Below are 144,179 nucleotides of genomic sequence, written 5' to 3' on the forward strand. Positions count from 1 at the left end.
TGTATATGCTGCATACAAGAGACAGACTTCAGACCTAAAGACACTCACAAACTGAAAGTGAAAGGATGGAAAAAGATATTCCATGCAAATGGCAAAGAAAAGAGAGACGGATAGCAATACTAATATCAGACAATATAGACTTTAAATCAAAAACGGTAACAAGAGACAAAGACGGGCACTACATAATGATAAAGGGAACAATCCAACAAGAAAATATAACACTTGTAAATATCTATGCACTCAACATAGGAGCACCTAAATATATAAAGCAATTATTAATAGACATAAGAGGAGAAATAGACAGCAACACAATAATAGGAGGGGACTTTAACACTCCACTTACACCAATGGATAGATCATCCAAACAGAAGATCAATAAGGAAACACTCGCCTTAAAGGACACATTAGACCAGATGGACTTAGTAGATATATACAGAACATTCCAACCAAAAACCACAGAATACACATTCTTTTCACATGCCCATGGAACATTCCCCAGGATTGATCACATATTAGGCCACAAAACAGGTCTCAATAAATTTAAGAAGATCGAAATAATACCATGCATCTTTTCTGACCACAAAGGTATGAAACAGGAAATCAACTACAGAAAGAAAACCAGAAAAGCCACAAAAATGTGGAGATTGAACAAAATGCTACTGAACAATGATTGGGTCAATGAAGAAATCAAAGAAGAAATCAAAAAATTCCTGGAGACAAATGAAAATGAAAATATGACATGCCAAAATCTGTGGGATGCAGCAAAAGTGGTTCTACGAGGGAAGTTTATAGCAATTCAGGCCTACCTCAACAAAGAAGAAAAATCCCAAATAGACAATCTAAAAGTACACCTAAAGCTACTGGAAAAAGAACAACAAACAAAGCCCAAAATCAGCAGAAGGAAGGAAATAATAAAAATCAGAGCAGAAATACACGAAATAGAGACTAAAAAAACAATAGAAAAAATTAATGAAACCAAGAGCTGGTTCTTTGAAAAGATAAACAAAATTGACAAACCCTAGCTAGACTCACCAAGAAAAGAAGAGAGAAGGCTCAAATAAATAAAATCAGAAATGAAAGAGGAGAAATTACGACACCTCAGAAATACAAAAGATAATAAGAGAATACTATGAAAAGCTATATGCCAACAAATTGGATAATCTAGAAGAAAGGGATAAATTCTTAGAAACATACAACCTTCCAAAACGGGACAAAGAAGATGTAGAAAATTTGAATAGACCGATCACCAGTAAGGAGATCAAAACAGCAATCAAAAACCTCCCAAAAAATAAAAGTCCAGGACCAGATGGCTTCCCTGGTGAATTCTACCAAACATTCAAAGAAGACTTAATACCTATCCTTCTCAAACTCTTCCAAAAACTTGAAGAGGAGGGGAGGCTTCCTAACTCATTCTACGAAGCCAACATTATCCTGATACCAAAACCAGACAAGGACAACACAAAAAAAGAAAAGCACAGGCCAATATCACTGATGAACATCAATGCAAAAATCTTCAACAAAATACTAGCAAATCGAATACAACAACACATTAAAAAGATCATACATCATGATCAAGTGGTTTCATTCTGGGGATGCAGGGATGGTTCAACATCTGCAAATCTATCAACGTGATACACCACGTTAACAAAATGAAGAATAAAAATCACATCATCATCTCAATAGATGCAGAGAAGGCATTTGACAAGATACAGCATCCATTTAGGATAAAAACTCTAAATAAAATGGGTATAGAAGGAAAATACCTCAACATAATAAAGGCCATATATCACAAACCCACAGCAAATATCATTCTCAATGGAGAAAAGCTGAAAGCTATCTCTCTAAGAACAGATCTGTGCACACTTCTCAACCCCATGGAGCATATCCCGACTCCCCACTGCAGAGGCCCCCACCCATCCACCAATGCCCCCCACAGTTCACCTGGTCCTCACACAGGCCCTGCCTCCACAGAGGTGGACACACTTGCCTGCCTATAGAGGATCAAGGCACCCAGTCAATGTAGGCTGACAAGTATGCTGAGGGCTTGCTGTTGGGCCGGGCTGGTCCCTAGGATGGGCTGCCTGCCCTGGCTGAACTAGATTAAATCTGCACTCTAGTGGGTGTTGCAGACCCCTGGGCTATCAGGCCAAGGGAAGAACTTCAATTGCATCTGCCTGTCTGTCAGCTCACCTGGACTAGGTGACAAGAATGGCCACCACCAATGTCTCCGTCTCTGGAGAGGTCTCTCTTCTTTCCGAGATGCATCCAGAGCCTACCAGGTGAGTCTCTTTTCACCAAAGGACTATCAGCCTTCTTTCTGGTGATTTTAGGTTGCTGAGATGGGTGAGTTTGTGCATGGGTCCTTCAAGACCCGGGTCTTTTTGGCTTTCATCCAATAGCTTTTCTGGGGGTATTCCCCACTGCAGTTAATAGCCAGCACAGCTAGATAGTAAGACTCTTAACTAGAACCTTTAAACTGTTCTTTTCACTTCCCAAAACACCCTTCCTACAGTGGGCTGTGAGGCTGGCTTTTCCCATCTCTCCTCAGAGAGCCTTCCCTAACCATCAATTGATAAATATCCCCTGCAGCCAGCACCGCAGCATCCCTGAAACCAGTAAAGGCATTTCATCTAAAAAAATCTTTTTAAAGAAATTTTGACTAAAATTTATTTTAAAATAGGAGTATAGGAGTTTAGCAGAGGAAGAGTTCACTTTCAGCTGGGGGCCTTCAGCACACACGAGCACACCTCTAGCATATGAATGTAAATTAAGCATCCAGGGCATCAAATCTTGTCTTTCTTTGCAGCAGTGGTGATGTAAGGAGAGTGGATGTTATCCTTAGGGATGATTGAAATAAAGCTTTGTGATTCTATAAGTTAATGTGACTTATTGTTGCCTAAACAATTTATTCATTCTCACAATCTGCCACTGGTCTGGACTAATTTATTTACCTGTGTCATAATGGGAAATAGTAGATGGATCTTGCTGTCCAAATGGCCAAAGCCAAGGTAGATTCAAATGACGAGTTGATAATCTACTGAGGTTCATTTATGCAGTAACTAATTATTAAATGTTTATTCTTGAGTAAACTGTATTGATCAGAGAGGGGATCTATTGTATTGGAGGAAAGGAAAGTATCAAGATTAGTTAACACCACTGAAACTAGTTAAGATATTAACTTTAGAAAATAATTGATTAATGTCTCCTTTCTCTGTGAAGTAGGAGGTGATGTGGTCTGCTGAAAGCAAAGTCTGAGGCAGATGGAAAGCTCGAGGAGAAACTGAGGGGGCGGTAGAAATTGATGGAATCCTCGAGAGGACACCAGAAGAACTGAAGAAAGTTTTTGTTCTTTGGACCATAGGAATAGGGGCAGAATAGGTGTTTGACCTTGTTGAGTTAGGTTTCCATAAAGGCTGAAATAGGCATGTATTACTCCTAGTTGCCCTGGCAATGGAGCTCTCTCCTCATGCTAATAAGAAAAATACCTGTAAATTAAGTAAAGAGTAATGAGTAGTGGGATAACAGGTGACTATTGAACTTCACCTCAGGGAATATCTATAGTCTGGGAATTTGGGGGCACCCCAGAAGGCAGGTGCTTCACTCCATGTTGCCTTTCTTGTTCTAGTTGTTGCCTTCACCATATGGAGAGAGAGTCGAATGATGGAAGTATGGAGTTCATTCTCCTAGTGGATAAACTGTAGCAGCTTGCTGTTGAGATTGTTTTCCCTTTTGCTTGCCATTCTCCCTAAGGCTTGATTCTTCCTAGAGAAGGAGAAAGGGAGTCCAGCAGGAATTCAACATTTACCATATGCCAGGCACTGTGATGGGAACTGGTGGTTCACAGTGAATTCAGTCCCTGCCTCCAGGGAGCTCATGGTCCAGTGAGGGGACAGATGAGAAAACAGTCCACTTCAATTCAGTGTGGCAAATGACTCATGAGAATAGACAGAGGGTAAGGTAAGACCTCACAGAGATGGCCCCACCAAGGTTTAAGGTGGTGAGGAAAGTTTCTTAAAGTGGTGTCATTTTAGCTAGGTCCTGAATGATAAGTATGCTCTGGGGGTAGAAGAGAATAGGGAAACCCAGGGAAGGGGATCAACATTTGCAGAGGCCTAGAATGAACAGAAGATATGTGTGTTTAGGGAACTGGATATGGTTCTCATGGCTGGAGCATGACGGACAAGGAGACAATAGTGAGATGAGTCAGGAGAAGCAGGCAAGGATCAGACAGTGAATGGATTTGCCTCCACATCCTTGATGGGAAGGTGCTGGTGAAGAGGGAGAGGCTGGGGTTATAAAAGAGCAGTATCAGTGGGAGTAAGATCCAGGGAGTGATCCAGAGCTGGGGTGCAGGAGAACCTCACTCAGGGGAAGTTCTTCACTGTAACAAGAAAGAAGGAGGCCAGGACTGGCCTGCATGCTGTTATCCTTAGGAAGGGGTTAGTGCCAGGAAGGCTAATGGCATACCTGATTGACAGCTCCTTTCTCTATGAAGTAGAAGGTGATATGCTCCACTGAAAGCAAAGTGTGAGGCAGGTGGGAAGCTGTAGGAGAAACTGAGGGGGTGGGTAAGGAATGGGAATCAGAGCTCCTAAGAAACATATATAAGGATTCCAGACAATTTTGAGACTCAGTTGTGGCTTAAGATAGCATACTTACAGGGGCACTAATCCATGGGTTATGAGATGCTTTCCAGCAGTAAAGGACAACCAGAAATCAGAAGGCATTGATTTAGGGCTGGTGTTTTGATGGGTACATCAGAAGAATTCTCGGTAAAGAGGCCATCTTGAATACACACATTTACTGTTGCTCCCTCATGAAAAAAAAAACACTTATAGGTACTTTTTAAAAAGCATAAGCCCACAAACCCAGAAGAAAAGATATCAGCAACAAAATCCTGGAAGCTGAAAAGTGGATATAAAGGGATTGATTTATCCCTGTATTGCTCCAGCAGGAGACTGTTTATTTTCTGGAAAGGACAAAAGGAATGTGTTCGGACTATAGTAAAACAGGCAGAGTTGAGAGTAGGACCTCCAGACTAGAAATAGGGAGGTTAAATAAAGCATAAACACTTAGACTTCGTTTACTCAGCCACATCCTGAAAGCCTAGCCTTCACCCTCTAACCGGAAGCTGGAAGATCCTCCGAAGAAGATCTGATTAGCAAAGACTGATCATGTAAAGATCCTGGGCAATTGGATTGCACAGTGGAATAAACTAGTCATATTTTTATAAGGTGAAACCCATCCCAGTAAAGTGCTCAGAGTTTTCAGCCAGCTTTTTATTGCCTCACTTCTAAATATGAGTAGACAACCATGAGATGCCAGACACCTGAGGAAACATTTTAAGATAGATATAGAGACTAAGATAAACAAATAAAAGGAAGAATGGAAGAAAACTAAAGGGAACAGAGATCTGCAGGAAGAAGAAACCTAACATCATCTAACACTAATATCTTCAGAGAAGAAAAGAAGATATTGCAGCCATGAAACAAGAATAGAAGAGACAAGAATGCCAAGAAGTAGGAGCACCTGGAATTCAGAAGCCACACCATAAAAAGAGAAAAGGCATTCCTAAGATGATGGTGAAGAGCTGACCCAGGACAGTAGCTCTGCCCCAGGTAGGGAGGATAACCAGTCCAGAGTCCGGACTGTCGTAGAGATTTTTTGAAGGAGTTGAAATTGATAGACCTGAAGTATCTAAATGTATTGAAAAATTTAAACATTTGGGATTACTTTAGTGATAAATGCAGAAAAACTAAGAAAAAAAGAAAGGAAAATATGTAGTCCAAGCAAGACAAAAAGGTTTACAAGAAAGAGTCTGTCTGAGTAGTATTTACATAGTCATAATTATGTAAGTACTAAGCATTGAACTAAGCTAAATAACCATAAAACTCTACTGGAGAATGGAGTGTCTGAAAGAATACTTGCAAAGGGGAGAGAGGTTTTACAAGGATGAAAGAGAACTAAATTCGCATTTCCCATAGCGGGATGACCACGGACAGGCCTGAAACTGAAAAATTAAGAGCAAATAAGCATATTATTTAGAGACAGAGAGATAAATACCAAAAGAATAAGCTAACAGAGTTAAAAGTGATTGCTTGAGGGAATGGAAGATTATGGTGGTAAGTGGGCAGAAGACTGCTATTTTCACTACAAATCATATAACAATTTTGTTCTTTCAACCTCTGTGCATGTATAAGTGAAAATAAACTAAAGAAAGAAAGATAAAAGGACAAGGAAGTGTGAGTATTGGTAAGAGAGGTGTCGGAGTGACAGATCATGAAGTCTAGGCTACATAAGCAAATGAAGAAAGGAGAAGACAGAAAGGTAAGGAAAAGCAAGGGAGTTCAGGGTAAAGCAAAATGGCACCGGGGCGGGGCTGTGAGTAGTGGCCAGATGCAGCCTGGAGAGAAGTCCCAAAGACTTCTTAGTCTGCCTAATTCTCCGTTCTTCTTATATTACTATTCTAGGCAATTCCACTAATTTAGGACATTTTCCAAACAGCGAAATTTAGGGTTTTGATGTAACCAGCCTCAGTAGATGAATCAAATGAAGTCTGTGAGAGAATTGCTCCTCTTGACAGTAAAGCCCAAAAAGACCTCATGTGATTACTTAAAGACTCAAAAGTTAGTCTCTGTGGTGACTTTGGAATCTATCAATTTGGCAAAGCTAAACTACATTTCCTAGAATTTGCTTTCTCAGATGTTTCTGGCTAGGGCGCCCTCAAGGGAGATTCTTGAAAGACGTGGAGGGGCCAAGGGAAGCAACAGCCGTTTTGTAGCTTACACACTTTTTGACACCCTGCTGACTCACCCGGAGGTGTGAAGCAGCAGCTGGCGCACAACTGCTCTACCATCTCCTGGATCCTCCCTCAGTTTCTCTGACTCGCAGGCCAGGTATTTGTGTTTAGTTCTGTGACTAAGGGGCCTAGTTTCTGCAGGACACCCACATCATGAAGTTTAGAGATAGTTCTAGTCTGTCCATGTGAATTCCAACTCATGTTCTTGAGTTCCAGTCTACTTGTGATCTTCCCTTCCTAAAGGAAAAACTTTCTCTCTCTACATTCACCACTTCTGACAACAAATAGGTGGGTTTTCCACACCAAGCAATTCTGGCACTATCTACCTGGAGTCATCGCAGAATCCACAGGTTAAGAGCTCAGATGTACTCAACTGCCACCCCACTTCAGATGCCAATCACAAGTCTGGGCCTCCAGCACTTCAGACCAACCAGCTATAAATCGCTGGTTCCCACGACCCCCTCCTCAGGTTTAATAATTTGTTAGAATGGCTCACAGAACTCAGGGAAACACCTACTATTACCAGTTTATTATAAATGATATAACTCTGAAACAGCCAAATGGAAGAGATGCATAGGGCAAGGTATGTGGGAAGTGGTGCAGAGCTTTCGTGTCCTCTCCAGGCACACCACTTTCCCAGCGCCTTTATAAATTCACCAATCTGAAAGGGCATTTATAGAGGTTTCATGATTGGTTAAATCAATGACCATTGGTAATTAACTAAATCCTCAGTTCCTCTCCCCTCCCTGCAGGTGGAGGGTGGGGGTGAGACTGAAAATTCCAACACTGTTATCACATAGTTGGTTCCTCTGGCAACCAGCCCACATCTTCCAAGAATCAACTCATTAGCAACATAAAGACACTCTGAAGATTTCAAGGGTCTTAGAAGCTCTGTGTCAGGAACCAGGATAAAGACTAAATGTATATTTCTTATTATATCTTAGTTTCACAGTTCTTGGTTGGCTACACTATGAGCTTCTAGCTTTAGCATCAGATGTGGAGAAAATACCCTTAGAGAGACTTCTTAACAAGACCTCCAAGTGCATAAGCCAATTCCCTGCAGCAAATCAATCTCTCCCTCCCCCTCTCTCTGGATCTTCCTCTCTCATTTACATATATCTTAATATTCTGCTTCTCTGTTTGAACTCTGACTGATACAACTTCATGGCGGAAGAATGTGATGGATACAAGTCAAGGAGAACTGTACTTTCTTTGCTTGCATTCCTAGAAATTTCTACTTCAGGGTGCCTAAAGGAACATTAGAGATAGGAAAATGGAAGAAACTGAAAAATGCAGAAGACTGGAATAATCAAGTAAACTCAAATAGAAATATTTGTTAAGCAACTTGGACAATAGGTAAAAAGATACTGAATCTAAAACCTAGTAGAAAATTAATAGGGGTTTGGAACTCCAGTTTAATATTCAGGGTGAATTCTGATAAGGAATTAAGTGGAAGGATAGAGTGGAAATATGATGCTACATCAGAGTAAGAATATATGTATTCCACATACCACCCCTTGCACATCTTGCACCCTAGGCAGACATTGCTAATCTATCACAGCACTCTTTCTTGCTGACCCTGCAGTGAGGCTGAGGCTGCTACTCCACCTCCTTCCCTGGTCAGGATGGTATTTCCCTATACTGACAGAAGAAAGCCCTCTTAATCTATGAATCCTATCCTTAAAATGTCTAGTTATATAAAAAAAAATCAAAGCAACTCTATACAAAGCTCCTATAAGAAGAAAATAAAAAATGTGAATCATAACATTTTAGTTGATGATCATTCTCCTCAAAAAACCATAAATCCAAGTAAAACTGTAATGCAATGCAGTTTAGACTGAATCAAATATCCTCTAACTGGCATTTGGAGGTACTAAAACACACATAGAAATAGAAACTCAAGACTAAGAACAGAAATGTATGAGAGAGAAAGACAATCAGAAGCAATGAGGACCCAGGAAAGAAATGGAATAAAAAGAGAAAACCATCTCAAAACTAAAAAATAAATCATAAAATGCCTAAGGGAGAAAAAAGTCAAATGAAATTTTAATAAGGACATCGAAGACAGGCAGAAAACCAGCCAAGAGAATGAAATTGAGTTAAAGAAAGCAGTAAAAAAGGGTCAGAGAGAAGGTAAATGAAATAGAAGTCAATACAATATACATATGATTTAAGTCCCAGGAGAAGAAAAACAAAACAATGAAACAGAACTAATATACAAAACCGTAATCCAAGAAAACTTTGTGGATATAAGAAAAAACTCAAATCTACACATTGAAAGGCACCATTGTAGACTTTGCAAAATTCACCTGGAATGATCAACTGCAAGACATATATTAATAAAACTATTAAACTTTAAAGACAAAGAAAAATATCCTCAGGTTTCAAAACAAAAAGATCAAATTATTTATGGAGGTAACATAATTAGGTAGGCAAGAGACTTCTCAAGAGGACAGATGAAAAGAAAGGCAACAGTGGAGAAGTATTTTCAAGAAACTCAAGGAAAGATAGTATGAACCAAAGATTTTAAATCCAGCCAAGCTGTCAAGGCTCATAAGATAGATTTGAATGTGCAAGAACTCGGGGAACACTGTACACAGATGTCCTTCCTGAGGAAGCTACAACCAATCAAAGGATAACTGGAGAAATTTCATCAAAAGGATCATTCAGTAGGGAAGAAAAAACAACCTAAAAATGAATGGAAACAGAAAAAAAAGGAATCTATCGATTTCAAGTAAATAATATAAACACACAGAGGAGGAGAAAGAATCAATGCAAGTAACTTTTGAATGCAATTTATGGCTATATATCCTCAGTCTAGAGAAACAAAAGAACTGCAATTAATTCAGAACTCTTCCTAGTAGGTCTTTTTTACATAACTGGTCTGGCTGTAGCAAACCTGACACTATTTTATGTCTATTGCAGCACTGAGAAGTGAATAATGTGTTGATTTTGTGGGGACTCAGGGTTCTCACCACGGAAAAAGGGAGATCCAGAATGGAGAAAGATAAAGAAGAACCCAGTTGGATTTGAAAACTATATATAAATATATACATATTTCCTAGCTTTGTCCACTGAAAGGGCCCAGAAATAATGCCACTCCTGTAATAGTGAGCAAACCTAGAGCCGAGATTTTTGTCTCTAAATATTATTTCCCACTAAAAGGGACTAGGTTTCTTGGAGAAATGATTCAAGGGCTGGGGGAAAGAAAGTATAAGATGAACCTGAAATAACTTGTTGTGCCAAAAAGTAATGAAGTGCTCAAATAACTAAAAAAGTGAAACGATGAGGGTATGTCAAAAGGACAAAGGAACAAGCTTGAAAAGGATTCCACTGTTCAAATCTAGGATACTTTGAGCATTAAATTTTGACCTCCAAAAAAGTTTGATCAGCTGAATAATGACCTCCAAAGACACACAGAGCCTCATCGCTGCAAGCTGTGAATGCTACTTTATATGGCAAAAGGGACTTTGCAGATGTGATTAAGGTAAGGATCTTGAGATGAAGAGATTATCCTGGATTATCTAAAGAGCCCTAAATGTAATCACAAGTGTCCTTATAAGAGTGATGCAGGCAGAGATTTGACTACATAGAAGAAGAAGACAACTTGAGGACTGAAGATGATATGTTGCTGGCTTTGAAGATGGAGGAAGGGGCCACTAGCAAAGGAATGCAAGGAATGGAGCTCTAGGATCTGGGAAAACACAAGGAAACAGACTTTCCCCCAGCACCTCCAGAGGGAGCACAGCCCTGCCAATGCTTGGATCTCAGCCCAGTGTGGGGGACCGGAATTGGTCACCCCAAGATATGTCTCTTTGGCATGAGGATTATTTGGGGCTGGTTACTTTTAATAAACTGCAGACAGGAAAGCAACTGAAAAGTAGAATTTACTTACCCTTTGTAAGAGACATTTACATTGTAAAGGAAATCTCCATCTGTAAAGGTGTCTCCTTCTCTGTACCAGGAAGAAGGGGGGATGACCTTATCTCTAGAAACTCTTATCAATGCAGAAGGCAAGGACTTAAATCTGCATAATAATCTTATTCCTGTTTACCATCCTTGTCTGGTAACCTCCTGTAACTGACTCCCCCCACCCCCAACATCCTCCTTTGTCTTTAGCTGAATATGATATTTAAGGTGGGGGCTTCAGCCATTTTGGTGAGTTGCTCAGCTTGCCTGAGCCTCTCCCATGTATACATGTTATAAAGCTTTGTTTAATTTTCTCCTGTTATTCTGTCTCATGTGAATTTAATTCATTCTCCAGCCAGAAGAACCCACAATATGTACAGGAAATGTCTTCCTCCCCTATACCAGTGAAACTGATTTTGGACTTCTGGCCTCCAGAACAGTAAGAGAATGAATGTGTGTTGTTTATGCCACCAGGTGGTAATTTGTTACAGCAACAACAGCAAATTGACACAGACAGTAATGGATTATAAATCACCAAATAATATAGGAATCAATGAGTCCATTCTAATAATAGATAGGGAGAGAAAGATGGAGAGAGGGGGAGAAAGATACGAGAGAGAAATAATAAATGAATGAATAAGTGAATGTCAGATCAGGGAGAGGGAGAATCTTTCCTTATGATAAAAAACTGACCGGTAAGTGTGGAATAAGTGGTGGAAAATCACCATTTTGTAGCCATCACAGTGAAGACTGGTTGAGGCAAGAATCATTATTGGACACTAAATCTAGGGGCATAGCTTGATGAGGATCAAGGGAAATAGTAACTACACTGATCAGTTCCACCTTGGTCAGATTCTCAAAATTAATATCACCAGGTGGACATTTTTTTGCCTCCAGATGTGATACCTTGAGAAAAACAAAGGGTCATGTTTGTCTGGAGATACAAAATCTGAATCTCGTTATGAGGAAACATTGGGCAAAACCAACTGGAGGAATGTTATAAAATAATTGATTTCAGTTTTTCAAAACGGTCAATGTCATGAAAGACGATGGAAGGCTGTGGAACTGTTCCAGAGTAAAGGAGACTGACTGGAAAATCGTAAGTAAATGCAGTATGTGCTTCTGGACTGGATGGCGTAGGGGAGAGGAGCAATACTATTAAGAATATAAAATGCCATTAAGAATATTATTGGGACAAGTAAATAATGAGAATATGGATGGTGGATTAGGTAAAATTATAGCCTCAAAATAAAATTTCTTGAAATTAATGTCAGTACCGTGGTTACATACAAGAAAATCTTATTCTTAAGGAATAAACCCTAAAATATTAAAGGGGAAGGGGGCATGATGTCTGCAAACTGGGGGAATATATTTGTAACAAACATTAGGAAAAAAATTTACTGTTCCTAAAAATCAATGAGAAAAAAACACAGATAACACAATAGAAAAATGATCATATAATATGTATAGTAAATAGAAAAATATACATGAAAATATATTCAACTCTCTCACAATTAAAGAAATACAAATTAAAATAATGAGATGCCATTTTTCACACATAGACTCGCAAAACCAAAAGAGTTTGGAAATATAAAGTGTTGACACTTACATTGGAATTGATGGAACCGTAAACTAATGTAGCCACTCTTGAAGAGCAACTCACCTATGACTACACGTACACAAAGAGGCAGGTACAAAATGTCCATTGCAGTCACGTTTAAAGTGAAAAACTTGAAACAACATAAATGTGTGTAGGACTAGGGATGGAAACTCAAGTCATTTCACTGAGTGAAAAACAAGTTGTAGGATGAAATTATACATGCAATTAAAAAGCCAATAACAATAAATATACTAGTAAGCAATATGATATAATTTTTACAGATCTATCGATGTATATCTAAAATTACATAAAAGTGAGGCAGTTGACCTTAAAATATCGGCACCAAACAGGAACTCAGGGTGGAAAATGGATGAGAATTGCTCAGAGGGGGCTTCAGCTTTATCTGTAGGGTTTTGGTTTTTGAAATGGGAAATGTATTCCCATATTGCTGTGTAGGTAAGGATACATGTGTGATTAAGAATTTCTTATATAACTAGACATTAATTCAAAACTGCAGGCAGCAGTCCTTACCTCCCCAAGAACATTTATAAATCAATTTTCTCTTCTGTTTGTTAATAAATCAGCTACCACTTACAGGCTGATGGCCCCCTCTGCCATTCTGGCTTCTATTTTTACCCTTTCCCCACACCTCTGGACATAGTATTTAAATCTGTAATATTGTGATTTGGAAATTAAATCCAAGTGGGGACAAAAGAAAACTGCTTCTGAATTTAAGTAGCTTGGGTATTTACCTTTTCCCTGTTCAAATGTATGCACAAGAGCCTCTTCTGTCTTACTACTGGGAGGAAATTGGTGAGAAACAACATGAGGGTAACATTGGAGGAGTCTGAACAATTACACATTTTGGCAGCTCGGTTCTTTGGGGACCTTGTGAAATAATGATATTTCTCTTCCCAAGCCTGATGACTAGAAAATATGAGTCTCACATGAGACAAGAGAGTCCCCTTAAGAATGCATGTGATGCCCTTTATAATTCTTGATGGACTTAAAATATCCCTAGAAATTCTACCATAGCATCATGGAATACGAGAATTCAGAGAGAACTTACTCATTCTCAAGTTAAATCACCTTGAGGCTCTTGTTGCTGTTTATTTGTATGTTTGTTTTCATGGAGAAACTGAGGTCAGAAGAAGGAAGTCTCAAGGTCATGAATATTTGGGCACAGCTGAGGGCAGATCCCAGCCCTGATCATCCCCTGCAGCACGATCACTGTCTTTGTGCAGTACTATGTTTGCGTACTCATTCTGTAAATTAGACAATGGGGTGAATGGAGAAGAGGAAAGTTCCTGTCTTCTGTTATTATATCTGCCTGCATGGGCCCTAACACTACAATAGAGTCCAGTATAACGTAGGCATTTCTCCCTTGGACATTAAGAGAGTGAGGTCCAGGAGCGGGTCCAGATTGCTGATATTGAAATTCCGCATCAGGATGAGCTGATGGCAGGAGCCCCTAGTGAAAACTGACAAGATAGAGCATTATCTTCATTGTCAAGAGTAAAAATAAAAGTTGTGATTTTCTGGTCATCAATTACTTAAACAATTTTCCCCAATCATTAGGAAACTTGTTTCTCTTCCTTACCAAGGGGGAAGGGAGACTGAAAGGTGAGAAAAAATATTCTCCAGCCCTCTCATGCTTGTGTTTTCCTGCTGTTCTGCTAATTCTGAACGATAAAATGTGCTCATGACAAAATTGAAAAACCTAGTCCAAGTCCTACGTGTTCTATCTCATCATCATAAAAAAAAAGCGAAGGCCTACATCCAGGTCCAAAAAGGTAGCGGTGCAAGTATAGGTGTGAGAAATGCAAATGAGAGGTAGGAGCTGTCAGTACATTTAACAAGTAAATGTGCCATTGGACTCTGAAGACGCTCACATGGTGTGAAAGTGTAGTGGAGTGTGTGTGGTCTGGAACCAGACCAAGGTTCTGAAATTTACTGACATAGTCTGACATTTACTCACTGTTCACCTTTGGTTTTCTGATCTACAGAATGGTGATAAAACAAGGTCTTTGCCAATCCCTGGTGGTTTAAAGGAAAGTGACCAGGATGAGAAGACCAAAACCCACCCTGCAAGGTTTCTTCAGGAATCAGGTAGGATGACCTCTTTAAAAGATCTAGTTTATAAGATTTTCATTACATGGTTAGGACAAGTTATGGTGTAGAATCCAGTAAAAAAGCACAGGCTAGAAGTCATTTTTCATTTAGGCATCAGATATTTAGATTTTCTTTTATGTCATTTACTTAGGTCTGTGACCTTGAGCAAATTCCTGACCCTGTCTGAGTTTGTTCCTTGGAAAATGGGGATTAAAGACCAATCTTATAGTGCTGTTTGATGTCTCCTCTGGCTGCATTTAAAGAGACAGTTCGAAATAAGAGAGGAGGTCATCTACTCTCTATGCAAGGATCAGAGAAATTGGAGCAACATCTTCCATTTTTGACACCACACTTTACAAAGGTCATTGCCAAACCTGAGTGGGCCAAAGGAAAACAACCAGGAAGGGAAGAGAATTGTAACCTCAGCATTCTCCAGAGAAACAAAACCAGCATCTACATACATATGTATAGATAGATAGACACATGGACGTATGTATTATATATGTATATTGTGTATATATTATAATATATGTACATATTATATACATCTATCTATCAAAAGATTTATTATGAAGAATTGGCTCATGCAATTATGGAGGCTGAGAGTCCCAAGACCTGTAGTCAGCAAGCTGGAGACCCACAAGAGCCAATGATGTAGTTCCAGTCAAAGTCTGAAGGCCTGAGAACCAGAAGAGTTGATGGTGTAAGTTATAGTCTGAAAGCTGGCAAGCTCAAGACCTAAAAAGAGCTGATGTTTCAGTTCACATCTGAAGGCGGGAGAAGACACCAATGTCCCAACTTCAAGCAGTCAGGCAGGAAGAGTTCCCTCTTACTCATGAGAAGGTTAACCTTTTTGTTCTATTCAAGCCTTCAACTGATTGGATGACACCCACTCACATTAGGGAAGGCAATTGACTTTCCTCTGTCTGCTGATTCAAATGTTAATCTCATCCCAAAAGACCTTCACAGATACACATACAGTAATGTTTGACAAAACGTCTGGGCACTCCATGGCCCAGTCAAGTTGACACGTAAAATTAACCACCACAAAAACCAAAATCTATTTTCCCTGAGGGACAGCTAGAGATGTTTAGCTGTCTCATTTGTCAGCTTTGGGACTTGTTCTGTGGGACAATTATGTCCACATTATAGGAACACAGATTGTGATTCAATATAAGAAAGAACTTTCTAGCATTCAGACTGGCTGAGGATAGATTGAGCTCCTTCAGGAGTGTGTTCTTTCTCACTGGAGATGTACAAGCAGAAGCTGAGTAATCCCTTATGCAGGAGATTGTCAAGGAGGATCAGTATCAGGAGCAAGCACTGAACTACGTAATTGACCAGAGAATTCTTCCAAGCACATGAGTCTGCGGTTCTGTGACTTTGTGAAAGTGCTCACAAATGTAGATAGTAGCATTATTTGAAATCATACAGAACCAAGCTCTCAGACATTTTGTCCAGGCAACAGCATCCCAGTCATTTTCCATGCCACCTACCAGAGTGCTCATATGATGACTCTCTCACACAACAACCTTCAGATGCTCCCCATCACCTACTGAATAACACCCAAATTCATTGGCCCAGCATGCAAGGCCTTCCCCTGATAACCCCAACCAGTCCTTACAGCCTGATTCCCTCCTATTTTCCCATACAGACACTGTGCTGCAGCCTAGGACATGCCTCAGATTTTCCAGGTCCTTATGTCCTGAAATGACATCATTCTGAATACCTTAAGAGTGGGCTAGATGATCCTCCTGTGAGTTCCCTAGGCCCTGCTCTGACCCTCACACCAACATCTGCCACTCTGTGCTCCAACGGTCTGCTTACTTGTGTCTATCACCCAAATGAACTGAGAGCCCCTTGGGGACGGGAGCTGTTTGCTATTGTGCCTGAGCAACCTACCTCAAGGCCTGGCACAAAGTAATGTTTCATACATCACTGATTGAATTGAAATGTGTCTTCCATGAACTCCTTTCCATCTGTGATAGTTTCTTCTGAACTCCCGCAGTACTTTAATCAACATCTCCATAATACCATTCATCTAATCATTTATTCATCCAATTGATATTATTTGAATGTCTTCTAAGGGCCAAGCCCCATTCTGGATTTTGCGGACAGATCTGATAATAGGACATAATCTTGCCTTTCAGGAGATTTATAATCCAGCAGGCAATACAGAAAAGCAGAGGTGATAATGAGATTCTCTACTGGAGTTATAACAATCTCTTTCACTAAGTAGAGAGCTCCTGGAGAGCAGGGACCTACCAAGATTTTTCATCTCTGTATCTTTAGTGCCTAATCCTGAGTAAGTAAATAGTATGTACTTGCTGAATGAGTAAGTAAATATAGGTAATTCTGTACTTATTCCAATACTTGGGTCATATCTTCCTGTCTAGCTGAACCTTTGAGATCTTAGACGAACCCAGAGTTTTGGAACTGAAAAGAATATCAAAGATCAATGAGTCCAGACCCTCACCTATAATTTTAGTTTCTTCTACAATATTCGTACAACTGATTTCATGAGGACAAGTGAGAGCTCAAAGGTATGGTGTATCATGCAAAAATAAGATGTTATTTTTGCCCAACTTTAGATGTGGCAGAGATGATTTAAATTCATAGGGTCCAAGGAAGCCTGTGGTCTGTGTCCACCTGGCATCTATTGGTGTTGCTCCCATTCTTCATTAGCACAGATAATGTGACATGCAGTTCAGACCCTATTACAATGAGCAACCAGAATATTTGCCTGATGAAACAATTGCCAAGCTTCAACCCACAACCCACTAATTCCACACACCACTCACCCCAGGAAATTCAAATAAAAGAATTTGGACAGTTCTTTGAAATTCACTGTGATCCTATTTGTTTCGGAATTAAAAGCACATTAATCAGGGATGTGTGACAATTCATTTGGGCTCCTTTGCATTGGCCTGCTGTGCAAATTGGTAGTGGATACAGGAAAATATTTAACCTAATTGAATAGAAATACACTGAAACCATGTCTGAGTCCTCTTCAAACAGCTTTGGCAACTATGTTATTGAGGACAAGTAATGAAAGTGCTAAACATAAATAATTTCATCAATTCTGTAAAATACTTGCTAGTTTCTATAGCACAGCTACTCAATATTTTTTCTCCAAAAGCAGCGGCATCACAATCAATTAACTTATGTTATATTGTTGAATTTTTAAAAGTCTTTACCATTTTCTCCCTACCTCCTGTTTGGGGAAATGTGTGAAGCTTTGCAGTATGAGGCATCAAAGGAGCTTGAAAGGCCTCTGAGCAAATGGAATCTGTGCTTTAAATGCCTTGCATGGTGAGTTGTTACTTTCCCATTGGTAAGGACAAAGCTAAATGAGAAGGGTTAGGATTTGGGGATTAAGAGAACTGTAAAGCATCTTCATATCCTTGAGGAAAAACTTGTAAACATCTGGTAAGAATATGGATTGAATCTTTAGGAACTGGGGTTATCATATTAATCAGGATGCAGAAGATTAATGTGGAAGTTCTGGAGATGCAGCTCTGCTCCCCACAGCTTGTCTCCCCTCAGCCTACACACCTCACTTTTTTGTATCCCAGTAAAATCATCTGTAAAAAGGAAGAAACTGAATCTCCCAGGATGTGAGAAGATGGCTGGGAGAAGATGAGGTAATGTATCCAAAGCAGCCAGCTTAGCGCTTGACACACATGCTTAGGAAACATCATTTTCCTCCCCTCTAAGGAGCACACGGGCATACAGGTGTCACACACAGTCTGTGGAAACAGTCAATTTAGGATCCCTTTACAAAGAAAGCATCCACAAGAACAATTATGGGAGTGATTGATTAACTCGAACCGCCACAATTCATTATGAAGGCCAGGAGGAAAGATATTACTGTGACAAATTGCTTGGCTTTCTTTTCCATCTTTACGTGAACACATCTTTCAGCACAAGAGGAGGAGAGAAAAAATAAACAAAAGAATTTCTAGTGTGAAAGAGGAACTCTTATTGATTCAGTCCTGCATGACATTCTCATTCAGAATGGGACAAGATGGCTTCTACCAAGTATGAGGACAGCCCTTCCCTAGGACAGGCAAATGGTCAGGTGACCTCAGGAGGTGACCCCAGTGTATCATCCCTCCAGCCCTCTGATTCTGCACTTTTCCCCCTCTGCCTTTTATTTTTTTTAAGCAGGGGTAATGGAAGAAAAGAGACAGGAGGAAAGGATAAATGAAAGTAGTATTTCATTCCTCGACAATGGCCTGAGAGGGTGATGGTTAAGAACTTCAGCTTCAGAGCTGGAGAGATCTGAATTTAAATCCAAAATCAAGTCCAAGTTCAAACTTGCTAACTCTGTGACTTTAGATCTATTTACTAATCTCTGAGCCTCAGTTTCTGCATCTACAAAATGGTTATAATAATACCTACTTCTTAAAGATGGGGTGAGTATCAAGTGAGACAAATGTCATTTATCATTGTCTGATATTATATTCATTGGCTTCTTTGTGTATCATGTGTCTCCCCACTCAATTATAATTAGGGTAGGAAAACTGGTTTGTTCACTACTGTATTCTCAGCATCTAGAACCCTGTCTAGCACACAGTTGGCCTTTTATAAAAACTGGTTGAATGAATAATAATGTATATAAAGGGTTTAGCACAGTGCTATTACATGGTAAGACCTCAGGGTATGATGGCTTTCAAAAATTCAGTGAATGGGTGAAGGAATCTTTGTCTTGAGATCTGGAAGCCAAGTTAGATTTGGCTTTGAGAGGCAGCATAGCAGAGTACACAAGAACATGAATTCTCATTTCAGAATGCCTGGGTTTAAATTCTAGATCTCCCACTATGTAACCTTGGATGAATTACTTAACCTCTCTGTGCCTCTGTCCCCAACTATAACATAGGGCTGGCAGTAATATTAGTACCTACTTCTGAGAGTGGTGGTGAACATCAGTGTGGTCCTTGGAACAGTGCTTAGCTTGTGTAAGAGGCCACTGTTATTAGCTGGCTAGGGACAGGGTGGGTTGGAGTGAGGAAGGGGCGTAACACAGCTGGAATCATTAAATCCCAGGGACCTTGAATGAGATTCGAAGGTGACTTCCTGCCAACCGCAGTGACAAGAGGTGAGACCTGGGGTCTGCGTTGGTTTTAGGCCTGTATGTCCCATCCTGGGACTGGGGTTCCTTGCAGTTCCATTCCTGGGGGTGGGGGGGAGGGGTGAGGATCTTTTCCTTGCGGGCATGGCCTCCTTAAAGGCGCAATTTCTCACACTGGAGTGGGCACCATGGAGATCACAAAGGTGATTCTCACTCCTCAGAAGAGCTTCTTTGAAAGCTCTTGTCACCTATATCACTGTCCCCCACTCCTGGACTAAGTTCAAGCCCTCTGACAAGATCCCAGTGCACCTTACCTCTCCTACACACATGGCCACAGGGGTAGTGACTTGCTCTGTTGTCTCTCCTGACAGACTCAGATCTGGACACTAAGGCTGGCGTCTGGATGTTCACTGCTCTATCCCCAGCAGCCAGCACAGTCCCTGGCACGTCATATGGGTTCAATAAGCAGTCTGTAGAAGGAATGAATGAAGTATATCAGTTTTAAAGGCAAACAAGAGAACTTTAAGAACATGCAATATGTCTAAATGAATTATACTTCCTGTGCCACAAATATGCATCCTCTTCCTCTCTCTCTGTCTCTGATTCAATCCCTGCCACTTGCATTTCATTAACAAAAAATTAAAAGGTATAGCTATGCACCTGGATTTCCCATGCAGACTCAGCAATGCAGAACACAGGTGTCCTTTGGGCCAGGGCACCCCACCGAAGAGCCCCAACTGTGATTGGCAAGTGTTTGTGGACATTATGAGAGGTTACCTCCTACCTGAAGGTGCCCCCTCAGACCTGCACAGGAATGTCCTTGTACCCAGGGGTCTGAGGCCGTACTAAAGGGCACAAGGAACACCAGGCCATGGGCAGCCAGAGCCCGAGAGCCTCCAGAAGCCTGTCACGTAGCTCACAGCCAGCCTGACTTGTGTAGACAGTGATTTATTTCAGAGGGATGTGTGTTCATTCCCGCCACATATCCAGGGAAGCTTCTCTTTTCCTATTTGCCAAGCACAGGCATACACCACCCGTACACACCTCATATATGTATACTCACACTGTCACCCACCCCCGCACAAACTCACAGACACATGTCCACTCACACACATATTCACACACACCTTATGTGTACTCACAGTCATACTCACACATCCACACAAATTCACATATGCTTATATATACACTCACACACACATATGCACTCTTTCACACCCGTACACATAAACTCACACTCACCTTACATACACTCAAGCAGTCACATTCATACTTACAAACACGTAATCATCCTGGCCAAAGTGGGAGAAGAGAAAAACAAGGCTCCTTTATTCCTCAGGGAGGCAGTGTCCTGGCCTCTCACTTCCATCCTGGGGTCTGTGGCCCCAGTTTCAGGCTGGGGCTATGAGCCCTTTTGCTTAGGCAGACCCTGCACTGACGGGGGTCCAGCAGCCCCACCTGCTCAGTGAGGCCTTAAGCACCTCTGGCCAGCCTGCCCCATCTCGACGCTTGCTGAATTCCCCACACCAGCTGTTTTGCTCCTTCCCTCTTCATCCCTTTTCTGTCTTCTCAGCAAACGATAAACTCTCTTGCTTCCCTGTCCCATCCAGCTCCAATGTCCTTGCATGCCTGCCCTCTCTTCTGCCTTCCCCCCTGTCCCAGTAGGAAATGGGCAGCACAGACCATAGGAAGGAAGCTCACAGGCTGTGGAGTTAACAGATGTGGTCTGGTTCCAGTCTGCTCACTTTCTGGCTCTGTGAATTTGGGGAGGTCCCTCACACTTCTCTGATCTTGAATTTCCTCACCTGTAAAATGGGCTCACTCATACCTGGATAAATGAGTCAATGAGATAAGGAAGAGAAGAGTGCCAAGACTGGCACCTGGGACACAGTGGGGCTCCATACATGTTCATGCCTCTCTTCTCTTTCTTCCCACTGAGTTCAGCCCTCCATGTGGGCCTGGGTCCCTGTCCGTCAAACCACTAACCTTTCTCTCTACTTGGGTTCTGCCCCTTGACCTGTGATCAGGCCAAAATCTTTTGCTTCCTAAATATATGCTCCTTCAACAGCGCGCCTCTCCATTGTGCACCCTATTCTTTTCATTTAAAACATTTATACAATATTTAAAATATTAATCTTCATCTCCTTGTCCTACTTCCTCCTCTCCTGGCCATTGCAATAAGCCTTCTATTCACTCCACCTCCAATCTCTTCGAATTACACTCACTCATGGCTGCTGTGGGGTCTTTAGTGCCCAATTCAATTGCATCCCCTCAACACTACCACAGTTCCAGTGCCATCACTGGCCCCCTTCAGTATGGGGTAGAAGTGGAGTGTGGGGTGGCCAGAGGCAGACTACCTTACTTCAAATCCTGGCTCAGCCACTTACCAGCTGTGCTACCTCAGGCCTCTCACATTCCCTCTCTAACCCTCAGTTTCATCTATGAAATGGGGCTCCAAGGAGCACCTGCCTTACATAAGGTAATGCATGCTAGGTGTTTCCCATGTAATGAGTGCTCAATAATCATTATCTCTTATCATGATCCTTAGAATCTTCTCCTCCCTGGAGTCCTGAACCTCCAACCTCCCCGGTCCTTCTCATGACTTCCTTCCAGTCCTCACACATGGAAGTTCCACAGGGCTCTGTCTTCAGGCTTCAGTTTACATGCTAGAAAGTCTTACCCCTTCCACAGCTGCCACCATCCTCTCCTCCTAGATGACTCCACCTCCATGCCTCTGGCCTTGGTGCTTCTCCTGTGTCCCAGGTCTGGACTGGCGTGGGACTTTTGCACAGCTCTACCTGGGCAGGGGTTACCACTGCCTGGGTTTAGATTACTATCTTTGGTCTTTGAGCATGGGAGCTGAATCATTAGGCTATTCTTTACTAAGAGTCTCTGGAGGAAATAGAGACTGGAAATGGCAGCCATGATGAGGAGACAGCTGCTGATAGGGCAAAGAAAAAGGAAACTTTCCTCAGTAACCATTGCTAAGAATACTATCTTTTTAGCTCTAATGACAGTCCTGCAAGGTGAACATTGTTGACACCATCTCAAAGATGAGGGAATGGAGATACTTCTGACTCCAATTCCGTCACTCTACACCTGAAACAACACCTACTTTAAAGATGCTTTTCTCTAGGCACTGTGCCAGTTACCTTACCATTTTAATCATTCCAGTGACCCTCAGAAGGAATTATTTCCATTTTACAGATCTGTAAACTGAGTTTCCGTGACTTTCTCAAGTTGGGGCAAATTTCAAGTTGAATTCAGCTGATGAAAAGAGTTACCTTAATTTGACAGCCAAGCTCCCTCCTTTTCTCCTTTCATCCTCCTTCCTCCCTTCTCTACCGGCCACATTTACTGTGTATGCACATAGATAACTGAATTCTAAAGAGACCTAGTTTCTGGAAATAGAAGATAAGACAGAATCTTCCATAAGTGCCCCTGCTGATGCAGCCAAAGCCGAGTGCAGGTCTCCACAGAGGTGTCTTTTACACTCATCTTTGAGGAGAAAACTAGACTTTTAGTCCATATTCCTTTTCGGTGGCTTATGACAACTCTTCAAAAAGCAGCTCTGTATTTCACGATCCAGTAAATTTCATGGTTTAGTGCAATCTTCCACAGATAACAAAAGAGAATTTCAAGGGAATTGTCTTTGCTTATGAATCAGATATTACTGTGAATTTCTCTGAGGAAACAGATTTTCAATTCCATAAAAATAGTGTAGAAGATGCAATGGTTGATTTAGTAAGCCTGGGTTTACTTTTGAGAAGTATGAGTGGCTTTAAGATATGACATTGCCCCAAGAAATTTCAGATTTAGGTAAAATTAGAAGCAAAATGGTTTGTACAAAGAGCACTGTCCCAGAAATGAGAAGCCTGTGGTTAAAGTCTCACCTCTCCTCACACTGAGTGCATGACCCTTTGGAAAATGAGAATGGCAATACTTATTTTCCATGCCTCCTGAGGATACAAGAAAACATTTGAAATTTTTCTTTAAGTAAATGTTTGGAGTAGTAATAGATTCACATAGTTTGAACTTCAAACAGCATAAAAGGATATGTAGCGAAAACTCTTCTTCCCACCCTATTTCCCATCCTCCAACTCCCATCCCACTGCAAAGGGTAATCACTGTTATTAGTTACCCCTCTAAAGATGTTCTATGTATATAGATAACAATACAATGGTATATTCTTCTTCATCTCTTTGTTTTTATAAAATAGTAGCATACTGGACACAATTTTTGCACTTGGCTTTCTTCACTTAGCAATATGAGTGTTAAAATTTTCAAGTGGTGGGCAAATGCAAGGAATTACAATTATTGTTTTAAAATATTATTTTAATAATGTAAAATGGTAATTATTAAGATTAAATTAGTTTTTCTTAGAATTGGGAGAGAAAAGAAGGGGAAAGACTTAAACTATTAGTTTAAGTTCAACTACCTCCTGTAGTTGAAGCTTGGATGCTTTAATGAGAAAATAGTGTACTGAAACCACATGTTACACATTCCAAATTTCTCTAAATTTAATTTTAACACTCCCTCAGTCATAAATAACTAATTAACAAACACACTTTACATACAGAGGATGCTTTCCCACTCCACTAAGATGCTGGACAACAAAGCTGTCTTGTGTTAACAGTGCCACCCGGAGGCAGAAAGGAATACTCACTATTTCATCCCCAAGTGATTGATTCTTTGCTTATCCAACCCCAGGAAATCCATTTCTACACATATACACATTCATATGTCTTCTTTTGATTCCCTTACTCCTCTTTCTGTCTTTGAAAACTGTTGAACCCATGAAAATCAATTGACTTCCTTTTTTTCTACATTTTAATTTCCATTACAAATTGACTCTAAGTGCGGCTGAGGCATTCAAGAGCAAAGCTAGTTTCACATTTTGGTCCCTGAAAGGAAAATCATCAGTTTGCATGTGGCGTCATACAGAATGAGAAGCAAGATGGTTCCTAATGTCCTCTGAAGTGACCAAAGCCCTCTTCAGAACCTCTAGCCTAGTGGTTTTCAAACTTAAAGGTGTATCAGCATCATTTGGGGGGCTTGTTAAAATCCAGAATAAGCTTCAGATGAGGTCTAAGAATTTGCATTTCTAACAAACTCCCAAGTGAAGCTGATGCATCCTCCTGTAGTTGATACTGGGTTGTGCTGCCCAGGTCCTCTCTTCAGGATGAACCGATGCATCCCTCAGTTGCCAGAGTGTTGGTGGCTGACAGCTCTCAGGTGATTTGGTCGCTGGGAACTGGCTTCAGCTGAAGAAAGCCTCCTCCCCCAAAGCCAAACGGCCCTGGACATGTTTCCCTGAAGAGGCAGAAAGCCCACCTCTCTGGCTTCGACAGGGGACAGCAGCTCCAGAAATCCCCTTGAGAAGGGCCGAGGCCTCTGCTGCAACTGTATTGTGGTCCAACTCCTCCTTCTGCTCAGACCTACTTCTTCACTCGTCCAAGCTGCTGATCCTGCGAGCATTCCCCAATAAACTCCTGCAAACCAATCTCTCTCCTATCACGTATTTCCTGGAGAAGCTAAGCTAAGACCCTTCTAGAAACTAAAATCTTAGCCTTGAAAATACAGAGAAAATGATGTAAACAACCAAGTGAAAGTGTTCTGTAGATTTCTTAGTGCTGTGCTTATGTAAAGGATCATTATAATTATTATATGTATCATTTTAAAAAATCTTGTTTTATGTTATTTTTCATTACAAATGGAGAATGTTCCAGTTAATTTACAGAAGTTTATCCACAGGCATTGTAGGTTCATTGAGCATTCCAACCACACATTAATAACACTCTTTCTATGGTAGGCAACATTTCTTTTAAACAGCAACTTGTATTATTTTTCACCTTTAATACAAATATTAAGAAATACTCCATTCATTCTTTCAACAAATATTCATTGAAGGCCTCTGGGCTTAGCATTGTTCTACGTGCTGAAGATGCAGCATCTATGGAGATTCTATTCTAGTATAAAAAATAAATAATTACGGCCACGTAATGATAAATTGTACAAATGAACTAAAAGCAGTGATGGGACACTTTCTAAAGTGTCTGAGCACGGAGTGATTTTGGTAAGGAGGTTGAGGAGGACCTCTCTGAGGAGGTGACATGATACAACTATGGGAAAAGGACATTTCTGGCTAAGCAAACAGCAAGTGTCAAAGTCCTGAGTGGGGAACATGTTTGGTGTGCTTGAGGAAGAGAAAGAAGCCCAGAGTGCCCGGGGCTTGGTGAAAGTGTGATAGGAGAGGGGCTCAGAGAGTCTGGCTGGATCCTGCAGATTTTAGTCTAAGTGCAATGGGGAGCCATTGGAGGGTGAAGAATCAGATTTCATCCAATTAGGGTGGTCTCTTTGGCTTCTGGGTGGGAATGAACTATAGGGGTAAAAGGAAAAGCACAGATGCCAGAAAGAAGAATGTTGTCATAATTTGGGTGAGAGATGGTGGTGGCTTGGAGGAGGATGGTGTCAATGGAGATACAAGAAGGGCATTATTCAAAATATATTTTTGAAATAGAGTCAACAGGATGAATGACAGATTGAATGTGGAGAATGAGGGAAAGAGAGGAATCAAAAATGCCTCATAGCCTTTTAGCTGGAGAGCTGGTGACACAAATAACTGAGAGGGGGAGGACTGGGAGAGAATTTGAGAGAGAATGACTCAAGCTTTCCATTAGATATATTAAATTTGAGGTATATATTACATATCCCATGAAGATGTCAAGTAGGTATTTGGATATATGTGCTGGAGGTCATAAAAGAAATCGGCTGTGAAGATATATACGTGGGGTTCGTCACTATATAGATGGTATTTTAAGCCGAGAGACTGTATGGGACTACCTAAGGAAACTGTGTCGATGAAAAGAGGAGGGCTGGAGCATGGGAAATTAGAGAGAGTAGGAAGAGCAGAAGGAGTTTGGAAGGGAGACAGAGAAGGAGATAGAAAAGAAGAGCCAAGTGAGAAGGAGAAAAACCAGGATAGTGTGTCACCAAAGCCAAGAGAAGAAAGTGTTTTAAGGAGGGAGTATTGAATGCTCCTGCATGGTTGAGTTAAATAAAAATAGAGAAGGTACTGCTAGATTTGGAAAGATGGAAGTCACTATGAACCTTGAGAGGAGCAGTTTCAGTATGGTTATTGGGACCACTGGAGTTGTTTGAGGACAGGTGAGGGGCTGAAGCAGAGGCTGCTTTGCTCTGCTGAGGTCCCCCCTCCCTGCATCACAGTCCAGAAAGCACCTCTAGACAGAAATCTGGGGTGACCATAGTGCTGGCCTTGTTTGTTGCTCTTCTTCAGATATCACAGTCCTGTGCTGCCTATGGTATAATGTCTGAAAACAATTATTTAACATACTTGGTCTAGTTTTCTAGATTTGTACTGTGAGAGGGCAAGCCTGGTGCCAGTTTCTCTGTCATGGCTGGAAGCAGATGTTGACTCATTTATATCATGAAGTCATATTTATCAAACTTGATCTAAGCAAGGTGTCATGCTTAGAAAAAGCCTTTATTTTTACACATATTTTTTACATTACATACATAATGACTTCATATTTTTTAACAGTAAGTTCTTTAGCCCATGTAGAATTATTTTAGTGAAAGATGTAAGGCAACTGTCTAGCTTTTCACAAATGGTTAGCCAATTGTGTTGACTCAGTGTACTAAATAATTGGTCCTTTCCTTAGAGGTATAAATTGCCTCCTTTATATACCTAGATTTTACATATAATTGCAACTATATCTTGACTCTTTATTTCATTCAAAAAAATTGTCTGCCTGTTGCTCAAGCAGTATAAAATACTGACTACGGATAAAGTGCTGAAGCACCCTCCATAGAATAAAGTGTGCCAGAATACGATCACGTGGGGCCTGGAGGCAAAAAACATTGGCTTAACTGTCAACTGGGCAAGTCATTCAACCCACCAGTCTCAGTTTCTTCAGTGGTAAAATGAGAACAATGGCATTCCATTATTCCCACTCTCAAAACTCTGCACTCCAGCAGGATGGAACTCTGAACTTCTAAAATATGCCTTCCTTTTACACGTCTCTATGTACTGGCCCACACTGTCCTCTATGCTTGGAATTGCTTTCTTATTTTTCTCTTTTTGATAAACTTTTATTCATCATTTGAGAAGTGGATATAAATGTCCTCTCTTCTCTGATGCTTTCCCTGGTTACTCATCCTCTTCTTTGCTCTCCCAACAGCCAGTGTCCACATCTCATGGTGCTACAATTAATTTACTTGCCTGTCTCCTGTGGCTGACTCTAAACTCCTTGGGAATAGAAACTGTTTTTCTCATTGTTCTCTGATCACCAGAATTAACACTTGTAGGTGCTTAGTAGGCATTGGTTGGATGAACAGATGAATGAATGGACATCAACCAGGGCTGAGTGATGGTTCAGCAAACTGACCATCCCACACTGCCCTTGGTAAGCACACCCCAGATCAGATCTTTGCCTTTGCGGCCCAATTCCTTACATTCGTTTCTGCCTCCTGATGTCAGAGCCCTTCTCTCTCTGTGAGACTGCTGACCCTTGATGCTAGATCCATGAAAGCCTATTTAGAGTTCCTCTAACAACTGTCCACCTCTCTTCCAGCAGACTCTGTCCCCTGCTTTCACTGTGGGTTCTGAGCTCCTACTCCAGGGTTTCTAACCTCAAGACATTCACAATAAACCATCAGGCCAGTCACTCACTGGCCTGCCAACCTTTGGGATTGTGGCTATTTGGTGGTTCTGACTAGCGGCTTCCAACCTGGCCCTTGCCTTTCATGTCTCTACCCTTCCAGGGCTTACCAACTGAGCCAATGACCTCCCATCTGCCTGTGCTAGCCCCTCGAATTAGAGAGAGGCAACTAACGCTGTTGAGTAATTATTATGAGCCAGGTGCTTTGTGGATTTGCATTTAATTCTCTCAAAACCTTGTGGGATTGGGGTTATTGTTTCCATTTCCAGAAACACAGGGGGGCTAAAACATGCTCAAGCTTAAACAGAAAACATCAGATTCAGGAATCGAGCCCGTGTCTGACTGATTCCAGAGACCAACATTCCTTCCACATCTTCATTTGAACCATCTGGTCTCAGTTTCCTGTCATGTGGTCATCACTGACCCAGGATGTGCGCAATCCAGACGACTGGCCTAGACTCCTGGTATCATCCACGTGAATGGTTCTGTCTGGGCTCCCAGCCGAGTAGGTCTTCCCCTAATTCAAACTCCACACCAAACACTGCTTGGGATTTGGAATCAGAGCAGCTGCACTTCACCCAAATTTGCTTTCAAGTCCCACCTGTGTTGCTCATAGGCCAGACATTCTGGGGAAAGACTCATATCTTTGTTTCTTTGGCCTGCAATAATAATCCCTACTCATCAGGCTGCTGTGGGGAGGAAATAAATGGTCCCCTTGGAAAGGTCTGGCAGAGAAGAGTGCAGGTTAATGTGGTCCAATCCTAATACCCTATCCCAGAGAGCTTCATACCCACTCCCAGCCCATAGGGCAGACTAGCTCTGGAATCTGACTGCCTGGCTTTGCATCAACCATGTCTTATATATCCTGCATTCTGATGCTTTGATATCCGGGGCCTTGCTGACCCTGAAGGGAGTGTCCCTCCAAGGGCTGGCCGATTCCTAAAGATAGCAAACAACTCACCCTAAAGTGCTTATTTTTTAAATGCAAACCAACCATCCCAGAGCCCACACACCAACATCCTCCTTTATCAGACTTTTACAATCTGGTTGCTATCCACCTACCCCTAACTAGGGACAGCCCCTATGAAATTATTCAAACTAGCCAGTCAATCCTAAAACTGCCTACCCACCCTGCCTCATCTGTTCCTTCCCTTGGAAACTACAATAAGGGCCCTTTGCCTACAGTTGCCTCTCTCTCTCCCTCTCCCTCTGCCCCCTGCCAGACCCGGGTGCTTCCCTGTGTGGCCCCCCGTAGTGTGGCCCCCCCCCCTTGGGAATGATCTTTTCAGTAGCAATCATCTCCTGATCTTACTCCTTGACCTTACTGTATCTCAATTTTTTTCTGTTAATTCACTATTTTAAAGCAGCCTTTGAATCCAAGATTTGCATCAACCATGTCTTATATATCCTGCATTCTGATGCTTTGATATCCGGGGCCTTGCTGACCCTGAAGGGAGTGTCCCTCCAAGGGCTGGCCGATTTCCTAAAGATAGCAAACAACTCACCCTAAAGTGCTTATTTTTTAAATGCAAACCAACCATCCCAGAGCCCACACACCAACATCCTCCTTTATCAGACTTTTACAATCTGGTTGCTATCCACCTACCCCTAACTAGGGACAGCCCCTATGAAATTATTCAAACTAGCCAGTCAATCCTAAAATTGCCTACCCACCCTGCCTCATCTGTTCCTTCCCTTGGAAACTACAATAAGGGCCCTTTGCCTACAGTTGCCTCTCTCTCTCCCTCTCCCTCTGCCCCCTGCCAGACCCGGGTGCTTCCCTGTGTGGCCCCCCGTAGTGTGGCCCCCCCCCTTGGGAATGATCTTTTCAGTAGCAATCATCTCCTGATCTTACTCCTTGACCTTACTGTATCTCAATTTTTTTCTGTTAATTCACTATTTTAAAGCAGCCTTTGAATCCAAGATTCAAGACCCTAGCCAGGCACACCTCTCCATTTTCTCAACTGCAAAATGAGGACAAAACCCATTTCTACTTCGTAAAGTGTTGTGAAGATTAAGTAGTAGATTGCCTGGCACATGCTAAGTGGTCAACAAGGGGGATGACTAGTACGATTGTCACAGCTGTACATTCTGTATTTGCCAAGCACCCACCGCAGGCAATGTGCCAACGAGGAGTGGACAGGGCTCCACCCTGACCTAGACAATGACAAGCAGGTAAGGATTCTTCTCCATGTATTTCCTTGATCATCCAAATACAAATTGGGGCTTCCAAGGGCTCTAAAGAATTACAGATTTGCTCAGGAGAGGCCAGGAGTGGAACTTGGTTAACCTTAGGACATGAAGGAGCAGTTGTGTGGGATGGTTAGCAGTACCAGACCAGCAGAGATCACAGAGTGCTGCTGGCCACGTAGGGGGCTGGAGAATGGGTGGGCAAGTGGATGGTACTGCTACCTTGGTTTCAAAGTAGGGTTCAAATCAGAATACAGCAGTGAGCTAGGCTTGCTAAGGAGCAAGGTCAACGCAAGGCAAAAGATCAAAGGCCAGGAGTCAGGAGAGGGAAACTGGCCAAAGATAAATTATAGGAGCACATGCCTATTCACAAAATTACCAAGACCATTCTCTATCTGAGTGTATTGCAAGAACTGGACTCAGCCCAGCAGGGGGAGCAATGGCAGGGGTGTGAGTGTACAGACAGAGGATGGTGACTTCTTGGAATCCAGATACTCCTTGGTCCTGCACAAAACACAGGTCCCAAGAGCATTACAGACTGGATCCCCAGAGCTGGGCTAGGATGGAAAATGCTACATTGTTCCTGGGGTTAAATGATACTTTAGTTTTACAGTTCTACCAGTATTTATTGCATGCATACCATAGGCCAGTGTTGATAATGAAAAGGCTTAATCTTCCAAACAATGCAATAACAACTGTGGTGGAAGTGTGGGTGCACTGGGGAATAGTTCTTGACCTAGTCAGTGGAAGAAAAGGGTCAGAGAAGGTGTGTGACATCAATGATTCTCAAACTTGAGCATACATTAGAATCACTGGGAGGGCTGGTTAAATCACAGATTACTGAGCCTCCATCCTTCTTCCCACCTACAAGATTTTCTGATTCAGTAGATCTGGGGTGGGGCCTGAGAATTTGTATATCTAACATGCTCCTATGCTAACCTGCACTATGTTAGTTATTATTTTTCACAAGTAACTGCTGCCTTTCCCTACCAGTCTCCTTAGACCTTCCTTGAGCAAGAAGTCTTTTTACCATGCCAGTGATATCAGGCCAGTCCTTGTGACTTGACTTGGTAATGAGATGTAAACATGGGATTGTGTGTAATTTTGGAGCAGAAGCTGTAAGAGCCATTATGTACTTCTGCCATCTCTCTTTTCCCTGTCAGGAGACCAGCATGCCCCAGATGTGGAGCTTCTCATTGAGCCTGGGTCAGTAATGAAGACATGAAATCCAGCTGCACTGACCCATGATGGATTTCAACATGGGAAATAAACAAACCTTTGTTGCTATAAGCAACTGAGACTTGGGGATTGCTTCTTAGTGTGGCATATCATGGCCTAACTTGACTGATACAGAGGACTTCCTGGAGAAATAATACTGAGTAGAGTCCTAAAGATGAATTATCTGGGCAAAGAAGAGGCAGAGGTTTGAGACAGCACTCTGTGTGGGGTGTCTAGTGCATAAAATATTTTAGTATAGAAGGTGGTGGGAGAAGTAGGCAGGAGCCAAACCACTGAGTCTTGTATGTCAAACTTTATCCTGTAAGGGCCAGATGAAAGAAAACTCCCACGTAAAGGAAACTCACATGTAACGTGTCCAAAACAGAGCCTTAGGTACCTTCTCCATCCCAAAATTGTTCCTTCCAAAGTCCTTTCCAAGAAATTAAATAGCACCATCACTTACCCTTTTCCTGAAGCCAAAAACTGAGAAGTCATCCCAAATCAGCTTGCCTCATTCTCACCCTGCCCTCATCAGCAAGTTCAATTGGCTGCACCTACAAATACGAGTGCAGTCCTTTCCACTTCTACTGCCTCATCCTGGTCCAGCCACTGCCCCCCTCTCCCCTGGACTACTGCAGCTTTCTCCTGATTGGTCTCTCTGTTCCACCCTTGCTTCCCTTTATTCCATTCTCCACATTGCAACCAGCGTGATCTCTTAAAAATAGAAATCAGATTATGAGTTATGTCATCTCCCTGCTCACAACCTTCCATTATATTGAAAATAAAGCCTAACCTCCTTACTGTGGCCTGCCAGGCCCTACATAATCTAGCCCCTGCCTATTGCACTGCTCTCTCTTCATACCACGTTCCCTAGTCTAGTTCACTAAGTTCAAGCCACACTGGCCTTCTTCCTGGTCTTCATTCCCACCTCGGGACTTTTACACTGCAAGTTCCCTCTGCCAGAAATGCTCTTCCTCAGTTGTCCACATACCACATCCTTCAGAAAGCCTTCCCTGGCTACCCTAACTCAAGCTGTGGCTCTGCTCCTCTCTAAGTTGATTTCCTTCATTGCACTTATTTCTGTTTGAAATTTATTCATTTGCTTACTTGATTCTTATGGACACACTCATTAAAATGGACATTCCAAGACATCAGATCCAAGACATTCTTCATTCATTTGTTCACTCATTCATTCAAAAAATATTTATTTAAAAATGTACAAAATATTGTTGGCTCTGGGGACACAGCATGAACAATATTTCAGCTGCAAGCCACTGCCTTGCACCTTCAAGTTGCTTAATAAATATCAGTTGACTAAATAAATGAATGAATAAACCAAAGGGTAGGAAAAATGTTGGATCAGAAAGAAGCATATAGGTCATATATGCATTGCTAATGGTAAAAATGAACTTTAATAATTAACAAAATGCTAATTTAGACTGGCTGAGACATCTAGATCAAACAGCATTGGTCCCAGAAAAAATGAGCTAGGAAAAGTTCCCTCATTGGGACTTATGAAATTATACAAGAATCATTAAAATGTAGAACATGACTGAGTAACCAGCATAAAAATACCATGTACATTTCTTCTATTAGCAGGGTGACTACTCAGTAACTTATCAGGCATAATTTACTAAGTTCTTATACTTTCCTTGACAAATGAAAGGAAACTGAATTTGCAATTAATCACACTTGCACTGCTGATTTATAAGAATAATTTTATGTCCAGGATTTAATGAATCTTTCAAGAATTTTCAAAAACTGCTACAAATTGAAGTCAATTTTAGACAGCAAAGAGATGGTGTTTGCACGAGTTGCACTGAAGTACCTGTTGAAGTGCAGTACCTGGTTCCAGTCAGAAACTCGAATGTTGTCTTCCTATTTTCAGATACCAGAATATTTTTCACATAACATAGTATCACTTCTGTGTGAAGTCATGTATACCTTCTTCTTTCCATCACAAAGATTAATCAAGATATAAACCAGGGGCAGGCTCTGTGGCTGAGTGGTTGGGTTCGTGCACTCTGCTTCAGTGGCCTGGGGTTTCTCAGGTTCAGATCCTGGGTGCAGATATGGCACCATTTGTCAGGCCATATTGAGGTGGCATCCCACAGAGCACAACCAGAGGCACTCACAACTAGAATATACAACTATGTAGTAGGGGGCTTTGGGGAGAAGAAGAAGAGGAAGAAGAAGAAGAAGAAGAAAAAGATTGGCAACAGTTGTTACCTCAGGCACCAATCTAAAAAAAAAAGAAGAAAGAAAGAAAGAAAGGAAAAGATATAAACCAAATCCAGGTACAGCAAAATCTCAATAATTCAGGCTCATCATGGAGAAAGCCAGTGGAAGCTATGCAAAGCCTGAATTCTAGAGCACTAGGAAATGGCATATGGTTTTTTAAAATGTACATTCAATAATGTAAAGTAAGTTAACCAAGCACTGACTTTTGCTAGCACTTGGGGGGAGGAATCTAAATTAATGACAGATTAAAATGCCTTACAATAGTATATTGCATATTGATTTGTCCTAATAGGGAGGATAAACATTTTTCTCTACAAGATTACTTACATATTGTTTTCCAAATTCACTTTTTCAGAGCACTTAGGCAAAATTCAGTCCAAGTCTAGTCAATCTATATGCAAATATTGGATTTGTGGATCTGAATTGATATTTTATTGTAAAACTAAAAAGCATTCTTACACCCACTGTTGCATAGTTACCCTGACATTCTCCAAGATCTCATAAGAGATTTCTTTCTGTGTTTGGGTGTCAAGATATTAATTGCTTTTTGCAATGTGCTATGACTCATGTTTAATCACTTTTCTTTAATGACTCAAGCAGGGAGCTCCATGACATTTGTGAATGGCAAAATGAGATAAAAGAAGCTGGGTGAATTCTCTCTTCAACATCCTGCACAATATAATTTCACAAGCGAGAAATGTGCTAACGCTTCTGCCCAAGTCAGCTATTATTCATTTACTTCATAGTGAGGAAGGCCTTAATGTCTCTGGGATGAAAAAAGTTATGTTGATGTTATACTTACACAAAAATAGATGAATAGACAAATGGAGCAGAAAAGTCCAGAAAACCATATATATATTCAACTGACTTATGTCAAAGAGGGAAAGATGATCTTTCTAATAAACGGTGCTGATCAATGGATATCCAAATGGGAAAAAAACATATCTTAACTCCCTACCTCCCTTCAGGTATAACTATCAATTCCAGAAGGAGTACAGACCTAACCTTGAAAAGTAAAACAATAAAGCTTCTATAAGAAAACATAGAGCATTTTCATGACTTTTGACTCTGTAAAGATTTCTTTTTTAATTTTTTTGCTAGAGTTTTTTTTTTCTGGGAAAGATTTCTCCCTGAGCTAACATCTATTGCCAATCTTCCTCTTTTTTTTTCTCCCCAAAGCCCCAGTACATAGGTGTATATTGTAGTTGTAAGTTCTTCTTTCTGAGCCACCACCACAGCATGGCTACTGACAGATGAGTGGTGTGATTCTGCACCCGGGAACTGAACCCAGGCCACCAAAGTGGAGTGCGCCAAACTTTAACCACTAGGCCCTCAGGGCTTGCTCTGCAAAGATTTCTTAAACAGGACTCAAATTGCCAATCATAATGAATAAAATGATACATTTCTATATTAAAATAAAGAACTTCCATTGATCAAAAAGACACCATGAAGAGAGTAAAAAATGCAGCTCACAGAATGGAAAATAGTATTGTAATGTATATCTGACTAATAACTCATATCCAAAAGATATAGAGAATTTCTACAAATTAATAAGAAAAAGACAAACAACCTAATAGAAAACTGGCAAAAACGTGAACAGGCACTTCACAAAATAAGATATTCAAATGACCAATAAACATACAAAAATGTAGTAAGTCTTATTAGTCATCAGGAAAATGCAAATTAAATGCACAATGAGCTACCACTACACACCCAGCATAATGGCTAAAATGAGAGACAGATGAAGCCAACTGTTGAGCAGGATGTACAGCAACAGGAACGCCCATATATAATGCTGATGGGAGTGCAAATCAGTAGAACTATGTTAGAAAACTTTTTGGCTGCATCTACTAAAGCAGAGCATAAGCATATCCCATGATTCAGCAGTTTTACTCCCAGGTATACCCATAACAGAAATGCACACATATATTTACCAAAAGACACATACAAGAATGTTCATAGCCCCAAACCAGAAGCTACCCAAATGTCTATCAATGGCAGAATGGATAAATAAATTGTGCTATATTCACATCAGTGCAAAGAGGATGAGAAAACTACAACCACACACAACAACACAGATGTTTTTTTCACATCACATTGAGTGATAGTAGATAGACAAAAAAGAGTATATATTGCAGGAATGTATTTACATAGAGCTAAAAACAGGCAAAACTAATATGCACCCTTACAAGTTAGGATAATCATTTTTCTTTGCAAGGTTTTAACTAGAAGGGGGCATGAGGTAGGCTTCTGGTTTTGATCTGGGAGATGATTACTTGGATGTGTTCAATTTGTGAAAAATCATCAAGCCGGACACTTAGTATTTGTGCATAAAACTGAACACTTACAATTTATGCATAGAATAAAATCTCACTGCAAGATAGCTTACGATTTTTCTGTTTATTTTTAATTATATTTCGAGAGGCAGATTTTACATGATAGCTTCAAACCAACCATTGTGCGTTAACCAAAGTTCATACAAGCCATTTGAAAAAAGATCTAAAAATGTGCTTAGTTACTGGTATTATATAACATTGATCAAGCACCAAGAGTGTGCTGAGAGCTGGACAGACAAACATAGGAAAGACAAGTCCCTGCCTTCACGGATCCCCGTTCCTTTAGAGTGTCGCACATACAACTTCACTTTACATTTCAAACCCTTTTATTCATAAGGCATAAATAAGGAAGTTTGTTGCATTTCTCATTGTTACTTCATTAAATAACTAATACCCTTTTCCCCAATTATACCAATAATTACTAATATCTTTGCCTTAAATACAAATTTCTGTAATACAATATACAGTATATGCTGATTTGGTATTCACACAATTGACCACAATATTCTTGCAAGTTGGTTATAATATGAATCATGTTGAATTTCAACATTCACAAATTTTTAGACCACTTAACAGAATCATTTACTGTTGGCAGAGCTTTTTTTGTTAAAAAGAAAAAAGAGAGAGATGCCGTTGCTCTTATATTGATAAACTGTAAACAAAAACAGCACCGCCTTGATTCCAATAAAGGTATCAGAACTTATGGCACAGAGGCCGGCCCCGTGGCTGAGTGGTTGAGTTGGCACGCTCTGCTTCGGCGGCCCAGGGTTTCGCTGGTTCGGATCCTGGGCACAGACATGGCACTGCTCATCAGGCCATGTTGAGGCAGCGTCCCACATGCCACAACTAGATGGACCCACAACTAAAATATATACAACTATGTACTGGGGGAATTTGGGGAGAAAAAGCAAAAAAAAAAAGATTGGCAACAGTTGTTAGCTCAGGTGAAAATCTTAAAAAAAAAAAAAAGAACTTATGGCACAGTCAGAACAGTGAATTTTAGCACATCTATTAAACTAGCCTTGCAGATATCAATCACATAGCTGCATGCCCTAAAATACTAACAATTTATGATCAGCTATTAATGGGTGACATAAGTATGATTTGCTTTACTGTACTTGCAGTTTAAAGAAGGGAGTACTGGTGTAAAATATCTGAAAACTGTGAGCTGGGAAATTATTTTGCTTTTCTGCAAGGCTGTGTTCAAAGCAAATTCAGACTAGAAAAGAGGATGAAATGATTCTGCATTTAATCATTGGCTAAGGATATCTGATTTCAAAACAATCCCTTAAATAACAACATCTGAGTGTTCATTTTTTAAATGCAAAAGAGAAATGAAGTGAATTTTGATAGTGTAGTGATTTTAGGCTCAGGCACAGGAAATTATACTCTATGTGAAAATGCCAGAGAGTGTGGTATGAAATGGCACCCAGTACAGAAGATAGGCCAGTCCCTATGTCACCTGCAGGGAGCTCATAGCAGCAGGAGATGAGAGGTAAATTTTAGAGGGATGAGTAGATGTCTCCTTCCAAGTCAGACTCTGGTCTTGCCCCATTCTGCAAACAGAGGGATGGAGGAGCCAGCGTGAGGATGGGGTCCAGGGAAAGAAGGCTTTAATAAGCTTGTAGTCAATGGAAAGAAAGGACCCAACTGTGAACTTCACCTGCTCTAGATCCCAAGACCCCAAGCATCCATCAGCTTCAAGCTGTGGCACAGGTCCATAACTTGACAGCAGACTGGAAACTATCAGGCTGAGGATGACACTTTTCCAGAGGAAACCACTTGCCTTTGAGCCATCACTGTCTGGTTCCCAAGAGTTTTACCAGGTCTGGATGTTTCCATTATGTGGCAATGATGTTGAGTGGAATTTTAAAGCTATACTGGACTTAGAGCAAGACTAAATTTCTCTGACTACCTCCACAGATATGCAAGGTAGAAGAAAATTCTACAGAGTCCCTTCCTTCCACGTGTGGGATGGGGCTTATAGTCACACTCTCCTTAGGTAGCTAGGCACATGGACCAAACAAGGCCCATTAGGAATAGATTCATCCAAGGGCAGTGGCAATAGTGGTTTGGTACATCCCCCATCATCCTCCCTGGCAAATGGAGGAGCCCGGTTGGGATTTGACAAGATTTTTCTTATCCTGGGTAATAGCATCTCCACTTCTCTGCAAATCATGGAGCAAAAGATTGGGAACTACCTATCTCTGATGCTCTCGTGGCTTAATCTGTGATAAAGGGGAGAATAGTAGGACTAGGTTGTGTTACAGAGCCATACTTGTTGGGAGGAGAGTTGGGATGGCAAGAGTAAGGTAATCTAGTATTCCCTTTGGGGTGAAAGAAACAACCTTATTGAATGTGCCCAAGTGAAAAGAGAGCACCAAAAGACTAAAATTCTGACAATGGACAGTAATATATATATATATATATGTATAATTTTCAATTGTAAATCCTCAGTTTTCCATACTAAGGCTTAAGTTTCAGTCACCTAGTCAAAAATCCATACATGAACATGAGAATAGAAACAGACAACATGAAGACCTCCAGAAATAAAGGTTCACTACAGATGGAAGCATCCATCCTTTATTTGTTCACAGCATGAAATGTTCTGACTACCCCTTAAGATGAACAATAGAGTTATACACAGCAAGCTAAGCACTATTTGGAAGTTTTTAGGATGGATGCTGGACTCCTATTGCTTTAAAATCTGAGGTGTTTCCTAAACCTCTCTTTCAGGAATTTATTATATCATACAGAGTGATTATTTTTACTACCAAGATCTATTTATATCCCACCTTGTTCTCAGAAGAATTAATTAAGGTAGCTAGTTTCTGTCAATCATTTTTCTCTAACTTGTAACAAGGCATTAGAATCAAATGCTGAAAATGACTCTGTCCAATTGTGTCAAAGCACCATTCAACAGGTGGAAACTGAGATCAAATTCTAATGAAATTACAACGGCTTCCTGTACACTGGAGAAATCTCACTCTCAGGTTATTTAACAGAGAAGACAAGAGACCAAAATCAGGTATTTAGACAGACATATAGATAGATAAACGGTTAAATAGATAATATTTTTTGCACTGCTGACAAGTATTCAAAACTCTGGAGTAGATGTTGGAGTAGCTGAGAACACCTCAGTGCCTTTATCGTATTATTGACACACTTTCAAAATCTTTTTAAAGCCACTGGAAATGGCTGATATTAGTGATGCACAGATACCATGGTCTACAGTTAGAATGTCAAAGTTTACCCATTGTCTCTGCTCTTCAAGGCACAAGGACAAGTTCCAAATTCTTCAACTCATCTGAGAGAAGCAGAGCATCTGGTACCACCAGGAGATAGAAGCTCAAGGAGTGAAGCCACACACCAAAGCAAGAATGGGAGATCCTTTGGGGCGGCTGCGATTTTCAAACATTGACATTACATTATTAGCAAGCAGCTCTCCCGTCTTGGGGTGGGGACAGGAAGGTCTCCTGGCCCGAAGACCTTGGCCTATTCAGCAGAGAGAGCGCACTTTACACCATGTCTGCTTTGGGAGTTCAGCTCCTTCCTACCCTGGGCACAAGGAAGAAGGTCCAGAATGCGTCCATGAAGATCTGCAGTGAAGATCATAACGATGACAGAAGGGCAAGAATGAAAAGTCAGTAGCCCTTGACAAAAGTCAGCAGAGAAGTAAGCTCCTTTATGGACAGGTACCCTGTCCCTTCACCTGCAATGGTCTAGGAACATTAAGGAAGATAGAATCTCTCCTTTCGTCCTTCTCATTTTGCCACCTCCCTTAGCTTCCTCCAAAAGAGGCACGTATTAAATATCTTCTGTATAACATATTCCTTGCCATGAAACTTCATCAAAATGGAAGGAATCCAGTCAATCTTCCTGGAGTTTTTTGTTTGTTTTTCTCTTGGAGTTCAATTAGTATCTACTGGTAGTCCATTACAATTATTTTGGTAAGAAAAGATATTGCACTTGTAAAAATGTATCCGAATGTAATTAAGTCAAAGCTAATAGGTAGGTAGATTTCTCCCTAGAATGCAGACTTTCTGAAGACCATCTTCAGCATTTGCAGAAAAGCCTCCATGATTTCATCTCTATTTCAGCAAACTGTTGCCACATTGCGGCATAATTTTACACTACGGAGGGAGACATTACTAGTCATAAGCTGTACACAACGTTGCATCCAGAGGCTCATGATTTCATTGTGCAAATGGGCACAACGATGACAAGGATGACTGTGCAAGCGGCAGCAGCAATCACAGCGGCTATCTTGCAGATCTTGGCTCGTCTGAACTCAGCTTCTTTACGTTTTAGTAATGAGTCATAGCCTGGAGTATAAATATCTTCCATCCAATATTCTAAGTTGTTTGGGTTTAAAGATTCTTGTGTCTAAAAGTGAAGAGAAGATGTCAGAAATATGGTGAATACTTGCAACAAGGTCCAAGACATTCTGACAATCGTCGCTCCTGCAGCACCTAAGAATTGTGTGCAGCTGGCAGTTAGAGATGACCGAGGCATCCACCACGGCCCACCAGCCCGGCCTGAGACAGGCTGCCAGAGACTCAGGCTCCCATCCATCACAGACTGCACCTGCCCCTCCCTTACTGCAAATGTCATGATGTTTTTGACACAGGGAACCCCATGGCTCCTCTATTCACGAGCAAGCAAAATAGGGTGGAGACAAACAGGACTTTAAACTTTAAGGATATACAACCAAGAATAGGCTGCCCCCGCCAGAGGAAGTCTGAAAAATATTCTCCACTAACAGTCCTGAAGAACAGAGCTGTTTGAAGCAAGACTATTGTATCGCTCTGATTCAGTTCTCAGTTCCTTGGAAAAGCTTCTACTGAAAAATCAAAGGCAACTCTCGGATAAGCAGTTCAAACAAAACATAAAATATTTCAATTTCAAACATTTGTCTGAGCAAGTCAGGCCACTGCTCAAAGTCAAGGCCTACAGACCGGTGACAGACCATCCCCATGCCAGGTGCAGCATCCCCAGTGGGAGAGCCCCCCCTGACATTTGTCTCCCAGTCTCCCTGAGATTAATCAATTGTCTGCAGGAGAAATACCATATTTAACCTGTATTGCTCAGAAGTCCCATTCCCCGTTAATAGTTACAGTTCTTTCCATAAAGAAAGGCAGTGTTCTCATTTTACGGCAAGCATTTAATAATGTAAGTGTCACATAAAAGCAACAACACATTGCCATTCCATGTGAGGTCACCTAAATCTTTGAAACACAAACAAAATATCCATTTTGAAGATTTTCTCAGATTGTTTAATGCTCATAAACTTGGGCACATTAAAAATCACACATACACACACACACAGGATTACAAAACAAACCCTCCACAAACTTAACAAAACTCAGTTGTACCACGTTATTGGTGGAATATTGATGACTCTAACCCATGCTGGTCATTCTGCACCTGTCCTTGCAGACCTGTTCTCTGCTTTTATCCATCTTGTTCTGTGGCCCCAGGAGACTGGCCCAGGTAAACGCAGCAGGGGGCTCCCAGGTGGGCTCAGTCAGTGGGATGGGGTGCTTACTCTCCCGGTTCCTCCCTGCTGGGCTGCAGTTGGGCAGAGGCTCAGTTTCTGTCAAGCACCCGCTCCCAGTCTGGGGGGTCTTAGTGGGTTTCAGAAACAGCTCCTTTCCCTTGGCCTTCAGATCCAAGGGTGCAGCAGCCTCTCCCTGTTCCGGGCTCTAGATGTTGCCCACACCAATGTAATACTCTCCCATTACCCCCTCTGAGTGTGCTGTCTGCTTCTGCTGGGGCGCTCGCTGACCACCCAAGGGCCATGAACTCCTCTGGCTGCTTTATTGCTCTCCTGTTGCTAATAGTCTTCTAGAACAGGGGTCTGCAGAATATGGCCTATGGGCCAATTCCAGCCCAATACATGTCTTTGTACAGCCTAAGAATGGTTTCTACATTTTTAAATGGTTGAAAGAAAATCAAAGAAGAACAATAGTTCGTAATATGTGAAAATTATATGAAATTCAAATCTCAGTGTCCCAAAATAACATTTTATCGGAACACAGCCACACTCAGTCATTTACAAATTGTCTATGGCTGCTTTTCCTCAACAACAACAGAGCTGAGCAGTTGTGACAGAGGCTGTAAGGCCTGCAAGGCCTAAAGTAGTTACTATCTGGCCCTTTACAGAAAGAGTTTGCCAATTCCTGTTCTAGTATATTCTATACAACATTGCATAATGAAAAGAGCATGGGACTTAGAAACCAGGGAAATTCTCCCAGGTCCCCTTCCTCTCTGAAGCACAATGTTTAAAGGCTATTGTCAAATTTTTCATGTTATCTTCAGGGGCAGAAGGCAGTGCTGGCCATGTAGGATGCCCATCAAGAGAAACAGGACACTCTCAATAATGGAAAATTCTTTGGAAATGCAGGGTACTCTGTTCAACCCTACAAACTTTGCAAGAAACTCCTACTACAGCATCCTCAGCTGAGTCCCAGAAGCCACAGTCTCCTTAAGCTGCCCAGGGCAGTTCTGCTACTGCCCAGCCCTTATGTGTCCTTATGCATGAGCTGTAACTCCCTCTCCCTCAAAACTCTGCCCTCCATGGGCACTTGGGATCAGTCTGCTCCTCTAGGCATGAAAGTCCCTCAGCAATTTAATGGGCACTCTAGAAGGGAGAGATGGATCCAAGATGGGCATATTTTCTTGGGAGACTGGTCTGCAGGGGTGGGTTGGGTTCAGGCAGAAGGCTGAAGTACCAGCCCTCCTCACCCTTGCACCTTGAAGACTGGCTCTGGCCGTGGAGGTTGAAACAACCACCTATTCTTCCCAATCTTCCCAAGTCTGGCCCAGGAGGTAAACAGTGTGTAAATGACACGTCAGCTTTTGTTGTGTTCCTTCCAGCTCAGAGAGAAGGAAACTGGCTTCCTTTCATAATTATATACACTTTATGGGCTGGGATTCAGCCTGTGAAATAAACTATTTTTAATTAGTTTTTTCAATAACTGTAAGCTCTAATGATACCAAGTAGCAGAGAGGTAATAGCAAGGTTTCAAGGGACACAGGCAAGTGTACTCAATTGTCAATTAGGCCTGCCCAACACTGGAAATGAAAATAGGGCTTGCACCTCTGCCTATACCCTCAAGTGGCCACCAGTGATGGCAAATCTACATCTTGACAGCAAGGGACCCCAAGAAGATTGTCCAGATGCTGACGCTACCCTAAGACAGTACCTAAGTTTCTGCAAAATGATGAAAACTAACAAGGTAGTGCCTCTGCCTTTATCGAGCTCTGGATGCCCAGGCCACTTTGCTGCAATTACCCTCACAAGGTTATTGAACTCTCTGCTCCTTCATATTTTGTGCAACTGGATAAACTATCCTTTGTATTTTTAAGTGATGTCACATAAAGCTAACTCAAGGATCTGCTTTTATTTTTTATAATTTTGTCTTTATGCTTATAAACATTGGCACATTAAAACTGCATGTATCTATAGGGACAAAATCTCCCAGCTCCCTCCTCTCAAACTTCAAAAAGATGTTTCTCAATCTATGACTCATTCAATTTATCTGACCCTTTCAAGTTCATCTGATGATACTGGTTAAATATTGATTATCCCACTAGTTGAGCAGTTCACACTTTCAGGTCCTTCCTGGCTCATCTGCTGCTCATGGTATCCTAATACCCATAGATCATCCTGTGACACCCATGGCACAGCTGCACAGGGACCCACTTGTAGAAGAATCAAATCTTCCTCTAGCCTGCTTGCCAGCAGGACAATGACAGGAGAGGAAGTGGCCTGAAGGGACAGGTGGCATGCAGCACACACAGGGACATAACATGCAGGGGGTAAAAGGGGCAAGGAATATCTCAGGGACAGTCCTGCTGCCACCACAAACCTCACTCTCGGGATCTGGCTAGAGCTGCCCCTTCCAATAATTGCTGTCATTTAGAGTCCAATATAAACAAATGTCACTGCCATCACGTTTGTGACATGAAGCTCCATTACACTCATCGACAGAAAAATGAAATGGTCGAGAGGTAACAGAAGAGAAAGAACATAAGACTTGTTGCCAGATAGTCCAGGATGAATTTAGACTTGTTTGGCCTGGGGCTAGTTACTGAGCTTCTCAGGAACACAGTTTCCTCATTTTTAAACTGGAGACGGCCATAGCAACTCCTGCCTCGCAGGCCACCGCGTCTTGCCCTGAGAGCCTGCTGTGAAAAGCATCGTGAGAACTGATTGATTTCAGTGTCACTTCACCAGCCCTGACTACCTTTTCAGTGCCTACTTAATGCCAAGTACTTTAAATACATTATTTTCATTTCTCACAATGACTCCACAACTTAGATATCTTTATGCGCATTTAACAGGTGAGGGAGCCGAAGCTCAAGCAGGTGAAGTAATGTTCCAGGTCACACAGCAAACGAGCCAGCCCTGGATTAGAACCCAGCGCTGCTGGAAGCCAAAGTTCTTTTTTCTCCAACATCCTGCACCTCCCCATAGCCCTCTCTGCTTTAGAGGGAGGCCATTTCCGGGGGGCCTTGCCATACCAACCCCCACTGGCATCTCTCCAACTGCCCTTTAAGTGGCATGGTCATTCTGGGACCTGTTCATGACTGGGACTGTTGGGACTACAACCTCACTGCCTGCAAACCTAAGCCTACAGGTGGAGACAGGGTCTTTCCTGTGCTGCTGCAGTGATGTGGAGACAGATAGACATGGTGTGAATGGAACCAGGTGGAGGTGCCCATCAAAATAAAAGTGTGACCAGAACCCAGTCCTGCCTGTGGGTGAACAGAAACATGCCCTCCAGCCACAATGGCACTCACAGAGCTTCTGGGGATGGCTCTTACCTGGGACTGCTCCGTATGGAAACATAATCCATAGCTTGGCTCCCACAAATATGCTCATCCCACGTGCTACACATGGAAGGAGAAATCAGCTTGTATTTCATTAAACAGTTTGGCTCAGGTCTTGTGAGCAAATATGAGAATCTGCGCTTGGTACAGAGTCTTAAATGCATTGTTAACAAATAGGATGGCCAAAGGAAATCAGTCAATCAAGCATTCCCACTGCCAAATGTTTACAAATTAGCAAAATAGCAATCCCCTTGTTAAAAATCTCTGCTCTACAATTTACTAAAATTCAGAACTCCATGGTGGGGACCCAGGGAGCTGGGGGGTGAGGGAGTGGGCTGGTCTAAGCCATCTGTGATCCACTCCTGCTTCTGCCAGGGCAAGGCTGGGTTCCCCCTGCCCCAGTCAGCAAGAGGCTCACCTGCAGGTCCAGGGCTGTCAGCTTGCCCTTGTCACCCACGTTCCGTGCATACTCCTCGATGGTCCAAGAAGGTTGGCCCCGCTTCACCTCGGCCAGCTCGGTCAGCCGCATGTCTGTGTACAGGGGGTTGTTCTTCATGTGGGCCTTGAGGGAGGTGGGATAGGGGTGAGGGCTGAACACCTGCTCCACCAGGAAGCCGTCTTTGGGCTGCTTGGGCAGCCGGTGCTGCGAGGGGATGTCGTACTGCCTGTCTGCCTGCAGAGGGGCACAGAGAAGTCCAGAAAAGCAGCACAGATGCCATCGGATTTCACAGTGCAACTGGGCAGCCACGAGCTTTACATCACTAAGCTCTGTAGACAGCCAGGTAGCAAAATGCAGTTGTTTACAAACAAATAGAAAGTAAATCAGTAACGGGGGAAATTCTCTAAGAAAAGCCTATGATGATAATAGCACGAATATGAGCTACCATTTCTGTGCCAGGAAGAGATTATTTTCTCTAATCCTCACAACATCACTAATATTATGAACCCTCATTGTGCAAGTAAGGAAATAGAGCCCAGAAAGACTCAATAACCTACCCCAGGGTGCACAGCTGCCCCTCTATGCGACTACGTAAGACTGCGTGCAGACCCCTCGGCCAGCACTGTTCCACTGACCTGTAACCACCTGTTCGCCCGCCTGTCTCCTCTCCTGGACCGTGAGCTCCTTGAGGGCAGGGGACTGTGATGTACATTTTTAAGCCCCCACTCCAGCAAAATCTACCACCAAGTAGAAGGACAGATACCATGACATGAAGTTGTGCATATGAAATAGCACAAAGAGCTGTGCATGTGAGCAACAGAAAGAAGAAAAGGAAAAACAGGAATGTGAGCAGAGGTGAGTGTTGATGAGTAAGGGAAGGAGAAGGAGGTGGGGTGTCACAAGAGGGAAAGTTTACGTAGGAGCGTGTGATAAGCAAGAGAGATGTGAGAGTGTGTGTATCCTACACATGGACCAGACCGGAAGCACACGTCCATCTCTCAGCAAACCTCTTACACAAACACAGCATGATATTTAGGGCTTCCAAACCATCCAGACTGCTGACACAGATACAGGGGAAGCAGGATAAACTTCGCCAAACCCAAACAAGGAAATGAGGTTGCCTCTTACTTTTTAACTCATCAAAGCCAAGTATCTTCTAAGAGGCTTCACTGATTTTATTTATTCTGCTCGTCATGGCTACTCAACACTCATAGAGCTCCCACTGCATGCAGGGCCCACACCGAGCAGGTGGAGTGGGCAGATGGCAATGACAATAATGACAACGGCAGCTACTGCAGTCATAATTATCAATACTTGAGGGCTGACTGTGTGTCCACCGCTATGCTCATTGCCACATGGATCATCTTATTTCATCTTCTCAAGAACATTCCATGGTTGTAACTACTATTCTCCCCACTATGGATCTGGAACTCGGATTAGAGAGGTTAAGAGATTGACCCAATGTTGCAAAGCCAGTAAGTGGTAGAGCCAGGATTTGAACCTGTTCTCACCTGTAAGACAGAAAATTTCACTGCAGCTCATGCCTGCCTCCCTGCTGCTTCCACTGCATTCTAACTTGGCAGTCAGTATATATAAATATGCATTTTTAAAATAAAAGTTTGTATCTACTATGTCTGAACAAAGAGGATGAATGGCTGTAGATCAGAAATCAGCAAAAATCCTTGGGAAAGCTTTCAGAAGTTTATGAATTGAGGGGGGAACACAGGATCTAGATCAGCACAGAGTAGGTGGACAAGACATTCTTGATGGAGGAATCGTGTGAAGAAAGGTTTGACAGTGGAATGGGGGCTGGCGATAATGGATGCTCAATTAGTATTAACTGAATGCGTGACCGAAGGAATCAGCATGGCATTTTTGAGGAAAACCAGGCAGACTCGTCAAGGTAGAGAGGGACCAGTCTGGGTGAATTAGAGCCTTCTTATTGGGGAGAAGTACGTGAAATTCCAAGACTTAAAGGCTTGGCTAAGAAGGTTGAAATTTTTCACTGAGCAAAGAGGAGCTAAGGAAGAGTTGGGAATAGGAGCCACCGCACATTCACAAAGTACAGTTTAGGAAGGTGAACATAGCAGCAGTCTATGAGAAAAGATAGACGGTGAGGAAGATAAGTAAAGGAGACCAGTTATGAATGTGCCCAAAAGCGCCTGGACTGAGGGGAGGGAGGATGGATTTAAATGGAAATGGAGGCAGAGATGCAAGAAACATCACTCAAGATAAATTCACAGGGTCTAGTGGCTAACCTGGATATGAGAGAGCCAACGAGGGAAGTCAAAGATCAGCGAGGCCTCTTTAGTTTGGGGAATTGCTAGAAAGGTGACCCCAGAACGGAGACAGTGAGAGGGAACACTGGCTTTGAAGGGACAGAAAAGTCTAGTAGGTACCTGCAGATTTTGACACATGGGTAGACATCCAAGGGAATTGGCCTTGAACAATTAGAGATATGGGACTGAAGCTCAGAAGGTGGGCCAGGGCTGGTCACCACCATGGGAAGTGCCAGCCCAGAGGGGATGAGAGCCACAAACCAGGAGGGAGAAATGAGGTCACAGAGGGTGACAAAATGAAGAAGACAGCTCATCCCAAATATTAGCAACTTTGTACTATGCATTTCAAGCACATCTTTCTCAAGCTTTCGGCTACTTCTGTGATTGCATGAGGCTTTGACATTTTACAGATTGGAAGCACGGCCAGTTCAGTTTAACTTGATATTTCTATAGAGGTGTCTAACCATTCAAGTCCTCTAAATGCCCACTTCTCAATGCTATCTAAGACCCAGGCCTCCAGAAAGCTGGCAGACCCTGGCAGAGAATGACAGTGGACCCAGAGGAGAGGGCCAACAGCTGGGCATCTTGTCAGAGCAGTGGGATGCTTTACATTCCAGTTTCTCCCCACCACCATATGTTGTCAGTGGTTACAGAAGATCAGAGCAGTGGCCAGCACAGATACAGGAGGTTTCTTTGGGATCAGAAAAAAATCACTTCTTTTATTTACTCTTTACCCCCACTTTGACCCTGAAAACTTCCTTAGAGCCCAGTTTTCCAAGTTTTGCTTTCTTGGCACGATCTGAGGAACCCAGCCTCCTGCTCTGGCTTTGAGTGTCTGCAGCCTACAGCATCTTCGCTCTTTCTCTCTGATGGCTGGATCCTCTAAGATCTCAGGAGGCCCCATGGTCTGTCCACTGACCTTTAGAATCAGGGAAGGGAACTGAAACAAGCAACAAACTGAAATTATACCACTTTAACCAGAAAGAGTTCATGTAACCCATGAAGAAGAGCTGCCACAAGTTCCACTGAAACAAATCATCCTTGCTGCAGAGGATGAGAAAAAGAACTAATGTGAGTGTACGCTTGTGCACTCACTAAAGACCTGACTGGGAGATGTCGGCTTTCAAGATGCAAAAACACTCAAGCTCACACAAAAAGAACAGAACATACAACTGTATAGGAAAAGAAATCTAAAAAGCAAAGGAAGACACTATATTAAGAGTTGCTATAGAGTTGCTATAAGAAGACACCATATTAAGATTTGCTATCCTTGGGTGGTGGACCAATGAATAATTTCCTCATCTATCTTCTTTTTCTTACTAATCATCTATTGATCTTACAATGAAAAAAGTCCAACTTTTAAAACAGAACACGACTCGTGCAACGAAGTACATGAAAGGGACATATGAGTTAGCCCGCTTTTAAGTCATTTCCCTCATTTTCTTTGCCTGCATCCTGTTGTTTCAGAAAGGACAGGAAGATATCCGTGGTGGTGCTCACCTGCTCTGATACATTCCCCATTCCATGAAAATCAGGTCTCCCACCACCTGTCCAATATCTGAACTGTACTCTCTCCTGTTGGCAACATGGCGGTGTGTGCTGCTCCAGCTGACTGACAACTTGGTGTAACAAACAACCTGCTTATGCTGCCCTCTCCATTTGGAGATGAAAGGCCTGCCAGATCTGGAAGGATAACTAGCACATGGAAGGAAGGCCTCTATCTTGTTTAATGTAACATTCAAGGCTTGGAAATACACCAGGGCCATGATAAAGCTTGTGCCCAATTACGTGAGCTTAAACGTCAGTTACCTCTTTCGAGTTTCGATGCCAGTCCTTATTCTCTCCAAGGCCTCTGTCTTTTATCTCTTCCTCATTGAGGCCCATGCGGTTGGTGTAAGTGATGGTGCGCCAGTCCCTGGGCGAGTTGGAGATGCTGGCGATTTTGGACTCTGTGGCACTGTTCTCCTCTGTCAGGGACCTAGAGGATGGCCTGGTGAAGAGGCTTTTTTTTAAGGCCTTTACATGAAGGCTTTCGCTGTTGCTTCCACTGGCATCAGAACAGCACCAGTCAGCAGTATTCTCCAGTTTGGGTCCATGGGAGCCATTCTGTGTATGGAACATACGGGAAGAGGCACTCTCATCGGACGGAGCCTCGCTCGTCAAGGAATTCAGATCTATCTGCACACTCACCTTCTCAGGCTGCTGTATTTTCTGATCCAATTTATTTAATTTTCCCAAGACCCGGGAGATTTCCTCACGAACACCTGACAGTGATTCCAGCTTCCGTTCAATTTCACCAATCCTGAGCACCAGTTTGCACACACTGGTCTTCAACTCCTCTTCAGAGTGGTGGCTGTTTTCAGGCCGGTTGCCCTTTTCTCCTTTGCTGCTGGTGAGCCCATTGGCAATTTTGGTTAGGTTATGCTCCGGTGAACTGTCACAGTCTGACTTGTGCAGCTGAGACAAAGACCCTGTGCTGTTGTAGCAAGATGACTGCATCACTCCCGTCGAGCCACTGATACTCATGTCATCAAGAAAACGGAAAATGTCACTGATGTCATCGCTGACAATTTCTGAGTCATCATCTGATTGCTTCATGGCATGCCTATCACTGTACTTGCCCTGCCCCAAGGTGCACAAGTCTTTGCATTTCTTGGGCTCCAGCACATGCTGCTCAGTCTGGGTGCCCACACTACTGGTATCTGAGCTGAGCTGCCCGCTGGTGCAGCTAATGCTCTTGTCTTTAAACTTTTTGACTGGTTCGTGCTTCTCCAGGTCAACAGGGGATGAAAGCTCTTTAGATTTGAGCCCGTTTGGTTTTGCTGTATAGCCAACAGGGAGAATCAGCTGTTGATCCTTTGGCGTGAGGTAAGCCGGGCGCCTGTCTGGGGCTGGGAAATTGGGGGTCTGGCTGCTGGAATTTGGATAGTGTAGTTTCTCCTCAGAGGGATTTCTATTGAAAAAGGACCGTTCAAAGTCAGGGACTTCTTCGGTGTTTAGGCTCCAGCTTTTGGCTGGCCAGGGGGTCTGCTTGCCCGGCCTCCCTGGATAGCGCCTGGCTTCTTGGGTCCCCATCACTGGAGTGGGTCCAAAATACGTAGAGGCTTGAAGGTCATCTAAGCTTTCATGTTTTGCCCGCCTTTTGTCAGGAACAGGGGAATACACAGGATTCAGGTAGTGGCTGTTGTAGGGCATTTCAAAGCTGTGATTAAAGAAAGCTGTCTTGTGGGGTTCCTTTCGACTCTGTGGTTCCCCATGTTCACCATCTGCCTTGTTAGCGGGGCCAACCAAACTGGGGGCCACAGTCATCAGATGGTGAAAATCCTCTTTGAAGATGTTCCTCTTCTGGACACAGGACTGGACCACAAATGGCTCCTCATTAGAAATGAAAGTCTCCTTGATGCCCTGGCTGATGGGCAGGGAGTCCTGATCGGAGATGGACTCATTCTCAATGTTCGTGGGGAAGTAGGTTCGCTGCATCTCACAGGGCTGAGGGCTGGCCACCGAGTACGGGGCCAGGGCCTGCAGCCTGTCCAGGGACGCAGCCCGATTTTTCAGCTCTTTGCTGACACCTAACAAGAAGTTGGGTTCGGAGGCAGGTACAAACTGTGGGCAGTCCTTGCAGTCCATCTTCTGGCACTTGGACGACTGTCTGGTGGGGTAGCCCCGGCTGAAAGGCCTCTCGCTCAGCTCACAGTTCAGGGCCTCACACTGGACCGCGGTGCAGATCTCTGTGTCGGACCTGCACGATTCAAAGGACACCTCCTTCTTGCGCACCTTCTGCTGGCCCATGGGCAGCTTCTCCTTGGCGGCGCCCCCATTCATTTGAATCAGGTTGAATATTGTCACAATATCTGCTGCCACCATGATTTTCTTTGATTGCTGGTTATTCATGGTGCATTTCATCTTGTCCTTGAATAATGTGGCTGGAAAACTGGGATCAAGACAAGCCGTGTAGAAGAGCACGCTTCTCAGTTTGGCAAGCTGGGACAAATCAAAGCGGGCACACAGTGATTTGCACAGGTCCTGATAGGAAACGGTATTTTGCTTGCTGTCCAGTTCCTCTAAGATCTTCACCAAGAAAAGGGAAGTTTCCTGACTGGCCTCCATGATTTAGAATTTCAAAGGCTCGCTGACTACACTGAAACTTTGAGTCAGTTCTACAGGGACAATATTGGGAAAAAAAGGGAAGAAAGAGGATTATAAACACCAGTGGAGTTTTAAGTCAAACTTGTTATGAACCACACAAAGAAACACAAGAAAAGACTTTCTAATGATAAAAAATGCATTAAGAGCTTTAAAAACGATTTATAACATATGACTTTGTAATTCCCTTCCCAGGAATCTACCTTAAAGAAATGATCAGTGATGATGATTTATACATAAAGATGTTCACTATGATGGTATCTATAATAGTGAAAAAAAATAAAACATCTTAAATATCCTAATAATAGGGGAATGCATAAATAAAACACATTATGATATATAATGACTTTCTACAAACATTAAAATCACATTAATGTACATCCTTATAATGGAATACTACTCATCAATAAAAAAGGAAGAAACTACTAGTACATACAACAACATGCAAGAGTCTCAGATGTGTTGTGCTTGAGTGAAAGAAACCAGAGTCAAAAGGCTACATACTATACAATTCCATTTTAATGACATTCAGGAAACATCCATGGTTGCCAGGGGCTGGATGTGAGGTGAGGGGTTGGCTACAAAGGGGCACAGAGAAATTTTCTGGGACGATGGAACTGTTTCACATCTTGATTGGGGTGCTAGTTGCATGACTGTATGCATTTGTCAAAACTCATGGAACTGTGTGCTAAAATCTGTGCATTTTACTATATGTAAATTTCATCTTTAAAATTACATAGTGAAGACTTTTCTGACAAAAGAAAACTATGATACAATATCGAGTGAAAAATATGAAAATAGGTCTGTATATGGAGTAAGATCTTAATTACATAAAATTATATGTTCTTGGAAATGAAAATGAAAGAAAAAAGTACACACTAAAACGTTAATGGTGGTTATGTTTGGATTGTAAATATGGATTTTTTTCCTGAATTAGTAATCTTTGTCCCTTAATATTTTATCAGGCAAATTTTCAAGCATATTGCAAAGTTTAAAGAATTTTATAGTGAACACTCATATACGCACCATCTGGATTCTACCATCAACATTTTTCTATATTTGCTTTATCACATATGTATCCACCTATCCTTCATCAAGCATCTCATTTTTTAAAAGCACTTCAAAGTAAATTGCAAACATCTGTACACTTCCCCTTAAATATTTCATCACGCATATCATTAACCCAAGCTCTATAATTGTTTACAGTTTTTCTTTTAACATAAGATTTACATATAATGAAGTGCGCAAATCTTAAGTGTGCGTTTGCTGAAGTTTTAACAAATGTGTATGTCTGTGTAGTAACCAAACCCCTTTAAAGATCTAGAATATTCCCATTTCCTAGAAAGTTCTGTCATGCCCTTTCCCATTAAATCACTGTTCTTTTTTTTTTTTTTTTTTAAGATTTTATTTTTTCCTTTTTCTCCCCAAAGCCCCCCGTACATAGTTGTATATTCTTCATTGTGGGTCCTTCTAGTTGTGGCATGTGGGACGCTGCCTCAGCGTGGTTTGATGAGCAGTGCCATGTCCGCACCCAGGATTCGAACCAACGAAACACTGGGCCGCCTGCAGCGGAGCGCGCGAACTTAACCACTCGGCCACGGGGCCAGCCCCCACTGTTCTTATTTTTTATTAAAAGGTAATTTTAATTTTTTTCTTTATAATTTCCCATCTTTTTCTAAAATGCCGACAATGAGCACGTGCTATTTTGTAATCACCAAAAAATAATAAATCTTACTTTGAAATGGAAAGAAAAAGCTGCATTAAAGAATCTTGAATGGAAAATCTAAAAACACCAAACCAAAAGTTCAACAAAATTTCATAAGAGAAAGTAAAGCTCAGCGATCAACATGGACCCAGGTTCTGAGATTTACAAGGAAACATCAAACTACACAAAGCGTTAGCTTCCCCAGTCACACCCTGCTCAGAAAAGGCATTTTTATGGTTGACTTATTGATTTTAAAGTTGACTCAGTCCACACAGTTCCAGCCCATTTTCTAGGGGAACAATGTCTTTTCTTTGGGTTAAATTTCAGCTGATCTCAGCAATGGGCTCTCTCTCCATCCTGAGGGCAGTGCTCCTTCTATACACTTTAGCGTGCTCTCTCCCTGTCTGCAGAGACATGCAGAGACCGATGGTTTGGATTTCTTGTATGGAAAAACGCAATGAGGCCGTGAGAGGTTTTGTTCCTCCTTAGAACAAGTCACTGGGAAAAGCACCTCTCCCCACACAGCACTCCCTGCCCTGCCCCAGCCATCGAATTCATCTGATAAAAGCATCTCGTGTCAAGATGTTCTGGTTTGTTAAAGGTACAGACAACCTTTCATGCTTGAGCTCCAAGTAAATAAATGGGCATAGAAATCAGAGCGGAGGACAAATGAATGCAGTTGAGGGAAGAGCAATGCAACTCATGCACATGATATTTTACAGTTTTGGTGACACAGAGCACCTTCATAGATACTCTCTTCTTGAATTCTTGTAACACCTTATGAAGCCTCTTTCACTTTAAAGATTTTATTTTTTCTTTTTCTCCCCAAAGCTTCCCAGTACATAGTTGCATATTTTAGTTGTGGGTCCTTCTAGTTGTGGCATGTGGGATGCCGCCTCAGCATAGCCTGATGAGCACTGCCGTGTCCGCGCCCAGGATCTGAACCGGTGAAACCCCGGGGCCACAGAAGTGGAGCGCGTGAACTTAACCCCTTGGCCACGGGGCCGGCCCCTCTTTCACTTTTATCGTTACTCTCTGACAGATGAGGAAACAGGCTTGGAGAGCTTAAGGAAGCAAGTGGGAGCAATGAGAACGAGAGCCAGGACTTCCAGGCGCCCCCCACGCTGTGCCCTCTGTGCCTCCCAGGAAAACCCAAGACTGCTTCCTCATGAGGCTTTCTTGATTTCTATGCTACTTTGCATGGCTAAAGAATTATTAATCCCAGGTCAAAAAAGGTACTTGGAAAACCAAGGCCCAGTGTCTCCTAAAGCAAATAAAAGAAACACAAGTGATGTGCTAAACCTGAGTCATTTTTATTAAAACTGAAATTTGGGAGCTTATGAATGGGGTAGGCACGTGCCCCAGGCAAACAGATGCACGGATATGTGCAGGGCATGTGTGCATACGACAGTTAATCGTCATAGAGAAACTCCATACAGATTCCTACAATACGCCAGTGGGAACCAGAGAGGAATAAGGACAAAAGGGAGGCTCAATGGAAAAGTTGATTTCTAGGCTCTGTACAGTGGAATAGGATCCAGCCTGCAGCGCGCGGCCCCTGGCCGCTACCTCCCGGGACCACACAACAACTCCGTGGTATGGGAAGAGCACTCCAACCTTACAAATGAAGAAACTGAGGAACTGAGAGAGGAAGGAACTGTCTAATCCAGAGAGGTGACCGGAGTTGCCTCTGGGTTAGGGGTCCAAGTGGACCCCTAACCCAGGCTAATGATGCTGTTAAAGGAGCACCAGGCTAATCTCATGCCAGGAGGAGGAAAAGCCTCCATTGCCAAGTGATAGAAGTGAATTGGGGGGTGGGGGCAAGCAAGGGGGCCCACTACAGCCTGACCACCCTCTCTGCTCCTGTACTTTCCAGGAAATGTCTACAACAGCCTGGAGAGGGAGGCACCACCACTCTGCAATCTGTTCAGGAGAAATGAAGGAAATGAGGCTACAGAAATTACACTGAGCAAGATGCGTGATCCGAAGCCAAATCTGGTTAAATCTGAAGCCCAGGCTCTTTAGTCAGTGACAAAAGAGCAAGGGAGAAACATCAGCCTGAAAGCTCTGGGAGCTGAGGGAGACTGCCAAGGAGCATGTATGTGTGTGTACACACAGACAGACACACTCACACATACAGTCACGCGCACACATTCATAAACTCACAAGCATTACAGACACAGACACAGGGGCACACAGACATTCACACACATACAGGCACACACATTACACACATGCACACACACACACAACTCTCAGCCACACATTCACATTCCCACAATTCACACATGTACACACGCTCCCACTCCCACACTCACATACATATGCACACACAGGCTTATCCGCACCCTTCTTCTCTTTGGTCTCTCTTAGCTGTGCCCTCGGGGTTTGAATATTCTTAAGCTCCCAGCACAATCCGATGCATATTTTGGGAAAGGCCAAGATGCCAACACATGCACCCTCTCTGGAGTTTGGGAGGCCAGCCCTCTAGCACATCACCCGCTGGCAACAAGCTTCTCATGAACCACAGTAAATACCTGGAGATGGCAAGCACCAGGCAAGGCTGCACAGCACTTTTGCTGGGCAGGAAAAGCTCCACAAGGCACTGAGAGGTACACGAGTACATGACACCCACCACCCCCAGCCTTGGGAACTACGTTCTGAAGGATGGCCACACCCCCCACAGGCAGGGAAACTGGCAGAAGGAACCGGGAGCAGCTGAACATCTGGAAATCAGACCCCATCAGGACCCCATCCGGCCCAACTGACCACCCAGCTCAACCTCCAAGGTCCAGGCCTCCCCTCCGCGCATCTCCTACAGACCACTCTGCATTTCCCACGGAAGGCCTGAGGCTCCTCACCGACCACTGTCCAGGAATCCTGCTTCTCTTCCAGGCCCTTCTCAGACAGCCCCCTTCCCCCCAGTCTCTCACTGGTCCCCCTAGTTTAAATTAGTTGTTCCCTCCTCAGTGGGAGCAGCCCTCTGCCTGTACCTTGGTTATAGCATTTCCCACACAGGAAAGATTTGCCCGGAATGGTTTAAAACAAACTGAGGTCTGGTCCCTCAACCTCAGACCAATTAAACCAGAATTCCTGGGAGGGGTCCAGAACATCAGGGTTTTTTAAAGTCACCCAGGTATTTCTGAATCATGGGCCTTCAGAATGAGGGATTGAGAAGACCCATCTAGAAAATAGAGGGCTGGGTTTTGTGAGAGGTGGTGAAACCTAATGGTTGAGAGGATGAGCCATGGGGGCACACAAACCTGCGCTCACATTCCAGCCCTGCCCATCACCAGCTACGTGACTATAGCTAGTAGGTTATCTACAGCCCCCAAGCTCAGTTTCCTTATCTGTAACAGTGGTTTTAATTAGCAAGCACATGTGAAGCACTTAATGAAGTGTCTCCCAAATGACAGCCATTCAACAAACAAACAGCTGTCAGTCACCGAATAGCTGTAGCAGTGGAGGTTCTAGGAGTCTCAGTTGGTTGATGCCTCACTGCGCCTCTTGTAGGTTATGAAAGAGGACTACATGAGCATTTTTTGAAAAACGACTCCATTGTATGCAAAGAGCAAGACATGCCTGCCTAAAGCAACATTTTGGCCTCTCTATTTTTACATTTTCAATGTCAAAGACTTAGTTTCCTACTGTAGAAAACTCTGTTCTCAATCGCATGCTTCCACGGACCCTCATTAAACCCACGAGTTACTGCCTCTGGATTACACACCACCTCATAGGGAAAAGAAGAAGTTGTCTACAGAGTTCATTATTCATCTCTTTTTTAAACAAGAGGAAAGTTCACAAACTGATTCCATGAGGAAGTTCTGAAGGCCAGAGTTTGGAATTGTCCACTCAGGATAAATGGAGGTGTCCTCTTAGCCATCTTCCCACACATTACTGTAAGCCCAGCCTGGCCCCTCCTCATCACCTACATGGCACCCACTCGGTGCATCTGCCTCGTGTCTCCTTGAAGCTGCTGCAGGCATTCAGCCTTCACACACCTGAGCACCACGACGTACACGACACTGTGCTAAGCACAGCTGAAAAAGATAAGAGGGCTACTGTCACAGAGCCCACCATCTTGGAGAAGAAAACAACTGTTAGAGTCAGGCCAGATGGGACCACAGTGAGCAGCCAGGCTAAGCTAAGAGTGGGGAGCCTGTAAGACGGAGATGAATTCCAGCCACAGGGAAAGGGAAAAGCTGACTACACAGAGCAGGTGCCATGTGTCATGGCCTCAAGACTGAAGAGGAGAGGGGTGTTGGATGGTCTGGGGAATGGGGACAACAGAGAGATTGTAGGCAGAGGGCAGGAGGCAAGAAGGCACAGCGGGGCAGGGTGGAGTCTGTCTGTTTGCTCAGGATGGAGAGAGGGAGGTAGAGCTGGACAAGCAGAGGGGATTTAGAGAAGGCAGGGTGCCGAAACTGGGCTGGGCGTCTGGACTTGACTCTGCAGGCAGTGGGAGCTGGGAGCACAGACAGAGCAGGTGTTGGAGTGTGTCAGGCCTGCGGGTGAGGATGAGCACTCAGCCTACAGAATGCGCAGACTGGGATCCACATTCTCTTCTCCTTCAACACCTCCTGCATCTGCACAGCCAGGAGAACTCCAGGCTCTTCTAACTCCAGATCCAGGGCCATTTCTACTAGACAACAGGCTATGGCTTTGGGAAGGGCAGGAACCAGATGCTTGATTTTTTTCCCATTACTCATGGCACCTGTGCATTTCTTATGTCACACTCTGGGCATGGCAAATACTGTTGTCCAGTCTAAAATAAATGTCCACCTTTTCATAGCCTTTTGCATTTTTAACTGCTCAAAGTACTGACATCTGATCTTGATCAAAATGGAGCAGAAGAGAGACAGATACAATTTAGGGATGTAACTGGCAGGATTGCTGCGTGAATCTTTGGGCAGAAGAAAAGCTCTCTGAGTTTCATTTCCACCAACTCATTTAAAGGTTTCATCTTCCCTCTGCCAACAACCCTAAAATCTGATGATGAGAACAAATTGATGAGGATTTTTAGGCTGCTAAATTTTAAAATGGCTTATGATGAGGATTTTTAGGCTGGTTAATTTTAAAACTACAGATGAGATTCAGGCTCCAAGGAGTGGAATTTGTTTGCCCCTTTGTTGGGAAACATTTACATTTCTAAGGGAAACCTCTATCTGTGAAGATGCCTCCCTCTCTGTGCCAGGAAGAAGGGGGGATGGTCTTATCTCTAGAAGCTCTTAATCAATGCCAGAGGCAAGAACTTAAGTTGGTTACTGTCTGGCAACCTCATGTAACTGACACCCCCCTCCCCCCCCAAATCCTCCTTTGTCTTTAGCCGAGGATAAAATTCAAGCGGTGACTTCTGCCATTTATTCAATCCGGTTTGATTCTTATCTAAAAGTTGTGGGACCGCCAAATGGCCAGACCATACGGGCACTGATACCATTTTAACTTTTTTACATATTCTTTGTCTTGTAAAGAGATAACTCACATACCTATGCCTTAAATTTAGCCTTACTCTCCACCCAACTTGGCAGCAGCAGCAGGAGCTCTGACTGCCCATGGGTCCTGTCCCCAGGCACCAGCTCTGCCTGCCCATGGGTCCTGTCCCCATGCCAGCGGGGGCAGCAGCAGCGGCTCTGCCTGCCCATGGGCCCTCTCCCCATGCCAGCGGGGGCAGCAGAAGCGGCGGCAGCAGAAACTCTGACTGCCCATGGGTCCTGTCCCCATGCTATTCCACTCTCTAAATAAAAGAGCACTACTGCCAGATCTTAAGAGTCTAAGAAATCTTTCTTTCGACTCCTCGGCTCACCGACCCCGCATCACAAATGATATAAGCCTTGAACTGGATTAGTAAAACTCAACTATAAAGTGTTTTTTTATTAAAGCTTTCCCATATGCCATAATATATTGATCTTTCAGAAATCGAAATAATATACGTAGATAGAGTACGGTGTTCTCACTTCACGCTCCTGAAAAGTGCTCTGTGAGAGAATCTGGCTACAGCATTTGTGTAATTCCTGCCTGGGTGTTGCTTGCTCATTGTTTTGGATTTTGTTTTTTTCCAGGATGATGCTTGCTATTTGGATTCAGTGAAACTATGGATTCAAAGAAACTATAAAAGGAAGGTATTAATTTAGGAATCTAAAACTTATGGTCAAGAATTTCTACAGTCCCTTGTGTAACCTTTAATAAAATTTCAAACTGAAAGGAGACCCCTTTCTCTCCTAGAAGCAGCTTTATTCTGCAAAAACTGCTAAAGAGGGCAGCATGGAGTTGGGAAGGGGGCTACACTTCTGTTTGCTAACATGTATCCCCACAAAGCTCAACTCTGGTCTAAGTCCTTGATTAAGAAGTCAAGACATTATGAAACAATTTCCAGACCTGGCAAGAATGCAAGCTTAGAAAATGTGGAAAAGTCTCCCATTATAAACTCCTTGAAATTCTGGATAAAATAATATTTTCCCCCTTAACATGTGTAGCTAAGCTTGCAAGAGAACAGGTACTAGAAACAGAAAAGACTGAAAGTCACAGAAGTAGGAAGGAGAGCTGATAATGTGGCTGTTCTAGGGGAGGGGAGAGGGAGAGGTTCCTGCTAAGTTAGGCTAGAAAAGGCCCTCCATGAGAAGACAAGTGGGAACATCGATGTCTGCATAAAGCAGGGACCATTGATGGAACTGTTTTCTAACTCAAAGTGAAAGTATGAAGTAGAGAAAAAATCTGCTCATGAGAACGGGAAACAAGGAAACTTGTCAGCCTCTGCCTAGGCTCCAGGTTACATAAAGTAGAAAATTACCCCACAGGAATGTAAAACAAGGCTAATGTCTTATGCTTTAGGATTCAAAGTTAAGTTGCCACAGGGGTTTAGGACTCTTGAGCTAAGAAATTAATGTGAAAATAGGCTCCATGCTGGTGATATCCCTGAATACAAGCAAAAACAAGTACAAAACTGCTCTGGAAAATCAAGGCTACGCCACAGAGAAAATAAGCCACAAGAAAGTTGAATTATATTTTTAAAAATTACAACACACAGCAGGAAATACTCAACAGTAAGAGTCAGTAGACACAAAATAATCAGGAGGATTAAAACTTCACAAAACGGAACAGCAATCTTAAAAAAAGTTGTAGGTATATTTAAAATAAGTAAAAATATTTTAAAAGTTAGGAAATCCAAATAAAAGAAGACACTGTGAAAAAAACAATATACAGATCTGGAAAAGAACCAAATAGTATTCCTAGAAATCAAAAATAACCATGAAATAAAAATTACAATGGACAGATCAAATAACATATTAAAAATAAGTGAAGAGAAAACTAATGAACTGGAAGATAACTCTAAGGGAATTTAGAAGGATGCAGCACAGAGAGATAGAAAGATTTGAAAAATATGAAATTGAAGTTAAAAGACATAGAGCACAGAAGAAGTTTTAACAAATGTCTAATAAGAGTTCCAGGAAAGATAAAAGACAATGGTAGAAAGTCAATAACCAAAGTGATAATGTTTAGGAATGCTCGAGAATTAAAAATATGAATCCTAAATTCAAAGAGCAACATAAACCCCAAATAAGACATATAAAAATTAATTCATCGTGGCCGGCCTGGTGGTGCAGCAGTTAAGTTCACACATTCTGCTTCTTGGTGGTCCAGGGTTCGCCAGTTCGGATCCCAGATGCTGACATGGCACCACTTGGCAAAAGCCATGCTGTGGCAAGTGTCCCACATATAAAGTAGAGGAAGATGGGCACAGATGTTAGCTCAGGGTCAGTCTTCCTCAGCAAAAAGAGGAGGATTGGCAGTAGTTAGCTCAGGGCTAATCTTCCTCAAAAAAAAAAAAAAAATATATATATATATTAAAAAAAATGAATTCACCCACACACACCAAAGCATATCATATTGAAACTGAAGAAGATCAGAATCAAAGAGAAAGCTTTAAAATTGGGGGGAGGGGACCAGCCCCATGGCCTAGTAGTTAAGTTCAGCATGCTCCACTTTGGCAGCCCAGGTTCAATTCCTGGACATGGACCTACACCCCTCATTGGCAGCCATGCTGTGGTGGCAACCCACATACAAAAAATAGAGAAAGACTGGCACAGATGTTAGCTCAGGGCAAATCTTCCTCAAGCAAAAAAAGAGGAAGATTGGCAATAGATATTAGCTCATGGCAAATCTTTCCCCAGGGGAAAAAAATTTTGGAGGGAGGGGTAATGAATTACCCAGAAAAGAATAAAACTAAAAACAGATTTTTTCAAGAATAAAAATAGAGACTAGACGCCATAGGAGTAAAATCCATTAAGTGCTAATGAAAAATAACCTATAGTTTGCAATTCTATTACCAGGTAAACTATTGTTCAGAAATAAAGTCAAAAAAAATTTTCAGGGTCTGCCCTGTGGTGTAGTGACTAAGTCTGGTGCACTTGAGCAGCCCAGGTTCGTGGGTTTGGATACCAGGAACAGACCTACACCACTCATCAGCCATGCTGTAGTGGTGACCCACACATAAAGTGGCAGAAGATTGACACAGATGTTAGCTCAGGGCTAACCTTCTTCAGCAAAAAAAGAAAAAAAAAAATTCAGGTGAAGACAAAGAGTTTGTCAATCACATTGCTCACTATAAAAACTACTGAAGAAACTCTTTCTGAGAGAAGGAAAGTGAACCCAGAAGAAAAAAAGCTGGTAAACATATAGTTTATTCTGAACATGTATCAACTGTATAAAACCATATTAAGGACTAATTTTAGAGGTAAATGGAAGGGGGAGCGATAAGGGCTAAAACTTCCTAAGCATTACTTTGTATTCTCTGGAGGAGAAAAGGGATGTTGAGCAAATTTATATGTTAACTGAAAAAGGTATGTTAGAAAAATTTATGGATAACCAATAATAGAACAGGAAAAAAATCTAGAACTTAATGTAGGACTTCTAAACCAATGTAGAGAAAACAGGGAATAAAGAAAATTCAACCAATTAATAAAAGGTAGGAAAGCAGAGAAATGAAGCAAAGACAAAGGAGGGCAAGCAAAAATCACAAATAAGATGACAGAACTATTTCCAAATACATCAAATCATAGTAAACGTAAACAGGCTAACCTTACCAGTTGAAAGACTGTGATTCTCAAATTGGATTTTTAAAAATTAAAAAAAAATTGCAGTCAAATGCTACCTATAAGAGATATACCTAGACGTATTGTCACACAAAAGTTGAACGTATTCAGATGGAATAAGATATATCAGTCAAAACCAAATCAGAATATAGTTGGTATTCATTACAGGCTGAATGGCATAATAGCTGAAGATCACAGACTCTGAAGCCAAATGTCCCAGTTTAAATTGAAGCTCTTCCACTTACTAGCTGTGTGACTTAACGAAGTTATGTCTCTCTCCGTCTCATTTCCTCAGCTGTAAAATGGAGGTGATAATAGTATTTACCTCATATGATTGACTTATATGTATTAATGCCTGACAAACAGTAAGTAATTTGGCAGTATGGATAAAGCTCAAGATAAACAAATGCTATTGCCCTCCCGATCCACCTCTAGTTGTACACCACAGATAAACATTTACATGAGTTCACAAGGAGGCAAACTGTGTTTTAAGACACTTTTTAGTAGTAAAAGACACCAGTAGGAAAAGAGATAAACTTGGGTTCATTCATATAGTTGACATTACACAGCAGCTAATCTGAAGGAATTATTTACAATAAATTTAAACATAAACTTCAAAAACATAAAAAAACATGGAAAAAGAAAGTTGGAAATAGATGTATCATATCATTGATGTAATTGGAAAAAAAATAGATTGTTTAGGGATGTATATATAAAAAGGAAAGTACAAAAACATACATGGAAATCACATACATCAGGTTTGGGATAGTGATTTCCTTTGGTGAGATAGAGGGGAAGGAAAAATGTGGTGAAAGGCTGAAAATTAAGGCCCAATATTATGTACTGCCTTCGCATCTGGTGAAATGTGGGGGGCCTTGAATGACCTAACCACAAGTTCCTTTCCCCTCTCTGCTCCCAAAGGTAAGATCTCCTAGCCAAATAAGCTTCATGATCAAGAGGACCAGCCACGGTTCCTACTTATCCCTGAGTATCAGGTTCTGGTAGCCTGCCAGCCCAGAGAATTATTCAAACAAACCAATCACAGCTTTCCATGGGAACCAGGGGTCACCTCACTATCTTGTTACTACAAAGCTTGCCTCTCACAGACCCTGTTTGTTCACTCTGTTCCTGAGTGCAACAGAATGTATGTGTAGTGTGCTGCATCCTCCTCCTCTGGGCTGGGAGCATATGTGATTAATAAACGGCTGTTAGAGAGAGGCGGAGCAGAATGGTGGGGTGAGCTGACCCGGGACTCTCTCCCCTCCAAAATACAACCAAAGAAACGGAAAAACTGAATTTCAACCAATAACCCCTAATGCTGAGACTGTCAGAGACCCACAGAGCAAGACAACAGAGGACAGAGAGGCTGCAGCTGGCCTCAGAGGAGCTGGAACGGGTAAGAGAGAACTTCGCTTCCTCCCCTAGAGACTGGGATCGCTGCTGCGAGTGAGGGAAGGAGCGGGGGAGGGGCCATGCGACCGGGGGATCGTCCAGGACTCCCTCCACCGGTGCAGTGGAAACCCGCTGACAGGAGAAAGCTTCCGTGTGTGGGGACCCCATCAAGCCAGGCCCTTGGGAGACCAGAGAATGAGAGCTGATCGGAATCCAGATCGGCACACAAGAGACAGTGCACCTTCTCCCCCAACCCACGCTAGGTACCACCATCTTGGCTGAATGTGGAGAGCTCAGAACGTGTGGCTCTCGACCCCCATCTAGTGGCAACAGGCTGTAACTGCAACCAAATACTACCATCATGTGCAAAAACCACTCCTCTACCATTCAGCAATTTATAAAAGCTCCAGACCAGAAGGAAAACAATAAAAACACAGAATTAAGTCCTGAGGACTTGGAAATAGGTAAACTAAGTGAAAATGAGTTCAGAGTAGCTATCATCAAAAAACTCAATGAGGTAGAGGGAAAGGTAGAGAAACAAGTCAACGAGTTCTGGAGTTACTTCACAAGAGAGATTGAAACTATAAAGAAGAATCACACAGAAGTACTAGAGATGAAAAATACAATGGACCAGATAAAACAAAATACAGATTCCCTGAATGCCCGGGTAGACACCATAGAAGAGGAAATTAGTATAAACGAAGATAGACAGGCTGAATAGCTCCAGACAGAGGAAGAAAGAGAACTAAGGATTAAAAAGAATGAGGAAAATATCAGAGAAATAGCAGATTCAATGAGGAGATCGAATTTAAGAATTATCAGAATACCAGAGGGTGTGGAAAAGGAAAATGGAGCAGAAAGTGTGCTCAATGAAATTATAGAAGAGAACTTCCCAAATCTAGGGATTGAGGGAGAAATGTGTGTGGAGGAAGCTTTCAGATCTCCTAGATTTTTCCATGTAAAAAGACCTACTGCAAGGCACATAGTAGTAAAAATGGCAAAAATCAAACACAAAAAAAGAATACTCAGGGCAGCAAGACAGAAGAAAATAACCTATGAAGGAACTCCTATCAGACTTTCAGCGGATTTCTCTGCAGAAGCCCTACAAGCTAGGAGAGAATGGAGTGACATATTCAAAACTTTAAAAGATAAAAATCTTCAGCTAAGAATACTCTATCCAGCAAAAATATCCTTCAGATATGAAGGAGAAATTAAATCTTTTCCAGACAAACAAAAGTTAAGGGAATTTGTAACCAAAAGTCCTCTACTACAAGAAATCCTTAAGAAGGCTCTCCTACCTGAAAAAAGAAAAAAAGGGAGAAAGGGGTCACAAACCACAGAGTAGGGAGACAGATAGATAGAACCAGAATAGGATAGCAAATATTCAACTATAGCATTAGGATAAAGGTAAGGAAACCACCAAATCAAAGACCATTTTATCACTCTAACTAGAAACTCATAACACGAGTTGGAATAAGAGATGAAAATAATAATTTAGGAGGGGAAGAGCAAAGGGACTAAATCAGTCTAGGCCAAGTAAGTAAGAGACCACCAGAGAATACACTATATTATACACGAGATTCTAAATACAAACTTCAGGGTAGCCACTAAACTAAAAAACAGAACAGAGCCACAAAACATAAATAAGGAGAAATCTAAGAAACCTAGCATAAGAAATTGCAGAAGTCAATGGGTAGGCTAAAACACACAGGACGAGAAACAAAGGTAACGCAGGAAAACCAGATAACGAGCGACAGAATGACAGCATTAAGCCCACATACATCAATAATCACCCTCAATGTAAATGGATTGAACTCTCCAATAAAAAGACACAGAGTGGCTAAATGGATTAAAGAACAAGATCCAACAATTTGTTGCCTCCAGGAAACACACCTCAGGCCCAAGGACAAACACAGTCTCTGAGTGAAGGGATGGAAGACAATACTTCAAGCTAATAGCAAGCAAAGGAAAGCAGGTGTTGCAATACTTATATCAGACAAAACGGATTTCAAAATAAGGCAGGCAAAGAGAGACACAGAGGGCCAATGTATAATGATCAAAGGGACATTTCATCAAGAAGAAATAACGCTTATAAATATCTATGCACCCAACATAGGAGCAGCAAAGTTCATAAAGCAACTATTAACAGACCTAAAGGAAGATGTTAAAAGCAACACAATAATAGTAGGGGACCTCAACACCCCACTCACATCAATGGACAGATCATCCAGACAGAAAATCAACAAGGAAATAGTGGAGTTAAACAAAAAACTAAAACAATTGGACTTAATAGATATATACAGAACACTTCATCCAAAAACAGCAGAATACACATTCTTCTCAAGTGCGCACAGCACATTCTCAAGGATAGACCATATGTTGGGAAACAAGGCAAGCCTCTACAAATTTTAAAAAATTGAAATAATAACAAGCATTTTCTTTGATCATAATGCTATAAGGCTAGAAATTAATTACAAGAAAAAAGCTGAGAAAGGCACAAAGATGTGGAGACTAAACAACACACTACTGAACAAGCAATGGATCATTGAAGAAATTAAAGAAGAAATAAAAAAATACCTGCAGACAAATGAAAATAACATGCCATACCAACTCATATGGGATACAGCAAAAGCTGTATTAAGAGGAAAATTCATCACAATACAGACACATCTTAACAAACAAGAAAAATCCCAAATAAGCAATCTTAAACTACACCTAACTGAATTAGAGAAAGAAGAACAAACAAAACCCAAAGTCAGCAGAAGGAGAGAAATAACAAAAATCAGAGCAGAAATAAATGCTGTTGAAACAAAAAAGGTGGCAGAAAGGATCAATGAAACAAAGAGCTGGTTCTTTGAGAAGATAAATAAAATTGACAAACCCCTAGCCAGACTTACAAAGAAAAAAAGGGAAAAAGCTCAAATAAACAAAATCAGAAATGAAAGAGGAGAAATAACAACAGACTCTGCAGAAGTACAACGGATTATAACAGACTACTACGAAAAATTATATGCCAACAAAATGGATAACCCAGAGGAAATGGATAAATTATTGGACTCCTACAATCTCCCAAAGCTCACTCAAGAAGAAGCAGACAATCTGAACAGACCAATCACAAGGAAACAGATTGAAACAGCAATCAAAAATATCCCAAAGAATAAAACCCCAGGTCCTGATGGCTTTCCTGGGGAATTCTACCAAACTTTCAGAGAGGACTTAATACCTATCCTTTTCAAGCTATTCCAAAAAATTAGGGAGGATGGAACACTTCCTAACACATTCTATGGGGCCAACATCATGCTGATACCAAAGCCTGACAAGGACTCCATGAAAAAAGAGAACTACAGGCCAATATCGCTGATGAACATAGATGCAAAAATTCTAAACAAAATTTTGGCCACCAGAATTCAGCAATTCATCAAAAGGATCATACATCATGATTAAGTGGGATTCATACCAGGGACACAGGGATGGTCCAACATCCACAAATCAATCAACGTGATACACCACATCAACAAACTGAGGAATAAAAACCACATGATCATCTCAATAGATGCAGAGAAAGCATTTGACAAGATCAAGCAGCCATTTATGATAAAAACTCTGAACAAAATGGGCATAGAAGGGAACTACCTCAACATAATAAAGGCTATATATGACAAACCCACAGCCAACATCATACTCAATGGGCAAAAACGGAGCACCATCCCCCTGAAAACAGGAATGAGACAAGGATGCCCTCTATCACCAGTCTTATTTAACATAGTACTGGAGGTCCTGGCAAGAGCAATCAGGCAAGAAAAAGGAATCCAAATAGGGAGGGAAGAAGTGAAACTCTTGCTGTTTGCAGATGACATGATCTTATATATAGAAAACCCCAAAGAATCCATTGGAAAACTCTTAGAAGTAATCAACAACTACAGCAACGTTGCAGGGTATAAAATCAATTTGCATAAATCAGTAGCATTTCTATATTCTAATAACGAGCTAACAGAAAAAGAACTCAAGAACACAATACCATTCACAATCGCAACAAAAAGAATAAAATACCTCGGGGTAAATTTAACTAAGGAAGTGAAGGACCTATATAATGAAAATTACAAGGCCTTTCTGAGAGAATTGGATGACGACATAAGGAGATGGAAAGAGATTCCATGTACATGGATTGGAAGAAGAAACATAGTTAAAATGTCCATTCTACCTAAAGCAATCTACAGATTCAATGCTATCCCAATCAGAATCCCAATGACATTCTTTACAGAATTAGAACAAAGAATCCTAAAATTCACATGGGGCAACAAAAGACCCCGAATTGCTAAAGTAATCCTCAGAAAAAAGAACAACACAGGAGGCATCACAATCCCTGACTTCAGAACATACTACAAAGCTACAGTAATCAAAACAGCATGGTGCTGGTACAGAACAGGTGCACAGATCAATGAAACAGAATTGAAAGCCCAGAAATAAAACCACACATCTATGGACAGCTAATCTTCAACAAAGGAGCTAAGAACATCCTATGAAGAAAGGAAAGCCTCTTCAAATAAATGGCGTTGGGAAAACCGACAGCCACATGCAAAAGAATGAAAGTAGACTATCATCCTTTGCCATACACGAAAATTAACTCAAAATGGATTAAAGACTTGAAGGTAAGATGTAAAACCATAAAACTCCTGGAAGAAAATATAGGAAGTACACCTGTGACATTGGTCTTAGAACGATCTTTTCAAATACCATGTCTACTCGGGCAAGAGAAATAAAAGAAAAAAGAAACAAATGGGACTTCATCAGACTAAGAGCTTCTGCAAGGCAAAGGAAACCAGGAACAAAACAAAAAGACAACCCACCAACTGGGAGAAAATATTTGCAAATCATATATCCGACAAGAAGCTGATCTCCAAAATATACAAAGAACTCACACAACTCAGAAAAACCCCAAACAACCCAATCAAAAAATGGACAGAGGATATGAACAAAGATTTTTCCAAAGAAGATATACAAGGGGCCAAAAGGCACATGAAAAGATTTTTAACATCACTAATCATCAGGGAAATGCAAATCAAAACTACAATGAGATATCGCCTTACATCAGTTAGAATGGCTATAATCACCAAGACAAAAAACAACAAATGTTGGAGAGGATGTAGAGAAAACCTTCATACACTGCTGGTGGGAATGCAAACTGGTACAGCCACTATGGAGAATTGCAGCATCATTCATAGTAGCCAAGACGTGGAAGCAACCCAAGTGCCCGAAGACTGATGAATGTATAAAGATGTGGTATGTATATACACAAGGGAATACTACTCAGCCATAAAAAAGACAAAATGGTCCCATTTGCAACAACATGGATGGAACTTGAGGGTATTATGTTAAGTGAGATAAGCCATACAGAGAAAGACAAACACCGTATGATTTCACTCATATGTGGAGGATAAACGAACACATGAACAAAGAGATCAGACTAGTGGTTATCAGAGGAAAAGGGGGTTGGGAGTGGGCATAAGGGGTAAAGGGGCACATATATACAATGACTGACAAATAATAATGTACAACTGAAATTTCAGAATGTTATAAACTATTATGACATCAATTTTAAAAAGTGCTACAAATACATACTCTTCAATGTTGCTTACAATAAGAAAAAATCAGCAATAATTTTTGTATCCAACAATTGGTTATATAAAATTGTAGTACACCAATATGATGAAGTACCACGCAGCCATGAATAAATCATGTTGCAGAAATATTTTTACTGACGTGTTTAATTTTTAATGATGTATTCTTAAGTGGAAAAGCATGTTACTAAATGGTATATTGTAACATGATATAAAATTGTCTATATACATACATCCTCTACGTACCAAAATGTTAACAATAATTGTCCCTGGTGTTAATTTCTTCATTTTCTTTCAGGTTTGGTTTGCTTACATGTTCTGAATATTTCATTTTTCTAATAAAAAATAAAAAGGAAAGGATTTATAGGCAAATCCCAGCAATGAAAACTTGAGGAAGTAAATTATCATCTCTGATCTTTGGTTTTCTCATCTTAGAAAAGCAAGAGATCAATTCCTCCTCCTGGGATTCCTAACAGGGTCAAATGAGACATTCATTTACTCACTCAAAAAGTATTTTTCGTTTTTGTAACTGGCACGTGTCAGGCAGTTTTAGCTAGTGGAAATACAGCAGGATATAAAGAAGACAAAAAAAACCCTGCCCTCATGAGCTTATATTCTAGCTGGGGAGACAGGTAATAAACAAAATAAACAAGTAGAATGTACTGTATATTAGATGGTGGAATGCGCTATGGAGCAAAACAGAGGAGAAGGGGAGGCGGGTAGGGGCTGCAATTTTAAATGAGACGGCCAGAGAAGTCCTCAGGGGAAAGATTTCATTTGAATGAAGTCCTCAAATAGGTAATAGAGCAAACCATGTGCCTACCTTCCTTCCCTGAAGAGGAAGGCAAGCTTCCCAGGCACAGGCAACAGCAAGTGCAAAGGCCCTGAGGTAGAAGCATGACTAGCATGTTTAGTTGGCCATGAAGGCACTTTATAAAATATGGTATGCAAAGAACTATTGTTTATTAGTCTATTATCTATGATATAATATTTTGCTCCAAAATGTCCCCCAAAATAGCTTCCTAATGCTCAGGCATTGCTCATGTTTCATTTTAGAGTGAAATAAGAAGTAGGAGCTCCCTTAACCTAACCCTCTTTCCACCTAAAATCTTCCCTAGGTCAGCCTCCCTCCTGACCTTTGACCTACCAGGAAGAGGTGAGGCCCTGGACCAGGTGATGGCAGCCAGAATGGAGAGGTACAGATAGATACCATTTTTTTGGCAAGGGAAGTCAAAATGTTGCTTAACAGCATAAGAATCCTCTGGCTCATTTTTCATTTAGGAAAGTTTTTCTGATTCTCCTTGCATATATTCTCAGAGGTATGCCATTTTTCTACCTTGTCTTAAATTGTTTTAACAGTTTGCTTTCATTTCAGTGATAAATCTAAATGCGTATTGTAGATGCTGTGTGTGGCCACCTTATAACTATGTATGGCTATGTGGTTTCAGTGTCCACACGTGCTTTGGGGACAATGTTGAACTTCTACTGTGTGTTTCCCAAACTGGGGTCCACGGAATCTTTGGGCTGCATAAGTTCAGTTTAGAGAGAGTAGAGTTTTAGGATTTAAGAAACACTGACCAGTGTGAGGATCTCATCAGATTCTCCAGACCGCCCACTGCCCCAGAAGAAGTCAGGCAAAGTTATGCTTCTGGTTCTGCAGAGTTCTCTTGCCCTCCCACCCTTAGGTGTCAACTACTGGTCATCTCAGAGGTTGTGCTGGATTAGTTTCTTATGGCTGCTGTACCAAACAGAGCAGTTTAAACAACACAGATGCAGCATCTTAGAGTTCTAGAGGTCAGAAGTCCAAAATGGGTTTAAAATCAAGTGGTCAGCAGGGCTGCATTCCTTCCGGGGGGCTCTAGGGCAGGATTGTTTCCTTGCATTTTCAAGCTACTGAAGGCTGCCCGCTTTCCCTTACTCAGAACCCTTCTTCCATCTTTAAAGACAGCAATTACATCATTCCAACCTCTACTCCAGGGGTCACATCTCCCTCTCTAACTCTTCCACCTCTTCTTCCCCATTTATAGACTCTGGTGATTCCACTGGGCCCACCCAGAGAATCCAGCACAATCCCCCCATCTCAAGATTCTTAATCACATCTGCAAAGTTTCTTCTACCATGTAAGGTTCTGGGGATTAGGACAAGCAGACCTTTGGGGGCCATTATTCCACCTATAGAGGGGCCTTTACCAGAGGGTCTGAAGCTCTGACCACTAACGCACACAGAGAAGGAAGGAAAGCTCATCCTCTCCACTTTCTCATATTTAAGGTAGATATACTTGGAAGGTCTGCAGTCCTTCTCAGAAGACAGATGCTCTGCTCTAGTTGATAAATAAGATCTAGTTTGCCCAACCTAGAAGTTAGAACCCTCTACTGACTGGCAGCCAAGGAGAATGATAACTGGTGATGTTAATAAAGACTCTCCTGTACTATAAGCCTCAAATACATCCTAAAATCCTGGAAACAGGTGAAGCCACACTGTCATGTCCCTTTCCCCAATCTCGAAGCTCACAGCAATGCTGACCCATACCTGCAGCGCATGATGGTCCTGAGACAGAAACAATCACAGTCTCCCAAGGCAGCCTCTTCCACATTCCCAAGACAGTGTGCTTCCACCAGCTAGTCCTAGCCCTGCCCTCAGGACACAGAGAAGTTGAAGCCCTTTGCAAAGGGCAGCTCATCCAGGGTTTAAGGATAGCTCTTAGATCCTAGTTCCTCCAACCACTCACTCCAGGACCCAGCTGCAGCTCCCTGCGTCCTTCCTATTGATGGGGACATGGTTGCAAGACCTGGTATCTAACTTGGAATGTCAGCTCAAACCTGAGCTCTTCCCCTTCTTCAGGCAACTCACAACAGCACTTGTAGATGTGGGTGACAAACCAGGGCTCAGGCCTCACGCCCAGCGATTCTGACTCTGCAGATCTGGGGCAAGGCCTGGGAATCTGCATTTATAGAGATCCCCAAGAGGCTTTGGTATGGTTGATGTACTGACAGTTACTTAGTAATTCTGGACTAGATACACCTTGGTGCCAATGATTCATGGTTCTTCTTTAAATAATTTCCAATTGGCTCACGAAGCATGATGCATCTAGAGTTAAGGCTCCTAATATGGAAGTACGAAAAGAACAGAAGTCTCTTCACTCATTCTGGATGCCATCTTTCACCAAGGATATTTTCAGTGGCCACGCCATACTGTTGACACAGACCAAGGTTATGAGGAACTGAATCATTAAATTTTTTTCCTTCATGCGGCAGCTACAGAGTCAGGCCTCCCCGGTCCCTGCAGAGTGCCTTCTGAATCAGCCAGTGCATTGTTCATTCCCTCCTTCACTGACTGCCCAACCTGTGCCAGACACTGTGATAACCACCAGGACAAAAAGATGAATGACACCATACCATTCTTCCAGGGGCTCACAGTTCAGTGGGAGAGGCAGATCAGCAAACCACCTGCAGTCAGTGCTCTGATGGCAATGGGGCCAAAGAGGAAGAGCCCACAGCCAACTACCCACATGCACTCACTACCCACCCCTACCCCACAGCCATTTATTAACTACCCCCACTCACACCCACTCACTACCCACTCCCTCCCCACCCCACTCACTATCCACCTCACCCCCATTCCAACCCATCATGACTCCACTCATACTTACTTCCCCCACTCCAACTCACTATCTACCCTACTCCCACTCTTACCCACCTCCACCCACACCCACTAACTATCTACCCCCACCCCCACTCACTCACTACCCACCCCCACTCCCATCCACTCACTACACACACCCACTCACTGCCTACTCCACATCTTTCACCCACATTGACAAATGACCCATTTTCTTCAACTTCAATTCTGTAGACAGGCTCCCATTCCTTGTTTCTCTTGGTTGGCCTTCTCACAATCCTTGTCAATCCCCTAGGCTTCCGTGATGTTCTAAAGCCCTTTGTGCTCACAGGACTCCCATCAATCCTTATTGGTCTGTTGACCTTTTTTGTTTTCTCAGCTGTTTATTCAAGTCTCCTCAAGTAACCATAAAACTTGTGTGTTTAGTATCCTTCATAAAACTTTTCTTTCCCAATATCTAAGTGTTATCACAGAGGCTGAAATGTGGTCATCACTGCATATCAGCCATTGGAGGTCAAAACTGCTCACCAGAACACAAAGGGAATGGCAAGAAGACAGGGCACAGCCAATGGAAGGTACACTGACAAAGACACTCAAGGCAGAGATGACAGCAGAGGGCTCATTGGCTGAGAGCTTTTGCAATATGCTATTCTTGAAGGCTAAGCCAGCAGAAAAGGATGTCATGAAAGCTCTCATTGGCTGAGGGCATAGAATCGCTCAGAGCACCATAAAAATCATATAGTAATCATATTCAACAAATCACGCGCTAAGAATGGCATTAAATGAGGTACATGCATATGCATGTAGCCCATTCAGCAGGTGGTTCTCTAACTTGGATAAACAGGGATACGTCAGCATGTCATAGCCATACGACACTGGCCATTCAGCTCATTCCACTAACTCCTCTAGCTGTAATTCCGAACAACTTCTTTTTGTTATGTGCCTTCTAACGGTCATTTCTCCCTGATCAGTGAACACATTTATCATCTTAACTTTTTTTCCCATTAAACTATTAAACCAGCATTTTATGGCATAGACACAAGGCTTTTGGTTATCATGGGTCCTTCTCTAAAAAACTGACCTGGGTATATTACCAAAGGAGCTCTTCAACCAGGAAAAAACGACCACCACGTGCCTCACTGTGCCACACTCAAGTCCTGGTCCCCATGAAGCCCTGTCTCAGCAACCGCTGGCCTTCCTGGTTAACACTGCTATCCCGATGTGCTCTGATCCAAAGCCAGCATGATCCTCAGCTCTTTACATATTATATCTGTCAGGAGAGGCTGGGTTATGCTGTAGCAACAAACAGTCCCCAGATTCCAGTGGCTTAAAACACCAATAGTTTATTTTCCTATCCACAACACATGTCAGTGTGAGTCAACTAGGGGCTCTGCTTCACTGCATCTTCAATCCAGGACCCAGGCTGAGGGAGCAGCCAGCTTCTGGAACTTTCACTGTCACTGGAGCAGAGGAAAAGGAAAAACCTGGTGAGGCACCTGCTAACTCTTGAAGCTCCCATGCACATTTCTCTAGCCAAGCAAGGCACCTGGCCACACCTAATTTCAAGTGAGCAAGGAAATGCAATTCTACACATGCTCAGAAGGAGAGAGAATCAGAATCTTTACAAACAGAATTAATAACCACCACACATATATTGCTTATTACCTCTTGGAGCAATCAGTTCTTAGTCAACAACTTTAACTAGTTTAAAGGTTTTCTTACAATGAGCCAAAATCTGCCTGTGCCAGGCCGTGCTCTAGGCACTGCAGATATAGCAACAAATAAATCCAAGTCCCTGCCCTGCTAAGACTACACCATAGTGGATCAATCCATCAGACTTTGCTCAGTCACAATACCTTTCCTCCCCCATCATTCCTCATTCATTCGGCAAGCATTTCCTAAGCACAGACTTACGTGCCAGGCACTGTGCTAGCTCAGAAGATTCAAGGCTAGAAGGCAACGGTCCTCCTGGTGCTCAGGTTGCAGGGATTTAGCTAGCCTTCAAGAAGGAGCAGATGCAAGTGAAAGGTACATGACACATTCACAACACAAAACTAGGTAATCACATGTTTCATTTCAAACACTCAAAGAGAGCATATGTCATATTCTAGAGAGAAGCCTTCCAGTGATTCTCAAACTGTGTTCTGGGGAGCTGTTAGGGGTTCCAAAAAGGTACTGCAGAAATCATACTGAAGGGCCGGCCCCATGGCAGAGCGATTAAGTTCATGTGTTCTGCTTCGGCAGCCCAGGGTTCACCAGTTCGGATCCTGGGCATGGACCTAGCACCACTCCTCAGGCCATGCTGTGGCGGTGTCCCACATGGAAGAAGTAGTATGACTTACAACTAGGATGTACAGCTATGTACTGGGGCTTTGGGGAAAGAAAACAAAAAAGAGGAAGATTGGTAACAGATGTTAGCTCGGGGCCAATCTTCCTCACCTAAAAAAAAAAGCCTTTAAAAAAAAAGAAACCTCCTCACTATTTAATCTGTTTCGTATACTTAACTTTCATATGAGATTTAATTTAAAGAGACAGAGAGGAAGGAAAAAAATTATGATCTGGTCTGATGCTCTCTCATTTTATATATTCGAAAATAAACATCCAGAAAAGTTCAGTAACTTACCAAGGTCACATAATGAATTAGAAACACACCTGAGCCTGGCCACCAACCCTCTCTGCCTGTCTCTAAACTCCATTGCCCTCTTTTCTTTCTTTTTATTTTTTCAATTGACACCGAGCCTGCAGGTAAGCTCCAAAAACTAAGATCCAAATGTCAGTGGGAAAAGCTAATCAGTGGGCTTCAGCAACATATTCACAGAGGAGTCTAGACCCTTTTCCCAGCTAGTTTGAGAATACACGTCACCACTTGGCTGGAGCAGAGAGCAGGGCCTTCCCCTTCCTTCAGCTGGGCATCAACTCCCCGCCCAGCAGGGACAAAGCCATAGCTGCAGCACTCGTTTCTGCTTTACATTTGTCAAGATTCGAGAAAGGGCTTATTTTGGGAAGCGTAAGTGAGAAAACCCCCAAACCAGTTCCATGTGCTGTGGATAGAGACAGGACAGACATCTCAACCTTACAGAAGCATGGATGTTTCAGAGGAAGTATCAGAGAGGTAATAAACACAAAGCCTTTTAGAAGCTGGGAAGTCACAACAATTTTGCCTCTACTATTGGTCAGTAAAAAAAGACATTATATATGTAAAATTCAAAAAGAACACACCACCAACAAAGAAATCTTTGTCTGTCTTCCAAGTGTTAAGTGCTATACAACACTCTCTCACCAAACGCATCAGAAATGCAAAGAAACTGTCTGATCGATTCTTTCCCCAACAACTGATAATTATTTTCACGTAGTCCCAGAGCCATACAAATCTTTCGGATACACACAATAAAAATCAGACTTTACCAGCCAGACATTTAAGGTTTTCCCTCTAGGCTCCAGTAACCTGAGGAAATCACTAAATTCGCTCTTTCTGCAGACTCCCCTCCCTCCCCTGGTTCATCTTCCTCTGATACACAAAAAGAAAGCCCATCAAAGTGGGTTGTGCAACTCTCCCGAGAGCACCAGGCACCCTACTCTCTCTAACTCCTTTCTCTTATTTGAACGTGCTCAAAATACTGCTGCCAGGTTGTCAATGAGCTGGTAGCCCAGAGCTCATTCCAAAAGCCACCCTGCAGCCACAGCCGTCTGTTGGCTTCCACCTGCAGGGCAGGCCCCACTGATGGTGGTGGTCACAGAAATGGGAAGGATGCACTGACCCTCTCCATCCCAGAGGGGTGGTGGTGGCAGCTCGTTTGTTGGAGGAAGGGGTGCATAACTGGCCCCATAAGCTACTGCCAGACTCCTCCTGGTAACTCTTCATGTCACGCATAAAATCACAGCAGAGCCCAGCAATGAAGCTCCCAGTCACAGCCATGTGGGCGGTAGCATGGACGCGGCCATCTCCCTCATTAAACCACCCCATTCACAAGAGAAATGGATTTGAAGCCTTTAAGATAGACCTCTATTGTTTGTAACAGAGACTCTGAATTTTTCCCCTCTCCATAGGTCTTCACCAAACGTGTAGACAACAGTTTAACACAGCTACAATCTCCCAGCAAAACAATGCTGATTGAGCGGTACTACAGCGGAGCTACTCAAACGCCGCCGGAAGCTCCCGGCACTCCCAGAGAGCAGACAAATGAGTACTCGGGCTGGATTTGGTAGCCCTGAGGAATACTTGGAATACTGGCTTTAGGAGGGACGGTGGAGCAGGTAGGGGATGCTGCATATGCATGAGTTACATAGCACGTAAGTGCACATGCTCCGCACCCCAGACCTGGCTTCTGTGTTTTCTGGCAGGTGAAGCTGAACTCCTCATCTCCTCAGGAAGAACGAAGATCCCATTGCACGCCAACATGACTGGAAATCTCAATTTAAGAACTGGCTGCACTGGTCGGCCCATATAGGGTTTGTCCAGCTTTCTGTCTTCCTTTGCGCCTCTGATGTGTCAGGCTTTTGCACACATATTTAACCCTCAAAATACCGTTTCAGAGAAGCGAATTTTCAGCCACGAAAACTTGTCTCCCAAACTGCATCGTCTTTTCCCGTTGTTTCTCTTCCCGAATCCCTGACCTCTCCACCAGCTTTGGTCAAGCCCAGCACCTCACACACACCTTTTCCATCACAGCCCAGAGCGCAGCGGCAAGCCCCTCCGCGCCCTGGCGGCCTGCAGCGCTCGGAAGCCGAGAGGAGGCGGGGAGGCGGGGAGGCGGGGAGGCGCGCCCGCAGCCTTGGACTTCACACCGCGCTCGCGTGTGCACCGAGCCGCGGGCACACGGCGAACACACCTCTCACTGGGACACACGCACACGTGCGCTCGCAGCCCCCACCCGCCCCGGGCCCACCGAAGTTACCTCCGAGGTTCCTCCGGCGGAGGGCCCACCGTCTCCTGCTTCTTTTCCCGCCGTGGTCCGCACTGCCTCCAATGCCGCGCCTCGCGAAGGCTGCAGAGCCCAGCCGTCCCCCCGTCCCGGGCAGCTCGGCTTCCGCGCCCGGGGCTGCACCCCGGGTCTGGGGCGGCTGCAGCTTCTGCCGCCCCGGGTCGGGGTCTGTCCTCACCTGCGGGGCGCCCAATGGGCTGCAGCACGCGCGGGGGCTGGCGCACGGCGGCTGAGGCGGGCGCTCGGGCTCCTCCCCGGCAGCGGGCAGCCAGTACAGACTCGCATGGCGCTTGGGCTCGCAGCGGCCCCAGGACGCGGCCTCAGCCCCCGGGCGGCCCCAGCCTCGGTCTTTGTGTCTCGGCCGGCGCCTCCACGTCACGGGCTTGGAGGCAGTGAGCAGCGCGGGCAGGGAAGCCGGCGGCAGAGAGCCGGGCTCGGCTTCTCCATCATCGCCCGCCCGCAGCGCGCAGGTAGGCAGAGCGCACGGGCAGTGACTGCGCGCACCCTGGGGGACAGAGTGGGCGGGCCCGGCGAGGCGCGCGGCGGACGCGCCAAGGGGGTGTCCGGCTGGAGGCTGCAGCGGAGGGGAGCAGGAGTGGGAGCGCCGCCAGAGCTATGAGAAGGCGACGTCGGCTCGGTTCTGGGTTGCGGCTGCCCGGCTCGGGGAGAGCGAGCGGAGGCTGCGCGCTGGAGGGAGACTGGCGGCCAGAGTCGCCAGCGGGGCTCGCGTCTTCCCACTCCCCTATGCTGAAGGTGACTGCGGCCCCCAGTGGCCGAGCAGAAGCGAACGGTTCTCGCCTCTCCTCTTCCCCGGGTGCACTCTGCTCACCCTTCCCGGGCCTCCCACTCCGCAGTCCTTTGCAAGGCCAGGGCAAAGTGGTCACTTCGCTCACTGATTTTCCCTCTTGGCTAGTCTTGGCTTAAGTGGTACCCAGGTTGGAGACTGAAGGTCACATGACCACCCCATCCCCCAAAACGCACAAATACACACACACACACACGCACGTATATTTACACACTCCTCGAGCCCAATGCAACTGAGGTAGGTTTCCAAAAGTAAAATTGGATACGTGGATCAGAACTGGAGGCCTTTCGTAAGTCAGCCTGTGCGCTGCAGTGGGGCTGCCTCTGGTGTAACCATCTATGTAGACCCTGTCCCCGCGGCTGCGAGGAAGCTCATATTAACAGCATTTTGGGTCCCCTCGTCAAGAAGAGCGCAAAAAGAGTCATGTTTCAGACCCTTGGGATCCCACTTCAAAAGGAAAGCAAAGCCCCCCACCGAGTCGCGAAACAGAATTGCCAAGGAGCGTACCTCTGTGAGGACAGAACTCTCTCCCTGGGCCGTGGTCGCTGGCTTTTCCCGGAGCGCAGCCAAGATGCCGGCTCTGGCGTTTGCTACCTGTGGTGTCAGCGCCGGCCCCTGGGAACGCAGGTCCCAGTCTCAGCCTGCCGCCATGCGCTGCCTGGATGTGGCTGGCAACAACTCTCTAAAAGTGAACCCGCTCATAAATGGATACTTGAAACACTGCCTGATCAGGGTGATAAGTGTTGACAACTTGGTTTTCCCAGAGCTCCCCTCTGCCCGAGTTTCTAAATTCATTTACCTTTAGTACCTTATCGTGAGGCGAGTTCAAATCTCTTCTATGGAGAGGGCAAAAGGATTCGACAGGGTAAGGTGGGAGTCAGGTTTGTTCGTTTCATTTTACCTTCCCCAGGGATTTGAGATTCCTAAACAGTACTGCCTCTGTCTTTTGTCCTAATATTGTTTGTGACAAAGAGAGGTGTAAGCCCAAGGAATAAAGGGTGTCGGTCGAGGAGTCTGGCCACAGCCAGAGCTCCAGAGACTCTCGGAGTCTGCCCTTTGAGGTCAGAGGATTTCTCCCCAAAATGAGAGGGGTCGACCTGTGTGAACCACTTACCATGGAAGCTGTGCACTATCTGCCTTTTCACTTGCTCTAAGTTTCCTTTCCTGTTCTTTCTCTTACTTCTTCATGAAATACCACCACAGAGACCAAGTTCTAGGAGGGAAAAACAGAGCTTCCTAAAGCTAAGAATGGGCAAAAATTGACTTTTTCTCCTTTAGTTCAGTTGAGGCAGGCTAGAGGTTTATTTAATTTCTTTTTTGAAAAACTACTTTGGAAACCAACATTTAAAATTTAAAACAGCATAAAATGAACATGCAGAGTGTAGATCTCTGACCCTAAAATCTGACTCTATTCTAGTCAGAATTTGGCTAGTGGTGTTTATAGTTCCAGGGGATTCAGTTGGATGCCCTTTCTCGTCCTGGAAGCCCCCCATTCAAGCCTTGGGAAGTATTCCTCTGGCTTTCTGTTTGGCTCCTTACCCCTCCCTAGGAAGGCACAGCTATGATAACACCTCAGCCAGCTCTCCCTCACTGGGCTGTCTGGGAAGAGGCTGGAATTCTGTGACTCCCTTTATGTTTCTGCACACCAAATGGACTTGTGTACCCACCCCATCTTGCCCACCTGGGCCAGAGTGAAGATCATTTCTCTGCATCATTCACTGTGCTAGAAGGATACCAAATATATTCACCATTTATCTATGAACCCAAAGCATAAAGGTTGGAAAAAAATAATGCAAGTTCATGGAATTGTACTCCTAGGATAAGTAAAGATTTAAAAAATTTTTTTTTAGTCTGGGAAACAGAAGGAGACAGAGGACCAGATGGGGACTGGGCACCAGACCACAAAGACAGGAGTGAACTCAGCACCCAGTAACCATCCAGCCTCCACTTTTCCTATGGTGTCCCCCACAGATCGACACATTTCACTTCATAGTATCATTGGTAAAGATGTGGAAATAAGGTAGAAGGGAAACAGCCCTGAATTTGGAATCTGAAGATCTGATTGCAGACATCTGTTAAACGATATAAACTCCCCATGTGAACATGGACAGATTACTTGACCTGTTTATATTTCTTTAACACTTGAACTTTTGGATTCTACTTAAATTTAACATTTGGGCGGAGAAATATGGTTGATTTCCAACATACAGAATCTGAGCTTGATTATGAAGCCCTAATAAATCTATGAGGATTCATGTGATCCAGTCTCAATAAAGTGTCCAATTAAATATAGTCCAGCAGCCAGAAGAAATTTATCGTTAGTCATAGCCTTTATTTGAGTTTCTCAGGGACTAACATCTTCCTCTCTCTATCTTCTATAGTTCCTTCTTACCTCAGCTATTTCAGAGCCTCTTTCTCTCCAATATCCCCCAAATGCTCTCTAAATACGTGGCACACATCTTTCTGTTTCTCTCCCTCCCTTCCCCCCTCTACTCTTCTTTATTACGTAGATTTACATACTTACTCTCCTCTCTCTAGAGGGGGGAAGGGGAAAATTGTGGTCAAAATCAGAATTCTTTTTAGTGATAGAGCTGGGGGTCGGCTGTGAGTGTTCACACATTAATACTTTTGGTCCATCTTAATTAGATCTCCTTTGGGCACATTTTAGATAAATTGAAGTGTTAGAAACAGGTACAGGATATAGTATCATTAGACAAAGATTTTTTTCTCCAGCTCCTACTGACTATATATGTAGGTAGACTTGAGACAACTTCTTAACCTCTTCTGAGCTCCAGTTTCATCATCTCTAGAAGTAGAATAGGAAGCTTCATAGGGTTGTTTGGAAGACTGAATAAATGCAAAAAGTGAGTCTCATAATAGTCACTCAGCAAATATTGTTGGCTCTTAAGATGGCAGGAGAAGAAAAGAAAGAGAGAGAGGGGAGATAGGCGGGGAGGAGGGAGGGAGAGAGAGGGAGGACTTACGTCTTGGGCATCCAGATAGAAGTTTGATTGTACCAATGAACAAGGAATTGAGGCACAGGAAAACTGTTCCTCCTCTAGGCTGAAAGGCTGAGCTGTGATCTCCTTTAGATCCGGAGAGGAGATGCTGCTTTCCTGGCTTGACAAATGGCAAGCAGCATAGTAAAAAAAATCGTTTCACTGGTATGGGTGCCCCATGACTGCTGCTCAGCAGCTCACTCTCTGATTCTCCCCTGAGCAGTCCAAGAATTCTGCCTCTTTCTAGTTCCTCTGTATTTCACCCCTGTCACCTGCCAGTATAACACTCAACAGGCCTCACCTGAGCCTGGGGCTTTCTGGATCCCATCCTGTTAAACCTCACTTGTCTTATATCATATCTAGGGACTTGAAAGGGTATATATTAAGCAGAAATGACTCTCAGAGATCATTTCAGACACTGGTTTTTAAACTGTGGGAGAACAGTAGTCGCTACCCTCTACTTTACCTCCCAAAGATAGCCTTTTGGATATCATATCTGTTCCCAGAGAAATTTCACCAGTGGCAGGAATTTCAGGTACAGTAACAGGCTTATGAGACACAAATGTGGGATGAGGTGATGTATAGAGCTGCTCCCCAACCCTAATTACTTGGCTGTGAGTTACTTGGATAGAGATTGGTGTCAGCAGATTGCCAATCAGGAAAATGAGGCCCAGAAGAAGCTGTCAACTTCTAAGCCATGCTGTGAATTAGGAACAGATCTGAAACTAGAACTGAGGTCTTGTGAATCCTAGCCCAATGTTCACAATGGGCAACTGCCCAAATTTCCTGAAAGGCTGCCAAGGAGTGGCACTCAGAGCACCCCCATGCTGCTTGGGAGCTTCCCTGAGTCAGACCAGAGACTAGGGGCCTCTGCAGACCAAGATGAGTCTAGGAGCACCCATGACCACCTCCAGAAGGCTGGGCCCCGGGCTGGACATACCCTGAGTCGAGTATGAACCTCTGGGTTCCACTCTTCTGCTTTGTAAGTGGCCTTTTCCAAGCAGAGGCTGCTGGGGTGGTATGTTTGGCAGGTACAGAGGATATTTGTTATTTTTTTGGCTGCCTAGATTCTGAATTCTCTTCTTATTTTGGAGCAAGTTGCCACTGTGAAACTTCAATATTCCCCTTCTCCCAAACCCTGGCAGATAGGGTGTGGTCATATAGCCCAAGTTTGGCCAACCTGATGTTCTTCCCTGATGCCATGAATCCAAAGCCATTGATGGTGCAAAAGAATCTGGTGACAGTTCAGAAATTGTTCCGCCACTAGTAGCAGTGGCAACTGGGATGCAATGGCTCGGGTCTCGTAATGGGAACAGCAGAGCCCTAAAAAGACCCTTCCTGTGGCAAGACCTTGGCTGTGATTCCAGCCCCACTGCACTCCCAATTTCCTGCAGTGTGTTTTCCAAACCTAATTCTCTGGCCTTCCCACTGATTAAGTCAGATCCTGAAGTCCTTCCAATAAATTCCTTTCCTGCCCACATAGACCAGAGTCAAGGTCTGATGTTGGCAATCCAGGGTCCTGACTGGCAATGAGCCTTTGTCCTTCCACTCTTGGAAATTCTCATGCCCTGGAAATCCCAGACAGGAAACCACATTGAGATCTAGCTCAGAGTGTCAGCCACACTGGAGCTGAACTCACCAGGCAACAAGCACTTCCTGTTGCAGGATTCAAGGCCATGTTGGACAACGCGTGAACTGCAGGTTGATGCATGGACCAAGGAGGCAGGCAGCTTGGCTTCCAGTCCCAGCTATCTCCTCTTTGGCTGTATCACTTGGGCAAGGCACTGCACTCTCTAGGCCTCTGTTTCCTCACCTGCTGAGTGACGAGTTTGCATCACAGCATCCCTAGAGATCTTTGTCACTCTGATATTCAGGGATTCTGGGATGCATGGAGGAGAGTCTCAAAACAACATCCTAGTTGCTAGCTTTCACCTCCCATTGAATTAGGCTTCAGGGATGAGCTGCCATGAAGAAGGGACAAGAAGAATAAGATAGTGGAGAGAAGTGGAAGAAGATAGTGGGAAGGGGAAAGGAGTTTTGTCCACAGTTTGAGTTCTTTAATTTCCTTGTGTGAAGTGGGAGAGGAGTGAGACGTGCTGTCCTGGAACAAGGGCGAGTGGGGAAATCAATAAGTTTCAGGCCTCAATAAGTTTGGGAGACACAGTCCATCCTAATTGCCTGTTGATTCGCGGCATCCAAATGGGATAACGCCCATACCCTTTGTTACAGAAAAACCACGATTCCTTTTTGAGACCATAATTACACAATGATGTTTATATAATCCATAAATGTTAGTGCTTGTGTTAGAAGATGAAAGTTGAGACATGAGCTCCCAAGAGAAGTATATTCCTTCCTTCTATTTCTTCTCAGTAGTGCCCAAGTATCCAACAGGATCCGAGTGACTTGGAAAGCAGAAGGATGAGTTTTTGTAGATTGTGACAACTGATATATCCCAAGCACTGAAACAGTGCTTGAAACACAGTAGGGACTCAGTAAATATTTGTCAAATGACTTAGGTGTTCTTGCAAACATTACTTAGCATGATCTCATCCATTTCTAAGTCTCCAGACCCCAGTGCAAGGCCTGGCACATGGTACGTGCTCAGCACACGTTTGTAGAATCATCTCTGTATTTCCATGGCGTTTATCTAGGCAGTGCCCAGCCCAAGCTTGACATTAACCTCACGATACCCTCATGGTGCCAGGGAGCATGGGTTTGGTTTATATGTTTGTTTTCCTATCATGACTTAACAGACGAGAGAACAACGCCACAGCGCTGTGAATAAAATGACTGCACCAAGGTTGTTCAGAGAATAGAAATTTTCTAATGCTGATCTAACATTTTCTCAACTAGACTGACCTTCAAAAAGAAATTGGATCTCAACTTGGCATACCTAAATAATATTGCCTGACCAAGGAGAGTTCAATGGAGAGAAACTTCATGGAGACAGATATTAAGAAAAATCCATTTACTCTGTGCCTGGATTGCTGGTGCTTCAGGTGCTATTTTGTGATCAGATAAAGGCTGGGCTCTCCATCTGAAAGACTGGTAACTAAGCCTCAATCTGAGATCCCATTATTTCCCTAAAGTTATCTGGATCCCTGAGATAAACAAAAATATTTTTAGGGTTGACACAAATAGGCATGCCTCCAGGTTTCTACTGAAATAACCATCTCCTTTATCGTGTCAGGGATGTGGGGTTACTGGACAACTTGAATCATCCAGAATTATCTACCAGTTACACAGGAGAAAGACAGCTTTGTTAGCACTGGATCCCAGGGAGGTATGCATCTATTTATTCTGTGAAAATGCCGAGTGCCACAATCTGCCAGGACCCCTATTAGCTGCACCTGAAGGCAGAGATGTCATCAAGAGCTAACAATTATTTAAAATTTATTACATACCAGGAATCTGTCCTGAGACTTGTCTTATTTAATCCTTACAAAAATCTCATAGGGCAGGTAATGCTATTATTCCCATTTTACAGATGGGAAATTGAGGTGCCGAGAGAGTCAGCTACTTCCCTAAGGTCACATAGCTAGGAAGAGCTGGAGCAGGAACTTGAGTCTAGGAAGTCTGGCTCCAGAACCTGTTTTGAATCTTTATACTATACTGAGATGAATGACACATGGTCCCAAAAGTCTCACTATCCACTGAGAAAGGCAGATGTCAAGAAAGTCCTTACAACTCAGGGTGCTCAGTGAGGAAGAATGACATGGAAACACCGAGGAGACAAGGCCATCCAGGAATCATGGGAATGTCACTGTGTTTATCATTAAATAAATTGCTTAGTTTATTGTTTTGAATAAGTAATACATACAACAGTACAAAATTTTACACTATTCAAAAGATACCAACCAGTTACCCTATCTAGAGACAACTACCTGCCAGTTTCTTACATGTCCCCCCAGAGATAGACTAAGAAAATACAAGTAGGTTAGCCTCATTTTTTATATTTTTATACAATGGCAACATTCTATACACATTATTTTACAAATTAATTTTTTCTCCATAATTTTTTTGAAGGTAACTCCATATCAGTATTTATAAGACTGACATTCTTTTTTTAAACTTTCTATTTTGAGATATATGTAGATTCGCATGTAGTTGCTTGATTCTTTTTATGGTTGCATAATATTCCATTGTACAGATTACCATAATTTATTTAATGAATCTCCATGAATGGATATGTAGATAATTTCCAAATTTTTGCTATTATAAACATTGATTCAATTAATATACTTGTACACATTATTTTACACATTTGAGAGTAAACTTCTATAGGATAAATCCTTAAAAGCAGAACTGATGAATCAGAGGATATATGCAATTTTAATTTATCAATATTAAAAATTTACCCTCTGTTGAGGTTATACCAATATATGCTCCCAACAGAACAGAAAGAGTTATCTGCATGATTTCAGTTTTCTAGACAATTTGGCATTTCCTTCATGCCCTGATTTATGGTCAGATTTTTTGAATTTCTGTTTGCCGAACACAGAGTTCAACACATATCAATTTATTTACCTTTTCAATATCTTCTTTAGATCTTCTAGAACTGTTTCTTTTTGCTCCCTTGCTCTCACAGGGACTGAAGTCAGCTTTCTTAGTAATAGCATGTTTTTGTCTATCTCCCCTTTCAATTCCCATAGTTTTTGGGTCATGAATGTCGAGCCCGTGTTATTTGGTGCACACACATCCAGTTTTACACCTTCACTGTGGGTTGCCTGGTGTGGTGTTATTCGACCTGGTTGGTAATTAAGATCGCAGCCTCTGCTTTCTTTTTGTTTCCATTTTCCCACAATACCTTTGTCCAGTCTTTAATTTCCAACTTTCAAAGTCATGTTGTTTTAGGAGTGTTTCTGAGCGTCTCCTGGAGAGTCAGTGTTTGGATTTTGCATGGCAATCCAACCTTTAACCAGTGAGTGTATGCTACTCAGATTGACAAGACTTAAGTTTTAGTTTTAATTCAGTTGTCATATTTTTTGTTATGCTTCCCATTCTTACATTTTCTTTTACTACGTGCCTGTATTTTCTTTGCCTTTGGGGAGAAGAGATTTCAATTATTTTTTTAAATTGTGGGTTTTTTTACTGACTACCTTTATAAATATAAATGTATGTAATGCACTTAATCCTCTGTTTCTTTGGACAGCAGTCATTAACTATCACCACATTACTGTGATTACAATCCTCCCTATGCACTCTCTGTCTCTACCAAATAGTAGGTTCTTATGTTGCTTACCTTTATGTTTCTGAATATATCTCCATCACTTGATTTATCAGCTTTAAGTTATATCATTTACCCTGTCTCCTATTCCCAAATCTTATTAGAAATATATGTATCATCAGGATTTATTACATTTGCATTTTTTTCTGTAACCATAATCCCTCTCTTTATTTTAGTCTTAATCCTACAGTTAAGCAAACTGATTACTTTTGCCAGTCTTTTTTGGTGATAGTGACTCTATTCACCTCTTGTTTAGCTGAACTTCTTTTTCTAGTAGTTTCCTTAAGAATGCTTCATGGAAACCACACACCCTGTATTTTTACGTATTAAAATATTTCCCTCTTGCTTTTAGACTTTAGCAGTAACTTAAAGCATTGCCTAGGAACTCCCAGACCTGTTTTCTCCGTTGGAGTGTCTCATTGGCATTGCTTTACTATCTATTAGAATGGCTATTTTCTTGAAGAAGTCAGAGCAGCTGGGTATTTTTTCTCTTCATAAATGATTTGATCTTTTTGCCTGGCTGCTCAAAGGATTCTTTCTTTTTCTGCACTTGTTCACTCCATCAATTTTAGTAGGCTGTATTTGTTGCTAATAATTCTACAAATTGGTCCGGAAATTCAATGTATACTCTCAGTCTATAAGTTCAAATCTTCTTTTATTTCTGGAAAGTTTTCATAATTTAGATCTTGAAATATTTTTTCTATACTGTTATTCTATTCTCTTCTTCAGTAACACTGATGTGAATTGTGTACATTGGATTTCCCTTGTCGCCTTCTTTTTCATTTGTTTTTTCTCTAATACTTTTCAACTTTGTCCTTTTCCATTCTTTTCTTTTCACTTCCTTCAGCCCTGCTTCTGAGTCCCTTCTGTCCGGTTAGCAGTTTATTCTCCTTCATTTGCCTCCAGTTTGGCCTCAGTCCTGTAATGGCCTTGTTTTCTCACACATGCCATTCCTGCATTCTACCAGCTGTGGTTTCATCTTCTTCTGTTGTCAGGCAACATTTCCCTCATGTTCTCAGATCTAAACGTTGAGCTTTAGTTATGTACAAGTGGTTGCTTCATTATGTTTTTTGGAACCATGACATATACTTGGCACAATTTGGGGGCAATATTTTTCTGGTGAGTGTTCTTCATTTCCTATTTGTTTCTTCTTCTCTATTCCTCTCTTTCTTATCCAAGTACAGTTTCTGTGCAGGTTCTTTGGTTGTTACTCATTTCTGAGTGAAATGTGTCTTTGAATATTTGAAGACTTTTACTGGGAAGGGATGTTTCAAGGTGATGCTTCCTGATTGTGAACAGGTGAGAATTAACACTTTGAGAAACGTTGTTCTCTGGCACTTTGGGGATGGAGTCCATAGCCTTGTTGGAGGTTAGCAGATCCCTTCCCGGTTCACACAGTTGTATGAGTTAAGATGCTGAGAGAGCAGGAGGTGGTTTTAGCTTTCACTCACCTCCTTCCCTTCGCAGAGATCAGCTCCTGCAGGGCTGCCCACTGTGAGTCCTGCCTCAACATAGGCTGCTTATGGCACATACCACGTGTCCTCATTCGCCCAAAATTCCACTGTTTCTCTCCATGTCAAACTGGGTTCAGGGACATTCTCACCACCAGCCTACCCACTTTCCCTTTGTTCCAAAGAAAGGAGGGTTTGTGGGGTTTTTGTTGTTGTTGTTGTTTTGTTGTGTGTTTTTTTTTTTTTGCCTCATGATGTGTTGTCTTCCTTGGAGAAATGCTGGCTTTGTCAGCTTTGCCTGGGATTTTTAAGGGCATGAGTCCCCTCTCGGGGTCTGCCTTCACCCACCCACATATGCCTTTCACCACATGTGGAAGCCCTCTCCCATTCATTTTTTCCTTGTTTGGTCAAAGATGGATTCTGTACCGCGCTTGTTCAGAGCCCATTCCAAGAGCAGCAGGGGCAATGACCTCATCCTCCCTTTCCCCAAGAACTTCAAGTCCAAGAGCTCCTTGACTACTGTGTCTGGAGGACTGCTGCCCGCCTCAGGGACCACCTTCTGGCCATGGCTGAAGGGGGAGACACAGTTTTTAGGTGGCTGCAGCAGCAAGCTGCAGAGGGAGCAGAAGCCTTTCTGGACGTGGAGTGAGAAGACCTGGCTTTGAGTCCTTCCTCAGCGGCTCAAAGCCACCGTTCCTCAGGCGGGTCACCGCACCCTCCAACACATTGCTGCTCAAAATATGGTCCTCCGGCTCCAAAATATGGTGCTCACGCACAGCTACCCACCCACAACAGTGTAAATACATAAATTGGAGAAAGCATCTAGAAACTTCAATAGCTATTTGACAGAGTAACTTTATGGCTGTTGAATTTAATGATGCTAAATAAATTAGGCTTATATTTTCATGTGTCTTCTTTACTTTTGTCCAGTAATTTATTTTTATTTTAATGTATGAAAGCATTGAGCAAGTGGAAATTAAAAACCAAAGAACAACAGCCAGTCTTTTACATCAGATGGTTTGAGAATCACTGCTCAATAAAATACCCAGCCCTACTGTGGGGCAGATGGGGACCCCTAACTAAATTGCTAAAATTAGGGAATAAACAAAGCTCAGAGCCACTGTAAAACCTGGTCCAATATCACAAACAAGCGAGTATGTTAGTCTGTTAAAATTGAGGGAGCCGAAGACAGATTCTAAAACTAGAGTTTGGAGCTGGGAGCCCAGAGCAACAGCAGCCGGTTAAAGGACTGGTTGGGGTGATTTCCAGAAGAGGCAGTGTTGTCCGGGGTAGCTTTGCCTCTTTGCCTTTTTGTCTGTGTGTGGCAACCATAGTTGGTTAAAGGGATGGTTAAGGGGCCAACGCAATGACAGCCAACCTCTGCCTGCATCAGAGGGTGATTAGGAACATAAAATGAGGAAATTAAATATTAAAACCGTATAGCACAATACAAAGGTAGGGTACCATTTCAGTATTATTATCGACACTATTTCATTCAACATGGTGAATGCATTATTCCACTTTAGAAGTCTCTGGTGAATCCAAGTACTTAAGTGACTGCCAGTCGAGACTCCAAATGCCTGTTTCTAAAGTTGTTCACTCCTAGCCCTGTAATGCAGCTGGCCCACAGAAGGTTAGTTGCGTGGTGCTCACCTACCAGCCAGCTTATCCTCAGATGAGAAGGACCAACCCAGGCTCCAAACACCCAGGATATTGGTAAGAGAAGATGCCACAGGAAGCTCACAGCTTGGCGTTTTGTTTTTTTTCTTTTGTGTTTATTTATTTACTTATATTTGTATTATCTACAGGAATGAGGATATGTGAAATGCACAAATAAAACAGGCTTTATTTTGAGTTCTATTTTTTAAGTAATTTTATTGGGATTATAATGATTTATAACATTGTTTAATTTCTAGTGTACATTATTGTTTATCAATTCCTGAATACACTTCATCGTGCTCACCCCTAGTAGTCTAATTTTTATCCATCACCATACATATGTGCCCCTTTGTCCCTTTTGCCCAACTCCCAACCCCCTTACGCTCTGGTAACCACTAATCTGTTCTCTTTATCCATGTATTTGTTATCTTCCACATATGAGTGAAATCATGCAGTAATTGTCTTTCTGTCTCTGGCTTATTTCACTTAATATCACACCCTCTGGGTCCATCCATGTTGTTGCAAATGGGACAATTTTATCCTTTTTTATGGCTGAGTAGTATTCCATTGTATATATATACCACATCTTCTTTATCCATTCATCTGTAGAAGGGCACTTGGGTTGTTTCCACATCCAGGCTATTGTGAATTGTGCTGCAATGAACATAGGAGTGCATAAATCTCTTTGGATCATTGATTTGAGGTTCTTTGGATAGATACCCAGTAGTGGGATAGCTGGATCATATAGTATTTCTATTTTTAATTTTCTGAGAAATCTCCATACTGATCTCCATAGTGGCTGCACCAGTTTGCATCCCCACCAGCAGTGGATGAGGGTTCCCTTTTCTCCACATCCTCTCCAACATTTATTGGTTTTTGTCTTGGTAATTACAGCCACTCTGAGCTGTGTAAGGTGATATCTCATTGTAGTTTTTATTTACATCTCCGTAATAATTAGTGATGTTGAGCATCTTTTCATGTGTCTGTTTGCCATCTGTATATCTTCCTTGGAAAAATATCTGTTCATTTCCTCTGCCTATTTTTTGATTGGGTTATTTGGGGGTTTTTCTTGAGTTGTATGAGTTCTTTATATATTTTGGTGATCACCCCTTGTCTGATAAATGATTTGTGAATATTTCCTCCCGGTTGGTATGTTGTCTTTCCATTTTGTTCATGGTTTCCTTTGCTTTGCAGAAGCTCTTTAGTCTGATGTAGTCCCATTTGTTAACTTTTTCTTTTGTTTCCCTTGCCCAAGTAGACATGGTATTCAAAGAGATGTTGTTAATATCAATGTCAAAGAGTGTACTGCCTATGTTTTCTTCTAGGAATTTTATAGTTTCAGGTCTTACATGCCAGCCTTTAATCCATTTTGAGTTAATTTTTGTCTATGGTGCAAGATAATGGTCTACTTTCATTCTTTTGTATGTGGCTGTCCAGTTTTCCGAGCACCATTTATTGAAGAGACTTTCCTTTTCCATTGTATGTTCTTGGCTCTTTTGTCAAAGATTAACTGTCCATAGATGTGTGGTTTTATTTCTGGCCTTTCAATTCTGATCCATTGATCTGTTTGTCTGTTTTGGTGCCAGTATCATGCTGTTTTGATTACTATAGCTTTGTAGTATGTTTTGAAGTCAGGGATTGTGATGCCTCCAGCTTTGTTATTTTTCCTCAGGACTGCTTTGGCTATTTTGGGTCTTTTGTTGTTCCATATAAATTTTAGGATTCTTTGTTCTATTTCTGTGAAGAATGTCATTGGGATTCTGATTGGGATTGCCATGAATCTGTAGAGTGCTTTGGGTAGTATGGACATTTTAACTATTGTATTCTTCCAACCCATGAACATGGAATATCTTTCCATTTCTGTATGTCCTCTTCAATTTCTTTCAATAATGTCTTATAGTTTTCAGTGTACAGGTCTTTCATCTCTTTGGTTAAGTTTATTCCTAGGTATTTTATTCTTTTTTTTGTGATTATAAATGCGATCGTATTCTTCATTTCTCTTTCTGCTAGTTCATTGTTAGTGTATAGGAATGCCATGATTTTTTTAAATTGATTTTGTACCCTGAAACTTTGCTGTAGTTGTTGATTATTTCTAATAGTGTTCTGATGGATTCTTCAGGGTTTTCTATATAGAATCACGTCATCTGCAAATAGTGTAAGTTTCACTTCTTCCTTTCCAAATTGGCTTCCTTTTATTTCTTTTTCTTGCCTAATTGCTCTGGGCAACACCTCAAGTACTGTGTTGAATAGGAGTGGTGAGAGTGGGCTCCCTTGTCTTGTTCCTGTTCTCAGGGGGATGGTGCTCAGTTTTTCACCATTAAGTATGATGTTAGCTGAGGGTTTGTCATATATGGCCTTTCTTATGTTTGAGGTACTTTCCTTCTATACCTATTTTATTGAGAGTTTTTATCATAAATGGATGTTGGAGCTTGTCAAATACTTTCTCTGCATCTATTGAGATGATTGTGTGTTTCTTATTCCTCAACTCGTTAATGTGGTGTACGATGTTGATTGATTTGCGGATGTTGGACCAGCCCTGTGTCCCTGGAATCAATCCCACTTGATTGTGGTATATGATCCTTTTAATGTATTTCTGTATTCAGTTCGCCAATATTTTGTTGAGGATTTTTGCATCTAAGTTCATCAGTGATATTGATCTGTAGTTTTCCTTCCTTGTGATGTTCTTGTCTGGTTTTGCTATCAGGGTAATTTTGGCCTCATAGAATGTATAAGGAAGTGTTCCATCTTCTTCAATTCTTTGGAATAGTTTGAGAAGGATAGGTACTAAATCTCTTTTGAATGTTTCGTGGAATTCTCCAGAGAGGCCATATGGCCCTGGACTTTTGTTTTTTAGAAGGTTTTTGATAACTGTTTCATCTCTGTACTTGTGATTGGTCTGTTCAGATTCTCCATTTCTTCTTGATTCAGTTTTTGGAGGTTGTATGAGTCTAGGAATTCATCCATTTCTCCTAGGTTATCGAATTTGTGGGCATATAGTTTTTCATAGTATTCTCTTATAATCCTTTGTATCTCAGTGGTATCTGTTATAATTTCTCCTCTTTCATTTCTAATTTTATTTATTTGAGCCTTCTCTCTTTTTTGTCTTGGTGAGTCTGGGTAAGGGCTTGTCAATTTTGTTTATTTTCTCAAAGAACCAGCCCTTAGTTTCATTAATCCTTTCTACTATTTTTTTTATTCTCTATTTCATTTATTTCTGCTCTGATTTTTATTATTTACCTCCTTCTGCTGACTTTGGGCTTTGTTTATTCTTCTTTTTCTAGCTCTGTTAGGTGCACTTTTAGATTATTTGAGATTTTTCTTGCTTGTTGAGGCAGCCTCTATTGCTATGAATTTCCCTCTTATGACCACTTTTGCTGTATCCCATAAGAGTTGGTATGTTGTATTTTCATTTTTGTTTGTCTCCAGGTATTTTTTAATTTCCCCCTTAGTTTCTTCAATGATCCAATGGTTGTTCAATAGTGTGTTGTTTAGTCTCCACATATTTCTGACTTTCCCAGTTTTTTCTTGTGGTTGATTTCTAGCTTCATAGCATTGTGGTCAGAAAAGATGGTTGGAATGATTTCAATCTTCTTAAATTTATTGAGACTTTACTTGTTTCCCAACATATGGTCTATCTTTGAGAATGATCCATGTGCACTTGAGAAGAATCTATATTCTGCTGCTTTTGGATGGAATGTTCTATATATATCTATTAAGTCTACCTGATCAAGTGTTTCTTCAAATCTACTATTTCCTTGTTGACTTTTTGTCTGGATGAAAACCTTTGTCTTTTTGTTGCTGGTGTGAGGGCATCTTTAATTATTTCTTGTAGAGGAGGTCTAGTGGCAATGAACTCCCTCAGCTTTTGTTTATCTGGGAAAGCTTTTATTTCTCCATCATATCTGAAGGAAAGTTTCGCTGGATAGATTATTCTTGGCTGAAAGTTTTTGTCTTTCAGTATTTTAAATATCTCATTCCATTCTCTTCTAGCCTGTAGGGTTTTCTGCTGAGAAATCTGCTGAAATCCTGATAAGGTTTCCTTTGTAGGTTATTTTCTTCTGCCTTGCTGCTCCTAATATTGTTTTGCTATCACAAACTTTTGCCGTTTTTACTATTGCATGCCTTGGAGAAGGTCTTCTAGCATTGATAAAGTTAGGCATTTGAATAGCTTCATTTATCTGTAAATCTGAAACCATCCCCAGGTTTGGGATTTCTCAACAGTTATTTCTTTGAGCAAGCTCTCTGCTCCTTTCTCCCTCTGGAATACCTATAATCCTTATGTTGCTTTTCCTAATTGAGTCAGATATTTCTTGAAAAATTCCTTTTTTTAAAAAAAAAATCTTAGTTCTGTCTCCTCCTCCATCTATAGAATTTCTACATTTTTATCCTCAAGAAGACTAATTCTTTCCTCCATAAGATCATTTCTATTTCTTAATGATTCTAGATTATTTTTATTTCATTAATTGTGTTTTTCATATGCAGAATTTCTGCTTGTTTTTTTAATATAGTTTCAATCTCTTTGGTGAAGAGAACAATTTTATTGCTGAGCTCCTTGAATTGTCTTTCTGTATTTTCTTGTAAGTCATTGAGTTTCCTTATGACAGCTATTTTGAATTCTCTGTCATTTAGGTTGTACATTTCTGTGTCTTCAGGGTTGATTTCTGGAGAGTCGTCATTTTTCTTCTGGTCTGAATTGTTCCTGCTGTTTCTCATGGTGCTTGATGAGCTAACCTTTTGTCAGGGCATTTGTGGTATTCTTAGGATGCAGCTTCCACCTGTTACCTCTAGGGGGAAGCAGGAGCAGAGTTTCTGGCCCCACTCTGTCTGCTGAAGGCTGTGGGGGTATTGTGAGTACTTGTTCCAGCCTGGGGTGTGTTCAGGCGCTTGTGTGGACTATAGTTGGCAGGCAGGGCTTCCTTGCTGAGACCAGGGCTAGGGCTGCTCCTTGGCACCACAGGGGCCCTATGGACTAACACCCACCCCTTGAGCCCTGTATTTTTTAATAAACTGTTTTTAAAGAAGTTTGATTCACAGAAAGTTTGGAACGATAATACAGAGAGTTTCCATAGACCCTACACTCAATTTCCCCTACCATTAACATCTTACATTCATATGGTTCATTTATCACAACTAATGAACTGATACTGACACATTATTATTAACTAAAGTAGTCCATACATTACCCAGATTTCCACCATCTCATCATTTTTACCTAATTTCCTTTATCTGTTCTAGAATCCCATCCAGGACACCAGATTACATTTAGTTGTCATGTCTCCTCAGGCTCCTCTTGGTTGTGGCAATTTCTCAGATGTCCCTTGTTTGTAATGACCTTGACAGTTTGAGGAGTACTGGTCAGGTATTTTCTAAACTGTCCCTCAATTGGGGTTAGCTGGTATGTTCCTTATAATTAGACTGGGGTTCTGGGTTTTGGGAAAAATGCCACAAAAGTAAAGTGTCATTCTCATCACATGATACCAAGGGTACATACTGTTGACACAGCTTATCACTGCTGTGTTATCCTCAATCACCTGGCTGAAGTCGTGTTTGTCGGTTTCTCCATCATAAAGTTACTCTACTTCTTCCCCTGTTCCCACTCTATACTCTTTGGAAGGAAGTCACACGTGGAGCCCACACTTAAAAGGTGAATAATTGTGCTCCGTCTCCTTGCAGGAGGAGTATCTACATAAATTATTTTGAATCCTTTTAAATAATAGACAAATAAATATCTCTATTCTCTTTCATTTACTTATTTACTCAATCATTTATTTATATCATTATGGACTCATGGATGTTTATTTATACCTTGTGTTATAATCCAATGGTACATTGTTTAGTTCGTCGCTCAAATTGTTTTGGCCGCAGGCAGCTCTTTCAGTTGGCCCCTGTGTTCCTTTGACATACCCTCATTGTTGTATTTTTTTTTAGCACTTCCTTACTTTCTGGCACTACAAGATGCTTGTACATTCCTTGCCCCAGCCCTAGAATCAACCATTTCTCCAAGGAGCCCTGATTCCTTTTGTTGGAGAATGGTGTTAGAAACCAAGATCTGGGTGCTGGATGTGCTTGTTACTGACTGAGCAAGGCAATATATGTGTGTATAATAACCAGTGTATATACACGAATCTGTAAATATTTCTATATGTAACTGTTTGTATCTATATTAAGCTAACCATGAGTTCACACTGGTGCCTCCAACTTTTATCATTACCCATGGTTCACACAAGCAATCTCCCCTTGCTTTTCTGTAACCTCCCACTTCAGCAGTGAGAATTGTGACCCCCACTACCTGCCATCCATTCACTTAGATGTTCAATTCCATCCTATATGTATAGTGGTTTCAGATCGTTAATCCATAATCATGGGGAACAACTTTACCAGGTAGAGAACAGTGCTTATGTTCAGTCCCCTTTGCCTTTAGTCATCCCTCTCCATTCATTTCCAAAGTTCCTTAGGTTAATACCCTTTTCTTCCATGCCCCTCAGTGAGGTTATTTTACATATTTGTAATAAAGTTAGACTCTTCTATCATATTCTGCATTCCATCCTAAGATCCCCTGACTTCCGAAATGATTTTTAAAAATTTTCATACATTAGGGGCTGGCCTGGTGGCACAGTGGTTAAGTGCGCACATTCCACTTCTCAGTGGCCTGGGGCTCGCCAGTTCAAATCCCGAGTGCGGACATGGCACAGCTTGTCAAGCCATGCTGTGGCAGGTGTCCCACATATAAAGTAGAGGAAGATGGGCACGAATGTTAGCTCAGGGCCAGGCTTCCTCAGCAAAAAGAGGACGGTTGGCAGCAGATGTTAGCTCAGGGCTAGTCTTCCTCCAAAAAAAAAAGTTTTCGTACATTAAAGTTTACTCTTCATACCATAAAGTTATGGGTTTTGACAAAGGCATGGTGTGGAAGGCTAAATAATGCCCCCAGAAGATATACAGGTGCTAACCCTGGAACTTGCAAATATTACCTTATATGGAAAAAGATGTGATTATGGATCTTCAGATGACAGATTACCCTGAATTTTCCCATTGGGCCCTGAATGCAATCACAAGTGTCCTTATAAGAGGGAGAGGGGCCAGATCTGGGGCTGAGTGGTTAAGTTTACACACTCTGCTTCCACAGCCCAGGGTTTTGCCAGTCAGATCCCAGGCGTGGACCTAGCACTGCTCATCAAGCCATGGTGAGGTGGCGTCCCACATAGCAGAGCCAGAAGGACCTACAGCTAGAATATACAACTAGGTACTAAGGGGCTTTGGGGAGAAGAAAAAAAAGATCATCTACAGATGTTAGCTCAGGTGCCAATTTTTAAAAGAATGAAGAGGGAGCTCGAGGAAGACACTAAAGACAGAGAGAGAAGGTGATGTGACCAGGGAGCAGACATTGGAATGACATGGCTGCAAGTCGAGGAATGCTGGCAGCCACCAGGAGCTGGAAGAGGCAAGCAGTGGATTCTGCCCTAGAGCCTCTGGAGGGAGCGTGACACTGCCAATACCTCGATTTCAGCCTAGCAGTACTGATTTTGGATTTCTGGCCTACAGACACTGACAGAATAAATTCCAGTTGTTTTAAGCTACCAAGTGGTAATTTGTTACAGTAGTCACAGGAAACAAATACAAGTAGCGTCACATTATCTGCCAATACAGTATCATGCAGAAAACTCCTCTGTGCTTTATCTATTCAACCCTCCTCCCCAAACCCCTGGCAACCACATATATACACATATACACATACGTACATAAATATGTGTATGTATACATATATCGTTACTAATATATTTATGTATATACATATACATACAGGTATATACATAAATGTATACATGTATATATGTACATATATTAGTAATATATATTAGTAAAATTATTACTTAATTTTCAAATAAAGTGCTTGCATTAATAATAATACATAAATTTATATAATATATTACACTTCACAAAATGCTTTAAGAGTTCCTGGTTAGCTTGTATAATACTTAAACTATTTGACTTGCAGTCACATCTAGCAGCATTTATTTACCAAGACTAAATATTTCCTGTGATATCTGACATTTCTTTAGGATCTCCTTTTAGTTTACCTGCTAATATAACCAGGTTGGGATATAGACTATCTCTTTGTTTAAACCTGTTAAGCAAAAAATGTAACGAGTATTTTTACCAGAAGTCCTTTCCAGTAACAAAACTGACTTATCCTGCTGAAACTATTCCACCCTATCAAGGGCTTTCTGTTTTCAAGGCACTTTTCCGTCTATTCCTTGCTTTGATCCACATATCAAACTTATGCAGTAGACCAGATTATTTTCGGACCTTTCCACCTGAATTTCATCTCTTCTCTCTCCTTCCAGTTACTGCTCATTAGTGGATGCTAATAAGTCATATGTGCCCACAGGATAGACAGAGTAAGGGGGTAGGTAGTTTACTGAGGAGTGACTAGAACTTTCTGTTTAGCTCCATCTCATGCTTACATATTCACCAAGATTTTTTTAATTTCATTATCTTACTCTCCTTATGAGAGTGCTATGTGGACTTTTGTCAGGATGGCAAAATAAACTGATATGGAAAGATCTGCCTCTTGTTCTGAAAATATTAAATGTTGGATAAGCTATAACAAAACATTATTTTTTAAATATAAAGGCAACCTCAAAATCAGGAAAGAAGAGGAATACCACGTGCTAGAAACAAAGAGGACTGATTGCCAGCAGGGAGTTGAGCTTGCATGAGCCTTAGAAGAGGGATGGCACACCATGGCCCCTGGGTCAGATGCAGCCCTCTGCCTGTTTTCGTAGTTTGTGACGCAAGAATTTTTACATTTTTAAATGGTTACAATTTAAATGGTTATATAAGCACCTACATACTACCCTTGATTTTGCTTCTTGGTTCACAAAACCTAAAATATTTACTCCTGAGCCCCTTACAGAAAACGTCTGCTGACCCCTGCCTTAAAGTACCAATTCCCTCAAGGGTGTGGTTTCAGCTACAGCCTCAAGCCCAGCCGGAGTCTGTACTTGAGCTGTCTGCGTGGAGCCAGGAGCCCAGAGGGAACTGTTCCACCTGTGAATAGAGGTAGAGAAACCTCCCACAGGTTACAAGTGTGTGTAGTAGCAGGCCCTATCCTGTGTCATGGGTAGAAGGAGACTTGCCTTTGAGCATCTAGGAATCTAAGCCTGTCCTGACTGCATGCATGGAGATGAATTTCTACATCTGTCCTTGTGTAGAAATTCAGATCAAGCAGAGTGGGAGGGAGGCGGAGGGATGGTCAGTGTGCAGCCTTTCAGTGAACCCATGTGAAATTCCTTCCTGCCCTCCACCTCTTCGCTTTACCTGATGTCTCAGGAGTCTCAAGTCTCGCCTGATTCAATTTCTCTGGCGAACAATTCCTTATTTCCTGCCTGGGGAGAGACTTAGCTGCCTGTGTCCTGTGCTGGGGAGCGGGAGAGAGGGTGGAAGAATCATCAGGTCTCCATTCTGAGGCTCTCCCATCTCTCTATTTTCAGCCCTCTCCTGATCCTCTCTCTCCATCTTCTTTTGGTGCCCCTGGGCGCTGGCCTCTCCAGGTTTTGTTGGGTAGAGCAGCTCTTGCCTCCGTACAAATCTCAAGAGAGCGGTTTCTTCCCTGGGCTAGATCATTCGCCAATCCCGCACTTCTTTTCTGTTTCAAAAATGTGTTTTTTTCTTTTTCAGCTGATTTCCCCTCTCATGCTCACTCTGTTCTTCGGAGTTCATGTTTTCTTTTATTCCCTTACCAAAGTTTTAGTGGATTTCATAAAAGAGAGGTGATAACCTCCTATGGTCAATATACTATCTTTGGCTGAGTTCTTTGTGAACTGAAAGCCTCAAAATTGTTTTCAAAATGTTGTAAGCTGATTATGTATGGTGTAAAAATATTGTCTAGACTTTGAACATTGAATGTATGGTTGTTTCCTTTTCCACTATATCTGAGATTTCCAGTATAATTAAAACTCTTTTTTAAGCTACCTTTTAAAAGTTATTTTTAATTGCACAATTAACATGTGAATACATTCTCCATTCATGCTTGATTCTCTTTTTCCTACTAATATCTTCTTTATTCCTGCTGGAGTATACCTCGTAGCTATTCTTTCTATAGGTGATAAATTTATTTGAATCCTTATAAAAATGCCTGTATTTCATTCTCCCTGTAGAATAATAATCCACTGGATATAACATTCCAGCAGCAAAAGTTTTTCCCACTCCCCCAGCACCTTAAAGATTTTCCTCTGCTGTCTTCTTTCATCCAATATTGAGGAGGTAAATTTGATTCTCCTTCATACATAAATATTCTGTCTTTATTTTCTGAAATTTTTAAAAATTTTCTTCCTGTATCGTTGAAGTTTTGAAATTCCACTACAATTTGTCCAGGGTTTGTTTGTATGTTTGTTTTTTAATTCACCCTACTTGGTAAATGGTAAGCCTTTTCAATCTGAGGATTAATGTCTTTCTATAGTTGTAGAAAAGTCTTATCTTTTTTCCCCTCAGATCTTGTATTTATTCCATCTCCATTCTGTCCATTCTCTCCTTCTAAAACTGTCATTAGATGGATTTTTTAATCTCTGGATTATCCTTCCTGTCTCTGAATATTTCCTTTAACTCTCTCTTTTTTCCTTTATCTGTGATCTGAAAGAAATCCTCAGTTCAATCCTACAGTTCGTTAATTCACTCTTCAATTCTCTTCATTCTGCTATTCAACTCATTTATTGGAAATTTTATTTTAGCATTTATGTTTTTATTTCCAAGATCTTTGTTATAAATTTCTTTCTTTGTTATAAATTTCTTTCTTTGTTATAAATTTCATAACTATATGTGCTCTGTGAGTGAGAGGAGGCTATGAAGCCATTGCACATATACAGTAAAGCCTTCTCGTAAGGTAGCATTGCATAAGGGCCCGATAAACGAAAGGCCCAGAGTGAACCCGGCCCAGCTGGCCCAGCTGAGAAGCACAAGGGCACACCTGCAAAGTCCGAGTCTATCTAAGTCTCAGCCAAAGTTTGGCACACCTGATAGTGGTTGTCCACTTTGGTTTGAATATCAAAGGAGACTATTTTGAGTCATGTGGCTTCTGAGACTCCCAGGGCAGCAGGAACTATCCCAGAAGTCGCCTTGCTAGTTAGTGCCCATTTTATCAGCTCAGAATGAGAATAATACCAAGGCACGGGGATTCTCCAGCTCCCAGCTTCCCTGCCAGCCTTTTTCCTACTCAGTCTTGCCCTCTCTCACGTCACTGCTCCCCACCCCCACAAAGGAAGAATGACAGCCTACGGCAGAAGAAGTGAACCAACACCAGTTCCATTACATCCAAAGTCACAGTTTGGTGGGGTGTGTCCCCTTACCATTAAATTCTTCCTTTGTTTGAATGTATTGTCTCTGTTCCATGGGGTTGGCTCTCCTCAAATGTTGGCTGACTCCCAGTTGTGCACCCGTCTTATTAGCTGGGACTCTCAGTGGATCTGCTGCTGACTTAGGAGAAGGTGAAGGAGCAATTCCTGCAGTAGGCACTGGGCTCAGTGGGGCTGGGCCAGCTGGCTGGGCTCCTAGGGCAGCTGGTTATCTGGCCATGAGTGTCCCCTGTCCTCCCAGGGGCTCCTGGTCCTCTTAGGACTCTTCCTGTCCTTTGCAGTCCAAGGGCCTACACTCATTCTTCCCATTGGAGGAAAACATGCTTCCTGCTGCTTCAGGAAAGGGGAGAAAGTTTGTCTGGGGTCACCCTGGCTGCTCTCCCTGCAGCCACCCAGCCAATCAGGCCATCAGTTACCCTGTCTCCCTCCCACCCCAGCTCTCCCACCTGCTGGCAAAGGGCAGGCTCAGTGCTGTTCCCACCTCTCGGTGCCAGCACTCACCCCCGCTGTCTCCAGCCATCTCTTCCCTCTGCTCTCCTAGGCTTTCCTCACTGGCTTCCTGACTGCGTTCACCTTTCAGGGAGCCATCCTAGATTTTAGACTGAGAGTATTCATTATTTTTTACAAGGATGACTTCTTCTTAAAAAATCTTTTCTATCATTTCTGTGGAGTTTGTAGATGGGCAGGGTGGGGGCAGGGAAATGGCCACACCACGTTGAAGCCACCAACACCAGTCTTCACACAGGTGTTTTTTAAAAGCCAATTTAAACCCAAGTATCTTATTTAAGTAACATCTGTTTTTGGCTCTTAATAGCTTTTCTGTGTGACTTTGGACAAATCATTTCACCTCCCTGATTCTACTTTCTCACCTGCAAAATGGAGGATCTGAGCAAGATGATCTTTAAGTTTCTTTCCATCTGACATCCTGTATTTATACTTTGAATGCAGCTGTGTGTGACCAACGCTGTCAGCCTTCCTACCCCCAGATTCCCATTAACAACTCATAGCCTTCTCATCCTTTATCTCTGAGGAGAATCACATGATTAATTTTACCCCCCCCCAAGTCCCTGCTTTTGCACTTGGCTTTACAGTAAAACCTCATTAACTTGGATGACACTGCTTCAGAATGTATGGTAATTCTGTGACTGGACCAAAGTTTATCTTTGTTTGGTAAAACGTGACTTCATGGAAAGTGCAGATAGACAGTGTCAATAGCACTGCCAAACCAGTGTTCAGATTCCTTAAGAAGCAGCTATTTTCAAGTCCCTGCAAGCATTTTTGCCATGTGCATTTATATCTACCAGGAACCAGCTTTTAACCCAGAGCGTCAAACCAAATAGCCTGATGATCACAACTCCTGTGTGCTCTAAGCCTGGCTTCCTTCCCGTTGGCCCTGCCGTGTGCACTTCCTCCATAGTTTTGAAAATGGAAAAAATTCCATGCCATGTAGAAGAAAGAGTAACCCATATAGCAGTGGAAATGAGATAGGAAAACAGGGAAACTCTGGCCCTGCAGCAGCAAATAGAGAATTTCTAACAATTACTGCAGCCTAATGGAAAGGGTGCAGGGAAGCAGACTGAGGAGGGGATCTCTAACTAATGAAGAAGAAGCCCATCCAGGTGGCATTTACCATCCCAAAGTCAGACACTAGCAAGTCATTTCAGCAGGTAGCCTTGCAACTTTGAAGGAGAATCCTGTCTTCAGGATGCTTATATTTTATAAGTGCCATAGATGATGTCTAAGCCTACCCCAAGGTGAGAAATAGTGCACTGATAAGAAGGGATTATTAACTGGTAGTTAGTAAGACTCACCATTCAGTGGTGCCTGGAACCTATCTGTAATTTAATAGACAGATGCTTAAGTTAACACTTTCCTAAACTGTGTTTTACATTCTTGTTGTTATTGAGGAGATGTAGCTGAACTGTGGACCCCCAAAGAAATTTACAACACAAATGCTTATGTCTGGAGTAGGCAGAAAAGATAAAAGCAGAGGCTGGCCCTGTGGCCAAGTGGTTAAGTTCATGCGTTCCGCTGCGGCAGCCCAGGGTTTCACTGGTTCGGATCCTGGGTGCGGACATGGCACCACTCATCAGGCCATGTTGAGGCGGCATCCCATATGCCACAACTAGAAGGACCCACAACTAAAATATACAACTATGTACTGGGGGAATTGGGGGGAGAAAAAGCAGAAAGAAAAAAAATAGATTGGCAAAAGTTGTTAGCTCAGGTGCCAATCTTTAAAAAAAAAGATAAAAGCAGCCACCTGCCACGAAATAAGCTTGGACAGAGCACCTGCCCGTTTGGGAGCGTGTCAGCCCCCTCTGCAGGTGGACCAGACCAGGCAAGCTGGTTTGAGTTTCCTGTGCTGTGGATGTGGTGCCTGGCAGCTGTTTGCCTGAAGGGAAACTTTATAATTTCCTGGGAAGATGGAGATTTTCCAATTCCCTGGGAGAGAGCTCATTGTCAGCTAGTGTCACAAGCTACCCTGTGTCCAGATTGGGGGCAGGGGTGAGGATGCTGAGTGGAGGGGGTCACGTTGTACATTAATGGCCTCTCTTACTGTATGAATTTTTGAGGGTGCACATTCTTACAGACTAGGAATCCTTCTGAGCTAAGAAGGTAAACCCACAATGTCCTCATTAGCTGGCCACCATGCTCCCAGTCTGTCCCACTGTTGTTAATTTGTGGCAGTCCAGGGTATATTGTTCGATTTATTCTCAGTTTTTCCATTTTCTATTCTGACTTCCTTAGTGTCTCAAGTTCTTTCCATAATGGGTCCCCGCCTCCCTCTGTATTTGCCCTTGAAAATCAAACTTCATGAGATGCCTGGACATCAATTTACTCTTCCCCAGTAAACCACCCCATCAGAGAACATCACCGTCATCAGGGAAGCAATTCTCTCCTGTTAAGATGAGACTTACGACACCTGGAAGTAGATCACAGAGCTAGCAAGCTGGGAATTTCTGATAATGGGCAGCTGATAATGGCTGGCCAGGATTTTTGGCCAAGAAGTCTGTCCTATCACAAATCAGGCCCTCCTTTCCAGATGTGTCGAGAAAGAAACACGCCAGATGCTGGAAATTTCAATATCAGCTGTGAAATTCTGAACAGAACTAAGAATTTTAAGACTGAATTATAAAAAGGCAGAGCAGGAAGCTAAGAGAGACATTTCCCAAAAGCTGCCCACAGTGATGTTTGTGGCAGCTTTATCTATGATAGAAAAAATTTCCCAGTGTTAAGAGAAGGATTCTGAAAAGTATGGTACAATCACTTAGGGAGTGCATTCTTCAGCCACTGAAATAAAATTAGTATGATATCTGAAAGAGAAACAAGATGATATGCCATGTTTAAAAACTGCAAAAGGAATCATATGTATTGCCATAGAAACAAAGAAAATAACTGCATATGGACAAGGATTGATAGGTATAGAGTAGAAGGGAAAATAAGTGTTGCTAGTTTTTCTATAAAATTTTCTTTAAAATACCTTGCCACAAAAAAAAAGAAAAAAGGAGAAGTTTTCTTGCCACGCCATGGTTTCTTTGTTTATTCAATCCCCTGAGAGTCTCCAGGTCTCTAATTGTGTTCTCAGCATAGAAGCCTGTCATGAAAATGTGTGTTTCATAGTCCGTGACCTTTCTGGGAGCGCTGCTTCTCCTATGGTGTTGGTGTACTCAGACATCAGACCCTGGAACAACAAAGAGGGAAAGATCCAGCCGGCCTCAAGGAACCTGGGCTGCCCACATCTGCATTGAGTCACCTCTGTTTGCAGTCCATTTGGGTACAGCAATGATCCAAATCCAACACACGATTTCCTAAAACCAGGCCCACCATGCAAAGATTTTTCCACTACTACTACTGATTTTGGTTTGTGACTTCAGAAAAATTAGGTACCGTGGATAGAAAAATAACAAGTAATTAAATCCATCCCCAAATCTTAATGACAAATGTGACCAGGAAATTGCTGATAAGACAAATGACCTAAGTTGGGCAATCTGCAGGCTCCTTCATGCTTTGGTGCATAGTAACAAGTTACATTTGTTACTTTATTAAAAATGACATATGGTCTGATCAAGCCACTGACCTGTTCAAAGAATATCCATAGCTCCCCACTGCTGGCCTTGTAAATGCAGACCCCTCAGCCTGGCAGTCATGGCGCTCACAGTAGGTGCCTTTTGATTTCTGGGTGTGCCTGTCCCCATTCCAGCCAAATGGCAACTCTTGGCTCCTCACATGTATCCTGTGCTTTCCCTGGCTCTGTTCTGCTTGACCTTGTCACACCTTCCCCTATGGGAGGCCTGTCCTGAAACCTCACTGGATTTTCCACCACTGTGTGAGGAACCCAACATGGTATCTCTGTTGATTCCCCATCCTGACATGAGCAACCTCAAAGATTCAATCTTTGTTCTCTGAACACGGGCCCACTGTTGAAATTTATGACTTACTTTTCTTAACCTTGCTGGAAAGCTTGGCACTTTATCATGGGTTGGACATACTCAAGCTCTAAAACCTTTTGGAACCCCAGAATGATGGCTTGCACCCCTCTTGGAGCACTCAGGGTGTTCTGCATTGAGCTACCATGATTGGTGTCCTCCAGGTAATTCCTCCATCCCACCTCAATTTGACGGGATCTTATTGGTCTCTGAATCCACAGTGCCTCCATAAGCACACATAGGCATACAGTAGGTATGTAATAAATCTTTATGAAATTGAGATGATTGGTTCAAGGAGGCGACACTATTCCTCCAACCATGCTAGGATCCCCCTCTCTACATGTGTGCCGTCTTCATTCTTATCCCCATGCCTTAACCTCCCTGTCCACTCTACTCTAAACCGTATCTACCCATCAAAACTCAGCTCAAACACTTCCTCTTTAGCATCTCCTCTGGTTTGTCTCTCACTTACAGCCTCCTGTCCTCTTTCCTCCACTCTCACAGTTTTGGTCCTGACTGCATCACATGTCTTGACACAGAGTCACTTCTTCATACTTACTGTTTATTCAACAAAAATTACTGAGCATTTATTGTGTGCCAGATGAATGGAGATAGAACGATCAAAGACGTGCATATAAATAGAAGATTGCTTGGTAAGCATAGATTCAGTACAAAGGGATCTTAATAGATATGTTAGGGCTCTTTGCATGCAATCACAAAATCTGAATCTGGCTAGCTTAAATGAAAAAAGAATTCATTGGAAGGCTGTGGTGTTTCTTATAGGAGAGAAAGCAAGGCCGGAAAACCAGTGTGAACCATACAGATGTCTGGTAGCACAGATACGGGACCCCAACTTTTTCAGCCATGTTTCTCTCATTATAATTCACATTCAAGGAGAATGTGTATAAATAGTCTAACGTGCATTATGTCTCAACTAGGGAAGGGCAAGAACTAATTAAATAACACCCAAGACAGTATCCAGTGGCACAGAAGTAAAAGCTCGTTGCTATTTTCAATAGAAGGTGAGTTGGATGCTGGACAGCCATAAACACTTCATGTCCGTCTCTGTAAATCTCAGTGATACGCTCTGAAAATTTAATAACGTGAGGTGAAAGCAGCCTGATATGGCCCGTTCTGTAATTGGGTCAAAACTGCCACTTAGAACAGTCACTCCTGTTAGTAGTGTTAGTTAGTGTTAGTGTTAGTGTTGGTGTTAGGGCATCCTCAGCCCTGGAAGGAGCTGGGATAGGCACTGCTCAAGGCTCGCATATCTCTCTTTATCTTAACTAGATAGTGAGGTTCCTGCTGGAACAGGAAATCCATAAAGTCCATTCCCAGGTCCTCCCAGTGTCCAGTACATGATCCAAGCTCAGTGAACATGCCTTCAGCACAACCGAACTGGTACCAGGCAAGTTTCCCCTCTTCCCATCCTGTGTCTATTTTGAGAAGGAGATTACTCCAATCAAGAAGTTCATCGAAAGAATCAATCAAAGATTTTTGCTTATTTCCATGAAAGAGTAATTCCTCCGTTGGGTTCTACAGAGCATCTTGCATGCATCCCACTCCTTTATGGGTCACCAATGGGATGAACCACAGAGCTCGAAGTATAGCTGCCAGTGTTGCAAAATGATTGACTTGCTAATGCACTGTGGGGAGCAAGGGTCTACAAGTGCTGCCCTTCTCCGAACCTGGTCATTGTTAAAAAGGACAAAAGGATTCAAATGAGGAAATTCAGAACTATGAACCACCCAGGATTAAGCCCTCCACTTGCATGCTGTATTTCCTCTTTCTCAAAGAGGTTGCCCAGCCTCTTTGGGGAAGAATTTGTCTTTCACGGTGGCCTAAATTATCCTCCCCTACCCAGGAAGTTTACATATTTACCAGCCAGAAGTGGGCAGCTCTTGGGAAGCATAAAGATATTGAACATGTTCTAGTTCCTGCTTTGTCCCTGCTGGGGCAAAACCTGTGACCCCGGATAAGTTACCCAACCTCTCTGAGACTGTTTCTTCCTGCATACATTAAGTGATTAAACAAAATTATTAGCTCTGGAGTCCTGCAAATCCCTTTGCTATTGCCAATTGTGAACAACCAGCATGTCTCCTGCACTCAGGTTTCAAATTTGAAACACAAATACACAGAGGATGCTTTAAGGTTAAGGGTCAAAAAGACTCACATAAAACACGGGATGGTAAAGGTGTGATCTTCGTGTCAACACATTCTGCCTTAAAAAGGCAGGACGTGTTTCTGGAAATTTATTGTGATAGACTTGGGAAATCATGATTTAGATTGAATCTCTTGCAAATCATTGCTTCTGAGGTGTTGCTGCCAACTTTCATAATTTTATTTCTCCTTTTTCCTGGGTACACTCCTTCATACATATACATCCATGAGGACAGCTATGACACCAGACAAAACTTTCACTGCAATTGCATGGAAATCGGTTTAGTTGACATAATAAATTCCATCACCAACTTAATTTAACAGGAAATGTCTGCTATTTGGGACCCATGACATGATGCTTGATGATTTCCCATAGGTGTTTAAGCTTCCGATTGTAAGGAAAATATAAGATACATGTGTGACATCTATAGAAAGTTGGGGAAAACATTCAGACAAAGTGTTTTTATTTGGCTGAATGTTCAATAAAGGGCACAGGATATTAGTTCTGAGAGAGATGTATAGGAAATCTCTTCCAATGGACTCAGTTTACAGTTGAGGAAACTAAGGCTCAGACAGGGAAATAATTGTCCAGCAAGTTAAGGTTGAGTGGCCTATTGTCATGAACTCTGAGCAGTGCTTTTGACTTTGAAAATTCAGTCTAGGTTCTCCTCACCCAGTCCAATCGTTATCTCTCAGTTCACCGGGCTGTATCTGGGGCATGCTGGCTGAGTTATGTTGGAAAATGCAGGACCACACTGATTTCCAATAATGGTTTTATCTATAGAAACTTGTAAAGACAGCTGTTGGCTGGAAGATTTGGCACTGATACTGAACAGAGAAGGGGTGTTCCAAAGTGGTGCCTCCCAATTCTAAGAAATAAACCTTTGCTCCTCAAGAAAAGCCCTTTTCTGTACCTTCAGACTGTAACTCCTTGGCCCTTTCTTACTACAGGTTGCATCACGTAGTTGGAAATAGATTTCTAGGTGTTAGGGACATTTTGTTGCCTTCTTAGTAATGCAAGTTACAGGCTTCAGAGAAAAACAATCACAGAATCAAGCTTTGGAGAGAAGCTATCTACTAACAAAGAAATATCCTTAGCTTCAATATCCCGCTAAGATCATGCGGAACAAGTTGAACACGCTGCTGGGTGTCTGCTCAAAACTTTGACACAACGGCCTTCAGTAAATGAAGCTGAGATACTTTCTCTGCCTGGGCAGCATACTGAGGAGGGGTTGGAAGGGTCAAGGAGGTGGGAATGTGAGAATGTGGGAATGTAATAGTGGGAGACCAGAAACTCCACCACCTGTGGTGACTTCTCTGGAAAGGTACAGAAGGCAATAAAAATCCACTGATGACAAAGGTATCAGCATCTTTGACAAGCTCAGTGGCCACTGTCTTCTCTTAGCCTGAATTGACAGCATAAAATACTGCCAAAGAACTAGGGACCCTAGTAAATGGAGGTGACAGGATTCCCATGTAGCAAGGATCACATGATCAAAGGCAAGATAGAGGTTTTTCTCATCCTTCTCCAAGGGGAGCTATGGCTATTTACCAGAGTAACTCTGTTTGGACTCTATATATGATGTCTAGGCTACCACTGATGCTATGGAACCCCAAATGTCATCATGAGTCCCCCCCTTCCCAGTTAGAGTGGGGATTTAGGAGTTTAGTTGGGGCCCTGGCCCAAGCTCTCACAGTGGGTCCATTGTATCTATAGATCCACCCTCCAGTTATTTTCCTGGTTGCCAAGTATATAATTATGCCAAGTAGCTGGCAGAACCTCTCATTCATTCCACGATTTGTGGAGGAATATACGTTAAAGTAGGAAGGGCAAGCAGAAGCCCCTGAAACAGCCCCTCACCCGCAACCAAGATAGCAAATTAGAAGCCATACCACTTCCCGGTTAGAATGGCAAATACTAGTGCCACCTTCAAAGATTTTGAGAATGCAAGGGTGGTGGTGCTCATCATGCTTCCGTTAATTCAGTCTATCCATGTGGCTTCTGCAAAAACTAGATGGAAATAGTAAATAATGGTAGACTACTATAAGCTGAGCCAAATGAGAGCCCCAATTGCAGGGGCTGTGCCGGACATGGTATCTTTACCAGAATAGATAAACACAGCCTCAGGCACTAGGAATGTGATTATTGATCTGGCAAATATGTTCTTTTCAAACCCCATCAGTAAAGAAAATAAAAAGCAGTTCACCTTGACGTGAGGACGGAAGTGCAAATTCATTGCCTTGCTCTAAGTCTATGAGAACACTCCTGCCTTCTGTTTCAGTAGAGTCCACAGAGCTCTCAATTGTCTTGACATTCACAAACATCATGAAGGTCCACCATGTAGATGACATTATGCTAACTGGATCTGATAAGCAGGAAGTGGCACATATTCTAGATGTCCTACTAAAACACATGCTGCCAAAATACGCGAGATAAAATCCATGGAAATTCAGAGGCTGGTCACACTGGTGAAGTTCCCAAGCATTCAGTGGTCTGAGACTTGCCAAGATATCTCCTCTAAAGTAGGTTGCTGCACCTTGCACCCCCCACTGCAAAGAAAGAGGTTTGGTATGCTTTTTGGATTTTGAAAGCAGCATACACAACCCTTGGAAATATTACTCAAACCCATTTATCAGGCTCGCTGGAAGGCGTCCAGTTTTGAGCAGGACGGGAGTGAGAGAGGATTCTCTAGCAGCTCCAAGTTTGCGTTTATGCCAATTTGTACCAAGCTCCCTATCACTCAGGCCGTAAGACAGAAGATCAAATAGGGCTAGGAGAATCTGTGGTGAGTAAGGATGCTCTGTGGATTCTCAGGCAAGCCTTATAGGAGAGTTGTGGCTGAAACCCCTAGAGTTCTAGATCAAGGCCATACTATTTGCAGCAGTGAACACTTGTCATTGGAAAAGCGTCCTGTGGCACGCTGCTGAGCATACCTGAGTTCCTGGCCATGGGCTGCAAGTGACTATGAGATTGGAGTTGAGTAATCATGAGCTGGTGTTTTCAGCTGCACAATGGCATAATGGAAGTCATATACTCAGAATGGAGTCCAAGCAGGTTCAGAGGTAGCCTCAATGGGAAGCCCAAACCTCCAAGTCTCCTACCTTTGATATGCCAGTACTTTTTCCTCAACTTATATGCATGGCCTATGGCAGAGAGTGGAGGAGGTTAACTAATTAACTAATGGAGGAAGAAAAATTGGGCCTGGCTCATAGATGAATTGCCTCGCTTATGTTGATGCCACCTAAAACAGGAATGCTGCTGCCCACAGCCCCACTCAGGAGTGGTGCTGGAGGATATCTGTGAATGGAAATCCTCCCAACGAGCAGATCTGTATACACTGCACTTGGTAGTCAACTTTGCATAGAAGGACAAGTGAACTGAAGTAACAACATACATAAACTTCTGGGTAGTGGCAAATCGCTTGGCTGATTGGTTGGGGGTCTGGAAGGAGCAAGATTGGGAGATCAAAGATCAGAAAGACTGAGGAAGAGACCTGAGGCAGGACTTTTGGGAGAAGCACAAAGTATGCAGAAGTTGTCTCACATTAATGCCCACCAGAGAGTATGCAGTGCAGAGAAGGCATTTGACTGCCATTGAGACAAGATACTTTATCCTGTGGATGGCAGCCAGCTTCTCTCCTCAGCCATCACAGTGCTTGGGCAATGGGCCCATGAATAGAAGCCTACAGAAGCAAGGATGAATGCTATAAATGACCCCACTGCATGAGCCACCCCTCACCAACATGAATCTAACTACCGTTGATTTTCTTTCTTGCAAAATTTGCACTTCCTTGCCTCCATAACTCTAAATTCTGCTGGATCATAGATTGTGATTCCCAGCAAGGGAGGACTTCTACCAGGAATACAGCAAGTTTTCACTGAACTGGAAGCTCTGACTACCACCTGGTCATTTTGGGCTTCTAATGCCAGTAGACCAACAAGTAAGAAAGAGAGTTACCACATTGGCAAGGATCAGTGTCTCTTAACACTATAAACTAAGATTACTGCTATAGAATGGGGTCTGACAGGAGTATGTATGGAAACTCCAGGACATTCTGAGAGCTCTTAGTGCTTTTTCACTCACTTCACCCATTTGGTAAAAGGGCAAATGTGGCAACTGCCAATCTAGAATGGTAAGGAAATTAAGGGTTCAGACTCCTTAGGGATGAAAGTGTGGGCCATCCCACCAGCCAAGCAACCAGCCAAACTGCTAGACCAAGGAATGGGAATTCTGGAAGGGGAGATGAGTAATGTACATCAATTACTACCTCAGGACCAGTTAGTGCAGCAGGGACTATAGCTAATTCTCCCATATTAAATCCTGAAGGGATGGTTGTCCTCTACAATGAAGGCGCTATGGCAGAAGCAGTGTGAGGATTGGACTGTATCAGAATCTCTTATGCTTTGCCTCCCATCCTCTTGGCCTGCTTTTTACCCCAATGATTGCAAGAGCTATAAGCTTTGCACAGGTATAACCTGACAGCACCTGGCCTTGGCTTTATCACAAGTCTCTGGCTTTCCCTAAAGCCTCAGCATGAGCCACCTGTGGGTACCCACCCAACATTCATTCCCACAGGTGTAACCTGGAAGTGGAAGAAAGTTAATATCCATGGGTCACCTTTGACCAATGGGGAATGGGAGCCAACAGATAAATGATCCCTCTGTGGTATCTGGTTGGGAAACTATGAAGCATGTTCTCTCCTGCTTCTCAGAAGATCCCAGTGGAACGGAGTGCTAGTTGCCCATGGTGGGGCAAATTTTAGAAGGCAGTCTTGATCAGCTTTTCCTTCTTTTCTTTGCTCTCTCCCCTTCCCCTTCTCCTGATCCCCGAGATCACTTCTCAAAATAAACCTTCTCTTGATAAGCCCTTATCACAGGGTCTGCTTTCTGGGTCCCCGAGATCACTTCTCAAAATAAACCTTCTCTTGATAAGCCCTTATCACAGGGTCTGCTTTCTGGGGAACTCAGGCTAAGGCAATCACCTTCTTCCCCTGTCCTCGCCTTCCTCATTGTTCCCATTACATAATTAAGAAGGGCCAGTGAGGATCTTCTTAATGAAGAATGTCTCCTCCAAAGTGACTTTCTGACTGTTTAAAAATCTATTGATGGGTTTTGAATCTATAGCCACGTCTCTTTGAAAATGATATTAAACATCCCCACCTGATACCCCATGATACAAATTGTTTGCAGAGTGACATCAGCATCTTGGCAGAGTGAGTCTTTCCCTTTGTCTCTCCTCTCTAAGTTACAACCAGTCAGACATCCAGCAACCAACAAAGGACTCCCTGCACAGCACATCAGAATGCCTGAGTGATCCATGTATCTATACATCTGAAGGTGGGTGGACTGGACCTCTGGGAGGCACTGGAACTAGGGAAGCAGCCCCCTCTCTCTCCCCTGCAGTGGCAATCCTTAACACAGATCCTCACACTGGCACACAAACAAGTCACCACAGGATGCAAGGGCAAACACAGCACTTGTGGCTTGGCCCCTGCCCCCCTCATTGGTGGTGGGTAGCACACACGTCCTAAGGCTCCAGGACACAGCAGAGCCAGCAACCTGGTCCCATTGCCCTCTCCCGGCATTGGCGCCAGTCTTTCCAGCAGTGGGGACTACATCCAAGAGATGAATTTCCCTGGCAGAGGTGAGGTCCCCCGATCTGAGGTTTCAGAGCAGACTATCAGCATGCATGCCAGCACCAACAACCAGAGGCTGCAGCCTCTGCCCCTCCCAGTGGTGCACACGTTTTGAGGCTTGAGGACACATCATGGTGCTGATGATCCAATCCCCTCCTCCTCGCCTGGAAGTTGTGCTGGTCTCTCCTGCAGTGGGGACAGCAACCAAACTGTGGATTTCACCAGCAGGAGCAGGGTGCCCGGACCCGAGATCTCAAAAAGCACATAAGCAGGTGCCAGTGACCAGAGACTGCAGGGCTAGCAACAACACTTTCAGCTTAGCCCCTACTCCTCCCACAGGAATGGCAGGTGCACCTGCAACCTGAGGCTTCAGGAACCACAGCAGAACCTGAGACCCAGACCCCAGTGGCAGCACCCCAGACACCAGCTATACCAACAGTGGGGGCTGCATACAAGAACCTGGGCCCCCAACAGCAACAGTGATACCTATGAATGCAGCACTCATGGCAACAGGTAATAAAAGCTTTCCCAGACAAACAAAAACTCAGAGAGTTCATCACCACTAGACCTCCTTTACAAGAATTAATGAAGGGAGCCCTCCTATCTGAAACAAAAAGGAATGGTTTACAAAGCTTTGAGCAAGGAGATAAATAGACAGACAAAATCAGAAAATTACAGCTCTATATCAGAATAAGTTAACAAACAATTACAAAATAAAGAAGAAAAGGAAAGAAAACATCAAAAATAACTATAACCACTTCAATTTGGTCACAAACTCACAACACAAAAAATAATAATTTGAGACAACAAATACATAGACAGAGAAGAGGAAAAGGATGGAAGCTGTATAGGCTAATGGAAATAAGAGATGACCAGAAAATGGACTTTCTCATCTATGAGATCTTTTATACAAACCTCATGGTCACCACAAAACAAAAAATCAGAGCAGAGGCACAAATCATAAGTAAAGACAAAACTAATAAAACTATTACTGAAAACCACCGGAAAGAAATGGCAGACAGAAATACAAGGGAGGTAACAATGGAAATACAGAAAAACTAGAAATTAAAAGGTAAAATGGCAGTAGTAAGCCCTCATCTGTCAATAATCACTGCAAATGTAAACAGATTGAGTTCTCCAATCAAAAGCCACAGAGCTGGATGGATTAAAAACAAGACCCAATAATCGCTGACTCCAGGAAACACATCTCAGCTCTAATGACAAACACAGGCTCAGAGAGAAGGGGTGGAAGATGATACTCCAGGCATTGCCATACTTATATCAAACAAAACAGACTTCAAGATGAAAAAGATAGTGAGAGACAAAGATGGCCATTATATTTTGACAAAAGGGACATTCCACCAAGAAGACATAACACTTATTGATATATAAGCACCTAACACAGGAATACCAAAGTATATAAAGCAACTATTAACAGACCTAAAGGGAGAAACTGACAGCAACATAATAATACTAGGGTACCTTAGCAACCCCGCTTACATTAATGGTTAGATCATCCAGACAGAAAGTCAACAAGGAAACAGTGGCCTTAAATAAAACACTAGACTAGATGGATTTAATAGATATATAGAGAACATTCCATCCAAAATCAGCAGAATACCCATTCTTCTCAAGTGCACACAGAACATTCTCAAAGATAGACCATATGTTGGGAAACAAGGCAAGCCTCAATAAATTTAAGAAGATTGAAATCATATCAAGCATCTTTTCTGACCACAATGCTATGAAACTAGAAATCAACTAAAAGAAAAAAGCTGGGAAAGTCACAAATATATGGAGACTAAGCAACAGGCTACTGAACAACTGTTGGAACAATGGAGAAATAAAAAAATACCTAAAGACAAATGAAAACAAAATCACAACATAACAAAGCTTATGGGATGCAGCAAAAGCAATACTAAGAGGGAACTTTATAGCAATACAGGCCTACCTCAAGAAACAAGAAAAATCTCGAATAAACAAGCTTACCTTATACTTAAAAGAACTAGAAAAAGAAGAACAAGCAAAACCCAAAGTCAGTAGAAAGAAGGAAATAATAAAAATCAGAGTAGAAATAAACAAAATAGACACTAAAAAAAAAAAAGTAGAAAGGATCAATGAAACTAAGAGCTGGTTCTTTGAGAATATAAACAAAATTGAAGATAAACAAAACTGTGAAGCTAAACCCTTAGCCAGACTAAGAAAAAAAGAGAGAGAAGACTCAAATAAATAAAATCAGAAATGGAGAAGGAGAAATTACAATGGATACCACAGAAATACAAAGGATTATAAGAGAATACTACAAAAAACTATATGCCAACAAACTGGATAACCTGGAAAAATTGGATAAATTCTTAGAATCATATAACCTCTCAAAACTGAGTCAAGAAAAAATAGAGAATCTGAATAGACCAGTCACAAGCAAAGAGATTGAAACAGTAATAAAAAACCTCCCAAAAAACAAAACTCTAGGACCAGACAGTTTCTCTGGTAAATTCTACTAAACATTCAAAGAAGGTTTAATTCCTATCATTCTCAAATTATTCCAAAAAATTGAAGAGGATGAGAGGCTTCCTAATTCATTTTACAAGGTCAACATTACCCTAATACCAAAATTACAGGCCAATATAACTGATGAACATAGATGCAAAAATCCTCAACAAAATATTAGCAAATTGAATACAATACATTAAAAGGATCATACACCATGATCAAGTGGGATTTATTCCAGGGATGCAGGGATGGTTCAACATCTGCAAATCAATCAACATGATACACCACATTAACAAGTTGAGGAATAAGAATCACATGATCATCTCAATAGATGCAGAGAAAGCATTTGACAGGATCCAACTTCATTTATGAGAAAAATTCTAAATAAAATGGGTATAGAAGGAAAGTACCTCAACATAATAAAGCTTATATTTGACAAACCCACAGCCAACATCATACTCAATGGAGAAGAACTGAAAGCCATTCCTCTGATAACAGGAACAAAACAAGGGTGCTCACTCTCACCACTCTTATTCAACATTGTACTCGTTGAATTACTACCAAATAGGCAAGAAAAAGAAATAAAAGGGATCCAAATTGGAAAGGAAAAAGTGAAATTCTCACTATTTGCAGATGACATGATGCTATACATAGAAACCCCCAAAGAATCCACCAAAAAACTGTTAGAAATAATGAACAAATACAGTAAAGTTACAGGATACAAAGTTAAGATACAAAAATCAGTTGCATTTCTATACACTAATAACAAACTAGCAGAAGGAGAAGTCAAAAATACGATCTCATTTACAATCTCAACAAAAAGAATAAAATACCTAGGAATAAATTTAACCAAACAGGTGAAAGACCCGTACACTGAAAACTAGAAGACATTATTGAAAGAAATCAAAAAGACATAAAGAAATGGAAAGATATTCCACGTTCATGGATTGGAAGAATAAATATAGTTAAAATGTCCGTATTACCTAAAGCAAACTACAGATTCAATGCAATCCCAGTCAGAATCCTGATGAGATTCTTCATGGAAGCAGAACAAAGAATCCTAAAACTTATATGGAACAACAAAAGACCTCAAATAGCCAAAATGATCCTGAGGAAAAAGAACAAAGTTGGAGTATCACGCTCCCTGAATTCAAATTGTACTGCAAAGTTATAGTTATCACTACAGCATGGTACTGGCAGAAAACAGACACACAGATCAATGGAACAGAATTGAAAGTCCAGAAATAAAACCACACATATACAGACAGCTAATCTTTGGCAAAGAAGCTAAGAACATACAGTGGAGAAGAAAAGTCTCGTCAAAAAATGGCGTTGGGAGGGGCCGGCCCAGTGGCACAGTGGTTAAGTTCACACGTTCCACTTCAGCAGCCCAAGGTTCACCAGTTTGGATCCCAGGTGCAGATCTACACACTGCTGGTCAAGCCATGCTGTGGTAGGCATCCCACATATAAAGTAGAGGAAGAAGGGCACGGATGTTAGCACAGGGCCAATCTTCCTGAGCAAAAAGAGAAAGATTGGTGGCAGATGTTAACTCAGGGTTAATCTTCCTAAAAAAAGAAAAACAAAAACAGTGTTGGGAAAACTGGATAGCCACATGCAAAAGAATGAAATTAAATCATTATCTTACACCATACACAAAATTTAACTCAAAATGAATTACAGACTTGAATGTAAGACCTGAACCATAAAACTCTCAGAAGAAAGTATAGGCAGTACAATCTTAGAGATCAATCTTGGCAGTACCCTTCAAATACCATGTCTGCTCAAGGGAAACAAAAGAAAAAATAAACAAGTGGGACTACATCAGATTAAAAAGCTGCTGCAAAGCAAAGGAAACCATCAACAAAACAAAAAGAAAATCCACCAACTAGGAGAAAACATTTGGAAATCATACATCTGACAAGGGGTTAATTTCCAAAATATATAAAGAATTCATAAAACTCAGCAACAAAAAAAGGAATGATCCAATCAAAAAAAATGGGCAGAGGATATGAACAGACGTTTTTCTGAAGAAGATATACAGATGGCACATGGGCACATGAAAAGATGTTCAACATCACTAATTGTTAGGGAAATGCAAGTCAAAACTACAATGAGATATCATCTCACATCCATCAGAATGGCTATAGTAAACAAGACACGAAATAACAAGTGTTAGAGAGGATGTAGAGAAAAGGGAACCCTCATACACTGCTGGTGGGAGTGCAGACTGGTGTGGCCACTATGGAAAACAGTATGGAGACTTCTCAAAAAACTAAAAATAGAAATACCCTATGATCCAGCTATTCCACTACTGGATATTTATCCAAAGAACATGAAATCAATAATTCAAAAAGATTTGTGCATTGTTACGTTCATCATAGCATTATTCACAATAGCCAAGACGTGGGAGCAACCCAAGAGCCCATCAGTGGATGAATGGATAAAGAAGATGTGGTATATATATATACAATGGAATACTTCTCAGCCATATAAAAGACAAAATCGTCCCATTTGCAACAACATGGATGGACCTTGGGAGAATTGTGCTAAGCAAAATAAGTCAGACACAGAAACACAAATACCGTATGATTTCAGTCATATGTGGAATATAAACAAACAAACACATAGCTAAGGAGAACAGATTAGTGATTACCGGAGAAAAATGAGGTGGGTGAAGGGTGAAAGGGGTAAAGGGGCACATGTATGTGTGTATGGTGACAGATAAAAGCTAGACTTTTGATGGTGAACACAATGCAATCTATACAGAAACTGAAATATAATAACCTACACCTGAAATTTACAGCATGTTAAAGAGGCAATATGACCTTAATAAATTTTTTTAAAAACCAAAACCTATTTGACAGGAAAATCTTCCCATTCATCAACCTTCATATTTCTTTTCCACTTGTCCTTTTCGCCATTACTGACACTCGGAGGCAGAAAGTTGAAGCAACTCTTCTACACTGCATCAACTTCTCCACCCTTCATCTTTCCTGATCAGGGTAGGACAGGGTTTCTCAATCATGGCACTGTTATCATTTAAAGGCAGAAAATTCTTTGCTGTGTGGGACGGTCCTATGCATTGTAGGATGTTTAGCAGCATCCCTGACCTATATCAGCTAGATGCTATTTGCACCCCCCAGTCGTGATATCCAAAAATGTCTCCAGAAATTGTCAAATGTACCCTGGAGACAAATCACTCCTGGTTGAGAACCTCAGGCCTAGGAAATCCTTCCTGAGGAAATCCTTCCTTCCTCCTTCAGGCCCTCCATCATCTCCCCTGGACTACTGTAATGAAAGTACTTCTCTCTCCTTTTCTATACAAATATCAAATATTGGTGAAGCAGCGCTATGTGCCAGAGCATGTACTGAGCACTGTGCCATTAGAAAACTAGTTACTGCTACTTAAGAGTTTGATTTCATTCACTCATTCTACTAATGTTTATTGAGTGCCTACTTTGTGCCAGGGAGTATTTTAGACCCTGGAGATATACCAGTGAAGAAAGGAAATAAAAATCCCAGGCCACGAAGTAGGCACTCCTCATGGTACAGTAAAAAGTGTTTGGGGTTTGGAGATAATACAGACCTAAATTTAAGTCTAACTTTTGTCACCTTCAAGCTGTTTGGACCTAGGCAGTCACTTAGCTTCTTTAAAGCTCAGTTTGCTAGCTAGGAAAAGGGGGTACTATAATGCTCACCTTAGCAGGCTGGCTTAAAGAATAGAGGCAGTGTATAACAGGTGCTTGTATATAGTACCTGCTTACCACACAGCAAATGGTATTATTAATAATGAACGTTTATTACATTGTGGTGAAAGATCAGAAATGAAAGGGTCTTTTGATATCAAATGGTCCAACGCCCTCATTTTATGGAAGAAAATTTTTTATTAGTGCCCTTGAGTTGATTCCAACTTCTAGCGACACTGCATACAGTAGACAGGAGCCCCACTCATCTTTTTGAGCCATCCTCTCATCTTCTGGTGCTATATCAGACAATACTCCATTCCTATCCATAGGGTTTTCATGGCCAATTTTTTTTGGAAGTGGGTGGCCAGGTCCTTCTTCCTAGTCTGTCTTAGTCTGGAAGCTCAGCTGAAACCTGTCCACTATGGGTGACCCTGCCGGTATTAGAAATACTGGTGGCATAGTTTTTAGCATCACAGCAACACACAGATGCCACAGTATGACAACTAACTGACAGGTGGTGTGGTTCCCTGACCAGGAAACAAATCCAGCTGTGGCAGGCCAAATCTTAACCACTAGACTACAAGACAGGAGAAAATTCCAATACTTAAAATGGTGACAAAGTTAGGGAGAGAACATGGGTCTCCAGAAGTGTTGTTCATTTCTTGTTAAATGAGGTAATATGTACAAAATTATATTGAAACAATAACATTGTGAAGTATTGTAATTATCACTCCCTCCCCTGCTTCCCTGTCAATTGAGTATGCCCAGTAATGGACATTCTAGCAATAATGATAATTAGGTAATTCTCATCAGTTCTAGACCCTAGACATGATTTGTGCATTGCTCATTTAATCAGCAAATATTTATCAAAAGCCTATTATGTGCCAGGAAATGTTCTAAGTATTGGAGACTTGAAGGTGAGCTAAATAGTCCATATCCCTGCCTTCCTGGTGCCTATAACTTAGTAAGAGAGATGGACAGGAAATAATTAAACACAGTAATAGGTGAAATGATTACAGATTGTCGAAGAAGCCAGAAAGAAAATAAACAGATGTTACGATAAAGAATAACAGAGCGACTTATTTGGATGAGGCGGTAAGGGAGGGCCTCTTTGTGGGAGTGACATTGAAACTGAGATCTAAAGGATTAGAAGGAACTAGTGCTGCCAAGAGTAGGTACAGAATGCTCCAGGCAAAGGGAAGAACAGTTGCAAAGGCCCTAAGGCTGGAGTGTGGCATGTTTGACAGAGGGAAAGGAGGCTCCTGTGGCTAGAACATAGAGAGAAAGGCTGGAGAGAAAGACAAGAGGCTACAGGGCTTTGGTGTTGGATTTTATCCCTAAAGGTGTTTGGATTGCATTCCCAGCACAATGGAGTGAGGGGGAGCAGTTTCCTGATCTGACGTACCTTGTAAATCTCCTGAGTTTCTGGGTAGAGAGAGTCATTGGCTGTAAAGGGAGCTCAAGGAGTGGTGGAGGCCCTGACTCCATGGGGACCAAAGCACGTACCAGCCAGGCTGGCTTGGATCCACGCTCCTTGATTTTGGCTGTCACTATGGATAAGAGCAGGATTACATTTGACAGTTCTCACAGATGCAATTTTTATTTAGCCTTTCCAGAGCCCATTTAGGTTGGCATTTGAGTAATGAATACCAGGAGTGTTCTGCTCAATATAGGGAGGCAGGTTGGAGACCTTTCTAAAATGCAAATCAGATTGTGTCTCTCCCTTGCTTAAAACCATTCATTAAATGCTGGATAAAGGACATGTTGCCTGGCATGGAATTCAAGGCCCTTCAACACATGGCCCTGTCCCCCATTCCTTCTCTTATCTGCTGCCACTTCCCCATCCCACTTCCCCTAACCCTGAACTCCTATGACTCCTGAACACATTACATGGGTTCCACGCCTCAATTTCTCTTCTCTTTCCTCCTCTTCCTTGCCTTTTTGGACTCATGCAACATAGGGTGAGCAACTCACGCCAGGACTTCTCCACTTGTGGCCCTGCAAGTCCCAATTTGGGAAGTCCTTCAGTCTTTGGCACAGAGGGCAGTGGATATGATGGTGAATTTTATGTGTCAACTTGACTGGGCCACAGGGTACCCATATATTTGGTCAAATACTCTTCTGATGTGTCTGTGACAGTGTTTTTAGAGGAGATTAACATTTAAATCAGTAGACCGAGTAAGGTAAATTGCCATCCCTAATGTGGGTGGGCTTCGTCCAATCAGCTGAATGCCTTGAGTAGAACAAAGAGGCTGACCTTGCCCCAAGTAAAGGAGATTTCCCCTGCCTGACTGCCTTTGAACTGGGACATTGGCTTTTGTCCTGCCTTTGGACTCCACTTGAAACACTGACTCTTTTTGGGTCTCTAGTCTACCAGCCTTTGGACTAGAACTACACTATCAGCTCTCCTGGGTCTCTAGCTTGCTGACTCACTCTGCAGATTTTGGGACTTGCTCACCTCCAGAATTACATGAGCCAATTTCTTACAGTAAATCTCTTTATATGTACACATCGTATTGGTTCTGTTTCTCTGGAGGACACCGACTAATAGAGTTATCACCTATACAAATATTTCCTGTTCCAGGAAGCCCTCTATGACCCCACCAGACTGAGTCAGAGCCTTCTGCTTTGTTCCCAAGTCTCCTTCCTCTCCCTTTACCTCTAGCAAAGTATCTTCTGCCCTGTATTGTTACAGTGGTCCACTCACCTGTGTCAGTTGGGTCTATGAGAACACAACCAAGGCAAGGCTCTGTGAATCTCTGGTGACTCAGCAGCCTTCAGTTGCAGAGGGTCTATGCAGCAGAGGTGATCCAGGGAGTAAAGGGGTTTCAACTAGCTGTGGTGTTTTCCCTACACTTCTCTCCCTACCCAGTACCCTTTTTCTCTAAAGAGCCACATCATCCTAATCCACACAGTTGGGCTCCTGCTTCAATTTTACGCCCAATGCTGCAGTTCCTCACTGAAAATGCAAACTGCTTTGATCCCTAGTCCACCTAAAATGAGTCCAGAATCCCTGACAGTCCCCACTAGCCTCATTCCCTCCCTGGGTTAGGGGCTTGATCATGCCCTGTGCTGGCTGTGTTACTCCCATGAGCAGCCACACCACTAGAAGCCTCCACATTATTGCCTGCCTCACTCAGCCTTATCAGAGATTTCTTGCCAGCAGGAAAAGAGAAAAGTAATGGGGTTTTTTTTTTTTTTTTTGAGGAAGATTCGCCCTGAGCTAACATCTGCTGCCAATCCTCCTCTTTTTGCTGAGGAAGACTGGCCCTGAGCTCACATCCATGCCCATCTTCCTCTACTTTATATGTGGGACGCGTACCACAGCATGGCGTGCCAAGCAGTGCCATGTCTGCACCTGGGATCCGAACCAGCAAACCCCGGGCCACCGAAGCGGAAGTGCACTTAACCGCTGCACCACCAGCTGGCCCCAAAAAGTAACCATTTTGAAATAGGTCAGGGTATTCTGTTCTTCTTAACAAGGTCTGCCTTTAGGGGAAACTTTTTTACCAGAGCCTAACCTATTGGGTTTTTATCAGAGCCCAACTGACCTGGTGGAAGGGAAACACCCAAACCCAGCCCTCTTTAGACATCCTGAATCACCTAAAGTGGTGAAAAAAAATGAAAGGCACTGTGAAGTTCACAGCCCAGGGATACAGGCTCATTAAAAGACTGAGACCTAATCACAGGACTATAGAATGCTTCCCTCCCCGACACCTTACCACCACGTTACTAAAGGCCTATTCACCACAGTTCTTTTTGTCTGCTACATCATATCTGCCTTTCAACAAATATGACAAGGCATTGTAAAAGGCAAAAACACAGTTCAAAGACATAGAAAAAACATCAGAACCAGACACAGATATGGCAGAAATGTTGGAAGTATCAGATCATGAATTTAAGCAACAATTATGAATACGCGAAGGGCTCTAATGGAAAAGGTAGACAACTGTTGTCTGCAGCCGCAAAGGGCGAGGAATGACACGTACCGCCAAGGCTACTTGATTGTTTAAGCAATCAGAGTCTACTGATAAAGGGAGACAGAATGAGGAGCAAGGATAAAGGCAAACAACAAATCCGTACTTACAACATCCATACCACAATCAGCCGGGGAAGTCCCAATAATTTGTAGGGCGGGTGGGAATGCCGATTGTCCGGGTCTGAGGCAAAGCATCTTCTCCTCAGCGAGACTTCCAATTGTTCTATGTCTGTGGCTCCCTTTTATCCTAAGGTTTCTCTGGGTTCTGACGCAGGGTTTTAGACATTTGGATACTTTGAGTTATTTCTTCGTGTTCCCACAGATGTAGTGTTTCTATCTTTTTTGTTCCCATGAATGGGATGTTTTTAATGTCCTGTCAGGTGCCCGTCTGGGTGGCCAGCCCAGACAAGGAACATGATGCAGGACATATTCTTTGAAACTTTTGCCTTAGAGTCAGGGCCGAAGTGGCCATCTTTGGCCCCGAGCCCAGACACATTCCTTCATGTAGGGCCCAGGCCCAGTGTCCTTGGAAGGCGGGGAGGTCAATGAACTCTGTACAACAACATATGAGAACAAACGGATAATGTAAGCAGAGAGATGGACATTGTAAGGAAGAATCAAAAAGAAATTCTAGCAATCAAAACACTATAATGGAAATGAAGAATGCATCTGATGGGCTTATTATTAGAGTGGACATGACTGAGAAAGAATCTCTGAGCTTGAGTAGTGAGCTATGTCAATAGAAACTTCTAAAACTGAGAACCAAAGAGGAAAAAGACTGAGAAAAATAGAACAGAGTATCCCAGAATTATGGGACAACTACAATTCCTACACATGTAATGGGAATACCTGAAGGAGAAGAAAGAAAGGAAGGAACGGAGGAAATATTTGAAGCAATAATGACTGAGAATTTCCCCTAAAATTACTGTCAGATAGCAAACCACAGATCCAGGAAGCTCAGAGAACACTAAGCAGAATAAGTGCCCCAAAAACCCTACACCTAGGTACAACATATTCAAACTGCATAAAGTCAAAGATTAAAAAAGAAATTGAAAGAAACCCGAAGTAAAAAAAAATTTTTTAAACCTTACCTACTGAGAAGCAAAGATAAGAATTACATCTGATTTCTCAGATAACATAAAAATAAGAAGAAAGTGGAGTGAAATATGTAAAACCTTGAGAGGAAAAAACCCACCAACCTAGAATTCTGTATGCTGCAAAATTAACCTTCAAAAGTGAAGAACAAATAAAAGACTTTGTCAGACAAAAATTGGGGGAATCTTTTGCCAGTATATCTGCCCTGCAAGAAATGTTAAAAGAAGTTCTTCAGAGAGAGGGAAAATCCTATAGATCAGAAACTGAGATCTACATAAAGAAAGAAAATAAAACATAAAAAAAGAAATATAACTGCTATGCTAAGAAACAAGAAAAAATGGAATCATATAAAATGCTCAATTAAAACCACAAAAAGCAAGGGAAAAAGTAGCAAACAAAAGTAGGAAAAAAGAATGAGGCAAAAAATAGAAAACAGTAAATACATTAGATATTAATCCAACCATATCAATAATCACTTTAAATGTTAACAGTCTAAATACACCAATTAAAAGGCTGAGATTGTTATAGTGTATCAAAAATCAATATCCAACTATATGTCGTCTACAAGAAACCACATTAAATATAAAGACACATATAGATTAAAAGTAAAGGGATAGGGAAAGATATATCATGTTTTTAAAATTTTAGACAGAATAGATATCAGAACAAGGAAAGTTATCATGGATAAAGGATAAAGTTATCATTACAGAATGATAAAAGGGTCAATCCTCCAAGAAGACAACAATCCTTAAAGTGTGTGCACCTAAAAAGAGAAAGTCAGAATACATAAGGCAAAAACTGATAAAATTGCAAGGAGAAATAGATAAATCCACTATTATAGTTGGAGACTTCAACACCCCTTTGTCAGAAATGGACACATACAGGAGGCAGAAAATCAGTAATAGACATAGTTGAACTCACTAGCACCATCAATCAACTGGATATAATTGACATCTATTTACTACTTCATCTGACAACAGCAGACTACACATTCTTCTCAAGCTCACATGAACATTCACCAAGATAGACAATGTTCTGGGCCATAAAATACACTTTAACAAATTTAAAATGGTAGAAATCATACATTGTCTGCTTTTAGATCACAACGGAAATAAACTAGAAATCAATAACAGAAAGACAGTTGGAAAATCACAAAACATACAAAAAAATCTCAAGAGAAATTTTAAAATGTTTCAAACTAAGTAAAAATGAAAAGAGGGAAATTTATAGCATTGATTGTATATATTAAAAAAGAAGAAAGATCTAAAATCAATAATCCAAGCTTCCGCCTTAGGAAACTAGGAGAAAAAAGAGCAAATTAAATCCAAAGTAAGCAGAAGAAAAGAAATTATAAAAATTAGAGAAAAAATCAATGAAATTGAAAACAGGAAATCAACAAAAGGCTGATTCTTTGAAAAGATGAATAAAATCAATAAGACTCTAGCCAGGCTAACTAAGAAAAAAAAAGAGAGAAGACACAAATTGCTAATATCAGAAGTGAAAGAGGAGACATCACTACAGATCCACAACCATTAAAAGTATAATAAAGAAATACTATAAATAACTCTAAGCCCACAAATTGATAACCTAGATGAAATGAGCCAATTCTTTGAAATACTCAATCTGCCAAAACTCACACAAGAAGAAATAAACATTCTAAATAGGCCCATATCTATTAAAGAAATTGAATCAATAATTACTAACCTTCCAAAACAGACAGCACCAAGCTCAGATGGGTTCACTGGTGAATTCTAGCAAACATTTTAGGAAGAAATTATACCAATTCTCTACAATCTCTTCCAGAAGATAGAAGCAGAAGGACTACTTCCTAACTCATTCTATGAGGTCAGCATTATCCTAATATCAAAACCAGACAAAGACATTACAAGAAAATAAAACTACAGAACAACATCTCTAACGAACGTTGATGCAAGAATTCTCAACAAAATATTAGCAAATCAAATCCAACAAGGTACAAAAAGAATTATACTTCACAACCAAGTGGGATTTATCCCAAGTATGCAAGGCTTATTCAACATTCAAAAATCTATTAATGTAACTCATCACAAAAACAGGCTAAACAAGAAAAATCACATGATTATATCAATAGATACAGAAAAAGTATTTGGCAAAATTCAATATTCACTCATGATAACAACTCTCAGCAAAATAGGAATAGAGGGGAACCTTCTCAATTTGACACCCTCAAAAAACCCCCAGCTAACATCATATACTTAATGGTGAGAAGCTCAAAGTTTTCCCACTAAGATCAAGAACAAGGCAAGGATGTTCCCTCTCACCACTCCTTTTCAACATCATACCAAAAGTCCTAGCTACTGCAGTAAGACAAGAAAAGGAAATAAAAGGTATACAAATTGGAAAGGAAGAAATAAAATTATCTTTGTTAACTATGGACAGCTTATCTTCGACAAAGGAGCTGAGGGCATACAATGGAGAAAAGAGTCTTTTCAACAAATGGTGCTGACAAAACTGGACATCCACATGCAAAAAGATTAATCTAGACACAGACCTTACATTCTTCACAAAAATTAACTCAAAATCAATCAGACCTAAATGTAAAACACAAAACTATAAAACTGGTAGAAGATAAAGTAAGAGAAAATCTAGATGACCGTGGTTATGGGGATGACTTTTTAGATAAAACACCAAAGGCATGACCAATGAAAGAAATAATTGATAAGCTGGATTTCATTAAAATTTAAACCTTCTGCTCTGTGAAGGACAATGTTAAGAGAAAGAGAAGACAAGCCACAAACAGGGATTTAAAACTCAACAAAGGAACATGAAGAACCTAATTTAAAAAATGGGAAAAGACCTGAAGAGACACTTCACCAAAGAAGATATACAGATGGCAAATAAATATATGAAAAGATGCTTAGCTCCTATGTCATTAGGAAATTGCAAATTAAAACAACCATGAAATACCTCTACACACTTATTGGAATGGCCAAAATCCAAAACACTGACAACACCAAATGCTGACAAGGCTGTGGAGCAACAGAAACTCTTCTGCACTGTTGGTGGGAATGCAAAGTGGTGCGGCCACTTTGGAAAACAGTTTGTCAGTTTCTCATAAAATTGAATATACTCACCTTACAATCCAGAATTGCACTCTTTGGTATCTACCCAAAAATATACCGAAAAAATACCTAAAATACTTTTGCTATTTACTCAAAAGAGTTGAAAACTTATGTCCATACAAAAACCTACACACGAATGTTTATAGCAGCTTTATTCATGATTGCCAAAACTTGTGAATGGATAAATAAACTGTAGTACAGACAATCGAATATTATTCAGCACTAAAAAGAAATAAGCTATCAAACCATGAAAAGGCATGTAGGAAACATAAATTCATGTTACTAAGTGAAAAAAACCAAACTGAAAAAGCTACATACTGTGTGATTCCAACCAGATGAAGCTCTGGAAAAGGCAAAAGTATGGAGACAGTAAAAGGATCAGTGGTCGCCAGGTGGTAAGGTGGAGGGAAGAATGAATAGATAGAGAAAAGAAGATTTTTTAGAGCAGAGAAACTTCTTTGTATGATATTGTAATGGTGGATACATGTTATTACAAATTTTTCAAAACTCAGAATGTACACCACCAAGAATAAACCCTAATGTAATCTATGGACTTTGAAAATGATATGTCAATACAGGTTCATCAATTGTAACAGATGCACCACTCTGGTGAGGGATGTTGACAGGGAGGGAGGTTGTGCATGAGGGTGTGGAGGAGGACAGAGGCTATATGGGAACTCTGTACTTTCCACTCAGTTTTGCTGTGAACCTAGAACTGCGCTAAAAAATAAAGTCTATTAAAAACTATAATCTGAATTCTGGTACAAAATGGCATCTGGTTAGAACTCTCAGTGCTGCTCTCTTGATTTTTTATTAAAACATAGGCAGATGCAAAAATGTATATTGACTGACTGACTAATAACCTAATTCCAGAATACGGGAGAAGAGAAGCTGAAGCAAATTGCAAAGCAGATGAACTAAATAGGGAAAAAATTACTCAGCTTCAGCTCATGGCATACCCTGTTCATTGGCCTTTCATACAATAGCGATAACATGGTCACAGATAGGCCTGCACTTTGAGCCTCTCTGTTTTTGTGTGTCCACAGGTCAGAGTCCAAGAACAAACCAGAAAATGGGCAGCCAGTTCTCTATTCCGTATCGTTATCCCATGAGGAGGGAAGAAGGCAGTTTGGTTCTGTCTACCACCTTCCTACTTCTAGACAGAGTGCAAAACTCAGAACAAGTGAGCACGTAAAAAAGGAGGCATAGACTGGTGTGGGCACAGCACATTCTGAAAGGTGTGGTTCTCAGAAGAAAATTCTTTTTTCATTCCCCAGAAAAGTACAAAAGAGAGAGTCTCTATGTAACTGGAACAGAAATGTCTAGGGAGAGAGCAGATTTAGATGAAAAGATAAAAGAATAAAGTAAACAGATAGAAAAAGGAAAAAAGAAGATGAAAAAAGAAATGAGTCGAGGAATGCTAAGCAGTCAATGAAAAACACAGCAAGATGGTTTCAAAACATGACCGCAAATTCTTTGACCCTCTTGCCTTTGAGAGTCTGCGTTCCCACCTCTTAAATCATCCAGTGCTGTCCAGGATAAACATAACGCAAATAACATGTGTAATTTTACATTTGCTAGTAGCCACATTAAAAAAGTAAAAAGAAACAGGTGAAATTAATGTTATATTTTGTTTAACCAAATATATCCAAAATATTATTCCAACATGTAACAAATATAAAAATTATTCATGAGATATTTTTCATTCTTTTTTGAATAGTAAGTCTTTGAAATCCAGAATATGTTTTTTACTTACCATGTGTGTTAATTCAGACTAGCCACATTTCAAGTGCTCATAGCCACATGTGACCAGCAACCATCATATTATATGGCGCAGATCTTGACCAATAGTATTGTGGAATTGATACTCTGCGGTTTCCAAAGCTTTAGCATAAAAAGCCATGCAGCTTCACTTCGCTTACTAGAAACACTCACACTTGGAGCCCAGAGAGGGACATAAGAAACCTGACTATCCTGAGGGTGCCGTGCTGTGAGGAAGCCCACACCCCATGGAGAGACCACATATAAGTGGCTTGATTTGCATTTCTCCTTTAGCATGACCATTGAGTCTCCCAGCCAGGGACAGGACATGTGAAGGAAGATTCTGGCGGCAAGTCATTCAAGTCACCCTCCACCATTCAAAGTTCCTAGCTGAGACCCCAAACCTGGTTGGAGCCAGGACAAGTTACTCCCCATGTGCTCTGTATAAATTCCTGATTCACAGAATCCACAAGCATAATAAAATCGTCATTGTTTTACGCCACAAAATTTTGGGGTGATTTGTTAGAGGCCAGTAACCTGTAACACACACCTGAAGAGAAGTTACCACCTCAACACAAGGAGTGGGGGGTAGAAGTGATAGAACCAGAAGTAAAATAATTGTTGTGGAGGGCAGACTTGAGACTCTGCTCTGGAATTCAAAGGAGAAGAGAGAAGGAGATTGAGCGATAAAAAAATGTTCAATATGAAGTCAGAGATGAAGACACAAGTTACTTTTGTCTCTTTGAAAACTTGCCTGAATTGAAGCAATATTAAAGTAACCCCGGAAGAAATATTTCCCGAGCAGTTAGACTGAAGTTTAGACTGACTTCTTACCAGCAAGTCCAAAGAAAACACTGATATATTCAAAGTAGCCACCTAAAATTGTATTCTTTGCCATAATGTCCTCTGGGAAAAAGGGCAAAATGAAGACATTTTAAACATTTAAAGACTGTTTACATGCATAGACTCTCATTAAAAAGCCTATTAAGGATATATTTAAACACAAATGGAAACGTGAAATGGAAGAAACAATGATGAAATACATTGGTAAAATATATTGTCAGATTTGATTAAACATCTACTTTAAAAATCTGATATTTGGGGGGCCAACCTGGTGGTGTAGTGGTTAGATTCGCATTCTCCACTTCGACTGCCCAGGGTTCACGGGTTCCGATCCTGGGCACAGACGTACACACCACTCAACAAGCCATGCAGTGGCAGCATCCCACATACAAAATAAAGGAAGATTGGCACAGACGTTAGCTCAGGGCCAATTTTCCTCACCAAAAAAGAAAAATCTGATATTTTTGTGTAAAAGATAAAACTAAAATTCTAAACAAGAATAGCAAAAAGAGGTAGGTGTTCAATGGGTATCTAATTGATACCCACAAATCCTTTCAAATCCCTTATCCATAATTGGGGGAAGAATGCAAATATAGTCTTTCTTTGTTTTAAAGTATAGTTAAATATGCATTTTAAAAAATTAAGGGTAGGTACTAAAAGGACACAAACATTATCTGTAGTTTCCTAATCAAAATCAAAAGAGATTTTTTTAGGGCCAGCCCAGTGGTGCAGCAGTTAAGTGCACACGTTCCACTTCAGCTGCCTGGGGTTCGCCGGTTCAGATCCCAGGTGTGGACATGGCACAGCTTGGCATGCCATGCTGTGGCAGGCATCCCACATATAAGGCAGAGAAAGATGGGCAAGGATGTTAGCTCAGGGCCAGTCTTCCTCAACAAAAAGAGGAGGATTGGCAGCAGTTAGCTCAGGGCTAATCTTCCTCAAAAAAAAAATCAAGAAGAAAAAGATTTTTTTAAAAAGGGAAAACAGAAAATGTTATCAAGCCAATAGAAAAGCAGAGAAAAAGAAAAGAGAAAAGAAAAAAAAGAGAGGGCAGGTAAAGAGAAGTAAGTGCAGCCTTATCAGTAATATTCCATTTATTATAGCTTGAAAGCCTATTATACACTGCTTTACAGTGTTTATAAATGCATGAATATGTAGTGAAAGTTTACAACCACATGCATGGGGACACACTCAAATTCATCACAGTATTTACCCTTGGGGAAGAAGAGAGGGTACTGGCTTTAGGTACTGGTGGACAAGGCACCTCAATTTCTCTGGAACACTTGATTTGTTTCAACAAAACTCAATTAAATTGGGTACTGTGTTAAAAACTTGAGAAAACTGAGATAGTAAGTACATAAGTATTATGTCCCTATGCACATTATTCTGTATTCTTAGCTGTATGCTTGAAATGTTCTCAATGAAATCAACGTAGTAGGAGAAGGAGTACAAGAAGCCCTTCTCCATCAGTAGCCCCGTCTTTGTGCTCAGAGGAGGCTGAATCTGAAGTGGGCCGTGAATGGTGGGAAAACCTCGTCCAGTGGCTTTTCACAAGAATAATAAGTCAGACTTGAGCGCCGGCCTGCGGATCTGAGAATTGCTGCTCTAGTCACAATTAGACTTCAAAATGCAGAATCTGTTTGCAAACTTCCCCCTCCGTGTGTATTTTGTAGGAAATCTCAGGTAACCAACAGAAAGATGAGTCAGTCTCTTGGCTTTCCTAGCCAGAGACACAACCAGAGCCAGGAGAAACACGTCACGTGAACACATGGGGATGGGAGGCATTCTGCAGGAGTTATTCGGTGAAGACTCACAAAGCTGATTTTGTGACAAGCTGTGGGGAAAATAAACTCTTAAAGTATCCCTTTTTGAATGAACTTTTTAGATACTTGAGGCAGACTTGTGAATACATTACAAAAATGTCATTTGGTCCTAAATGTGTACTGGTCGTCCACACGCATACACACACACAAAATGAACCATCATTCCTTATTCCTCTCCTGGCCGTCCAGATCCCTTATGGTAGTTTTATGTGTCAACTCTACTGGGTTAGCATTTGAACTGGCAACGTGCGTGAAGCTGATCGCCCTCCGCAATGTGGGTGAGCGCCATCAATCTGTCGAATGCCTGACAGAACAAAAGGCAGAGGGAGGGGGAATTTGTCCCTCTCTGTCTGACGGCTGAGCAGAGACATCAGTCTTCTCCTGCCGTTGGGCTTGGACAGAACTACCCCACCAGCTTTCCTGAGTCTCCAACTTGCAGACAGTAGATCGTGGGACTTCTCAGCCTTCAAAATTGCATAAGCCAATAAATCTCAATCTCTCTCTCTCTTTCCATATATTGGTTCCATTTCTCTCGGGAACCCTGACTTATATACCTCTTTCTGGCACTCAGGATTTCAATTTGTTACATGCTGACAAGTCAGCTCCAACTCCTGGTGGCCTGATGAGTGAGGGATGTCTACAACATCCTATCCTCAACAGCGCTCCTCAGCTCCTGTAGACTCGTGCCTATGGCTTTCTTTATGGAGTCAATCGAGCTCATACTTGGTCTTCTCCTTTCCCTGCTGCTTTCTACTTTTCCCAGCATTACTGTCTTTTCCAAAGAATCCTGCCTTCTCATGATGTGCCCAAAGTAGGACAGCCTACTTTTATCATTTTTGCCTCCAGCGATAGTTCAGGCTTAATTTACTCTAGGACACACTTGTTTGTCTTTCTGACCATCCTGGGTATTCATAAAGCTCTCCTCCAAAATCATATTTCAAATGAATCAATGTTTTTCTGTCAGCCTTCTTCACTGTCCAGCTTTCAAACCTGTACACAGTAACTGGGAATACAAGGGTGTAGATAATCTTGGCCTTGATCTCTGATGACACTTCCTTACACTTGATGATCTTTCCTAATTCTTTCATTGCTGCCTTTCATGTCTGAGTCTTCTCTTGATTTCCTGGCTGCAGTCTCCATTCAAGAACACAGTCAAATAGACTGTGGAGTGAGTCTCCCCTCAGAGCCAGACCTATATTCATGACTGTTCATAAATTAGAGCAGAAAGGAGGCAGGAGAGTATGAAATGCCTAAATGAACCAAATGGTGCTCTGTGTTCCCTCTAGGCATTCAACACTTGCTGGCCATTGCTCTTTCTGTTTCTCCAACCTAGAATATACCCATGGTATCTACCCTTCAAGACCCAGTTTAAAAATCACTTTTGCTTGAAGCCGTCCTAATGTCACTAGGCAGAAGTGAGCTTCCACAGAACTTTGTCTATATAGATCTTTTAGAATATCCCACTTTATATGTGGTATTGTGCTCATGTATCTGCAATATCTTCCAAATCCAAGCCAGAGTGCCTTGAGGACAGGTATTCGGATTCATTTCTGTTCTCTCCCTGGCATTTAGCCGAGGTACCTGCACACAGTAGCTTAGCTACTCAGTGATACTGTGTTATTCACAAGGCTCAGCTCTAAAATGGACAAGGATTGTTGTGAGAATTAAATGAGAGAATTTATATAATTTAATAGTCACAAAATAAGCACTTAATATTTAGTAAGAAGTTCTACTTTTGCAATTATGAGATGTACTAATGATAACAGTTAGATAGGCTTCAATTGCTAAAGAAGACTCCCCAGACCGAAAATGTCTCCATTAGTCAGGCTTCTACAGAGGAACAGAACCAATAGGATGTATATATATAATGGAAGACATTTGTTATAAGGAATTGGCTTGTGCTATTACGGAATGATAATAGTATGGGCTGCAGTGTGGGCTGGTAGGCCGGAGACCCAGGCGAGTTGGTGGTGCGTATGAAGTTTGAAAGTAGTCTGCTGGAGAATTCCCTCTTACTCAAGGTGGCTGGTCTTTTCTTTTATTCAGGTCTTCAACTGATAAGATGAGGCCCACCCACATTGTGGAGGGCATCTGCTTTACTCAGATTTCACGGATTTAAATGTTAAACTCATCCCAAAACACTCTCCAAGTTGATGCATAAAATTAACCATCACAATGCTTACAAATTTACAGTTTGTGCCAGGAAGAGGCTATGCCATAGCTACACCAAACTGCCTGTTTGGTAGAGTCCAAGACCTAAGAACAGCTTTTACATTTTTAAATGTAAAATGTAAAAAAGACCACTAGCCTTTCGATAAGAACAGTTGCTCAGAGAATTGAGGTCATTGCCTTTTGGCTTGCAAGCCCGACACATTTGCTATCTGAATTTTACAGAAAACTTGCTGATATCTGTCATAAAGCAATAGCGTTAAAGTAAGAACATGCATCAGAGCCAAAGGCTGCCTCGCAGTAAGGAGCTGGGGATGCAAGGTGTGAGCCACAATTGTCCCTCTTCCGTTAAGCCCATCACCAACACATTCTCTCAGATCAGGAACCACTTGCTTGTGTGTGGAACATGCTGGAAATAGGGAACCCAGAATCAAGTCTTGACTAGGGTTTATTACACTCTGTTGGTCTCATAGGCGTGTTTTTGCTACACAACCAGCCACAAAGATAGCCCTCTAGGCACTCACAAGGACCAGGTACAAATCATCAATCTTATTGTTGTCAATAAACAATGCTGACAAGCTGGCACAAACCTCCCTCAAATGCCTCAAAGCCATGGTGACAGTGCAACACTACTAATCAGAATGTTTCATGCCTTGACTAGGGGTCAGTGCTGGGCAAGAGCTTCAGCGAAAGAGTTCAGGACAATTCTAGGGCTCCTGGAACTAACCCTTACAGCACGCCACTATTTCCTTTTCTTTTTCCCACAAAGCAAATGTACAGTTCGATATTATAAAGTAAAAACCCACTTTATCACCACACAGTTTAAGAAATAGAACACTGCCAGCATTCCAGAAGCCCTTTGTGTATCATTTTCACATCGAAACACCCTTCCTCCCCAAGCTGACTTTTGTGCTAATTGCCGCTTATTTTAATTTCTGTTTTTACCACCTAAGCATACATCCTCATGCATGTGGTTCAGTGGAGGCTGTTCTTGACCTTTGAATAAGTAGAATAAGAAGTTTTCTACTTTTGCTCAAAGTTATGTTTCAAAGGTTCATCAGTGTAATCACTACGTAGTATTCCATTGTAAAAGTACACCTCAATTTCTTCATCCACTTTATGGTTTGATAGACGTTTGGGTTGTTTCCAGGTTGGGGCTATTATGAAAACTTCTGCAGTGAACACTGGTGGGTGTACAGCAGCATATGAGCCTGCACCACCTGGGGAACGTACATCTCCAACTTCACTAGATCACGTGAAAGGATTCTCCAAAGCGCTGTGCTAGCTTGACTCTCAGGGGATGAGTGCTCCTGTCCATTCATAGTTCTCTCTGCGTTCTGCGTTTTCGTTCCTTGTTGGGTACATGCTTCTCCATTGAAGAGATGTTCTCCCACTCTGGTGTTTGCCTTTTCACTCTCTACAAGATGTCTTCTGATGGACAGAAAACCTTGGTTTTAATGTAGTCTAATTTATCAACTGTTTTCTTTATGACTAATGCTTTTATGGCTTATTTTTTAAAAGGCCAAACATTCTCAAAGTTAGGAAGAGACTCTCTTGTATTTCCACTGAAAGCTTTCTAATTCTGCCTTTTATATATAAGTCTATAATCCACTTTGGTTGCTTTTTGTAGATTTTATAAGATGAGGATCCAATTTTATTTGATTTCTCTGTACCAAATCCCTATTGCCCAGTTCCATTTATTGAAAAGATCAACCTCTCCCCTTGCCTCTGCAGTGTCGTCTTTGTCATAAATCAAATATCTACATATGTGTGGATCCGTTTCTAGGCTCTTTATTTTCATTCATTGATCTATTTGTCAATCCTTCTGCAAATACCACAGGGACTTGCTAAAAGAAGGTTTATAAGTTTTGACATTTGGTAGATCAGTTCTCCTACATTGCTGTTCTTCAAGAGTGTCTTGGCTATTCCTGGCCCTTTGCGTTTCCATGTTAATGTTAGAAACAGCTAGTCAAATGAAAAACAAAAATCTAAAAACAATATAACCTTGTTGGGATTCTCACCGGGATTGCATTGAATCTATAGGTTGGTTGGGGAGAATGACATCTTTGCAATATGGAGTTTTTCAATCCATTTCTTTACATTTATTTGAATCTTCTTTACATTTCTCTCAATAAGATTTAATATTTCTCCCTATACAGGTTTTGTACATCTTTTACTCTTTGTATCTCTGGATACTTGATATTTCTTGATGCTATTATAAGTAGTATTTTGAAAAATAGACATTTTCTGGCATCTGGAGATAAAATTGGTTTTATTGCTAATCGTTCTTATTAATTTTAATATTTTATCTGTAGTCCTTCTCGACATTCTATGAGCATAATCATGATATCTGCAAATATAGGAATTTTATTTTTTCTATTCCAATCTTTATATATTTTATATATGTATATATATTTTTGTGTGTATATATATACTGGCTAGGATCCCAGTAAAATATTAAATGGAAGTGGTGGTAGTAGATATTCTTGTCTTTTTCCTAATTTCAGAAGGTAAAGACTTAGTATTTTACCATTAAGTATGATGTTTTCTCTAGCCTTTTCTTTCTTTTCTGTAAATTTATCAAGTAAAGGAAGTCCCCTTCTATTCCTAGTAAAATTTTGAAAGGATAGGTTCAAATGCTCAAGTCTACCATTACCAGAATTGGAAGCTATTAGTATTTCTATGCCTGGATTCTGGGAAATGAAGCTGGGCATAACTAGTCTCAGGCTTGCAGAGAACAGAGCTGAGTCTTGTGAATAACACAATATCACTGAGTAGCTAGGCTACTGTGTGCAGGTACCTCGGCTAAATGCCAGGGAGAGAATAGAAATGAATCAAAATACCTGTCCTCAAGGCACTCTGGCTTGGATTTGGAAGATATTGCAGATACATGAGCACAATACCACATATAAAGTGGGATATTCTAAAAGATCTATATAGACAAAGTTCTGTGGAAGCTCACTTCTGCCTAGTGACATTAGGACGGCTTCAAGCAAAAGTGATTTTTAAACTGGGTCTTGAAGGGTAGATACCATGGGTATATTCTAGGTTGGAGAAACAGAAAGAGCAATGGCCAGCAAGTGTTGAATGCCTAGAGGGAACACAGAGCACCATTTGGTTCATTTAGGCATTTCATACTCTCCTGCCTCCTTTCTGCTCTAATTTATGAACAGTCATGAATATAGGTCTGGCTCTGAGGGGAGACTCACTCCACAGTCTATTTGACTGTGTTCTTGAATGGAGACTGCAGCCAGGAAATCAAGAGAAGACTCAGACATGGAAGGCAGGATCTCTCGGAGCACCAGGCAGAGAGAGAAGTGGCAGCTGGTGGAGTCCCGGGAGTGCCCAGAGCACCACATGGAGTAAGAGGCAGCAGTTGGGAGAGGTGTGCAGGTGTAAGAAAGCACCCCTTCCCCTGCCTGGCACTCTAGGCCTGCAATCGCCCAGAGCTCCACACAGAGTGAGAAGCAGAGGCTGGGAGAAGCACAGGGCAAGGAGAGTACCCCTCCCCCTGGCCACTGCTTGAGATCTGCCATCAGCCAGAGCACCACACAGAGAGAAAAGTAGCCAGTGGCCGGAGATGGGGAGCCCTGGACCATGCTGGGCTCAGAATACACAGTGCCTGACCCCACCCAGTGGAAGCATGAGGCAACAGTAACTAGATCTTAACACCATGTGGAGGCAAAAATCCACACCATCCAGCAGTTTGAGAAAGTATAGTAAATCTCCAGACCAGAAGGAAAATGACAAGTACCCAGAAACCAACCCCGAAGACACAGAAATCCATAACCTAAATGACAAAGAATTCAAAACAGCCATCATAAAAAAACTCAATGAGTTACAAGAAAACACAGAAGGACAAACCAACAAATTCAGGAGCTTCTTCATAAAAGAGATTGAAACTATAAAGAAGAACCAATCAGAATTGTTGGTAATGAAAAACAATGGATGAGATAAAGAAAAATCTGGACTCCCTAAACAAAAAAACTGGCAATATGGACGACCAAAGTAGCAATTTAGAAGACAATACTATAGAAATGCTTCAGAGGGAGAAGAGAGGACTGAGAATAAAAAGAAGTGAAGAAGCTCTCAGAGGAATATGTGACTCAGTTAGGAAATGCAACATAAGTATTCCAGAGGGGGAAGAGAAGGAGAATGGAGCAGAAAGCTTGTACAAAGAAATAATAGTGGAGAATGTCCCAAACCTGGGTAAGGAGATGGAAGTCCACGTGAAAGAGGCTATCAGAACTCCCAACTATGTCAATGTAAAAAGACCTACTTCAAGGAATATAGTAGTAAAGCTGGCAAAAGTCAATGACAAAAAAAAATATTAAGGGCAGCAAGGCAGAAGAAAATAACTTACAAAGGAACCCCTATCAGGCTTTCAGTGGATTTCTCAGCAGAAACCTTACAGGCTAGGAGTGAGTGGAATGATATATTCAAAATCCTGAAAGACAAAATCTTTCAGCCAAGCATACTCTATCTAGAGAAAATCTCCTTCAGATATGACAGAGAAATAAAAACTTTCCCAGATAAACAAAAGCTAAGGGAGTTCATCACCACAAGATCCCCCTCCACCACAAGAAATCCTCAAGAAGACCCTCATGTCTCAAAGGAAAAAAAAAATAGGAAAGGGAGCAAGGAGATGAATAGGTAGGCGATAATCAGAAAATGGCAGCTCTCTATCAGATCAGGTTGGTAAACAGTTAACTTTTACATCAAGGGTAAAGAAAAGGAAAACACCAAAATAAAAATAATTCCATCATTTTAACCATAAACTTACAACACGAGATGGAATATGACAAAAGTAACTTAGAAGGGAAAGAGGAAAGGGATGGAATCAGTATAGTTTAAGGAAATAAGAAGCAATCAGAAAATGGGCTATCTCATCTATGATACTTTTTATATGAGCCTAATGGTAACCACTAAACAATAATTAGAACAGAGACATATGTGATAAACAAGGAGAAAATGAAGAAAACCAACATGGAAAGCTACCTAATCAAAGGTAGCCTGAAATACACAGAACAAGAAAAAAAAGATATGCGGAAGAACTGGAAAACGTGTGGTAAGATGGCACTATTAAGCCCTCATATATCAATAATCACTCTAAATGTGAATGGACTGAATTCTCCAATCAAAAGACACAGAGTGGCAGGATGGATTAAAGAACAAGACCTAACAATACGCTGCTTCTAGGAAACACATCTCAGCTCCAATGACAAGCACAGGCTCAGAGTGAGGGGATGGACAATGATACTCCAAGCTAACGGCAAACAAAAGAAAGCAGGTGTTGCCATACTTACATGAGACAAAGTAGACTTCAAGATAAAACAGGTAAAGAGAGACATAGAGGGGCAGTATATAATGATAAAAGGGACACTTCACCAAGAAGACATAACACTTATAAATACGTATGCACCCAATACAGGAGCATCAAAGTACATACAGCAACTATTAACAAACCTAAAAGGAGAAATTACCAACAACACAATAATAGTAGGGGCCTCAACACCACACTTACCTCAACGGGTAGATCATCCAGAAAAAAAGTCAACAAGGAGATAGTGGAATTAAATGAAAAACTAGACCAGATGAACTTAATAGATATATAGAGAGCACTCCATCCAAAAACAGCAGAGTATACATTCTTCTCAACTGCACATGGAAAATTCTCAAGGATAAACCATACATTGGGAAACAAGGCAAACCTCAATAAATTTAAGAAGATTGAAATCATATCTACCATCTTTTCTGACCATAATGCTATGAAACTAGTAATCAACTACAAGAAAAAAGGTGGGAAAGGAACAAAAATATGGAGACTAAACAACATGCTTCTGAACAACCAATGGGTCATCGAAGAAATAAACGGAGAAATCAAAAAATATTTGGACACAAACAAGAACAAAAACATACCATACTAACTCATGGGATGCAGCAAAAGCAATCCTAAGAAAGCAATTTATAGCAATACAGGCCCACATTAACAAACAAGAAAAAGCTCAAATAAACAATCTTAAACTACAACTAACAGAAATGGAAAAAGAAGAACAAATAAAGCCCAAACTCAGCAGAAGGAGGGAAATAATAAAAATTAGAGCAGAAATAAATGAAGCAGAGAGGAAGAAAACAGTTGAAAGGATCAATGATACTAAGAGCTGGTTCTTTAAGAAGATACACAAAATTGACACGCCCTTAGCCAGACTCACTAAGAAAAAAGGAGAGAAGGCTCAAATAAATAAAATTATAAATGAAAGAGAAGAAATTACAATGGATGCAACATAAATGCCCAGGATTATAAGCGAATACTATGAAAAGCTATATGCCAACAAATTGGATAACCTGGAAGAAATGGATAAATTCTTAGAATTATACAACCTCCCAAAACTGAATCAAGAAGAAATAGAGAATCTGAATAGACCAATCACAAGTAAAGAGATGGAAACAGTAATCAAAAACCTCCCAAAAAACAAAAATCCAGGACCAGACGGCTTCTCTGGTGAATTCTACCAAACATTCAGAGAAGATTTAACACCTATCCTTATCAAACTCTTCCAAAAAATTATAGAAAACAGATCACTTCCTAACTCCTTCTATGGGACCAACATCATTCTGATACCAAAACCAGACCAGGACAACACAAAGAAGGAAAATTACAGGCCAATATCACTGATGAACATAGATGCAAAAATCCTCAACAAAATATTGACAAACCAAATATAGCAACATTAAAAAGATCATACACCATCATCAAGTGGGATTCATACCAGGGACACAGGGATGATTCAACATCTGCAAACCAATCAACATGATACATACACCACATCAACAAAATGAAGAATAAAAATGACATAATCTCCACAGACGCAGAGAAAGCATTTGACAAGATCCAACATCCATTCAAGATAAAAACTCTCAATAAAATGGGTATAGAAGGAAAGTACCTCAACATGATAAAGGCCATATATGACAAACCCACTGCCAACATCATACTCAATGGGGAAAAATTGAAAGTCATCCCACTGAGAACAGGAACAAGACAAGGGTATCCATCTCATGACTCCTATTTAAGATAGTACTAGAGGTTTTGGCCAGAGCAATTAGGCAAGAAAAAGAAATAAAGGAATAAAAATAGGCATTGAAGAAGTAAAACTCTCACTGTTTGCAGATGACATGATTTTATATATAGAAAACCCTAAAGAATCCATCAGAAAACTATTAGAAATAATCAACACTACAGCAAAGCAGCAGGGTACAAAGTCAACTTACAAAAATCAGTACCATTTCTATACTCTAATAATGAACTAACAGAACAAGAACTCAAGAATACAATCCCATTTACAATCGCAACAAAAAGAATAAATATCTAGGAATAAATTTAACCAAAGAGGTAAAAGACCTGTACAAAGAAAACTATAAGACATTACTGAAAGAAATTGATAATGACATAAAGAAATGGAAAGATATTCCATGCACATGGATTGGAAGAATAGTTAAAATGTCCACAGTACCTAAAACAATCTACAGATTCAATGGATTCCCAGTCAGAATCCCAATGACATTCTTCACAGAAATAGAACAAAGAATCTTAAAATTCATATGGGACAACAAAAGACCCCACATAGCCAAAACAATCCTGAGAAACAAGAACAAAGCTGGTGGCATTGCAATCCCTGACTTCAAAATATATTACAAAGCTATAGTAATCAAAACAGCATGGTACTGGTACAAGAACAGGCACATAGATCAATGGAACAGAATTGAAAACCCAGAAATAAAACCACACACCTATGGACAGCTAATCTTTGACAAAGGAGCCAAGAGCATACAATGAGAAAGGAAAGCCTCTTCAATAAATGGTGCTGGGAAAACTGGACAGCCACATGCAAAAGAATGAAAGTAGACCATTGTCTTTCCCCATGCACAAAAATAGGTTCAAAATGGATCAAAGACTTGAAGGTAACACCTGAAATCACAAAACTTCTGGAAGAAAAGTATAGGCAGTACACTCTTTGACATCAGACTTAAAAGGGTCTTTTTGAATACCATGTCTACTCAGACAAGGGAAACAAAAGAAAAAATAAACAAGTGGGACTTCATCAGACTAAAGAGCTTCTGGAAGGCGAAGGAAACTGAGATCAAAATGAAAAAAACAACCAACCGACTGGGAGAAATATTTGCAAATCAGATATTCGATAAGGGGTTAATCTCTATAATATATACAGAGTTCACACAACTAAACTACAAAAAAATAAACAGCCCCATCAAAAAGTGGGCAGAGGACATGAGCAGACATTTTTCCAAAGACGATCTACAGATGGCCAATAGGCACATGAAAAGATGCTCAACATCACTAATCATCAGGGAGATGCAAATCAAAACTACACTTAGACATTATCTTACGCCCATTAGAATGAGTATAATCACCAAGACCAAAAACCACAAATGCTGGAGAGGTCGCAGAGAAAAGGGAACCCTCATCCACTGCTGGTGGGAATGCAAACTGGTTCATTCACTGTGAAAAACAGTATGGAGATTTCTCAAAAATTAAAAATAGAAATACCATTTGACCTAGCTCTCCCACTACTGGTATTTATCCAAGGAACTTGAAATCAACAATTCAAAGAGACTTATGCACCCTATGTTCACTGCAGCATTATTGACAATTCTCCAAGATGTGGAAGCAACACAAGTGCCCATCAACTGATGATTAGATAAGGAAGATGTGGTATATATATACAATAGAAACAACATACTGGTCTCCCCTGCGCTTTGCCCTACGTGCCTTTTCCCATTGCTCATTTTAATCTGCATGCTTTACTGTAATAAACCATAACCATGAGTGAAACAGCTTTGCTAAGTTCTGTGAGTCCTTCTACTTACAGTGAATCATTGAACCTGAATGCGGTCTTGGAAACCTCCTAAAGTTGCAGAACTCAATAGTTTTTTTTCTCCACCTAAGGGTACCATGAGTCAAATGGCTATAATCTTTGAAAGCCTTGAAAATACCCTCCAAAACCAGGAAACTAACAGCCACATTGGAAATCAGGTGGCTGGCTGTTCCCTGGAGAAAGATGATTGCACTGATTACTAGGCCAACAATGACTTGTGCAGATGAGGGGGGCAAGGCCAAGAGTACAGTGCACCATGGAGGTAAAGTTGTTGCTGCCTGGTAGTCTAATTCTTAGAGGGCTATGCCCCATGGTGCACATGCGGGAGGTCAACAAGAACACGTAAATCCCAAATGATGATTACGCCAGAACCCTTTGTTGTGGTCTTGGTATTGACAAAGCACTGGGGTC

At 41.8% G+C, this 144,179-nt stretch overlaps 1 protein-coding gene across 1 annotated transcript; it reads right to left on the reverse strand.

Annotated features, from left to right (window-relative positions):
• Nucleotides 1-29,876: 29,876 nt before the first annotated feature.
• On the reverse strand, nucleotides 29,877-78,289 carry MINAR1 (membrane integral NOTCH2 associated receptor 1). The gene is made up of 4 exons (XM_070504371.1): nucleotides 78,180-78,289; nucleotides 49,526-51,876; nucleotides 45,417-45,671; nucleotides 29,877-40,546 (listed from the first exon to the last, which is right to left on the reverse strand). Exons 2-4 carry the CDS (start codon nucleotides 51,824-51,826, stop codon nucleotides 40,349-40,351), a joined length of 2,754 nt encoding a protein of 917 aa, XP_070360472.1. The 5' UTR covers nucleotides 51,827-51,876; nucleotides 78,180-78,289; the 3' UTR covers nucleotides 29,877-40,348.
• Between the last annotated feature and the right edge of the window lie 65,890 nt (nucleotides 78,290-144,179).

The sequence above is a fragment of the Equus asinus genome, chromosome 2 (assembly GCF_041296235.1).
Source record: "Equus asinus isolate D_3611 breed Donkey chromosome 2, EquAss-T2T_v2, whole genome shotgun sequence".
Lineage (NCBI taxonomy): Eukaryota > Metazoa > Chordata > Mammalia > Perissodactyla > Equidae > Equus > Equus asinus.

Excerpts from the sequence above, each read along its gene's own strand:
- MINAR1 (XM_070504371.1), bottom strand. The coding sequence starts at position 51,826 with ATGGAGGCCAGTCAGGAAACTTCCCTTTTCTTGGTGAAGATCTTAGAG. Across the intron at positions 45,672-49,525 it reads GGCATCGAAACTCGAAAGAG|GCAGACAGGCAGTACGACAT; the intron begins GTAACTGACGTT and ends GCCCCTCTGCAG. Across the intron at positions 40,547-45,416 it reads TGACAGCCCTGGACCTGCAG|ACACAAGAATCTTTAAACCC; the intron begins GTGAGCCTCTTG and ends CTTCACTTTTAG.